General features: G+C 34.9%; 8 protein-coding genes across 17 annotated transcripts; 5 read left to right on the top strand and 3 right to left on the bottom strand.

Annotated features, from left to right (window-relative positions):
- The first annotated feature begins 2,273 nt into the window (after positions 1-2,273).
- On the top strand, positions 2,274-21,259 carry LOC129001200 (myoneurin-like). 2 transcript variants are annotated; one of them, XM_054428413.1, is made up of 14 exons: positions 2,274-2,412; positions 3,551-3,697; positions 4,499-4,660; positions 5,350-5,415; positions 6,647-6,703; positions 7,548-7,694; positions 8,313-8,472; positions 9,361-9,530; positions 11,680-11,784; positions 13,918-14,093; positions 14,984-15,093; positions 16,483-16,643; positions 17,316-17,480; positions 18,334-21,259. In XM_054428413.1, the coding sequence occupies exons 1-13, from the start codon at positions 2,338-2,340 to the stop codon at positions 17,478-17,480; spliced, it is 1,701 nt and encodes a 566-aa protein (XP_054284388.1). In that variant the 5' UTR covers positions 2,274-2,337; the 3' UTR covers positions 18,334-21,259. The 2 variants fall into 2 exon arrangements, with proteins under 2 accessions (XP_054284388.1, XP_054284387.1); XM_054428412.1 differs by having other exon boundaries at positions 13,897-14,093.
- A 1,521-nt stretch (positions 21,260-22,780) lies between these two features.
- On the bottom strand, positions 22,781-43,554 carry LOC129001483 (zinc finger protein 62 homolog). 4 transcript variants are annotated; one of them, XM_054428787.1, is made up of 5 exons: positions 43,406-43,554; positions 40,628-40,728; positions 39,723-39,815; positions 33,550-33,652; positions 30,465-32,116 (listed from the first exon to the last, which is right to left on the bottom strand). In XM_054428787.1, the coding sequence occupies exons 2-5, from the start codon at positions 40,724-40,726 to the stop codon at positions 31,491-31,493; spliced, it is 921 nt and encodes a 306-aa protein (XP_054284762.1). In that variant the 5' UTR covers positions 40,727-40,728; positions 43,406-43,554; the 3' UTR covers positions 30,465-31,490. The 4 variants fall into 4 exon arrangements, 2 of the variants coding, with proteins under 2 accessions (XP_054284762.1, XP_054284761.1); XM_054428786.1 differs by lacking the exons at positions 30,465-32,116; positions 33,550-33,652 and adding exons at positions 35,365-36,127; positions 38,574-39,036; XR_008491463.1 differs by lacking the exons at positions 30,465-32,116; positions 33,550-33,652; positions 40,628-40,728; positions 43,406-43,554 and adding exons at positions 22,781-23,241; positions 24,130-24,244; positions 25,871-26,044 and having other exon boundaries at positions 39,723-39,817.
- A 1,334-nt stretch (positions 43,555-44,888) lies between these two features.
- LOC129001233 (gastrula zinc finger protein xLCGF3.1-like) lies at positions 44,889-53,559 on the top strand. 3 transcript variants are annotated; one of them, XM_054428459.1, is made up of 2 exons: positions 44,889-45,011; positions 47,213-53,559. In XM_054428459.1, exon 2 carries the CDS (start codon positions 47,380-47,382, stop codon positions 48,256-48,258), a length of 879 nt encoding a protein of 292 aa, XP_054284434.1. In that variant the 5' UTR covers positions 44,889-45,011; positions 47,213-47,379; the 3' UTR covers positions 48,259-53,559. The 3 variants fall into 3 exon arrangements, with proteins under 3 accessions (XP_054284434.1, XP_054284435.1, XP_054284436.1); XM_054428460.1 differs by having other exon boundaries at positions 44,990-45,095; XM_054428461.1 differs by lacking the exon at positions 44,889-45,011 and adding an exon at positions 45,020-45,077.
- A 6,774-nt stretch (positions 53,560-60,333) lies between these two features.
- On the top strand, positions 60,334-88,892 carry LOC129001013 (poly [ADP-ribose] polymerase-like). Its single transcript, XM_054428142.1, has 22 exons — positions 60,334-60,577; positions 62,416-62,554; positions 63,862-64,034; positions 64,851-64,900; positions 65,520-65,675; positions 66,231-66,341; positions 67,287-67,374; positions 68,057-68,274; positions 68,773-68,862; positions 69,576-69,739; positions 70,469-70,614; positions 74,296-74,350; positions 77,801-78,011; positions 79,504-79,702; positions 80,476-80,604; positions 81,394-81,600; positions 82,148-82,225; positions 83,022-83,180; positions 83,562-83,681; positions 84,562-84,722; positions 86,512-86,691; positions 88,207-88,892. The coding sequence occupies exons 1-22, from the start codon at positions 60,464-60,466 to the stop codon at positions 88,277-88,279; spliced, it is 3,021 nt and encodes a 1,006-aa protein (XP_054284117.1). The 5' UTR covers positions 60,334-60,463; the 3' UTR covers positions 88,280-88,892.
- Positions 88,893-89,380: 488 nt separating this feature from the next.
- On the bottom strand, positions 89,381-108,049 carry LOC128999664 (CDP-diacylglycerol--inositol 3-phosphatidyltransferase-like). 2 transcript variants are annotated; one of them, XM_054426283.1, is made up of 4 exons: positions 107,862-108,049; positions 104,707-104,783; positions 92,597-92,880; positions 89,381-91,823 (listed from the first exon to the last, which is right to left on the bottom strand). In XM_054426283.1, the coding sequence occupies exons 3-4, from the start codon at positions 92,857-92,859 to the stop codon at positions 91,445-91,447; spliced, it is 642 nt and encodes a 213-aa protein (XP_054282258.1). In that variant the 5' UTR covers positions 92,860-92,880; positions 104,707-104,783; positions 107,862-108,049; the 3' UTR covers positions 89,381-91,444. The 2 variants fall into 2 exon arrangements, with proteins under 2 accessions (XP_054282258.1, XP_054282257.1); XM_054426282.1 differs by lacking the exons at positions 89,381-91,823; positions 92,597-92,880 and adding an exon at positions 94,796-98,585.
- Positions 102,037-103,407, top strand: LOC128999537 (uncharacterized protein K02A2.6-like). Its single transcript, XM_054426108.1, has one exon. It carries the CDS (start codon positions 102,037-102,039, stop codon positions 103,405-103,407), a length of 1,371 nt encoding a protein of 456 aa, XP_054282083.1.
- Positions 108,050-110,897: 2,848 nt separating the features above from the next.
- On the bottom strand, positions 110,898-124,045 carry LOC129001214 (uncharacterized). 3 transcript variants are annotated; one of them, XM_054428437.1, is made up of 5 exons: positions 118,829-119,000; positions 117,978-118,065; positions 117,379-117,528; positions 115,955-116,027; positions 110,898-110,965 (listed from the first exon to the last, which is right to left on the bottom strand). In XM_054428437.1, exons 2-5 carry the CDS (start codon positions 117,981-117,983, stop codon positions 110,928-110,930), a joined length of 267 nt encoding a protein of 88 aa, XP_054284412.1. In that variant the 5' UTR covers positions 117,984-118,065; positions 118,829-119,000; the 3' UTR covers positions 110,898-110,927. The 3 variants fall into 3 exon arrangements, with proteins under 3 accessions (XP_054284412.1, XP_054284410.1, XP_054284411.1); XM_054428435.1 differs by lacking the exon at positions 110,898-110,965 and adding an exon at positions 112,650-113,254; XM_054428436.1 differs by lacking the exons at positions 110,898-110,965; positions 117,978-118,065; positions 118,829-119,000 and adding exons at positions 112,650-113,254; positions 123,985-124,045.
- A 3,641-nt stretch (positions 124,046-127,686) lies between these two features.
- LOC129001318 (protein 60A-like) lies at positions 127,687-139,040 on the top strand. Its single transcript, XM_054428573.1, has 6 exons — positions 127,687-128,282; positions 129,246-129,426; positions 131,331-131,482; positions 132,202-132,387; positions 133,902-133,978; positions 134,953-139,040. Exons 1-6 carry the CDS (start codon positions 127,895-127,897, stop codon positions 135,211-135,213), a joined length of 1,245 nt encoding a protein of 414 aa, XP_054284548.1. The 5' UTR covers positions 127,687-127,894; the 3' UTR covers positions 135,214-139,040.
- Positions 139,041-144,179: the final 5,139 nt, after the last annotated feature.

Genomic DNA, 144,179 nt, shown 5'->3' with positions numbered 1-144,179 from the left:
TTGGTGACTATTACTAATTCATGAAAAGAAATTCCAATCACCAACCATTCATTTTAGTTTTCATAAATAACATATTTCTCAGCATCTTAGTTAGCCTTTGCTTACCTTTAAAAATAATACAAACATATTAGCTGCGTAAACTTAAATAAAACAAGTCTAAAAATTTTTATTCTTTATGATCAATGTTAAAAAATTTGAACATTTTTAGTCAATTGTATTTACAAATTTTTTGTGTGTTTGGTAAAAAATAGACCTAATGCTTGCCTGTAAATAAATTGGGAGTAGGTTAATTAGCCTATGAACATAATTAATTGTCAAACTAATTAAAATAGTTTTTTATTTATCTATTTCCCAGTTTACAAAATGGATATATTAACAAGATGGCTACAGTTGAAACAGTTTTTTTTTGCTTTAAATTTGAATTGAGTTTTACTACTAAATGTAATCACAAAACAAACAATTAAGTTGTAACCTTTAACAAATACTCTGTAAGCTTGTTTAAAAAAGAGTTTTGTGGAGCAGATACTGTACATGTAAGAAAAAGACAGTAATTAGGGCTGGTGGAAATAAAAGTTTGTAGCAATGAACAGACTCTGTATTGGAGTAGAAAGGATTGCACCAATCACAACAGTTGTAGGGCCAAGGTCATTGACCCTCAAACCACACTTGCTTCCAGCTGACAGCCAGTTGTGCCAACTGTAACTAAATGGAATTAAGCAGTGCTGCCACACCAGTCAAATCACAATTCCCTTTATTACTTATTATTTTTACACCTATTTAAGTTATTACATTTAAACAACTAGTTATTCCAGTAAAAAATAATATATAGTTTTAGTTTTTATTATATTTCTTTCCACATGTAATCTTAAACCTTAGACCTATTAGGCTATATGTACCATTTAGAAAAACACACTGAAATTAATTAAATAGCCCTATATTAATGCATTTGATTTTACGGTAACTACAAAATTAATAAATGTATACTAACCATGTAAAACCAATGTTTTTGTGTGTGATGGGTTTTGTGAAAAATATAGTGTATAAAATAAACTGGTAGGACTAGTTTAAGTTAGTCATTACATTTTATCATAAAAAAAATCATTCAATCAGGTATGGACCTACAATCAGGCTAAGCTAGTTTAGTGGTTAATAGTATTGAAGTTGTTTTCTCTGGAAGCATAGACTCACATCCAACCAATCCATGTAAAGTGACCCAAAAAAAATTGTCCATGTTGCTTGATTGACTTCAAAATTTTATATTGTTTTCCAGTTTTAAAGATACTTCCATTATTATTAATTATAATATATTTTTTCTATGATTCACCGCTTTTACATAATTTCAGAGATATTACAGTATTTATTTATTTGTAGAAATGCAAAGGAAAGAAACAAGCAAATAAAATTAAAACAAAAAGAACAAAAAAGTGACAAACAAGATAATAAATACTACTACAACAATTCCACTTCAAACAAAATGAGTTCTAACATATGATTTTCAAATTTATCCTCGACACAACAATTTTAACAAAAGTTGGAAAAATTAATGAAAATGTGCGTGTACACATTAAAATTTGTGATGTGAAGTGTGATATAATAAAGCATAATATGGCAAAAACTAATGTGAAAACAAGAGAAAATTAACGTCCTTTAACAAAGTTGATGGGTTATAAATTATTTAACTTGTAACAATAATAAAACTATTAATAATTCACAACAATGTAAAATGGAATGTTCAATAAAATAAATAAATAAACAATATAGGCCTACATGTTTTTGAATAATAACAATGGAACAATAACATTATAAATCTAAGAGAAATAACAACACAAATTTAATAATAATATGAACAACAAAATAATGCCATGAGAGGTTTGAACGAACAAAATAAGGAAATACAATGTAATTTCTGATTAGCTTATAGCTTAATCCCCTACAAAAGAATTAATTTCTCCAAAAAATTGCAAATATTATTAAGTTCAGTTAGCCTTACAGCTCAGATGAAAAATATACCTACCCTAAATGTTCATAATGGTGAAATCGTTTGTCGATGCAAGGAAATCTAAAAGTTAGGCTTCTGTGTTTCTTCAGTGTCACAAGCCTAACCTAACAAATAACTAACTTTTTGTGACTCGGTCAATCAAGTTAAATAAAATTACCTAAACCGCTAACAAAACAACAAATTAAGATTTAGAGGTTCTGACACAATATTTAATGATAACCGTTTTTTTGGTTTTTTTTCTTTTCAGTGAATGTGACAAATTTTTCACAGTTGCAGGTGACTGTGTGGAAAGCAGATTTCTCTTTAATAATTTGAAGAAACCGAAGTAGCCTAATCCAATGGAAATGAATTTTCCGTTCGGGACAACTTTTGCCGCAGGGCACCAGTTTACAACTGCCAAATTTGCTCAGCAGGTTAGTATTGTATGCCTAAAATGATTTTAGTTACGTACCGTTTGCTTATTTAGGCCTAAGTGATAACGTAGGTTTAGTTAATCTTATTATTTTTAGGCCTACTTGTTTCAACTTTCTAGGAAGTCAACAATGTCTTTTTCGCCACACTACACTGTTTTCATTGACTTTCCACAAAAGGATTTAGTCTGAAAAATATCTCTTTGCCGCATGCTTAAACTAATGGAATTTTATTACATACTACTGTACGTTACTGTAATGAGTTTTTACCAAACTTTAGCTGATTACAATTGGTATTAAGTTATAAACGAAAACTTAACATCTCTTAGAAGGGATGAGAAGGGATTTTTAAGTCCTGTAGTTGATAGGAATATATAACAGATTTGTAAAGTTTTTTTTTTTTTTTTATTAGGTTAGTTAAGTAGTATACACGGCAAAAATATCAAACTATGTCACTAGTCCAAAATGTGTTCACTGTAGGCCTACTCGTATGGTAAACACCTATTTTCCGGACTATCTACGTAATATAGGCCTAAGTACGTAATATAGCATAAGTATAAGAAATTGAAAACTCTATGCTTATTTTTTTAGTTAAAGACAAGATATTCATTTAATATTACCTGTACAAAATTAATTAGGCTACTTTATGTTTTGAATTTGTAAAATGTATTAAATCGTGTTAATATCAAAATGACCGAAAGGAAATGAGTCAAGAGGGCGACGTCAAACTATCTCATTACAACCATTGTTGTAATCAAACTCTCACTGAAACATTTATGCTTTTCCAAAATGTTATTGCTTCCATAATCTTGTAATCTTGTTTTATAGGTTATAGAATGTTATAGAATGTTATAGGTTATAGAATAGGTTATTTACCCATAGATTTATAGGTTATGCCAACTTTTTACTCAAAATTGTTTTTTTTAGAACTGTTTAAACCCTGCTCTTGTCACCATCCTACGCCTTTTAATTGTTGCTCAATGACACATAGCCTCTATGTCCAGATCCGATCCTCCTCGGAATCAAACCAGCATTCTCACTATTGAATATTCATTGAATGTATTCATTGTAATAGCACTTCTAGGTATTTTGTTGTTGTTAAGCTGGTAACATAATTTTAAGCTATATTTGCTCACTGCAGGTTGGTACCACTGGAGGAGGACAGGTGGTAGGACTGTTGAGTTCAGACGAGCAAGGAGTAACGTACCTAAGGCCAGTCGACGCTGGTAACGGAGCGTTCACAATAAGCCTTCCACAAGCTTCTGGGAACAACTCCCAACACAATCAGGTAGGCCTGACTAAGATGATTCAGGTAGGCCTGATTCTGATTCTAAACCTTTTTTGGTGTCAAGGTTGATTTTAGAAATTTTTTTTAACTTCTCCTTTTCTGAATAAAAATCTTAAAAAGGGTACGTATGTAAATTGATTGGAAAAACGTCTCTGATGGGATTGTTAAACGAATGGGATATTGTTGCTGTTCCGTGTGGCACACATGTTGATAGTTTTAACAACATTTTTAGAGTCTTGATAATAGTTTTAGCAAATGTTATAAAAACTAACAGCAACATAAAACTTTAGGGGTGGGCGAGGAGTGATTTGTCAATTTGAGTAGAGTCAAGTATTTGAGTAAAAAATTGAGGAGGCCTGTCGAGTTCTTCAGTTAATAAACTTAAAAATGATGTATAAAAACCTACTGTTTCTTTGATGTGTTATTAATTAAAGAGTTTCCCTTGAAAAACACGAAACGGCTAAAATTGAATTTCCTGTAAAAAGATATGTATTTGCTTAAATAATATGGCAAACGCTGCATTAAAAATAATGTTTAAATGGGTTTTATTGTAATTTTTAAGTTTCTTGTAAAATTCCTAATAAGAAATTACCTGTGTGGCGTTTTTACTAATGTCAGCTGTTTCTTGTGTAACTGGTATAATCATTTTTTTTTACCACCGATGGTCGAGGGCAACAATAAAAAAGGCTGAATATTTTACAAAAAGGTTTTTGCATTGTTAAAATTCAATGGGTACAGTAAACAATCTCAATATTTTTTACCCTAATAATAATAGTTAGTTAATAACCGTTGGTTTTCCAGCAACAAATCATGGCGCTGCCGATCAACATGGGTGGATCTGGCAAACCGGGTGAGATGACCCAGCAGCAACCTCTACAGATTCAAGTGGTGAACCCGGCAGATGGGTCAGGCGGGGAGAAGTACTCAATTCCTCTCACTCTGGCTCATTTTCCTCAAGGACAGGTAAATCTGCATTAATATGTTATAGATTGTGATAGTTTACAAATTGATACTTAATCCGAATTGCCTGAGGTGTAACGTACAGAGCATGCTTTGCCGCAGCAGAATAATTAAAATTTTTTTTTTCTAAAAGGGATTTGATTATAGACTTAGGTCTGTTTCCACACGTACCGGTATCCTAATCACATGATATATTTCGGTCTATTTAATTTCTGTAGAAATTATAGTTGGTTAATTAATGTTCTTATTTTGCTGATTTAAAATGTTGTTATACTAACAGAAATTTGCAAAAAATAAACCTTAATACTTTATTTTATTTACAGTACATGGGACTTTGTACACCCGATTCCAAATGTGGCTATTAAAGCCAAATTATCCAGTTAGAACATGCTCAGGATTATAAAGAGGATGTTTAGAATGCTGCAATCATTCAAAGCCAAATCAAACCAACACTACTTTAATTCTCGCTTTAAAAAAACTTTGTCATAAGTAAAACCCAAATTTACTAAATATTTTTTCAATTAAGTTATATTCATTGAGATAGGATACGTAGCTTTTCCATATTCCAGCCCTATACTTATCATAATATTAAAATGTACAATTTCATATGAATACAATCATTATTTTCTTCCTGATTTGCTAAAAAGTATGTTTGATCAGAAATTGACTGAAATATTATATTTTATTTACAGGGAATGGAAAACTTAGTCCTAGGTGTAATCGACCCAAATACACTCGCTGCGTCGGGAGGCATAAAAGTAAGTATTGTTTAACAACTTAATTTTTTTTATTAAATGTTTTTCAATCTGTGGTATTCCTTTTGTGTGACTTAAGGTGTAGTGTAGTTTTGTAAAGAAAGTATATCAATAACTATTATAGCTTACAAAACAAAATAAATCATTTTAGTTATAGGTTTCTTTAAAAAATTAGAAAAAAAACGGAGTTGTAATATTTACGAAGGTATACCAATAGTGTTACACTCAACGGCCGTGTACGGGAATGGTATTGAAAACTTACTTTTTCTTACCTAATTATTTTGTATAAAGAGGCTTTATAACACGAATAAGCAACCGATATTTGTCTTTTTTATCCTTATACAGAACCATTATCGCTAAATCAAAGTAAAATAATATTGACTAGTTTTTATTTAAAAATAAATCAATTTAGTTTGTTTCAAACTAGCAAGGCTTTGAAACCATGTTTATTGTAATGTAAGTAGGTAATATTTGTTTAGTTTTTAAAACCAGTTAAAATAGCATAATGTGAACAGTATTAACTGCTCTGGTCATAGGAACATAGTAATGGTATTTTGCAATCACTGCAATATCCTGAATATTCTCCTCAGTCATGGAAACATCATCATTCTCTTCTGCTGCTGTGGCAAAGTCTTGAATACATCCTGTGGTTGTTTGTACAACATCATTGTCTTCTACGAGTGCTGCAAAATCTTTATACATTCCTTGGTAACAGAAACAACACCATCTTCTTCCATAATCGCAGACAAATTCTGATCACCCCTCGCGGTGTTATGGACATCATCATCGTCTCCCGCAGTACACTGTCGTCTGCGGTAGTGACGCATGTATTTTTCGATTCAGGCTATCATAACAGACATGTCAGGTAGGCATTGATTCTAGACGATCAATTCTTGATACCAACACAAATGTCTAAGAATCAGTGGCATTGAGAATCGACACATCCCTCTAAATATTATTTCATTAGCATTTCAGTAATCCAACACCATTCCAAAATATTATATTGACATTAGGGCTGCATTAACCATAAGACCTTAGTCTACTGTAATTTTTGAAAAAACCTATTTTTAAGGGACACTTTCCTATTTTTATTTGTTGTAACTTTCTGTGGTAGGGAATTTTTTTATAGTTTAGGTATATTCTCTTAAATGCATTTGATAGTAATTAATAAAAAGTTTAAAGTTATTATTTTCTATTAGTTTTTTAACTATGTTAACTATTTGTTACTTTCCAGATGATTACATTGGCGTATAGTCCAGCGCAAGGGGGAACAGATGGAATACATTTACAGGTAATATAATAAGTCATACAATTAAAGTTTATGCGAATAAAACCGAAAATTATATTAAATTAAGAAGAAAAAATTAAAAGTTTAAATTTAATTTAAGCAAATTTAATTTCCATCAATTAATTAAATCCATTTCAATAACATTAGTTTTAACGAGTACTTAGGTTTGCTGCTACAGGGAGGGTAATAAAGTGTGTTTTAAGTAAAATATTAATAGCTTAGCATAAAATAAATAAATTGGCCAAGTTTGATCAAAACACACCCATGAACAAGCAAACTTCAGCAGTTTACTTATTCTTAATAAGAAAATAACAAGGGAATTTTAAATTTACAATTTTAGAATTGTCTTTGTAACAAATAACTGTACAAAAACACTTCAAGATATTATTATTATTATAATTTTTTTTTAAAGCTCTTCAAAATGAATCAGAGAGAAATTGGAAAATTGTATGTTTTGTGGGTAAAAATGAGAAAAACCTATTTTCACCCCTTAAATCCTGCCATAAAATCCCGTTTCCATGGTCCGATCACACTGGTTCACAAACTTGTTCGAATAAACGTAGGCTTATACGTTTGTACCAAATTTAATTGAAATTGGATAATTTATGCTTGAGTTATTGTGCCAAAAGATATATGAATTTGAACAGGTGGTGTTTTTGGCCTCTGGGGACAAAAAAGTAAATCGGTCCCGGGTTAAGGTCATACCATTAGATCTACAGTAATAGTTATTGTTTTTCTTTATTCCAACAGGAATTATATTAATTTAAACTTACATTTTCTTGATGTTTTAAGGTACCCATTTGCAACCAATCTTAGTTTTTACATAATTTTTAATTTTATTTTCTAGTTGCAACAAGCCGACGAGAATGGAGAAGTACGCCAAGATGGTGGTGATCAACAAGAAGTTCAACATCAACACCAGGAGGCGCAACAACAACATAACAATAACAACAGTAGCACACAGACCACGCAGGGAATGCACTGCGATGAAATGGTGAGCTTGGTGATGCTAGTTTATGAATTGTTCTTTCAATATTCAGAACAAAATCATAAACTAAAATATATTTATGACCGTTTTTTAAACTAATTTTTTTGATTCAATTTTTAGAATTGAAAACTTCACCGCGTTGTTTACTTACTTGATAGCACTAGTGTTGTAAAGTAACCTACCAATGGAGTTCAACAATTGAGAGAAAAGAAGTAAAATTGTAATGCTTCGAACGCCAGCTGGTACCAATTCAATTCCTGACCTGCCGACTTCCTGTTTTTATAACACATTCCTTACCTTGTTTGTTTGTAATGGTTTCATTTTCATATCTTAATTTTTAATTGATAATGATGATGATCTTATCTTGAGGCTTTACGGTACTAGGCCACTTACAATATATTTTTCTTTTTGTGTCATGAAAAATTTTGTCTATTGGTAAAAAGTTGTTAACTAAGTCAGTGCCTCGTACTACTTTTCCCTCTTTTGTCTGTTAAAAGTGACTCTTTGTTTATAATTTTGTTTGCGTTAAAAACACACTCGTATTATTATTTCTTTCATCTAATACAATGAATATACACTTGATGTCAAGCGAGTGCTACAGCTGGTTTGATGTAATGTTTTAAGGTGCTACCTGATGTCAAGCCGATGCTGAGCGAAGGCGAGGGGTCCAGTCAGGCGTACCCTGTCGCTGTGGTCGCTCAGATTACTCCGGACATGTTAGCTGTGCGACAGGAAGACATGGAGGGCGACAAGAGCCAAAAAGATAAGGACAAGGGAGGAAACGGTGAGAATTAACTTTTTACACCTCAACAGCATATAGACCTTTTGTTTTTACCGTTTTTGTTGTGTGTTGTTTTTACTTGACCAATTTTCAATATGTTGGTCTTAAATTAAAGGTATACACTCAAAAATTTGCTGCTGTGAAGCATTATCATTCATCTATCTACTGTCTTACTCAACAAACACATAAATTTGATTTTTATTTTTAATCATTACTTCAATTAAATATGTATTCAACCAGTTCTAATTACATTATCCTATATGCTTTGGTCTAAGAACCTTCAGTGAAATACCAGCTTTCATATGAGCAATTGATTATTAAGATCAGATGTACCTGAAGCATGTTGCTGAATCACGAATGAAAAAATTATTATTTTAGTATTTGTATTTATCTACAATCAATAATACATAGGCCTAACTCTATTTTTATTTTAGTTTTTTTAATTTGAGATATCGATCGTTTGAATCAGTTAACGTTCAAGATATTTTTGAAAACAATGTAATATTATATTGTCTTGCTTAAAAAAAAGTCAATTTGACATTATAATTTTATGATTATCATTCCAACGCTGCAGAACAGCAAAAGTTCTCTAGTTACTTGTTATTTTACATCTCTTACTTTTTGATTACTACTCTAGTCACTTATGTTACTTTTTTGTAACTAACTTAGTTACATTTCACATGTGTTACTGTTTGAGAACTAGTTAGGCCTACATGTTATTTTGGCTCTGCTACTTTTTAGTAGCATTGTTGGTTTAATCCTTTTATACCAGAACATGTAATTTTCAGTTCTTATACTTTTTGGAAGTTCTTCAATTCTCTTACTACTTGGAAAGTAGCTAAGGGCATTAACAAGTAAAAGCTATCCACAACTGTAATTCTTTGTTTTCAGATGATGGGAAGGTGATTACAGTCCAGGATGTGAATAGTGAGGCATTCACAGCATGGCAGTCCAATGCGGCAATGGCCGACTATTTGCGGAATATTCAATCTGCCAATCAAAATGCGCTTAACATATCTCACTTCCTTAAGTTCTCCGCAGAAACTATCAAAAGGGAACAGGTAAAGATCAAAAGGCCTACAGTATTTTCTGGATCATATGCTATACTGGCAATGCCCAGTGTTTATATATTTAAAAAAAAAAAACATTTAAAATCATACAGAATAAACCATTTTGAACATAACCATCCAACCGGGTTTAACAATGATTTTCAATACCCAAGACATTGCCTCTGTTTATTTGAAAGATTCCCTTTTAATATGATTTTAAGACTTAACAATAATCTACCTGCCAGAATCAAAGAAATTTAAGGAATCTCAAAATTTGAAAAATCTTTTAAGTCCTATCTTTTATCTAAAGTGGATAACTCCGATTGTTTGTCTTTGATCCTTAAAGATAATTTATATTATGTCTGAACATATTTTTAATATTATTTATTTACTTCACTTGTAAAAATATTGACAATGTCACCTGTTTCCCCAGCTGTGCTGGAACATTAGAAATGGACATTTATTGTGACAATAAAGTTATGTTCTATTCTAAACAAATTATGTTACTGACTTGAAGCTTAAAGGTGAGCGTCAATGACAAAGTAAAATAATGCCCTAAAACTCTGTTCAATTTTACTCTTAAGACGTTGACTGCGGCCTACTGCTATAGCAGTAGCGCGGCACTGGCTCTGCTCGCGGCCTACTGCCTTATCAGTGGTGTGCTCGCCTGCCAAATATTGTGTCTGTCTGAGCCCGGCACTCGGCCGGCGACAATGTGATTGTTGAATAAAGATCATTTTGATTTGATTTAATTTCATTTGCCAGGCTGTAGCTTAGAATACGAGCTTTATTTTGGCGTTGGTTGGTACTAAACATTCCCGTAAAATCCTGTCTGGCAATGCTTTTGTCCCGTTTTTGGGGATTTTCTCAATTCCAGCCATATTACAAAGACTCTGGTTATTGATCCAGGCAGTGCTGCTCCCTTTTTTTTCAGTGAACTACGTCCAATTTCGGGGTAACGCAGAACAATCACCACTGCTCTTTTGTGATTCGTCTTACTGAGATATATCAATGCCAATAGCAATCGCTGATTCAGTAGCGGGTACTTCAGTTTAGGGAGCGCCTGTGTAAAGGTTTTCAGCAGTCAACGTGTTAATAGCGCTTAAAACTCATTTCTCCAGCTTTTATTTTGCTACGCTCTCTTTCCGTTCCATTCTACTTCCATAGCTGAAGCCAAAACTAATGTGAAACAACTTTAGTTATTTTATTGTTTGTAGGATCTCCAACATTCCTATTATACGAGGGCTGTCCATAAATTAATGTTTCCATTGTGCTCATGTAGCAGCTAAGCGATACAGCTCAAATCTGAGGCCATTGTCCATTATATACTATTTATAGGTGGTTTCCAACTCCTAGGACACAATTAGTCTCGTCATAGCATTTGAAAACTCCTTGAAAGAAAATTTACACTCCTGCCAAGTATAAATTGTGTTCTGTGATTTTATTTCAGTGGTTGTTAATAGCTATTGCAGTCCATTGCCAGTTGAAAGATGTCAAGAAAATATTTTTTTTAGACCTAGAAAATGTGTTTAAGGGGTGGAGGAAGTTCGGAAGTCGTCTTAAACATAATGATTTCCATGGCGTGGGCCAACTGCTGTTGCTTAGTCTCATTTGTGACCGTGGTAAAGGAAATTTAACGCAAAAAATTGATCATAGTGTAACTAAATAAGGGAGATTACTGATCAATCCTAGTACATCTCTATAAGTCTATCAAGGACTATGCAGCCCTGGAAGTCTGACACACGCTGATCAGCAAGCAAAGTTTCCTTACATTCCGATACCAATGAACACGCCTTCCTGTTGTGCTAATTTGAACAGAATTTTGCAAACTCTAAAAGCTAGAGCCCATTTTCTATGTCGAAACACTTTTCTGCACACATGTGTTTTCGAATATGTGGCAACAGTAATAAACAGGAATTTATCTTCTTTCTGGAGACACTTAATCACAGAAAATGGTTTGTACTTGGCAGCATCTATTTTCTTTCACAAAGTTTTTGAATATGTTAATGTGACTATTCCAATAGAGGTGGACACCATCCAGGGATGTAGTGGATGAAGAAAGGAAATCAATGTTGCTCTCAGATTGGCTGTGACAGGAGACAGCCCTCTGTGCTGTCTCGCCATATCTCTGTCTCTGGTCTGATTGTTTCCGTTGTTGCAGGCCATCGAAAGCAGTCCGCTGAGCACGGCCAATGAGAGTGAAGAGGCTACAGTAGATATGCAGCAGACTGTCGCAGGGGAAGAGCAAGCCGACCCCAACAATCCTGTGAGTAAAACTCACTCTACTGTGCTTATACAAGGTGTCTCGAAATTCCTAGAAGGCCCCTTTATTTAAGTTGTATACTGGTTAATTTAACTTAAGCATTTGATTTTTTATGGTCCTTAGTTTTCATATGTTCTTGTAAAAATGTCTTCCATATAAAAAAGATCATCTGTAACATCCCTTTAACGAATTTCCCATATAGGGAATAAGCTATTACCGTAGGTTTCATGGTAAGACCTGGGCCCATGACCGATTTACTATTTCGTTTTGAGGTCCCCAGAGTCCAAAAACTAAATCGTTCAGATTTGTATATACAGTATATACAGGGTGGTAAAAAAGTCCCTGGACAGTTAAATATTTAAAAAAATAATGCAGATAGAGCTACAATAATTAATACAAAGTTACAGGGCATAAAACTCTATTTTAACACATATTCAGTGATCCAATAACTCTTCAGGGGGACGGCCCACAAGGAGTCGGAAGAAAATCTTAAATGGAAGCATAGGTCAATATGCACATCAAATTAAAGGTCTTCTTTAGTAGAATACAATGCCGCAAACCGCACTTCAAAAGGTTGATCCTGCGCAAAATGGCAGATGTTCAAAGATTTCTTGAATCCGCCATTTTGAATCTTTGAACGACTGCCATTTTTTACTCAGGCATTCTTTTGAGCTTGAATTTACGGCATCGTAATCTACTAGTTGACCCTGCACAAAATGACAGTTGTTCAAAGATTCATTTAATTTACATTGCTATTATATGCTTTATCCTCAGGGCGCACAGCCCTAGGAATCGGAAGAAAATTGTTAACGTAAGCATAGGTCGATATGCACATCAAATTAAAGGTCTTCACTAGTAGATTACGATGCCGTAAATTCAAGCTCAAAAGAATGCCTGAGTAAAAAATGGCAGTCGTTCAAAGATTCAAAATGGCGGATTCAAGAAATCTTTGAACATCTGCCATTTTGCGCAGGATCAACCTTTTGAAGTGCGGTTTGCGGCATTGTATTCTACTAAAGAAGACCTTTAATTTGATGTGCATATTGACCTATGCTTTCATTTAAGATTTTCTTCCGACTCCTTGTGGGCCGTCCCCCTGAAGAGTTATTGGATCACTGAATATGTGTTAAAATATAGTTTTATGCCCTGTAACTTTGTACCAAGTATTGTAGCTCTATCTGCATTATTTCTTTTAATATTTAACTGTCCAGGGACTTTTTTACCACACTGTATATTAATATATATGTGAGTGTGTCTGTTAGCGTGATAACACAAGCAAAAATTATCCGATTTTGATTAAATATGGTACAAATGTGTAAACCTACGTTTATGCAACGAGTTAATTGAGGTATTTAAATCAATCTTTGTAACCTGTTTTGGGTATGTAAATAACGGTTTGTTTTGTTTTTGCTTTCACAGAGGAACCAAGTGAGTAGTAACATTTAAGTGAAGTGTTTCAGACTCAATATTCAGCGAATTTTCATTTTATATATTAATTTTACCTTTTAGAAAATAAAATTTAAGTTAATTAAACTTGGTATTTTCTTTACTGACAAAAAGACCTTAGCCTTTTGACAAGTTGATTTTATCTCTAATTAAAAAACTTAAACTTGTTTTAAACTTTCGCCAAGTAAAAAGAGGAATAATGATTTTAATAACTTACATATCCTGAGTATTCACTACAGTACTACTTTCCATAGCTTGTAAGCTATAGAGTTGTTTTAACGATGTATACTTTTATTTATCTGTATCTTATAAAAAGATAGGGCATTTGCCAGGAATTATTAAGGGAATTAATTTTTTTCTCCAATCTCCAGTGGTTGAAAAAGTGGTCAGTGACCACGAAAATTTCTACTTTTAATTTTGTGATGTTTTATGTGTCTCTATGGACTTATTTAAAGGTAAGCCTGCTTTCCTGTCAATTTCCTTTATTTATCTGTAAATATTTTAGTATATAACCTTTTTTGCAAATAATTTAACAAAGTATAACATTACACAATAGTTTTCCTAAGGTTTGAAAACTGCTAACCCAACTAACAAAAATCCATTCTAACCTCAAACTCTTCTTTCCTCTTTCACATTTTGTACAAGTTGACCTGTCTTTGACTGTCGCAGGAGGGCGGTTCGGCTCCAAAGAAAAAGAAGAAGTACAAGAAGAAAGCGCCAAAGCCACGGCGACCAAGACCAGGTCAGGTACACATTGCGACGGCTCTCGACGGAACGACTCTTTTCTGCTGTCCCGAGTGCAACATGGCCTACCCAGACAAGGAACTGTTAGAACAGCATCTAGTGGCACACAAGATCGAGCGCAGGTAAACACAGGAAGAAGGGATAGGGGGAGATGTGATGTAAATAATATAGGGCTGATTTTTTTCATATATTTAAGTAGAACAAGTATTTACTACTGAACGAGTTAAAAAGTTGAGGTTTTAAATTTATTTTATCATAGGAGTTATGCTACGAGTCTAAGAACAATTTCTTCTTGTTTTGTAGCATGTTTAGTATAATTGCAACGGATAATAAGAAATATTGGTTACAGTGAGATTGGCTGATAGTGACAAAATGTAGGTATTTAGTGTATTTACCTAATTAGGTACTTTGATTTGAACTTTTGGGCTTTTTGGGAAATTAACTAACTACTGGTATCCTTATTATTTTTATTATTTATTGTAAAGATCGTCTCAAATTTGTTTTAAAATGTATTATTTCAAGACCAATAGGTAGGTGTAGGTTTGTACACTTATGGAGACTGATTTTAAAAGAAAGCATAATTTTACCGAGTCCCCTGTAGAGGAGAATCCATTTTGTTTAAGAGTTGTTGTTAAAATAAGGTTGACATCTTTTTAGCAGTTTGGTTATCAATAAAAAGCTATTTATAAACACGTCTCAAAGTTTTTTGGACTCTTTATTTTCATTGCCATTTTCTAACATTTCATTGTGAGGAATAATAGTCCATCACCATATTTTAATGTCAACCTATTGTTAAATAGCATCATTAATATTTAGCTCAATAACATAATGACATCTTAGTCTGGATTTGGGCCAGCACCCTTATAAATTTAAGGTAAAGCAAGTTTACTTTTTGACTTTGAAAATTGTGCACAATTTGTATATCTAGCAAATTCCTATATTTCTTATATTTTTACATTAGCATTAATTGTGTGATGGAGAAGATAGTTTACTTTGACTTTTTGTGTTTCAGATTTATTTGTGACATTTGTGGAGCAGGACTGAAACGAAAGGAACATTTAGAAAGGCACAAGTTGGGTCACAATCCAGAGAGGCCGTACATCTGTAGTGTATGCTGTAAAGGTAATGTTTTGCATTCTCATAAATCACACTCCTGGAAGGCAGGGATTGACAGGATTGAATTTTTAGTTCAGGATTGGACAAGACGGGATTCTTTTCTCAATGCAAAAAGAATTGATTTTAAATCTTGTGTTAATATTATGCATATATCAATGATCCCAATAGGAATGGGTTTAAAACCCAAAATACACAGGGATAACAAAAACACATAACTTCAAAATTTTATATTCGGGGCAATTTAACTGTGCGACATCAGTCTACCCTTAGCTAAACCCAAAGAGGTATTTATAACGGACTATCTCTGCATTTTTTTAAACTGAAAAGTTTTAAAGCCTGATATGGTTATCAATAAAAAAGCCATTTAGCTGTATCCATAGGCTTACATTTTGTAGGTACTAACATAACAATGTCAAAATCGGCTGAACATATCCTACGGCCACGGTGCCATTGTAGACTTGTCTCGTAGTCATGGCACCATCGTCAACATGTTTTGTGGTCACAGTGCTATTGTCAACACGTTCCGTGTTCGGGGAATCATGGTGAACATCTCTCGCAATTACAGAGAAGCAATCCTCGTCTAAGGACGACCTCAGCGTCACTAGTGACGTGGCACAATCGGTGACGATAAATTCAAATCCTGTCTCAAAAATGTCGAATCAAATATAATCCCAATCCGATGATCTGGAATATTTTTCTCCAAAAAGTTTCAAGAAATTTATGGACCCAACCATTGTACTGGAAGATAACCAGATAGAGCTTAGGCTGGTTAGGTTATGATTACACTTTTAAAAAGTTTCATGTTTGACTTTCTTTTCTTAAAGACATTAGATGAAAATCTAGGTCCTTGAACAGTCTGTAATCTTTTAATTTAGGCACTAAAACTAGTTGCATGTTGTAGTTATTTGTGGTTAGTTTATCTCATGGTCATGGCGCCATCATGAACATGTCCCACGTCTCGGGATATGCTTTGTCAAGGTTATTTCTTGAAATTTTTTAAGGGAAATTCATGTGACTGAAAAAGGAGTTTTTCTTTCTATAGGGATCAAGCTTAGCTATCTTGTCTAAAATAAGAAGTGTATGGGACTTGACTTTTGAGCCAAGCCAATCCTAGGCTTAAAGATTGATTGATCATCAAGTAAGAAACTCAAGCTAAGACTTTGTTTCACTATTACCCATTAAGCATATATAAAGATTTCAAGGTTCAAAAATTCTATAAAGCATTTTTTTAAGCTCAGATAGATAAATTTTTAGGCTCATTCATTGTTTGAAGATGAATCTAAACATACTTCAGTTCCTGATTTCAGTCATCCTTATTTGCAAAAGAAGTTTTACTTTGCCTAACTCTATCTACTGTAATCCAAACAGTTGCTAAAACTGAATTGTTTGTTGCAGGCTTTAAGCGGAAAGAACACCTGAACCTGCACTTTGTAATCCACTCCGGAGAGAAGACGGAGGTTTGTCCAGAGTGTGGGAAGGGCTTCTACAGGAGGGACCATCTGAGGAAACATGCACGCAGTCATCTGGCCAAACGGGTCAAGGATGAACTGCAGCAGGTAAAAAATCCACTTCCGCCTAGTGTGGCTCCTAATAATTGACTCTATAGTTAGAGTAGTCCCATAAAATTCACCATACCTTGCCAATTTTTTTATTACGAAAAAATAGATGAAAGAGGCAGTCAAGGAATGTGCTAGTATCTAAAATTCTACTTTTACAATAGTCTTTGTTACTGAGATAGTTAAAGATAAAAGGTGCCATAACTCAAAATAAGTGGTTCTATCAGTTTGACTCGGTCAAAAAGTCTGCATGTTCGATAGAAATTAGTAATTAAGCGTCAGCGCAATCTGTCGGAGTCTTAATTCAACTACACGTATTTTGATTTCAAACACAGACTATAATTTTTACATGGGGATGATTAAAATGTTCCTCTCGTTCTATCAAAAATCAAAGGTTTGATTCTCTACTCCCATTTTGAAAGGACCAAAGATCTTTTTAAGGGCCTTGTTTTCAATAACGAGATCTTTTCTACTGGTTTATGTTCCAGATTTCTAAACAGTAGTACAAGTTAAGTCTAGTAATTGTTTTGTAAGTCTTATTTTTCAGAACTTGCAGCTTATTGCATACAAAGTCTTATTTTTTCTGAACTTTGCAGCTTATTTCATAGAAAAAAATGTTGTTCAGCTCTTATTCTATTAATGGAGTTATTTGAAGGCATTTATTGTCTGCAGGTCGATGGTAGAGTGAGCCATGAGTCAATGATCCAAGTGACAAATGTGATGGGCGCGACGCAGGACGAAGATGACAACACCGTCGTGTTGCCGGCTGCCGAGTCACATTCCGTCACACTTACGGAGTCACACCCCATCGCGCTGGTGCACCACCAGCAACATTGAGTGAGTAGGGACATTTTGCTTTCTTGTAGTTACCGTTACCAGTAATTCTATTGTGAACTTCATTGGGTGTAATTTTCACCTCCATATTTATTGAACATTAGTTTACGTTATCTAGGAATTCATTGTATTTTTATGTTGAATACTTAACCACTTTTTCTATGGATAAATTTTCTAGATTTACAAACACGTGGTTGCTTAAAAAAACATACACAAAAAATCTTAAGTTATTGGTTGGTTCTGCATTTAAAATTATTGCATAAATTCTGCGTGTATAAATCTGTTAAAACTCTAAATTCCCTCATTTACCATTGTTATAAGCTCAACTTGACCGCTATAGTAATGAAACTGTCACTGATTTTATAACGGGGTTACTAAGTAAATGGAAAGACACTAATTTGATCATTTAAATGTAATTTAAGACACAGGATCTTTGACCAGTTGATTCCAACCAATCAATCATACAGGTTACTATTGAACCAAATCTGAAACTTAGAGAACCTGTAGGATTAAGTAGGTGTATGTGAATACACAGTAGAACCCCTAATATCTACCTTGGTTTTACCAGTCCTTGGTTTATCCGGTCAATTTTCGGAAAGCAATAAACAAAATGTATTTCCTACGGCTACAAGATAGTTGCACACACTAGTCCCAACAACACGAGCCCTTTCACAGTTCGATTCAGCTTACAATAGTGTTACTATCGTCCTACAAATATTTACAGAATAAATAGCCTATTATGTTAAGTTGAAAGATATTATGATTTCATCTAAATAAAAAATTGCAGGGACTTCATTTTAGCTGTTAATCCTAATGAACAGTCATAGATGCCAAAGTAATCTATCTATTTTTACAGCCGGTTTGCCACAAGCTGTGAGGTAATGTCTGCCAAAGTGTCGTCTGCACTACCTCTACTGAACTGACGAACTATCCACCTTTCGCTTATTTTGACATCGAACCCAGGAAATGTTGATCATCAGTTGTACCACTATTAAACACTCAAAGCAGCATACGATTGAATCAATCTGCTGTGCATCTTCAAAACTACTAAAAGTGGCTCTGGACTGTTTAATACTAGTGTTTATAAACTGAATTGTTTTCGTCATGACTGCAAAACTCTACTTCTTGTCGATTTAGACAATTTCCAATGTTGGTGCTAACAAAAATTACTAAAACCAAAGGTCTGCAAATCCAACTGATTTTTTCAAAGAGATAATTCTCATATTTTTCATTTTAGGTTCTGAAATTTTCCAAAACTATACTGAGATTTATAAGTAAAAAAAATATATTGTAATGCATGATAACTGTATATAAGATTTAACTGAAAATGATAATCCATTTAAATCAGTAAGGGCCATAGAGAAAAAAGTGTATTGCAGATTTCTTTTCCAAAAGACAAAAGAAAAACTGATTGTGTCTTTTTTAAGGTGCGTACGTCATGTTCAGTTGATAATGGTGTAGATAACCAAATGTAAATAGAAAATACATTTTTTAACATGTAAAATAAGACGGGTTTTTAACAAAACTGCTTTGTTTAAGCACGTCCCTGCATAATCGATTCTAGTTTTTATTTGTGTAAATATTGATATATTTATATCATAATTTTGTTTGAATGGGTCTTCACCCATTACTAAATGCTTTATTACGTAACAGAAGTTTATCGTGTTGTTTTTTTATTGTTTTAGTTGTTAACGCAAGTTTTATTCTCAGCTGACTTCTAACGCACAAATGTTTCTACATTTGTTTCTTGCCTTTTAACAATTTGTTAGACAATTAATATTGTCATTCTTAGTTCTTAATTGAGTTGTACAATGAATTTAAACATTTGTTGGTTTTTAATTTTACCCTAAGTTTTGTTTAGAGCAATAAATTTTAATGGCCTTAGATAAAACAAAGGCTGGAATATGATAAAAGAGTAATAAGTCTTGGTGTAATGCATGTTTATTTATGTTAATCACATTTTAAAGTTGAATGATTGGCAGTTCAATTAGCTATGATGTATTTTAATATTATTTTTATGACTTTTTTCATCTTTATAGATTAGGTTTTCTGTCAATTAAGCAACTGATAAGTCAGCTGTAAGCAATTTACAAAATAGCATTTTTTGGATCAGCTGTTTTTTGAATTGTTGCTTGTAAATAATAAAGTTTATCTGTAAATAGTAGGTAGAGTGCTTCTAGCACCGATTTAGCTTTCTATTATGACTATTTAGGAAAGTAATATTATTTTATCTCCGGAAGTGTAGCAAGACTATGTCTTCCAATATTAGGACCCTCTAAGTTAATTACGGAGAATTTGTTTTTATAAAACAGCTGTTGAATCATTCTCTTAGCAGCTGATTTTAGTGAATGTATAAAATGTGTAAATTTACATTTCATTTTATAAGGAAAGAAAAGTATATTTTTACACAATTGACTATAACTACGATGTACATATGATATAGTTTATCTTGTTATTTTCACTGCACTAGTTTTTTATCCTGAATAATATAAACAATTACCATTTTTACATAATATATTATTTTTGTTACTACATAATCAATTAATTGAGTGGTCGTACCTGTTTTTGGATTAACATAAACACTTATTGTTTCACTAGTTCTTTTAGATCTTTGAATTTAGTTGCTACACTTCTTTTTGTATAACTGATTAGAAACATATTTATTAATCATTGTTATTTTCTTGTACATAATATAATGTTAAGTTATAAAAATAATATTGTACGATAACTCATCTATAGTTTTGGTCCAAAGTCTTTGGTTTTGTCTAAAACAGGTGTTTGTTGTAAGTGAAAACACAGGATCACTACAAAGTATGTTTTCTACAAGATTTTCTACTTTATAAAGTAAGTTATTACATTGGATCTGTTTGAAAAATTGAAAGAATTATGCCAGGTATACACTTAAACCCAAGTCTGGTTGAGGCGATATTTTTATATGTTTTCTACAGTGAAAGAACACAGACCATTTTAATTACAAAACCTCTTTTCCATATTAGAAGTCGGACCTAATTACACTATCCTGAGTAATATTTTGTAGTGTATTTTACTGACATCAGAAAAACTTCTTACTTTTGACAAAACATAAAGTTATCTAGTTATCCATTAAAAATATATGTTCTGGCAAAAACTATACAAACATAACTATTCATACAAAAAAGTTTCATATGAATATACTGTAGAAATAATATTAAGGTGTTGTGAAGCAGGTTTTCAACACAATTCTAACAATAACATATTTAACCTTAATTAATTATGATTTTACTGATCCATAAGGCATTAAATGTCTTTAAGATTTAGAAATGATAATATTTGTGACCTAAATTAAATGAGTTCTTTGAAAGATCAACTATTGATTGGATTTAGGTGTAGCCTCTATGTTTACAATAATCCCCATCAAAATTGTTTACCATAATTCCAATTAACTGGTGCTTACCCATAGTTTTGCCACTTACTTTTGTTAAAACTCATTTAAACTTGTATAGTTATTTTTCACATTATAACCAGTACAATACCTAACCAATCAAGATTTTGGACCAAAAGATTTTCTAATGTAGTTGATGTGTTCATTAACTCCCCAATTTTGAGGGGAAACATTTTTAAGGAAAGATTATTATTTTTGTATCTTCCCCATTCACCCTTTCTTCTAATGGTTTTGGTACTTTCTCCGACGGATAGAACCAAAAATGTTATTGTTTTATCCAGGTTTTTACTCTACTATTGTAAAAATTACTGTATGGTTTTTTTTAATAGAACGAACTTATCAAATAAAAATCACATGTTGTTAAAAATGCTATATATTATTTTCTACCAATACAGGGATGGTCTTTACCAACCTTACTCTTTGATATGGAACCTCCCTATTAGCTTATGGGTTGTATCAGGAAAACAAACTTTGCACATCTCTATGGCATAAAAGTACATTTTTTGAAGGTATCCCAATTTTGTCCGAAAACCAAAAAATGGACATTTAGGGGGCAACTCACAAATTTTAAATGTAAAGCCCCGTCAAGTGACACCTCATTTAAAGTTGTTTAGTTACCGGTACTTGTTACAGTAATACTAAGTTTAGTTTTCCTGGTACAACACATAAAAATGTTAATATCTTCCACCAACACAACATTTCTGACTCATCCCAGTGCTCAGGGCCATCTTTCCCCAACAATGGACATAGCAGTTGCTTGGGGCCTCGAAAGAATTTTTTCTTCTAGGCACATGAATTTCATCCATAATTTGTTAGTGTTAAGGGGTTCAATTTATGAGCCGAACTTTTATTCTCACGGTCGCTGAAAGCTTCTGCAAAATATTGCACAATCGAAAATCTTGACTTTGCAGTAATAATTATCAAGTTTCCTCGACTGCCAAGGAAGTTCACAATTTCTCCGAGACGTTCATCATTTCGCCACTACTGTGGAATACAAAGATGATGTTCCAGCAAACGCAGAAGATATTGACAATTTTACTGTAATTGTTAGAGAAGGTAGTCTCCGTGATGGTGCATGATTTCACCATCTTGCTGTTTAGGACTTATGATTTTGTCTCAATCACAGGAGGCAATATTTATGTCCATGCAATGACAGAAGTTATCCAAATTCACTATTTCGTTGTGAACGTAGGGGATGGTTACAACAATTAGTCCACAATCTAAGTAGTCGACGATTTCGTCACGACCACAGGAAAGGAATATAATAACCCTGAGAAGTGAAAACACGGAAGATGTTCACGAATTCGTCGTGCTCGCAGAATACGTAGAAAATGTTTCTACGACCACAAATGATTTTTACTATTTCACCATGAACTTAGGTGAGAGGCACACCATGACCAAAGACAATTATGTTCATTTTTAATTTTGTTCTGTGTTCACTATATTGCAGTAGTCGTTTAACCCGATTATAGTAAGGTACAACAATTGTATATCTAAAAATCCATTCTTTCCTGAGCAAGCCAAATTTTACCCAACCTGGTTTTGGTCTGAGGCCCGAAGGTCAAGTCTGGTCCACAGACCCCTATTATTATTGAGAAATAAAATGGAATTATTTATTAGATTGTGTCCTATGGTCTATTCACCGATCTGATCATCGAAAACAATGGGTGGAGTTAATTCTGAAAAAAGATTGTAAAAAAATGTCATTCTGTTCATTCAAAACAGGATCAGAATTAACGAATGCACAGTCCAAGTATTCAAGCCCTTGCTAAAATGTAACCTTCTACCTATTTTTCTTTGCTTCCTTCCCTTAAATATATATTTTTTAACACTATTGATGATAAACCCATTTCAGGACATTGCATAGTGATAAAAAACAAAATTGGGGACACTAAAATATTTTAATTGCTTGTAACCATAAAGAGAAAAGATAGACAATAAAGAAATATTTTGAGATTACTACTTATAATCAAACAATCATGGTTATATTTCACAATTTGATTAAAACTTAACATTTTGTCTTTATAAGTTAGGAACAACATTAATACTACAAGGTTACATCTTGTCTACACATAAAACAGATAAACTAGAAAACTACAACAGGTATAAATATTTACTTTGATTTCATAAATCTATTTCTACTGGCTCAATAACAAACAAGTTTTTCCATCTAATACTCAAGTACCAAATTACAAACATTTAGATTATTCAAATAGCCTACAAGTGAAAAATTGACATTTTAGACAATAACAAAAACATTATCAATTTTAGACCTGTTAGGAGTACAAAGTCGTTAAACGATTTGGTGAACAGCTATATGGAGAGAAGATGCTAGAGACAAATCTGAAAAGAAATTAAACTCATTAACTCAATTTGATTATTTTCTTTAAGTCAGCAATTAAATCACTAATTATAACTAAACTTGGTTCAATCAATCAATTCATTATTCGAATGTACACATGTCACATACCCTACATTGTACATTAATCATGAAAAAAGCACCAATAATACAGATATCTTACTCAATTTTTGTTTTGTTATTTCTAATAAAACAGAGGTTCCACAGACTTGGAAAGTCAGGGAAACAAGAATAGGGTCAGGGAAGGTTTTTAAAAAAGGCCAGGTCAGGGAAAATTTTTGAAAATAAAGTAAAGTCAATGAAGTTTATTGAAAACCTATATAGATTGGGTTAATTTTTTGGATGATTAGTCATGTTGAAATGAGGTAGTTGCTGAGAGATTACTAAAGTTCAGTTATGTACTCTTTTTTATTTTTATCGCTGATTTTTTGTTTGGTTTAGAGCTTAGCAGTGTTAGCAAACCTGTAGACTAAGTGGGTTTCCAATTAATTGCCTGATTTTATTTTCACTTATTAGATGACATTATGGTTAACGAGTACCAAGATTTGCTGGGAACATCAAAATGAAAAAGCAAATCGGTCCCGGGTCTAGGTCACCTACTGGTCATGCCACCTACAGTAACAGCTTCTTATAAAGGAAAATTCGCTAAAAAGTAAAGATAAAAACCACGAGTACACAAATTGTTTTGCTGTCATGAAAACAAATCAAATTATTTCAAAAGGAAAACCTTAAAACCTTAGGTTCACAGGTGCAGCCAGGGGGAATTTTAAGAACATGGATAGTTCTTAAAATGTCTTACCTATGTTACGTTAATCAGATTAATGATCTACCCTTGAGTGTAATTTCATTACATCTGGTCTTATATAACTCACCCATGTGTCATCTGTTGTGATGCCTTTGCAACACGTCGCTCAGCTGATGAAGGGTGTTTGAAGTTTTGTTTACAGACGACTCTAGCGATGTCATTGATGAAGACACCTCGCTAATCTGTAAAACAATATTCCATTAGATGTTCCACCGTCATGATTCCCCTCCCTCTGACAGCACGGGACTAGTATACTGGTAAAAAAAGCAGAAAACGATTGATTGAAATACTCGTCGTCCGTTAAGGAACTTTATTTTTGTAATACCAGAAACATTGACACTAAAAATCCACCCACGAAGCCCTGAAACCAGGGTTGAGCGTGGAGTGGACTCAGGTTATAATTGTATAATCAACGTAAGCCTATTCAGTTTTAGAAAAATAAAAATTACTAAAATGAAAAAGATAAAAAAACTAAAATTAAATAACTAAATGGACGATGCAGCAATTCCAATTATTCGTAAATTGAAGATTTTTGTAATTCTGTACCAAAAAATAAATAAATTCACCGCCTTTGAAATATATCTTTCAAAACTAACAATAAACTGTCTACCATCGTCAAAGAACGACAACCGTCTAGAACTAATACAATGGACAAAACAGGAATTTACAAACTAAAATGTGACGATTGTCCCAATTTTTACATAGGCCAAACATCAAGATCTTTTTCCATCAGGTTTAAGGAACATATGCCAAAGAAAAACTCCAAATCAGCGTATGCAAACCACTTAATTTCATCCAACCATAATTACACAAATATTGACAATAATTTAGAAATAGTACAACTCTGCAATAAAGGACGATACATGGATACAGTTGAGGAGTTTGAAATCTACAAGGCGTCAAAAGAACAACCACAGAATATATTAAATGAACAATTATCATTCGAATCAAACATCATCTACAACACCGCTATTCATATACACAATAAACAGAAAACATATGAACGAGATAAGGTTAACAGTGGAGTAGGAGTAGGGGTCAACGCCCACGGCACGTGACAGTCGCGACTCACCCTCAACCGGCGCCGTATCACGTGTGTTGTTACCGTCGTCTGGTCGACCAATATTAAATGTTTCGTGTTTCCGTGTGTTATGTGTTTTGTTCTCTATTTATTATTAAACTTTCATGACGAACTCCACTGCGAGGAATATGAAGACTACTTGACATTCTTCTGACCTGATGATGTGCTCCATTCGTAGCACGAAACAGCTGTAGTCTACTAACTACAAAGGATCGTTTTGACAGTAACAAGGTAATTTAAACCACTATATAGAATTTTCAGAGATCAACTACCAATTAAATAGTATACTTGTCCTAAAACTTTGAAAGATGGTAGTGAAACCAAAGGCGGGGTAACATGGTAGGGGATGTGGGTGTTAGCTTTTCGTAACTTAGCATGATCTTATTCTGTCATAGAATTTTTTTTACTTAACAAATTTACATAGTTTATACAATAAACTACACAGTCAAACACTACACTTCATTTGTTGCTCTCCTTTTGGTGGGTAAAAATCATTTCAATAACACTGTCCCAACTAGAAATTTAATAGGCCTCTATATTCCATCAGAATTAACTTAATATGTAAATAAACCTAAATTAAAGCTGAGTTTTCCTAGGTGCGGAAGCGTAACACGGTCGTCCAGTGGCAGTCCGCTCCACTTCTAGGAAACCTGTACCATTAAATTACCTAAGACAAGAAAAGAGCGGTCTCCAATTCCGCACCCTGCTTTAGTAGGGTTCAACTTACAAATTGATTGTAGTTCTCCATGCGATGGAACTTTTGGTTTCTTTCATACAGATCCTTAACTTGCTTTGTAATGAATATTATCATGACAAGGATGGCTGTGAGAACGGTGAGAGGGATTGTCGAGAGACGACGGGAACAAAGCATCTTCCACCTCACTCCTCATCCCCTGCGACTCTGAAAAATCTTGGTTCAATCATTTACAATTCTGTATTAGTAAGGCCAACAACATGCATTCTTAAAAGCAGCTTTAACTCTTCAACAACATTTAACTATTTTATTTTATTTGTAACAGTAGGTATCGCCATTTTTACAATTTATATAGATAGACGACCTATACTAGGTGGTTTTATGGTTTATTTATCATTGTAATTTTTTAGTTTATTTTGTTTCATGTCTTTTATGGCATACTTATGTAGGCAGCTGTCTTTACTAATTCGTAAAATGCCTAAAAAATAGCCTAGTTAATAATTAACAGGATATGGTATATGCTTTTAGATATAAAGAACTGTTTTTTTTTTAAACCATCCAATAAATTAACTAGGAACAATTTGTTTGCTACAATCACTTGGTTAGCAACAAAAAAATAAGGTAGAAAATAGAATTTTAGACACTAGTGCATTCTCTGCCTCACACAACTATGTTCTCTAGGCTAATAAAAAAATTGGTGACAGTTGGTCCATATAGATGGGATGTCTACTTCACAGACCAATAGTCAATCACAGGATACAAAAGTGGTGTGTTTCTAGCCTAGTGATCAGTGTCTTGGTGTCTTGGACTTTGGTGTGAGAAGGACAAGGAGTTTTCTTCATGACATGTACACAAAAATGTATAAGCTAAGTATAGAGCTGATATGTTGTCAGTCAGTCACATTTTAGCAAATTTCCCATATAGGGAATAAGCTATTACCGTGGTACTCATAGTAAGACCTGGACCCGGGACTAATTTACTTTTTGGTATTGTGGTATCTAGAGGTCAAAAACACCCTCCGTTCAAATTCATTTACATAAAATAGAGAGAGAGAAAGAGGCCTATGTGTGTGTTAGCACTATAACTCGAGCAAAAATAATCCGATTTAGATGAAATTTGGTATTAATGGTCTGTGGATATGATTATGACGTCATATGATAGTTGGTCAAACTGATTTTTACTTTGCTGTATCACTGACCCGCGGTCTGTGTGTACTGTTAGCCAAGTGACACCGGGTATGTGTGATATTAGGCCTTGAGCCGTGTCAATGACCGCAGCGTCGCAAATATGTGGCGATCTGTAGCAAACGTGTTAAGTAGTAATATCAAGCAGAATACTTTTGTAGGCCTACTAGTTAAATCCAATGAAGGTTGTTTAAAAAGGCTGCACTTTACTTTAGGTCCTACACTCATTCGAATGAAAATATTGATCGATATATCAAATGAAACAATCGAATAATCGATATTTTCATTCAAATTAGTGTAGGATCTAAAGTAAAGTGCAGCCCAATATAAAACTACTTCTCTAAGACATCAGAGAGCAGCCAATCCAACGAATAAGATCTATTAGGTCTAAATTGTTAAAAATTGTTCTTGGGATCAAAACATCTGTGTGGAAAATTTAGGCTTGTCTTAGATCGACAGTGGTTGCAGCTTTCAGCATCTATACAATACAATACTTGACTGGATAACTTAAGTTAGTTGTATTTTAACATCCATGTGGTTTTTCATTTTGTCAAGTCCTTTTTTGAGGAAGTGTAAAATTAAATGAGTATTTTACGCTACTGTACTTACATTTTCTAGCTATGGTTTGAGGTTAAATAAACCTGCTTGACAACTGACTGACTAGAGATGTGACGCTGCAGCTGGAACTACATTTATCCACCGTTCCGAGAGTGGAACTCGTTCCACCGTTCCAAGCGGAACCACAATCCAGTTCCAGTTCCACTGGAACTACTTTTTCAGCTGCAGCTCGGTGGAACGATTTGAATGTAGTTCCGCACAAACAGCTGCAGCCTTTTTGTAAATTTTTAAAGATAAGTTCCGGAGTAACTGGATTTGTAAAACACATACAGTTACAACAAAACAGCTGCAGCTGGTTTATTAATACTCTCACTACATTTAGTTCTAGCCTGTGCATTTTGATGCGTTTTGACTTATTTGGTCTATTGTAAACAAAGGATTGATTAGCCGATATGGTTGACATGGGTTGACATGCCTTAAAAGAAATTAATCATTTTCTGTTTTTTTTTCAGGCAGGAATTAAATAAAAGTACATCAGTCCCAGTTAAGTCGTGATCAAATACAAATTTAATTATCTCTTCCTCAGTAATCAGTCCCGTAATAATTGTTTGTGTTTAACTTAATTCAGGATTTTTTCGCTATTAACTTTGTAAGACGTGTTTGAATAATATTATTTTAACAATAAAAAAATGTATAATATGAATAAATGCATAATATGAAGAACCTCTAAAATAATTTATACCGGCCTTGTCACGTATTATTTTTAAACCCTAGATAGACAAACTAAAATAATTAATTACTTGTACAACATTTCCAAAACACGATATTGATTTCTTTACAGCCGCTATTTTGCATAATTTAAAACAATATTCTAATTCAAGAACAGCTTAAACTAATCCATCTCAAATTATGGTAATAAACTGAGATTTTGTTCATCCGCCCTTTTGCCTCGTTCCACTCACTACAGCCATAGCTCCGCTGCAGCGGGAAAACCAGCTGCAGCGAGCAAAACCAGCTGCAGCTGGAACTGCTTTTGGAACGAGTTCCACGTCGACCTTGGAACTAGCTGCAGCTGTTTCGCCCAAGTAACTGCTTGGCACATCTCTATAGACTGACGGACGACAAAACATAAACCAGAACCAGAATCAGAGTCAGTCAGGACAGAATGGAATGACAGAAACCAGAAACTAAAACAATTTACAATGATACCAACGCATGTGGCTACCACCTTAGTTCTTGAAATTTCCCTCAGACTGACACCTTTTCCTCGGTGCATTATATAAAAACGAATTTTTAAAATCTCTTATTTCTCACTTTCTCAGAAAATATATAAGTACTAACTAAAATAAGAAACTAGTTAAAAATATGAGCAACAATTGTGACAACACGTTTCTTTTAGGGATTGGAAACGTTGGTACGAAGAAATAATCATGAGGTGAAATCACGGATATTAGATTGGTGGGTAAGATAATATAGGGATAAAAGATAATGTAAGGAGCGTACATCTGTAGCATGGCCACATTCAACTCCCTGTACTATAGCACAGAAAACATACTACTATAACCACGGTTATAGTAGTATGTTTTCTGTGACTAGCCAAGACCAAAAAAACGCTCTGGTCTCGTTTATTTTTCGCCCGTGGTCGCTGGTCGCTTACATAGCTCCTTCGTCACCATCACGATCTTTGATCACTTAAGACCAGCGATGCCGGATAGGTTGTGTCAAGTGTAGCCGTAGCCATAAGAATTAAAGCTAGTTCTCAACACTTCTTGGTAAGGTACTCACATTATCACAATACTTTACGTAGGTACTCGCTAAACCTAATCTTATATTTAAAAAGATTTAATTTAAAATCTAAATGGAAATTCACTTATTAGGCAGGTTTGTTGCGGCGGGGGAATTTCAAATTTCCTATACTTTGGAAATGGACGGAAATATAGATAACGGTCGATAGATAAATGTGATGGGTGGTTCTTTATGTAATGGAATTAATTTTGCTTACTTTAATTTTTCTGGGAATATTCCTGATTCAAATGAAGAATTTATCAAATGGCACATAATTTTATTAATATTATTTTTTCACAATTTGAGTGAATAAATTCCTTAAAACCTTTCAAATGACCAACAAAACCTGTATTTGGGGGGAGGATGATAGCTCAGCAGGATTCTGTGTTAAGAGTATATTTTTAATTATAAAAGATAATTATGTGTTTAAAGTGTCATTTTAGAAATGTTCCATTGTTGATTAAAACACCAGCATAATGTATTCTTTTATATCAAATCCAACCATCTTCAAGTGGGAAGAACACAATTAAGTTAGTTGGCTAGCTTCATATAGCTGAGTGGTTTAAGCGCTTGATTAATAAACAAAATAAGGTTGCCATGATCATGATAAAAGTACTAAGTAGACGATTTGCTGAACTAAGTTAGACCAAGCTGTCGTTGTTCTTTGGGATTTTAATTTTGTAGAATAAAAGGGATAGCAGCTAGCTCTGGTAACTTAAAGATTGATTTAGTCATTAGCTATATAACACTTAAACTAGTAGTGTTATACCTTGACTATGTAACACTACTACAACTCTGTAGTGTGTATACCATTGACTATAACGGTCGATAGATAAATGTGATGGGTATGGTTCTTTATGTAATGGAATTAATTTTGCTTACTTTAATTTTTCGGGAATATTTCTGATTCAAATGAAGAATTTATCAAATGGCACATAATTTTATTAATGTTGAAAACTAGTAACTACTATAACTAGTAGTGTTATAATAGTCAATCGTTTAGGGTCAAGGAACAGCTCTTGCTCTAGCCAGGAGTTTGAATTACATTGGAATAAAATGGCTGTCAGCTAGGTTGCTAGGTTACCTTAGAATGCTTCAATCGGCTATAGAAGACACAAAACACACAATACTGTATTGAGTCCACAAATGACGATTTTTGATTGTTGAATAAGTCCATAGGGAACAAAATATTGTGTTTTATGAGTCATCTGTGTGCTTTATGTCCTACCTGTAACCTCGCTGCTATCTCGCATTTCTACAACTATCCTGGCTTAAAGCCATTCCTTGAACAAACCTAATCTTTGGGTGTTTAATAAATGGTCCTATAGTTAAAGAAACTCAGAGACAATGCATCTCACTACATTCTTCATTCATCCTTTATTCATATTAAGGTTAAAATACGCCCAGTTGCCCAGTTCCATTCCCATGTCAAACAATATAACAATGGTAACAATAACACGATATTACAAGATGAGTGCATACACAACCTGTTCAGAGGGAAATGCTCATTAAATTCGATGCAACTGTTAAGCTGAAATAAACAAAACAGAATACAGTTAATACAAACAAATAACCCCACCTGGTTTTAATAAGGTAATAAATTGAAAGAATAACAAACACATAAGTACAGCTGAGGTATTTTTAACATAATGTATATGGAAAGTTCCCTTTAGATTTAATAACCCTTAAATTACCTTAAATTTTTTAATTACGACCTTAAAGGGCAATTTATGAAATAATGGATAGTTTTGTACAAGGTTTCTCGTCATGACAAACATTTTAAGTATATGGTTTTATGGGGTTGTGACTTTATCTCTTCAAACATTTTGGAAATAATCAAGCTTCTCCCAGAAGTGATGAGGGTAAACAACTTTTTGTAAAAAAAAAACTAACATAACAGGAATAACTCACTAAAGGGACGGTAAATTTAAACTTATGGAAACTATCGATATGTCTATAGTTTCAGGATTATGACCTTCACATGTTGTGAAATGCTTAAAAATTGCTCCTTCAAAAAGTTAAGCTCGCACTTCAACTTTCTTCATTCCACAACATAACAAAGTACTCTCAATTAATTGCTAAGCAAATAATTTTCTGTCAAATGTTCCACATTGAACACTTTCTACTCAAGTGTTATTCCCTTCTTCTGAGTGAAACTTCTGCAAATGTTTGGCTAACTGTGACTTCTTTGCGGCGGAATAGTAGCAATGCGAACACGCAAACTCTCTCTGGCCCGTGTGTGTAGCCATATGTTTATTGAGTGTGTCCAGCACAGCTGTTCCGTATGAACACACGGTGCACTTGTGTGGTTTCTCATCTAAATGTCTTGCCACGTGTATCCTCAAGTAACTGCTTTTTCCAGCCGTGTAACTACAATACGGACAAGAGTATTTTTTCTCATCCTCCCCAAAATGCACTACAACGTGGCGCATAAGGTTTCTCCGATGTTCTGTTGTATACGGACATTTTTCGCACTTAAACTCAACACTATGCGTTGCCATGTGTGCCTCAAGATTTTTCAACCGAACAAAACCTTTTTCACAAGTTTCGCACTTGTATTTCAGCTCTCCAGCAGGGATTCGAGACTTCTTTTTGCATCTGGTGGTGGTTTTGTTTGAGTCGATGGTTTCATCCACTGTTGACTGCTCGTTTGCGGTTTCCTCCATTCGAGCACGACATCTTTTCTTGTGTGCTTCTAAGAAGTTGGGCGAGACAAATGATATGGAGCACTTGTCACACAAAAACGCTTGTTCTGGAAAATAAAAGTAGAGCATACAATGACTGCTCTCAAATAACAAGGGATACATCAGATATATCGAGTCAAATTACAACATACTGGACAGACATTTAAATTAATCTGCAAATGAGTTAAACACTATTTTATATCTTTAAACAGTGGCTTTATACTACAGTATTCTAATATAAATAAAAAGTATTTTTTTTAGTTTTTTTTATTTAAATAGGATAAATGATTGATCTTTCACCCTGATTTCTAAAAGTTAATTGAATTACTAGCATAAAATCCGCAATCCCCATAATAATAGTAAGTACGATTATTAATTTTGCAGTTGATCACTTTTTGTGTCACTCGAGTGTTAGCAATCAAGTTGCTTGAAAAGCGAACCCCTTCAAATGCAACATTCAATTCCTGCTCTTGTGTAACTATTACACATATGAAAATAAATGTTCAAATATATGGAATTGGAGAAACATCCGTGATTATTCCATTTCACAACTAGGTACTTCAATAGTTACTGACCTATTTCTAAATTACTATTTGGCAGTTTATTTGGTCCTTAAGGCAAAAATTATACAAGCAAAGTTGCAGGATAAAAGCTAATAACAGTAGAAGTCTAATTATCCGAATCAATTAGGACCATACAATTAAAAAAAAAATCATATAATTGAATTTTTACGGAAATTTACAGCGTTATACTGAAAATAGAACAAGTTGAGCCAAGCTTGAATTGTTATTGCGATTACAGAACATGTATACAAAAATTTTGCAAAAAACAACAATTATGATGACAATTATGATTTGACGTGACCGCCAAGGATGATAATGATGACTACAATTGTTATTTATAACGTTATTTGACTATAACGTTATTTATTTGTACGTTATTTATTGCTATTTATTCGGTTTGTCATCTATTGTATTGTTGTGAGTGATATATTACACTAATAGTTATAATTTCTTCAGCAAGAGGAACTTTTACAATATTTATTATTTATCATGCATGTCAAGATTTTGTTGTTAGAATATTAATGCTACAATGTATCTGGGTTTATCCTGTTTTACAGCATTGTAATAAAACAAATAAATAAACTACAAGACAGCGGAAGATGCGCCTGATTTTGCCACGATCATGAAAAACTATGATTATGGTTCTGTGACTACAGGTGACGATACTAATGTCTAAATGACCGTGGAATGTATTTAACGTTTTTGCTGTGATCATGGAAAATGATGATAATGTTTCCGTGACCGCAGGAGACGATGATTATGTCCACAAAACTGCAGGAGAGGTTTTTTTTTAATTTGCCGTCATCACGGCTTCTGGCTTCTCTAATAACAATTCTCATTAATTGTGGTGTTAGGTTTTTGTAATTCTTTCTGTAAGGGATACGGATATTCGGATAGTTGGATTTCTACTGTACATAATAAACATGAATTATTATTACTTGTTGCATTTGGGTCAGTGTGTTGTGAAACCTCTTCAGTAGAGAATGCTTCGTCTACTACTTCAGAACCAAACGTAGATGAATTCTCATCAATCTCTATAAGCTGTAATAAATGAAAGAAATTAGTCATCTGATTTAATAAAATACCCTGTGTACCGCAATGTGATTATAGCTGTTTATTAGTTTATTCTTATTCTTTGTTTAATGAGGTTACAGTAGCAGTTTTTTTAAATCTTGCATGTGCCAATCCTGCAAGACTCAGGCCTGGGCAAGAGATGAGCCGATACAGTACAAGAGTGGTGGATACCAGAACAGTGGCGGATACCACGATAGTGGCAGATACCAGGACAGTAGCGGATACTAGGACAGTGGCGGATACCAGGACAGTAGCAAATACCAGGACAGTGGCGGATACCAGGACAGTGGCGGCAGGACGCAAACCACATTTTGTAGTCCGTCGCTCTACTGACTCCCAATAAATACTCCGTCACATTATGGATTTGATTTTAATATGAAACTAAACATTGACTAACATAAACTAAGTAATTCTACATTTTCTGAGATGTTATCAAAGCAATAAACTTGTATAATAATCTAACGTTCAACACATTCAAGTACCATTGAGATTTTTGTCCTTGCCATTGATTCTTAAACATTTTCTATGAAAGTCTGAGGATACTAAAACATTTGTGGCTCTAGAAGCCATTATCAGTTTTGGGTATCACTGCACTATCTTTCAAGATCTTTATCATGTTTGTTGAAGTGCAAGGATGTAGAATGTCTGTTGAAGGAGGATCTGTTTGACACTCCTTGGCTATGCTGAAGCCTTGACATTCAAATGCAATGCACAAAACAAACAATAATGTTTAGATTTTCTCCCTTCAAAGAAGGCCAACTGAGTTGTCACTCCAACTAAAGGATAGATGCTCTTTTTATTCCTTTAATAAAACATGGTTTAGTAATAAGAAAATTCATTAACTTTAAGGAAAAAGGTAAAATAATAAAAAAAAGTCCATTTGTAACAATTTTATTTAAAAAAATTATACCTATTCAAACAAATATTAAACTAAAACCATGTCAATAATATTGCTATATTCACTTAACTCTAAAAAATGTACATGTTAAAATGCAAAGCTATTTACAGGTTAAAAATTACAAAATTATAGTAATTTAATGTCTGTATACTGTATATTTTGAAATAAAACAAGTATAATTTTTCTGTGCATGTACATAGTAACAATAAGCATTATTGATCTTGAACCACAAATTGTACTATTAAATAAAATTTGAAACGGTAGAACTTCATTCCAAACACCAATCAACACCATCATACGGGTTACCGGATAAGCAGAAAAAATAACAAATTTGGCCACAAAATTTGAGTTTACAACAGTTTTTTTTTTCTTTCAGTTTGGTGTATTTCAAATTATTGAATCCATCATGCAGCAAGTCTATAGTGTTAAGTCTATATTGCCATTATCTTGAAAAATCCAACTTATTACATCTTTACCATTCTGGTACTCGTTGATCTCAATAATTAGACTTTTACTGTACATTGAAGATTGACAAGTTGATTGTTTTCAAAAATACAACTGTGTGCAATAAAACAGCAGACAATACACAACAAACATAAAACACCTTTTAGACGTAAATTAGATACATAATCTCATCACAGAAAACAAATTAAAGTTTAGAGGATTTTAGAATTACAATCATAGGAAGAAAATGTATAAATTTCCATTTAGCTAATAAACAAAATTAGATACTTGAATTTTTACACAATTTTGGCCAACCCCATAAACACATTTACCACCAAGTAAAAATATAGTTTGCATCAATACATGTATGATAAAGATTGTACAATAGTGATTGATAATTATGTTAAAGCTTAAAAATAGGTAACTAATGCATAGTTAGCCTGTTCAACTCCATGATAATCCCTGTAATTTAATTATGCCTAATTTATTTGTCGATTGAACGATTGATTTGTAAATGTTTTCCCTTGTCTCATGAAAACAAAATTCAATTTTTCTCAATCTTTTAGTGGACAAACTTGCAGTAAAGATAAATACAAAATAGCAAAACTCCTGATTTGAGGTGCAACTAAAAAATAATCCACAAATTCTGTCAACTTCCTCCCAAACCCATATTTTATTTTAAGTGAACCCTCACATTAAGATTAATTTTGAGCAACAGTTATACTGTGCTAATTAAAAAACATTGCCATTGACTTTGTGCACAGGTATTCCAGGTAAAGGAATTTGTAAACTTCGTAGAGAAGATCCATATGCTTCCGCATTTAAGTTCATTTTACTCCAAAACCTCATTTCCTCATTCAGTACCTCCATTCTTTTCAAATGTTCAGCTTTCATGAAAGCCATTTTGGCATTGTGCAATTCTTGTTCAAGGGAAACAGCCTTTTTAGGTAGTTTCCCCTCTAAATAATCAATGTCCTTCACTACTTTCTTTTCCAACACAGGGCCAGCCTCCCTCGGTGCAGTCAAAACTTTGGTAAGTGAAGAAGTTGGAACAGGACTGATGTTTACAATAGGAATAACTGGAGCGGAGTTTGTTTCAACTACAACAAAACCACAGATTCAATATTCCTAAATTGATGAATAACTTTTGAAACTAGACTCATGCATCAACTGTTCAACAAAAACTTAAGATAACCATCATAGTTAGATGTTAGGAACATTTAATTAAAATTTTAAAGCTACAACTTTGGGTTCTAAGAAAATATAATTTAAAACATGTGGAAAAACTTAACTTCCAAAGTTGTCGTCAGAGCCGGCCTTGGCTGGTGCGGGGCCCAAAAAAAATCTCGATGTATAATATTAGTATTCAAACATATAAACTAAACCCCCCTCACCCAATCCATCATGCCTTCCAATCTTGGTATTTTGCACTAGGAGCGCCCCCCCCCCCCCCCCACAAAAGTTTGGGGCTATGTGCAGACACACCTTTCACACGAGCCTAAGGCCAGCTCTGGCTATTGTCACAGTTCCTACAATCCCCACATAAAATTGTCTTTGCAATTAATTCTTAACCCTTTCAGTGCTATGAAACAATATATCGTTGTTTTAAAAAATCTCTAAGGGATATAGAGAGGAAGGTTATTTTAACGAAAAATAGCAAAAAGGCCATTGGTGACCTGCATGTTCATAGGATACACTATCAACCACTTAGCTAAAAGATTCGCCCAATCCGATGATTTCGAGGTGTATGTCTAAACCAAGGATTATGAACACCTCACTATGCCCCAGTGGTTGTAGTATATCGCTACAAACACACAGGTCACCAATTATTTGCCACACAGGACGGGATTCGAACCCGAGCAGACGAATGCCACTGGCCAAGTGACACACGCCCTAGCCTTCTCGGCTATCTGTGCTTGAAGACTGGGGAGTCAAAACCCGGTATTTAAACTGTAGCCACCGATTGCGAACAGATGGCGCTGCAGATGGTTGTTCAATGCGTTACTAGGTAGCAGCACCAGTTAGTCACGGACTATTTAGATGCAATCTTTTGGTTTAAACACAACAGTGATCATAAATGTGTTCCTGAGACTTTGCTGCAAAACATTAGTTTCCCTAAAATGGCTATATTACGATAACCTCGTCCAACTAAATCAAGGTTAAATTCAATATTACATTGTAAACTATATGTCTTTTGATTTAATGAGATTTTGGTTTCAAATAATGCTATCAGAACATAAAAATTTATAGGAAAACCAGGAAAATTACAACAAAAACTAAGTTTTATTTAATGTTTACTACAAATAGCGGGATTTATCTTTCTTATATATTTTCTTATTGTGTTATTATTCAAAATTAGCCTAATTAATAAAATAGTGACAACATGACAGTTAAAATTCAACAACAGGTAATGGAATTAAAAGGCAAACAAAAAAGTCTTACAAAATATGAATTATTGGCCTAGCACTGAAAGGGTTAAATAAATATGAGGGCTATTCAGAAAGTAAGGAGTGTTTCCGTCTGACGCCTCGTACTTTTAAGTACAGACGTGTTTGCCTCCTCTGTGTTACAGTGGAAATGTTATTAAACTGTCAATTGCTGCAATATTCAAGTTAAAAAACATGCTGGGATTCAAGATCCTCTTAGCTGTAAAGTGCTAAAATTTGACGTCCAAAATTCTTTTTGCATGACGATTGCAAACCTCACATGGAAAATGCACACAAGATCTCCTTCATTTATTCTAATGGAAGATTTCCCCTCGACCACCTTTCAGCCCAGACTTTGCCCCAAGTAGCTTTTAGTTGTTTCCCAAAATGAAGACTTAGTGATACAGTACACGGCTTTAATGTTGATGAGCTTCAATCTCCGATTGGATGTCAATGAGCGGTTGAGATCACAGGTGGCGAAATTCTTCAAGGGAATTTAAAAGCTCGCCCACCACTATTATAAGTGCCTCCAATTGTTTTGTAACTAAATAGACAAGTATTTTAGTTGCTCATTCTAATGTACATCGTAAAATTGTGCTTTTGATTCCGAAATGTTGCTTACTTTCTGAATAGCCCCTGTATATTAAAGATGCCTCAGTGAAGACTGGAATTTGAGTAAATGAATGATATAGAAAGGGTTGGGCAATTTTGTTTTACAATTTTACTGAAATTACAACACAAATAATGGAATTAAAATAATTAAAAATTGCATTACCATAGTCTGCAAGTCAGGATTAAAACCCCTGATTTTTATGTTATTTAAATAAATAGAGAGTAGTTTTAATCACTTAGCCAATATTATGTATTCAAAGAAATGTACACAAAATATGATGTACCACATAAAAATTAGTTAGATTATCCAGCAAACTCCTCAGTAGAGCCTTATAAATCTTTTCCCTGGGCGCAGTGTTTCAATTTAATTTTTCTTTTGCATTGCATAGCTTTGGTTCACTTTTTGTATTCACCAAACTATTTAGAGTAATTAATTTTAAGCTTTTTTATTTTATGTTTGAATTATTTAGCATATTAAAAATACTTAATATAATGCAAAAACTCGTACCTTTTCTAACAGGATTGTATATTGTTTCACTGTTGTCTTTAGGAATGCTCTTTGATGGCATCTGGTCTTTCAAAAGTTCCAACATTTTATTTTCATGTTCAAGTGTAAATGGTTCACTTTTGAATTTACAACGCCTTTGTGCGGCTCTTTTATTTTTCCACATGCTTTTGATTCTCTTCCATGCACCTTTTAATTGATCTACGTTCCTTTTGATGATATCTTCATGGGAATTGAATTCCATCACAATCTTTCTCCAACACTCCTTCTTCATTGTTTCACTTTTTTTATCATGCTGTTTCCTCTCAATAACTGGGAACTTTAAAACAAGTCTTTTTAATCTGTCGAGCTCCATTTTAGAAAAATTCACTCTCCTCTTCGTTCTGTTGTTAGTTTCTTGTGGTTTATAATAAAAATTGTCTTCAGGGAATTCTGTTATCGGAAATTCTATTGATTGTCCTGGCAACTTGGAAACACAAAATTATGATTCACTTACACACACCAACAAAACACACACAAAAAGACAATAGTAACAACAAATCACCCATTAATTTGATATTTTTTTAACCATAAAAATTACAGGCAGTTCATAAAGATGCTTGCAAGTTTAAAAAAAACCTTAACCATTAACATAACTGTTCAATATACCGTAGTGTGTTTCAGAATACTGTAGTCCCAATATAGATACAGGATAAATTTGATGAATGTAATTTTCTTATAAAGAGCTTTTGGTGATTGGTTAGTTATTGGGACAGTGCCGTAACTTGTGGACGACATCGGAAATGCCACTGTAAGAGAACTGTAGTGAGAGACTGTAAATAGTAGAAAATTGAGTTAAGTCACTTTGTAGCTAGTATTTGTACATAATTGTGGTGAAAGAAACCATCATAAGTTTTAAATAGAAATTTGTTTAAATTGTAACATTTGTAAGGAATACTTTTATTCAGTCTTTAATTGTAATAAGTAGTGTAAATAGGTTAAATAAATTTAGTAAACTAGACTAAAACGTCACAATACACACATTTTTAGCCATGCAAAATACTACTTACAATTAAGCATTATTAAATTCAGTCCATAATTAATTGTCTTTAAATATAGGCAATTCTAATCACCAATAAGATATCCAGAACAGCTATTCTAAAATTTACTTACGGGATTTATTAAACTATCCTGCGAAGATTCACAGATAACATCCTGTTTTTCTTCTTCATTATAAACATCTTCTATATGCTCTTCAACAGTTTCCTACAAAATTAAATCTTTGAAAATAGTACGATAAGTATTAATTTGTCAAGAGTTACACTAGGCCTACACAAAAAATAGATAATTTCCGTACAGCTGTGATTTATAAAAATCCGATCTATCAAAAAAAATATTTTTCCTACCTTAAACATCATTCCTTAAAAACATTTTGCTCTCACAAAGGCGACCACAATATATAAGGACAATAATTTTTTCATCACAAAAAAGTGTTTAACATATTCACTACCAGGTGATACAAGAAAGAGGAGTGTACTGCAACATGTTAACCAAGAAGGTTTGACAATGTTGACGACGCCATACAGGATTTGCTGCCGCTGACGCCCTCCTCTGGCAGCGCCCCATGCGGCCGTGGTCCTTGCGTCAGCCCTGACGATAACCTAAATTCTTATCTTCAAGAAGAACTGGTAATATTGGAATAAATATAAATTTGAAATAAAATTTTTACCAATATTTTCAAAACTTTTTATTTTATAAAAATAAATTAAATTAATATTTTTAAAATATTGGTGGTGAAGTTTTTATTTCAAATTTATAAGCTAAATTCTATCAAACTTTTACTATCTTTCGTTAATGAAACATAGCCATCTCAAATATCACACAAATTTCCATAATAAATTATAAGACAAAATAAAAGCGTACTAATTTGTTAATCTGTTTCCTACTTGTATGAAATGAAACCCCTAAGGAAATAGAAAGTTAGGGCTTATGTACAGGGGTTCTGTTAAGATAAAATGTGAGCAAATGTTTAAAAAATATGTGGTCTTACCAAAATATAGTACATTTTATAATATTACCTTTTTGATACTCTCTTCCACATTTATAAAGGCAAATTTACTAGACTCTGCCTCATCACTGGCAACTTTATCATTTGAAGGATCTTCAAGTTGTGACATTCCTAAAAAAATACACATTTTAATTCTATCTTTCCACTCATAAACCATACAAAAAGGTTAAGCTTTATTCTAGAGGATATTACTAACATTAGTTTTTTGTGTCAAGGAGTGAAAATGTAGATTTGGTTAGGTACCGATGAAAACCGTAATCTTACCAATGAATACATTACCATCGTAACTCCTGTAAAACTCCGTTAAAGCATTGACTTTAGTCAGTGTGATATAGCCTATACTGTATTTATTTTAGAATAAACTTTCTTACTAATGTGTACAGAACTACAGACCACATCTGTTGTCCAATTGTGACGAAATTTTGTGGGCGCATGTTTTTTTGTCATAATCCATGGTAAGTTTATCTCCAGGAGTTTTTTATTTTATTTTATTTTTTTTATTTAGATTTTAAATGGTGGTTTTCCATTAATCATCTATAAAATAACCGAAAAATCGGATTTAAAAACGGCTAGAACGATTTTGTTTATAATTTAGTATGTTAATTTATAACTTTTTAACTCGTAACAAATTGGTACCAACCCCATTAAACCTACCTACAGCTCTATTAATAGCAAATTTTGGGATATTCACAAAAACAAAACATCTAAATAGGCCTACATGTAGCAGAAAAATCGGATTAAAAGAAGGGCAACCAGTTTAAATTAAAATGTAGGCTAGTATGTTTTTTGTCGTTCTAACCCCAAACAAACTAATTGCTGTAAAAATTACTGATCAAAAGTTATTGTAACTTTTATGATTTCCCTTATCAATAATCAATAATTCAATAATCATATCATCTATACTTATAAAAGGCAAAGCCCTCACTGACACACTCACTCACTCACTCATCACTAATTCTCCCACTTCCCATTTACCTAGGAGTCTGAAATTTGGCACATTGATTCTTTAGGCATTAAATAGGAAAACTAAGTTGTTTTTATTCTGATCGGACTCTCGGGCTCCGCCCCAGTGGCTCTGGAGTTTCCCATGTTAACCTTATGTTTTTTACATATTTAAAAGGAATTAATGAATCATAACAGCTGTTTCAATTAAACAAGTTGGTTATGTTCTATTATGTTCAATAGGCTTAAAGTTACAAGGATTACCAACAGGGAGCAGCACTATTTTTTTTTTTATGACAACAGCTAATTTTGCAACCAAAGGTGAGTGAGCGTAGCGAACGAACTTCAACCTGGAAGCGAGTTAGCGTAGTGAACGAGCTAACCTGAAGGCAAGTGAGCGCAGCGAACGAGCTCCAACCTAAAGGTGAGTGAGCGTAGCGAACGAACTTCAACCAGGACGTGATTGAGCCATGCGAACGAGCTCATCTTGAAAATTAAGAAGTTAAACGGGGTAAAGCCCGCGGGTACAGCTAGTATAATATACATGTAATACTTTCATTCATACTTCACAAGGAAGTTATAACTACTGTGCTTGCTCATACACCGACTAAAAAACTAAATGAAACCAACCCCAACCACATGATTAGGCTACATAGTAGGTTATATGTATTAATTCAATAACAAATTATGTGAATAATTCAATATAATTTGTTTTGGAATAAATTAACTTAGGTACCTAGATTTCTTAAACAAAAAATACCGTTCAAAATCTTTTGGAACAGAATTAGTCAGGCTAAATATAGGCAAAGTGTGATATGATGTTGATTGCTGGTTTTGATCCAAGCAAGATCTTTTCCAGACCCAGATACCATTTCTCATTGGGCTACATGAATTAACTTATTAACTTATTGATGCTATCTAACAAAAAGATCAACGTTTGATAGCAAGACCAGGGTTTGGACCGTTCCGTTTCCAAAAACGTAAAAAAATGCCATTGGCGAGAAAATACATAAAATAATAATTAGGCTCTACATAGGTAATAAACTCATTGTTGTTACTTGCCCCTGAACTGGCGAGACAAATATAAAATAATAGGTAGCCTAGTGGTTTATTTACCTTTACTTTGTCCCAGTTCCAAAATAAGTTAGTTGTAGGCTATAATCTACAACCATGGTTTCAACGCTAGTTGCGCTATGGTCGCGTAGTTAGCAAGTCCAGAAATATCTTGTCGTTGTCGGTCGCTTGGACGTTGTCATATTCACACAAACACGGACATAAACACACACAAGTACATTGTTACAATAGATTAAGATAAAAAGTTCTCGTGGACAGAACACAGGCATAACATAGGTGTTCTTCAGCCTGCTCCTGTGACGGTACTATTAAATAAATAATTTACTGTTTGTCACAGGCCTGTGTTCAGTCCACGAGAACCTATTATTTTAATCTATTGTAACAATGTACGTGTATGTTTATGTGAATATGATGATGTCCAAGCGACTGACAACGACAAGATATTTCTCGACTCGCTAACTAGATGACCATGACACAACTAACTTAGTGCCGAAACCATGGTTGTAGATAATACCTACAACTATTTTGGAACTGGGACGAAAGTAAATAAATCACTATTATTTTATATAAGTAATAAGTAAGGTTGAACTAGACAACATAAGTTAGTTGAGAATAAAATTACTTGGAAATTTGTTAAATTATTACCAAATTAGAGATTTCATATTAGATAATTTTACTTTGAACTTCGCTAACGTTTAAGTTTGGCTAAGGATTAGTGAATTGGTTATAGACTATTGACCTGAAACTAATGAGAGCATATTGGGTTGTTTACCTGGGCTCGATGAAAGAATAACTTTCCAACAAAAACAGTATTATTTTTATAGGCGATAAACAAGTTTTGTAAGTAGGCCTAACACAAACACAGTACTGTATTGTTGTTTAATGTTTACCACCAGCAGAAGGACGACACTGATGACAGGCTCAACCTCAACTCAACAACTCAACCAACAACCAACAACAACAAGTTCTCTGCCAGTGCCATCTGTAAACGTCGACGACCGACGTAGACATTAGAATAAAAAATAATTTCAAAACAAGAACATAACAGAGCCATTGACTATAGAAAGCAGCCCATCGATTTTGTCCATGTGTGCTGAATAACGACTTTGGATGTTAAAAGGTTGGGTAGATTTTTCGTCCAATTCTCATTGACTTTGAATCGTGTAAGTATAGACATCTCACATGGTGGAAGGAAATCCTTGCACCATGGACATCTCATACTATTAAAAAATAATTTGAAATCCGTACGGTATCTCCATTTGGTAGAAAACAGTACAATTTTACGCCGTGTCTCACGGCCACATTAAACTACAGGCTGCGGCCTGGTAGAATTGGCAACGTCACAAGTGGTGTTTTTTTAGTGACAGACGTCCCATTAAATAACATGGCAGACAGGTGACATCAGCTCATTAATTCGCACTTTATTGATTTAAATTTATGAACATAAAATTATGAAAATATTGAAAATTAAACATACAGAATTTAAAACCGAAACTGTATGAATTAAAAATATATATCTGTACATTTTAAGCAGTATCAATATAGTCATATTCCAGTAACCCATTTTTTCGTAAATACAAAAAAGAGTGTCTAGAGTCTATAGGTTTCTTTCACATTATCAACACTAATGCAAGCGGTTTTCTGACTGTGCAGCTAGATGAATGTGTCTCAACGTCACTGGTCACAATAGACATGGACCAAGGCAATAGTTTGTTAGTCGTACAGGAGTGCTGCCACACAGTTATTCACTAACTCAATTACAAATCATTTACTAAACAAAAATAACAATTACAAAAATTGCATGTCATGTCAATCTTAACAACTAAAATTAAAAATAGACAATGCTGCCTCAATAAAACCATACCAATGATAACTTACTCCTTTAAAACTAAACAAACTAAATAATGAATTTTATGAATTATAAGCTCAGTGACCTACCTCTTTTTACACTAATCAGTTTTTGTCATCCGATAAAACCTACACCTTTTACGTCTAAACACAATTATCTGTACGGGTACGGCAAAAATTGTATTGTGTGAAAGGAGCGTTAATCATCGGGGTTTTTAATGGCTCAAGTAAAATGATCACAAATATGAAATTATAATGTGTTTTAAATAATAAAATATTAAAACACGTGCAAAGAGTTTTTATATACATCGCTGATACACTTCCGATGTCAATGTTAGCATTTTTGTTCTCAGACGTTGTTAACTTGGACTTTTACCGATGAGGTGATTAGTGCCTGATAGCGCTCAAGCGCTCTGCTCTATGGCTGTCTGACAAACAACAAAACAGCTGAAATTGTTATCATTTTAGACTAGGTGTTTGGTGTTTGTATTTACTTAATACTTATGTTCGATGGTAAAGTAAACATCAAGGTAGGAAATTTTACCTTAATATTGCTGAATGTGTGTAAAGTAAGCTTTCTTTTTTTGAATTCATTTGTACGGACATATTTTGAGGTAAGGTTTAGGCTGAATTGCCAAGGTTTAATGCACAGGTTATTTTGAGAAACGATTTTGGGTAGGTACTTTTTAAAAGATCTCCAACTTAAAACTCCCTTTAGTGCAAAGTAAGTTAGTAGTGTGTGTTAAACGAGGACCGTTCAGGGTATAAACCAGTAAGCTAGTCTAAAGCTGATTCAGTCCAAGAAATAATCTTAATCATCCATCTATATATCCCAAAATCATTTCAATAGCCTATTTAAAACTAGATCCCTGTTAGTCATTATAGCCAGTAGCAATAAATAAAATACATAGGCTTAGCCTAATCCAACTAAATTAATTGTACCTTTAACTTAACTCGATGTAGACCGACCCTATGGGCCTCTACAGAAGCTTAGGATCTACAAATATATTCAACCAAAACGAACAAATCTAAATTTTGCTTTACCTTTGACTTTCCAATGTAAAATATTCTAGGATAAGGATAACGTATTCAAATTCAAGAATTAAGATATAAAATGGGTGCCCTGAGAATCTAAAATGTCTATTTTGCACATTTAAGTTAACTTAGTCAGGAAATAACTTAGGTAAGTTAGTCAATATGGCTGCACTTTACTTGACGTCCTACACTCATTCGATTGGTTTTTTCGATTCGATATTTTCATTCGATTCTTTCATTCGATATATCGTTTGGTTAGTTAGGTTAGGTTAACCTTACCTAACTAACCAAACGATATATCGAATGAAGCAATCGATTAATCGATATATCGATCGATATTTTCATTCGAATGAGTGTAGGACGTCAAGTAAAGTGCAGCCGTCAATATACCTAGGCCTACACACATTTATTTTTCCCAAGTGAAAACATTTTTAAATGAATTATTTATTTTCAAATCCTTTCTCGAAATTTGTTTAAAGTCGTATTTTTACCAATAACTTGACCTGCTGTATGCCATGTGGGCCATTTTCGTTTGGATAAAACCTTTAGTTTTGGATTCATCTGGGTAACTTAAACCTTAATTTATTGATGTTTCTAGACCGTTCTATCAAAAAATGGAGCTGACTTGAAATTAGACAATTAGAACTAACACAGTTGGTCTAAATTGGAACCAAACCTAACCTGCCAGCTATAGGCCTAATTTCAAATTAAAAATCAAAATATTCTTTATTTGTAGTTTCATTAAGAAAATAAATTTCTCTAAACCGGTTGTGTCACTTCAACGGTAATGAGACAATGAGTACCGCATATTGGATCAATAATATTAAAAAGCGATTTAGTACTATAATCAATAACTAGGCCCTAACCTAATCCGGACAGCAGACTACCTATTACATAGGCATCCAGCTAAATACTGCTACGACTACCGGTCATATTTGTCCGACGACGCTGTGGCAAGTCTTTAAAAAAGCAGAGAAGAGTACCGGTACTAAAGAAGTGTGTAGGCCTATTAAAAAAGCCGGCAATAGTGAAACAAAATAATAAAAAAATAATTTAGCCATGTAATCACAAAAAGATTGTTTTCATTACAACGTAAACTTATAGGTAGGCCTACAATTATTACCAGCTGTTAACAGAAATAGCTTGAACCTATGTAAATAAAAAAGGTAAACATTGGAACTTTAATGGGGCAGAGCCGAGGGGACTTTTTTAACATGTAAGATCTTATATGACATATACTCAATGAGATCTTTCCAATGAGCCCTAAACTAACAAAATCGGTTGAGAAACCATGGAGGAGTTCTGCCGACAAATATCATGCTTGCCATATTTTATATATAGATTGGGCCTCATTAGACATCCAAACATTTTTAAGGAAGTTAGTGTTACCATTGATTTTAGTCAGTAGCTGTTGACAAAAAGCTAAGCGTAACTCGCCATCTTTTGATTTTAGAGCTTGAACAATCTGAAGCTTTTAAGGATGAAATTGCAAGCTATATTAAGACATTGACTACCGAGGTCTTAAAAGACCCCTTTAATTCATTCTTCAGATTACAATTTTGTCCCATATAGGTAATATGCCATATAATAGTTTCTATTTTATTGATTATAGTACTAAATCGCTTTTTAATATTATTGATCCAATATGCGGTACTCATTGTCTCATACCTTTACCTGTCTAATACTTTGCTTTCAGATCATACCAAAAGCAACATAATGTCAAACAAAGAGAAGAATATTGCAAGAAAATCAAAGAATGAAAACTGCTGAAAAATCAAATGTTAACCGACCTAGGAAAATAAACTAAAAATTGTTGCCAAATAGTATATACTGAAAAGTTAGACCTACTGACGAACGTCTCAAATGGAATCTAGTCAACCAAGTGAGATAACGAAGAGGCCATTTCAATGTACCGTGTGCGAAAAGCAGTTCACCCAAAGCAAAGAATTGACTTCTCACTTCCTAATCCATACAGGAGAAAAAAACTACCAATGTAACGTTTGCAACAAGTCATTCACATCTGGGTTGAAACTGCAAAAGCATTCGGTGGTTCATTCGGGTAGACGGTTGTTTGAATGCGTTCTTTGTAAAAAATCATTTTGCTTCAGCGCAGTTTTGAAAACGCACCTTTTGACTCATTTACCTCCGGACAAGAGGCCTTTCCGTTGCGACGTCTGCGGCAAGCAGCTGTCAACTCAGGCGAGCTTGAAGACTCACTCTTTCATTCACACCGGGGAGCGCCCATACAAGTGTGACCATTGCGACCAAGGCTTCACAACCAAGCAAGGATTGATCAGTCACATTGTTACTCACAGCCAGCGGCTGCCATTTGAATGCTCAGTGTGCAATAAAGGCTACAGTACAAGCGATGGGTTGAAGATTCACTCAGTGTTGCACACGAAGAAGAAACCGTACAAATGTGCGACCTGCGCAAAACTGTTTAGTACGGCCGCTAGCCTAAAGAGACACATCTTGGTGATTCACGCCGGCGAACGCCCGTTCAAGTGTACGCTGTGCGAGAAAACGTTTATGCAGAGCGGGGATTTGAAAAATCACCTATTGGGCCACCGAGGGGAAAAACCTCACGCTTGCGGTGTTTGCGGTAAAGCCTTCATTAAAGTCGGTAACCTGAACGCCCACATGATGATTCACAGTAGCAAACGACCGTACCCGTGTACTGCGTGTCCCAAGTCCTTCTGTCGAAAAGAGTATCTGGAAAGGCATATGTTGAAGAAACATTGAAACTGAAACTGACTGGAGTGCCATAACGGTAAGTACAGTAAGCCTACTATACAATGGTAGTAGTCTGTGAGCTGAATAGTTTGTGTTTAAGCCGCGTTTACACTAAGCAACTTGTTTTATAAACTTGACCTTGTGTTTATACAACTTTAATTGTACTTCAAGTTGTATGTGCCAAAAACAATTATCAAACGTGTTTAACAGTAGCTTGCTCGAAAACCTTCAGTCACCTTGATGCTTCAAGTGACGAGGATCTGTTCTTGGCAGCTGCTGCTTGTGTTGGGATTGCCTGTGGTAGAAGGAAAGAGCAAAGCATTTGTGTACGTCCTTCACTGCAGGTTAGGATTAAGTACAGTGGCAGTAAAATGTTAAAGATTTTGAATGAGATGATAAATATTTTGTTGGCTGGGGAATCGCAAAACATTATCATTGAAATCTCATCATCATGTCAGCTTCTTACGCATCCATATATGTTTTTCTTCTGTATCTTGTTGCATGTACGTAATTTCTCATGTATTTTTTATAAACTGGTAGTTTCCGTTGAAATAAATAAATAAATTGAGGACTAGTTTTACATTTTTTTTAAGAATGACAAGTGCAGAGTGTAGGCCTACTTGATTTTGCTGGTAGGAGAAAGAATCAAGAAGAAAAACACATCGTTGAGGGAGGCAATTCCAGTATTTCTTCCGCTCCTCTGCCCGACTTGCACTTCCGATTGAATTGGCTTATCAACTTTCTCATTTACTTTTCACACTTGCAGGCTGGAATTTCAAACATATTATCCTATTCAGCCCAAGCGTCATATTGTTTGTGTCTACATTTATAATCATCCAACGGTGCATCCCACAGAATGTTTCTGTGTCTATACTGTTCTATGAGCTGAAACATGTCAGCCAGGCACCACTCTATTGCTGACCTGCTATCAACAATTGTCACGTGTTGTCTAGGCTACTGCAGGAAGCGAACTAACTGATCTAGACTACTAGTATAGACTAGAGCCCATATAGCGGTACCCATTTTTGGTAAACAAGTTGGACGTTTCCTGTGGACAACAAAAGTTTATAAAACACAAATTTCCTTTGATCTTTTCGACACGGGTCAGGAACGCTACAACTTGTTGTAAAACACAGTTTTTTGTTGTAGCCTACAACACGTTTGTTGTACAACTTGTTTAATATTTTTCATTGCATTTTTAAACATGGTCAAACCAATTACTATAATTTGGTTGTACAACAGAAGTTTATTAAACAAGTTGCACAGTGTAAACGCGGCTTTACTATCAGCCTAAGATACTGTGGACTTCCTAAACTCGGCATGAAGGTTTTATGAAATTCTTATTTATTAGCTATTATTTTAAGTCAAACTACGGCAGACTAAAAATATTATCTGTTTCAGTCCTGAAACGAATGGTTGCTCATTAGTTTATCTTCGGGCGTTCACAAACTTTTTTTGTGTTCCTAAGGCGTTGAATAGAAAGTGAAGCCTTTGTATCACTTATGTAGTCACTTGAGTGTGGACTCAAAAGTTTTTTTATGTTAAATTAATGACAGAGAATAATATCATGGAAGGTGACACATATAATGTGTAGTGGATCAGCAATCAACAGATATTAGTTTCCGACTAACTATTGTGACTGGTGAAAAAATCACATGTTTTAGGAAGGTTACTTTGGTATATAAGATTCTTACTTGTAATAATTATGATGTCACTTACTGTAACATCGTTCTAGATAGCTGTGACTGTGAGTTAAAAAAGTGTTTTTTCTGTCTTGGGATTTTATTGGTGTTCATAAATCAGTTTTCATTTTGTAGTCTACTTGAGAAATTTAGGAATCCTTTGGTTGAGTAGTTTCATTAACAAAATACAGTTCCCCTTAATAGAAGTGTTTAAAAACAATACATTTGTGAATTTCAATTTCTTTGTTATGTTTATCAACTATGATTAAGGTTAGGCTACATACAGCTCGTGACACCTAAGCTGGTACTTGACCAATCGCTACTAGTATCTAGTTCAAAAACATCATATGCGGGTTGCGTCAAATCTGTCCTCGCGACCCTCCTGAAGGCGCTCAGTACGTGAAACACGGGGAGTCAACCCCATGAGTGGGCAGAAATGTTTGCAGACCGGTCTTTTCCTTACTTCCACCCACACCCCGCCTACACTACCCACGCTACGCCAAGTGCCAGCTTATTTGTCATGAGCTTTACAAAATTGGAGATCAGTTAGTAGACTACTAAAGATGCTTGGGTTTACTAAAGAAGGTCGGGTTGCTGTAAATTGTGGTGTAAATGGTTAGCTATTAACTGCAAATTGTTAATTTGGATGCCCTAAAAAAACCAGTCATTGATTTTAGCACAAAAAAATATCATGAAGTGTTAGTGTATTAATTAATTAGACAGGCATTTTAGTTGCATATCACTAAGGAAAATGTGGTACAACAAGTTGCAATGAAATACTGTTACTGACAACTTTGTAAAACACGTAGTAATAAACGTGTGCCATCTGATTGACCAGTTTCAATTTTATTTTCTGCACCATTGCAAGATTTAACTTGTTAAGTCTTGAATTTGGGATTGCTCAAAAAATTATTTTGTGGTAAAATATGGTGACTTATCACTAGCTTTTTTAATTGGTCACATCTTTCGGTCCATGTGTAAAATGATAGATTGTTTAAAAGTATGCTATCCCTGTCAAATATTACACTGGCTTTTAATATTACTAAATGTGAATCAAGATTAGGATGGTCGTACCATGGTGGAACGTTAGTATGTCCCACGTAATGGCCTGAGGCACTGGTAAATGAAAAGTAGAGAATACCGTACTCAAACTAGCCATATATTTAGTATATGGGGTTAGTATGGGGTATATATGAGGATAGTATTTGGGGTTTATAGCCTACATATTAAGCAACAAAAAAATCTTTAGCACCTTTGTTGAATTTTGTGGTTATTAAAAAATCCAAAAGTTACCGGTTTAGGTTTGTTAGTCCAGAGACCATATAGTCTAGTGAAATTTGTGTTTTATATGCTATTGCTGTGATTTAAGGTGTATTGTCTTAGCTGTTGTCATAATCTTGACATCCTTTGCCTAAGGAGTTTCCTGAAAAATACGAAGTGTATCCTATATTTTAGTTTTATAAACAAAAAATTCATCACGTTTGCATAATTATGTGATAACTGTATGGAATTATTCCATGCTTAGGTTTAATTTTTTATTAACAACGCATAATGCTGACTTTAACTGCTTATACATCACTCAATTTAATTACTTAAGTTACCAGTTAGTTTTTGCTAGAGTTCAAACACGAAACACATGTGAGTTGATCATCACATGAACTGATATTGCCAACTAAAGAAGTTACCCTATAAAGAATGTGACATTATCAAGCCTAGACTTATAATTTTGCTCAACTTAAGTACCGGTATATAACTTTTAAAATAAATAATTAATAAATCATTTTAAGTACTTATTTATTTCAAATGGCAATGTTTGTAAGTTTATGTACTTTTGTATGCATCCAACAAATTGTTTTAAACTTAATATGGAAATGGGGAAAAAACTTTTTTTGTCAAATTGAGTAACAAAAATGTTTAAATGAGTAAAACCATTAAAACACTAAACATAACTGGCTATTTTATGTTTTAACCTCTTTCATTACCCTTTTGTGTATACATGTGATCTTATAGAGTTATTGTTTGTCCAGTTGATTGATTGGAATAGTTATATTCCCATTAATAATTATGTCACTTGGTTTTAGAAACACTAGGAATAGGTGACATTTTATAGAAAAATTTTACGATTTTTATTTAGTTAGTATTATTTCTTGTTTGTTTTAGGGTTTTCACAATTTTGTAAAGGCAAGTCATAGATTTTAAAAGTGAATCTGCTGTCCAAAGAATTTGAAATGTGTAACCATAAAAAAATTAATTCATAAAACAGAAGTTTTTTTAGATCAAAGCTTTCCCAGTCAATTTTACACATTTATTCAAATCCTATGAAGAATTTTTTATATTTAATTTTGTTTTCAAATAACAACGTTTATTTCAGCCTAATGACGTTGTTCATTGACAGTGGCGTAACTATGGTGGGGATGAGGGGAATAGAACCGGGGGGCCCCCCAAGAACCCTAAAATGATTTGTATAAGTAAACTAATTTTAACTGCAGGCATGCACGGCAAGCACTAAGCAGATGTCAGACAGCTGTTAGGTTAAGACTTCTAGATTATTAAATAAGCCATGTCATTCTGAAATGCGTTTTGATGTTATTTCGTAAAATGTTGTGTATTGTGTGTTATTATCCGGTATGGTGTCAGGGCTGTCGGGAGGGGAGTCTAAAACTTGGAAAAACGGTAGTAAGTTGCGAATACGCAGTCGGTCGGTACAAGACAAACACGTGTGTTTACCAATAGTGGTACTTCTTAGTCAAGAAACACTATCTTCTGTGTTTCTGAATCCGACCGGCCAGAGACAGCCTCAATTGGGTTGATTTTTTTAGTTCTTTTGAATGTGATTCTGAAATGCCTGAAAACGCGAGTTTGGATTTCTATTTTTTTTTATTTTACGATTACGAAACCCTCTCTTAACTACTGAGGTGTATTGCATACTCCCAAACCCCCCGCATGAGTGCAGATCTTGAGCTCATTCATTCCCCCCGCCCCAAAGCCATGTTCTAGTTACGCCACTGTTCATTGATGTACTGTATTCAGTAATATACCGTATACCTCGTTTACAAAAATATATTCCCTCCACTTGATCCTACCTTCAAAAAAATAGCTCAACAGCTGAGGTTTGCCAAAGTCAGAGGTGGGGAACTTCCCCCTCAAACCGCCTTAATCTTGTGAACGGACTTCAACATTAATGAATTAACCTGTTATAAGAATTGATGTACTGTACTCACAACTAGTATCGAATTATGCTACTATGTGTGTGAGAGATTGGCTAAATTGTTTGGTATGATTTTGACTTGCCTATATTTTATGGTGTGACTTGCCATGCACTAATTTCATGAAAATTTATTTTTTTGTACGACTGATGATAATTATTTGATGCTGTATAACATGTTGACATTTTAATAATTTTGTTTTTGATTTGTAGCATTAATGGAAATTACTTTTAGGAATCCGTCATGTAAAGTTTTAATTATAGCCAGTCCAAGACTCAAATGAAGTTAAACTTTTGATGTTTTTTACATTTGATGAAATTATGGTTGTGATTTTGGGGGAATTTTGAAGAAATGTTTAGTGTTAAATGTTATGTGTTTGGTAAACTTTGATTAATTTTGTCTTTTGGCCTTCTCATTAAAATTTAATGGAAAATGTGTTTTTTTTTTCATTTCACTATGAATTTCCTACGTTTCCATAATTTGCAAATCGGCTCTTTCAATGATTGCTCAAGAAATACAGCACCAGAACAGTGTTAATTCAGTTTTCTTATTAGTATATCAAATTAGATGGTCCAGGCTTTCTTGCTTTTTACCATTGCAATAGTTACACCAACTCAAATTCAAATAGTAAATATTTCATTTCAACCAAGTAAATGAAATGTTTGTAGCACACATTTCTTTAAATTGCAACTAAATTATTTAACAGCGATTAAATTATCCAGTTGATCATAAACAAATCTGACGAGACCTCTATTAAAATCGGAACAAAACATCCGAACTGTACAAATAATACAATTGGAATCCATCAGTGTTCGTGGCATAGTGTATAGCTTACATGACTGGCTGTTCATGAGGTATCCAGATCGAAACCCTCTGGTGACATTAACTTTTTATCAAAGATTTTGCTTAATGCGATTACTTCTTAACTGTACATCTTTTGTTGGAATTTTGAGGCATTTATAATTTTATTTTATTGGACTATTTTTTATTTATAAGTAAAACTTTCATTCAATGATTTATTTGGTTATTAAGCAAAAGCAATAGGCTAAGTCACTTACAATACAAAAAATAATAAATAGTCCATCTCTTGATTCACAAATAAATGCAAGTTAGATAAATATAATAATCAGGAAACAAATAAAACCTTGCAAAGCAAAACTGTAGCAAAACCATGAAAAAAACAGGCAAGAAAATAGCCATGCAAGGCAGTCAGTGCATGAGCCTTACCTATAACAAAACTAGCAGTCCTACTTTATAAAATTCAGTCAGGTCATAAAAAGGGTTTTCTATCAACCAGTCCTTCATTACTGCCTTGAACCTTGAAATAGGCAAGTCCCTTATGGCTACTAGGTGGTTGAAAAATCTGTAACCTGAAACAGGGAAGCATTTAATTGCTCTGCTCAGCCTGTGTCTATGTGCAAAAACATTTAAACAATTTCTTGTGGCATAGTTATGTACTTGGTTGTTTCTCAAAAGGTACACTTCATTTGCCTTAATTTCTAAAAGACATTGAAAGATATATACATTGTATACAGTCATGATGCAGTTTTGTTGGAACAGAGGACGGCAGTGTTCCAGGTACTGGGCTCCACTCAGCACCCTGACAGCCTCCTTTTGCAACACTAGAATTTTACTTACACCAGAAGAATGGCCCCAGAGCCTGGTTCCGTAAATAATGACGGAGTGGAAAAAGGCAAAATAAGAGGCTCGAATGAATTCCCCAGCCTACCGCACACCAACTCTATGTGGTCTCCCCAGGTGAGGTGTGGGTCCAGAGTGAAGCCCAATAACTTCACAGGTCCAGTCTTTTCACATGCCATGTCTAGACTGAAGGTCATTGATTGGGTTTTGGACTCATTCAAAACAAGTTTGTTATCATTGAACCATGAGGTGGCCATGACAAGAAGGCTTTCAACCTTAGATCTAGAAATACTGAGGATGGGATCCTTAGCAAACAGGGTTGTGTCATCGGCATAAAATATGGCTCTACCAGACACATGTAGTACAAGTCATTTATAGACACAAGGAACAGAAATGGGCCCAAAATGGAGCCTTGAGGAACACCATATGATTCACAGACAGAAGAGAGGAGTTTCTACCTCTCCAAGATACTACCTGTTGTCAGTAGAGGCAATATGCCGGTTTAAAGGCACTTGGGGCACATTTTCCCATAAGAAATAACATGGGATCATTTTTTGGCCACCAAATCCAAAAATCCTGATCTTTGCCTAAATATCCCTATATAATTGTTAAACCTTATTTCTTACTTATTCCCCATAAATATATTCGATATTAAGCTAAAAAAGCTATTTCTTATATTTATTGACCCTTACAAGTGTAAATGTAGAGTAGAGGCAATATGGCAAAGAGACGCCACTTTAGGCACGTTTTCCCCATAAGAATAACATGGTGAGCTTTTTTTGACCACTTTTTTAAAAATCCAGCTCTCGGCCTATAAAAGCCTATATAAATGTTCAATACCATTGTACAACTCCATTACTATTTCAAATCCACATGCATTCACATGTATATTCTCAAAATCATCAACTTGACAGTGCGAGGTTTGTACGCGAACTCGTGCGCGCTCCCGGCTCATGGCGCGCTCCCTTGGACATCCTTAGTGGAAATCCATGAGTTCTGGCTACTTGGGAATCCAAGCCATTTGACATATAATAAATCACCCTTCCTTCTAATTACCTTCTCTACCAAATACATGTCTTTATACTTGGTCTTTAACAACTCCTCTGTATAGAAGCCTCCCCTGATTATATTACCATTTTCATCTTTCAAGATATAAGTCACAGGCTTTGTATTCTTAACTTCTGCTATTGTAAATAGCTCACCTGTCCAATTTGGAGTATATCCTTTACTAAAAACATGTTTATACTTGGAAATCCTCACACTATCACCCACCTTATATCTTGGCTTTTTAACTTGCACTACTTTAGAAGTCAACCTCTCATGCACATATTTACTATTCTTAATACTCACTTGGTTAGGCTTCATTCCTATAGATCTATGCACTTTATTATTATATTTTCTAATTAACTTTGGAAGTAAATCCAACCATTTATAACTCCCCTGAGCACTAAATTCCCTATATAGCAAATTCTTTAAAGTTCTCTGGAACCTCTCCACAATTGCAGCCTTAGTTGTAGAAAATGTGTGATAGTGATTAATATTTAAGTTTTTCATTAGTTTGCTAAAATATTAATCAATAAAACTTTATTTATACATTTCAAACAATTCAACATATGACTATGATTTTCAATCAAATATAAATGTTTAAAAAAATAAAATGAAAGCTCAATAGAGCAGCAATGGGGGAATTGCGGCACCATCTTCAAATTGAATGCTTCGAATTTTTCGTCTAGTTCCCCGTAGCCTTAGCGAAACTGCTCGAATGATGGAAAGCTGGCTTTGGATCCTCAACCATCCGATAATTTGGGAGTATGGTTTTCTCCATTTTACAGCCAGGGCTTCGCTTGTTCTCCTCTGAAACGCTTCATATTCTTTGTGGGGGACTCCTTCCGTGGAACATATTAATGGTGTGAAGCTTCCTCTGATGTCTTCGGCTGCTTTGTCATATTTATTGTGTTTCTGAATGGCATGGTTTCGAGATATTGTTCCCCATTCTTGGTTGGCGTAAGAGGGAGCGTCAGCATTAACAATGCGATTATCAAAAAACGCTACTCTCTCAGCCTCCCAAATACCATTAACTTTAAAATCAGCTTTTAAAGCAGGCACATTGTTTGCAGGGTCAGCTTCTCTCATAATAGGCTCGACTTCAACCCCTTTCCATGCCATATTTGCTATCGCAGCACAGTGGTCTCGATGTTGATCATGCCCATGTTTGATCAATCCTCCTTTTTTACAATTTAATGCATGTGTTAGATTCATAGGTTGATCACAACCATCACATCGTACTGGTAAATTTCTTAGTGTGCGGCCATAGCGAATTGACAAAGCATCTCTGAATTGATCCGGGGACAAATCCGTATGATCAGATGCACATGGTGTCACAGTTAACCATTGGCTAGTATTCCCTGCTACAATTCTAAGTATTGGCTTCTTTTGACTTTCAGGAAGTAATTCCATAATTCGTTCATTATTTGCTTTAGCCAACATGTCTTTTTCTAGTTTTCTCTTCTTTATTACATCTTGTAGTGTTGATACATGATCATTAATCTTTAATGGTTGTCCATTTTTAATGGCTAATATTAATTTTTCTGTGCATTGTTTTGATGCTTCAAATGAAATACCATCGTTCTTTGTCGGGTCCTGAATATTTAAGCCTCCAAAACGAGTAGGGAGAGAGAACAAGTCATGTTCAAGTTCAGAAATCTCTTGTTCGAAAAGGTTGGGAGTGAAATGGCGATGTATGGCAGTTTTTAAATCTTCGTATTCTTCACTAAATCCCTCTGTTACTCTTTGGAGAAATGCCCATTCATTTTGTAATGACTTAGTAAAGGCAGTATACGCTGCTTGAGGACTTTTATGTGCAGCTATGCCAAATTTCTTTATACAATCAACCCATTTTTTTACTTTTTCTTTCACAAATTCCTTCTTTTCTTCTGAGCTACCAATAATACCCCCTAAAAACCTGTACGATGTTACAATTTGCACTTGTAGGTCTCTGAAAATTTCTTCTGCTTTTTCTTTATATTCAGGTTTTACTATCAATACACTTTTCTTGGGTTCTGGGTAATACCCCCATTTTGGCCCTTCAACACGTAAAGCGTTAAACCATTCTCTAACTTTAAGTATTTCACCGAAACATGCAGAATCATCAGCGTACCAGTTTTGCTTCCAATTTAGGCTTTTTAGTTTTTTTACCAAAGGTAATATGCCAATTGCATACATTAGCATGCCTAAAGGGTCTCCCTGAGTGGTTCCTTCTTGACTAAGGATGATTTTATTGCTTCCTCTAAACATAATGGTTGCATAGCCTTGGTATGTATTGAATAGGAAACGAGGCCAAAGCACCCTAGCATTCCACAGAGTTAAAGGCCTGCTCAAGGCGTTGAACGCATTTGAAGCATCTACAAGTAAAATACAATTTTGGTTCTTTTCATTGAATAGGTCCGTCATAGTATGTATAGCACCTTCTATTCCAGCTTTCGTTCCGGCGCAGAGTTGGTCAGATCCACATATTTCTTGAACATCGTCACCTGTTACAAAAGCCATGGTTTTTGCACATAGTCTCTGCAAAACTTCTCCAACTCCTATTGGGCGAATACCAGGGTGTTTGTTCAGTGCTAATCCTCTTCTAGCTAACAGAGCTCTGATCGAGTTCCAGTTTACTATCCCGTTTGCCATCCATCGAGTTAACGATGCGACTGCTTCCCTTAAACGAGTGCTATGTGCTCCATAGCGCAGCAGAAATATTTATTGCCAGACTTTTAACTATTTTGCCATATCTCAAGAAGTTTTCGATATAAAAGGATTTTAAAATAATATTATGGACTTAGAAAATTTCAAGGTGTGCAAAAATGTCAAAAAGTCTAGACTTTGAAAAATTTCGTGATAACCGTTATTTGTACCCATATAAAGTAATGTTAAATCTTTTTTTTCGAATTTTTGATATTTTTATGTTGTATTATTGTTTATAATCAAAAGTTGATACCCACGTAGTGTACCAGAAATTTAACCGTTTTTCCGTATCTCAAGCTGTTTTCGAGATATAAGCATTTTTAAAACAATATTATGGACTTAGAAAATTTAAAGGTGTGCAAAAATGTCAAAGAGTCTAGACTTTGAAAAATTTCGTGATACCCTTACCTAGAAGAAACAAAGAAATGGGTCGCTTTCAAGGCACTACTACAAAAAACCGAGGTGGCGGGTTGACGTGAAGGTACAGTACCCTTCTATGTGCCACCACAAATCCATCCGCGGTGGCGGGTTGTCGAGCACACTCCCGTCTAGGCACCACCATGACAAACGTGTCACCACTAAATTTTATCAGAGACTGTGGGTTGTTGTGAAGCTCCATGTACGGATGCCGTCCAGCCACCACCATGTACACTGGCCGTCAATCCGTTTGACTATTTTCTGTACAATTACATGTTGTGGTAACGGGAGGTCGTGCACGATCACGTCTAGGTGCCTCCCTGGCCACCACGTCAACCTGTCTTTGGTGGCAGGTAGACGTGGTGGCACACGGCCGCCTTTAACACCAGACCGCGGCCTTCGAAGTGGAAACGTCGCAATGTGGTGTTGTAACAGCTGTTTTGTTTGGATGCAGCTAATGGTATTTGTGTATTTACGAAATATTGGTTACTGCATAATGCCAATATTGACTCCGATTAAAATGTAAAGATTATAGATTTTTAATTCATATTGTTTCGGTTTTCAATTCTTTATGTTTTACTTTCAATATTTTAATAAATTTATGTTCATAAATTTAAATTTAAATCAATAAAGTGCGAATTAATGAGCTGATGTCATATGTCTGTCATGTTATCTTATGGGACGTCTCCGTCTGTCACTAAACAACACCAATTGCGACGTTGCCAATTCTACCAGGTCGCGGCCTGTATTTAAAGGTGGCCGTGGGTGGCACCTTGATGCGCTCCCATAGAAAAGCAAACTGCTCTTCTCTCAGAGAGGAACGCCCACTAGTTCAATTCTCAAATATTATTCTAAGCTTTTTCTCAGAGACGTAGAAAAATATTTTTTTACAGTTGGTGGTCCTTTTTCAGCACGAGCTTGCAAGTCGCTCGCGCCAACAAACAACAAACAAAACAAATACACTACAAATTCAGTATGCTACTACTAACTACTCTCACTCTACCAGTACCAGTAGTGTAGTAGAAGTAGGTAGCCTTAGCCTAGCTAGTGTTTTCATTCCATGTTCCATCATCCTTAATCAAATCAAATCAAATCAAATCAGTTTATTTCCACAATATATACAAATTTACAATTTTTCAATAAAATAAAATAAAAATATATATAGCCCTGAAGCATTATACAGTAATTGTTAACGTAAATTAATTCTAGTAAAATTAATTTATAAGTTATAAAAGTAAAAACTTAAATACTAGTTGAGTGTTTGCTCCGGCTTGAATAATAACTAATTTAATATATAATGGAAATGAGTCTACATAGACCTCAGTGGTCTGTGCGTAGACTCGAGTTGCTAAAAATTATATATGTATTTTTTGAGCTAATTTGCAATTGAAGACTCCTTAATAGAGAGGTTATCCGGTAGACCGGTACAGTACTTAATATCAAACCTTAATTTATCTTAAAATTTGGACTTAATTGTAGCATTGTGGTGGCTACGAAGTTTTAGAGGCCCATTGATTTATTTTAGTCTAACAAGAAATGAGTGGTCATCTACCCTACAGAGCTGAATATGCCAAAAGCGATCGCAGCTCTTGTCAAGGATGCAAACAAAAAATTGCCAAAGAGACGCTGAGATTAGCTGTTGTTGTTCAGGTAGGATTACTGGCTCAAGCCCATCACTAGTCTTGTTCTTCCGTCTTAAACTGTAGACAAAAACTTAATCATTAAGATAAACGTAGAATTCTTTTGTGTCTTAGTTTTTAGGTGTAGGCCTAGCCTAGGCTAGCCTGAGGCAGTATTTTAGGTTTATTTTATGGTCTTGTTAGTATATAATGTCGATCTTTTTGTTGGATAGACCTAGCATCATGAATAGGCTAGCTAAGCTAATTTACTTTATTGCCCAATGACAAATGGAATCTGGATAAGTTTGTGGAAACTCGCTTGGAATCTAAGCAGCGACCTTCAGGTTTGAAGGCGAGCACTATAACCACTCGGCTGAATAACTATCTTCATAATTAGGGTAACTATTGAATTGTTAGGATACACAATATATTGCTCGCTAGGCCGATTTGTTTCTCTATTACACCGTACCGTAACTTTCCTATTTATAGAATGAATCTCTTGTGTTTTTATCAGTGTTTGTGTGAGCCTATTGGAAACAGTTAAAGATAGAGTTTAATTTAAAAACATTGAGTATTTGTAAACATTGAATTTAGAATGTCAAACAGGCTCGAATTAAGTTTAAGTGAGAGTATTTTTTACTGTGTAATAAAGACATGTCTGTGCCGAGACTGAAACCCTTGCACATGCTTTTGGCTTCTGTCCTTTAAGTGAACTTCTAAGAAACACTAGGTACAAAAAAATACGAAGTAGGCTATTTTAGAAAACACCATCCAAAAAAGATAATATATAATACTTAGGCCTACATAGGAAACGTGCATGAAGAAGTACATTGGGCTGCACTTTACTTTAGGTCCTACAATCATTCGAATGAAAATATCGATCAATATATCGATTATAGCCTAATTGATTGTTTCATTCGATATATTGTTTGGTTTAGTTAGGTAAGGTTAACCTAACCTAACTAACAAACGATATATCGAATGAAACAATTGAATAAACAATATTTTTATTCGAATGAGTGTAGGACCTAAAGTAAAGTGCAGTCGTGCATTGTCTTTCTTCTGACGGAAGCACTATGTAAGCTAGTAGAGTCTAGATGATATTTTATTAATTGAAAGACAAACAAACAAAGGGATAATTCTCGATCCAACAATTGGATATGAAATCAACCTACCTAAATCAACCTAATGAAGTGAATGAGGGAAAGAAAAAAAATATATTAGGCCTAACCAACCTTTGAATATTTCAAGCAAAATTTCTAAATTTGAAAAATTTAGGTGATTGGATTTTTTATTGGTTCTAGAGGAACATTATCAAAATTTTATGTGAACTTTTGGAAACAATATGATTTGGACAGAAGACAGATCCTTTTTGAAAATAATCATCCATGAAACATTAAGAGGTTCATTGACTACCTATAGTGAGAAATCATTTTATGTGGCAAACATCAAAGTTAATCAGTCGTGTAGCTGTTATAATCCTTCAATATTTTAAGTGTATATTTTTTCTGTGTCATTGGCAACCTTATTTTTTAATGCAGACGTGTATTTAAAAAAAAAAAAATCTTTTTTCCCTAAGATCTTTAAAATTTGAATCTGACTAAGTTAAGTTATAATAGGTCTAGTTGTATTCTGTAAGGTTTTGGTTAATTCCAAATATCTCTTGTTTCGTAATGAACAGTTCTGCAGTGCAGATAGTCCTCAATGAGCTTTAAAAAATACACTGCTATGGAAGCTGTTCCTTAACGTGTCATCATATCGACCCATCTCGCCGAGCTAAAGGCATTCTATTCTTGACATTTACTAGGGCATTGATAATAAGTAAAGTATAAACATTATTATTTTTATTATCTGTGTTTGATTGTCTAGTCACCATCATTTGACGGAGTGATCCCTAAGTGGTACCACCAAATATGCTTCTTCGCCAAGCAACGACCTAAAGCGGTTGGCGACATAGAACATTTCGAGGCACTGAAATGGGATGATCAAGAAAAAATTCGTGAGAAAGGTTAACATTTTTTAAACTAACATTATTGGACTTAGGCCCTACTAAAACTAGTGATTTTTATAAAAGTCCTTTAAAAATTATCATATAGCCTTTTTTAGGTTTATTTAGTCTTATAAAAAGGTTTACCACTGTTAAAGTAAATATTTTTTTACATACTTTTTGGAGTTTTTGAGCTTTTTTCGGGGAAAAATATGGGTTTTAAAATCTCTTATAACTTTTTAACTACTGAACCAATTTTATTGTTTTATATCTCATTTTAGAGATCAAGAAAAGTACTAACTTTTTGTGAATACTCATATTTTTTCAATTATTTAATGAGTTATGGCTTCATAAATATACCTATATATTTTTTTAATTCCTATGTAATATAGGCTATTTTTTTTTCGGCATGAAATTGTATTTATCCTATTACAATATCATGTTTTATAGTATAAACAATGTGTGGTAAAAAATGTCATTCATGTAGTTACAAAAGTTATAAAAACTTGCACCATAAAACAATACTTTTTTTTTTTAAGATTGGTCATTTTTAGTAACGACTCCCTTAAAGTAGGACTCATATTGTTAGACTTAAATAAAATGGATGACGAGTTAGATTTTTACTTATCAGTTTAAATGTTTGAACCATCGAAGGTTTCAATGCATAGAAAATTCTGAAGTAAAGACATTCCTAGCAAGTAAAAGGGATGGCAGATGTATTAATAATTTCCCTATTCTAGTGCATTGCATTTATTGGACCTATAAAGTTCTCTTAACCTATTAAGAAGCGGCATGACGCACCCTCGAAAATCTTATAGTGTAAAATATTTCAAATTTCAAATACTCCATGGTTTTAGCTTTCTAGCCTTTAACTTAGTGTTCAAAATATAGTTAAGAATATTGTCTTCATTAAATGTGCAACATGCTTCAAAATACTACCTGTAAATTGTTTGTTTTTAAGCTATTGGTTTGGAAAAAACATATTTTGTTTAGTGAAGGGTCTCCCATAAAACTCCTTTCCCACGGTTCTATCATGCTTGTTCGCAAACTATTTTGGTTGAAAGTGTTCATTTGATGGAGGTTCTACTGTAGTTGATAACCAAAAATATTATGGTGATCTCGATATTTTCAAAACAATTCCAAATGAAAATATTTTTGCGTATTGTTGCCGGCAATAAGAGACAGCAAATCCTCATGTCTACAGCATTGCCCAAACATTGTTAAAAATCGTCCAAGAGATGTTATAGTAATGAAGATGTTTTTAAATACAGAGATAACCTTAGTTAACTTACTTAACTTTTAACAATCTAATATTTGGTTCTATTTAGTTACTGCCATTGCAAATGGAGCGGGAGCAGCTGAAAATGGACAAACAAAAGGGAAGAAGGGGAAGAAACGTGCAGGCGGGGCAGAAGGTGGAGCTGCTAAAAAGATGTTCCAATGTGATGTCTCAAAAAGCAGCAGAGCCACTTGCCGCGGATGTCACGAGATCATCATGAAGGTATTTATACAACAAACAGATTGTTTATGTAGCATAACTGATTATGCTTCTGAAAATTTCTTAGTTTTTAATATGCTTAACGAATATCACCATCCACAGGATTCCTGGATGCTTGAAGTTCACTTTACACATGATTTTCTTACTATTAGGATAAGTTGATTACTGATGTTCCAAAAAGTTACCCTTCTCTCTCAATATCACATTCTACCTCAAAAGGTTAACACTAGGCTTATTTATGAACTTTCTTGAAATACTTTTGTTGTGTTTAGATCTTGATTTTAAACTTGTAAAAATTACCTTGTGAGCTTAAGAAAAAGAAGATACCCTAGTCGAGGAAAATTTTAAACAATTTACATGGATGCCCTTCCAAACACGTTAAACCGATATCATATTAAAGGAAAAAGAATCTTGCTAACAATTATCAAAATAAAATTTTACTATAACAAGAGGTGTGCCAACCTGAGATTTTTGATCCTGCCGAGCTCTAGGTAATTTTGTGATCATCTCCTACAATTGTGGAGACTTGTTAATCGTCTTCCACGGTTGCTACAAAATCTGAAATATAGCTCAGCGGTAACGGAATTCATCATCGCCACCTAATTTTTCAATCGCGTGACCTTTGAGGACGTTTCAGGTATCGGTATTGCCTTTCACAATTGATTTTTGATGCCGATTCCAATGTCAAAGAATTGGTGGCATCGAGAATCGACACATCCTTACTAACTCTTATGTTGTACTGCTATATCAATTATATTTCTCACTTGTCAGTCTCCTAGAATATTGTGCTTGTAACTAAAAATCTTAAATGTTTAATAGGGCGAATTGAGAGCAGCTAAGATGGACTATGATAGTGACGATGGCAGAAGGTAAAATGCACCACCTAACTAAATATTAGGACTGATGTAAGTTACTTTGACTGAAATAATAGGACTAGGCCTACACATTCAGAAACATATCTAACCTCATCAAACTTTCATACATTCTCATAAGAAATTATCCATGTATCTTTAATGAAGTTCATACAAAACATGCATTGATGAATTGCTGCAACAAAAAATTAATTAAAACTCAAATATGAGTGAAGGACGAATGTAGAATCATGTGCTATGATCCGTGTAGCTATGTTACTGACTAGGATCAGCTGTTTCATTAGCCAGGGTCATTTATTTAAAGCCGATAATGAGGAACAGCTGGGTCCAGTTTTGATCAGCCTTTAAAAAAGCTAATGACTTTTCTCAGGATTCTACCAAAGGGATGGGTAAACCTCTATCAACTATGCCGACTTGAAGTAAAAGCTACGAAAAATTAGAAACATTGACAATATTGGATGTAGGATATTGACTAGCTACAAAAAATAAGTATTTTAATCTTACAGTGTACACAAATAGGTTGGTTGTTTAAAAATATAATCTAAAAAAAAAAACGGTTACTATAAAATATTTTTCCTTAAACGTAGATTGTTGTAATGGTTTTAATTTATCTCAGGTATGGCGGAGTCCCGTTGTGGCATCATCTGGATTGTTTTGTGAAGCTGCGTCAGGACTTGGGCTTCTTCATGTCGGCCGATCAGCTCGATGGATTTACATCTTTGAAGGACGAAGACAAAGCCAAGTTTAAGGAGGTGTTACCAGCAATCAAGGCGTGAGTGGCGCAAAAGAAGATTTATTTACAATTACTGTAGTGTGTTGCTTCAAAATTAGTAGTATTGTAAGATGTAAGGTGTTAAAATATGTGGTTCCTTTCTCTGTCCATGTCTAAAAGATTTATTTCCAACTAAAAAAATGATTTGTAGTTACTTCATTCATATTTATATTTTGTCCTTGGACGCTAGGCACGAGAGCAAGATTGTTTTTCACATTACTTCCGGCTCGACCTAGGGGTGTCGGCATTATCACTTGGATAAAATCCATTGGTAATTTGGCGGGATTTAAACCCTGGGACATCTGGGACCGAAGTCCCGCTCTCTACCACTTGACCAGCTTGCTCCCCTTTTCATTTATATGAGATCTCATGCTATTAAAATACTCCCTGAATATTTTTTTTAGTTTAAATGCTTACACATGTATCATTTACATATCTTTGTAGGAAGCTGCATGGTAAGATATTGAATATTAAATTTGTATGGTTCAGTCCATTGCACTTTACTATGTAAGTTGGTTTATTTACTGATATAACTTTTTTCCTCTTTTTATCTAGGAAGCCGAGTGATTCTGTTGATGGACCTCCTGCCCCAAAGAAAACCAAGGCAGAACCTGTAAATGAAGAAGAGAAGAAGGAACTGAAGAAACAAACAGACATACTTTATAAGTAAGAAAATGTGTTTGCCTTGCCTTTGTCTTTTTTTTAATTGCCTTGTCACTAGTACCTTGCAGAAATTATTGTCTATTAGATATATTATTTAAGTGTGAAGTTATCCTGGCTATATAGACTTGCACAAAATCGCCAGCGTATTTCTTTTCTTTAGTCGTTTTCTGACAAGTGCCACGTTAAAACATAGGGTTTGCAGAACCGTTGGGAAAAATCTCTCGCATTTGTGGTGATATATTTCATCGTCACTCGCGACAAGGCGAAATCGGGAAAATTGCATTTGGGCCCGATTCAAATATAACACTTTCCAGATGATCAGGTATATTTTTCTCCTGATAATTTCCCAAAATTTTGGGACTCGTCCATCCCTAAAAATTTTCCGATTTCTCTTCAAACCATTTTGAAAGAGCTTTAAAAAACAAACAATTTAGTGTATTGTAGTGTTTTTGTATGGTTATTGATTAATGTAGAGAATTTAAAAAAATGTAAATTCAAAATTCCCACATTATTCTTATGGACAATACCTAAGTAAACTGTTATAGTTTGATTGTTCATGGATATAATTTTGATTAAACTTAGCAAGTTTATTTATATTATGCTAAGTGTATTAAGATTTTACAAAAAAAAACATACTTAATTTCCCTCCCTGTTGCAGCAAATCTAGGTAGGCAACTATTTAAACCTAATATAAGTAGATTTAAGTGAAAATCAAATCAGGCAAATGGAAATTTGCTTGGTCTGCACTCTGCAGGTTTGCTGCGGTGGGGGTGTTTTGAATTAACACTTCTAAACAGTTGTTTTCTCCCTATATGTCTTGGCATTTTCCAGTTTTGTCCTAGGTCCCTTCCCACCTGAAGATTGGGTTCTCAGTAAAATGTTGAATTCTGTATTAAACACAAATAACCGCACCAGTTCGTCTCCAATTAATGATTCTTTGGTATCTAGATACACCAAGTTCTTGAAGTCCTTATCGAGATCAGAACTTGTTGCGATAATGAACCATAATGATGAGGAACCAGAGGATCAGCATACGGTGAGTTTGAGTAATCCTTACATATCCAAGAGTGAAAATAGTTTTTTAAACACCTAAGTAAATAAAAGATGTGCTGTTTAGCATAGGTTATCCATAAAATAAAAACTACATCAAGTACCTGGAGGTATACGGATATGGAAATTGCACTTTGCTAAGTTAGGTTTATCTTTTGCCTGGGCGAAGCCTTATCATCTTCTCTTATACTTCCACAGTTTCCCTTCCTCTATTATCTTCCATACCTTATCACCCCTTTCTGATTAACATCCCTCTTCACCTCACCTTTCCACTCTCTACTAGGATTTATTGAAAGTATACATATTGCGAGAGTTTAAGGCCAATATTAACAATTGATATCCTACTTAACAACAGATTAGCACTTGGATAACATTGTTACCTAGTTGTCTTTTAAGTTTGAAATCCTTTTTTATCAAAATAATTGTCACTACCAGGGTATAGGCTGGGATGAAATTTGGTTTTAGCAAAAACGCTACAAATTCTCAGTCCTGTAGCAAAAATATTATTCATTAAGCATTATCAAAAAAAATTCGGTAATATTACAGGTTTAAAATATTATAGCCTGCAAAACAAAGGAAGTATTTTTAAAGTTGTGAATAGCAGAGTGCTAACAATGCTACCGCAGCTTAAACGCTGGTCTCTACTATGTTACTTTGCCTATCTGTAGAACATTGAGAGAATAGCAGACGCGATGGCGTTTGGCTGGCCAGTTGAGTGTGAAAAGTGCAAGAACGGCCCTCAGATTTACCGCATGGCTGACGGAGGCTATAGATGCAAGGGTAATCTCACAGCGTGGGTGGCTTGTGACAACGTTACTACTGAGCCAAAGAGAAAACCCTTCGAGATCCCTTCCAACGATCAGCTGGCGGAAAAATTTGCTGAATTGTAAGTATGATGAGTGGACATGGTTTTTACAAAAATTTTGGACATCAGAATGTAGTAAGGGTTAAGCGACCAAACAAAGCGCTAACATGAAAAGATTATTATGGGGCTGCAAAAACCTCCTATAGTTTCTTTCATGTTGAAACACTTTCAACTTTGAATAAAAATTGATTGCTCATTGTTTTTATTTTGCCTATCCCAAATATCCGTTGTTTATACATATGGTAAAAATGCCTTTTTTTCTCCTTAGTGTATGTGAACTTGTATATCTTTATTAGTTTTTCCTCTATATCTTTAATGTGATAGATTTCGTCATAATCTGTCAGAGAATATTTAGGTGTTTATTTACTTTATTTGGCAGTAATAAAATCATGAAATTGTTGTCCCTCGAATATTTGAATGGGTTGATATTAATTGTAATGTTAAAATAAAATGACTTACAGGATGTGATATTGTTAAGTGATATATTACTCTTTATATTGAAAGTATTAATCTTTTTAGGAGATACAAGCCAAAATTAAGAAAACGAATCATCAGAGTGGAAGAACGTACTGTGAATGTGAATTTTGGTCCGTCTACTTCTGAGCAAGGGTAAGTTGATAATATATATTACTGAAAATATTGCTGTGTTCAAAATCATAATGGTGTTGTTATCTTTATTTGTGTGTATCTTCAGTTACGTGTTTATGCAGATTTACTTTCTTTAAATCAAGTCAAATCTTTATTGATCATGAAATAAAAATGTTTACAGAATTATGATTATCTCCATAAATCAACTCAAAACTATGACTAGGCCTACAGAAAATATGACATAAACATTCTATATAATAACAAGGGTAATTAAATTTTAAATACCTAATCAGTTTTAAGCAATCACACTTAGCAAGGAACTTATTTTGTAACTAAGTTAACTTACTTACTGGAGTGGCCACTGGTGGCGCACAAATAAAATTTCAGTCAAAAGTAAATTTGTGTACAAATTACCATAGACTTTCAAAAAAACACGAAAGTGTGTTCATAGGAATAATTAGATAGAATTAATTATTTATCATCTTGTACACTACTTACACAGATTCAGTAACGAAATAAGATAATAATTATGCTAATTAAACCACGTACCACCCGTGGTACACGTCAACCTGTCATACCATTGAAAACAAGTACATCCCATGAACTTAAAAAAGACTGAAAGCAGTAAAAAATGACTTTAGTTCAATTTTAAATATTTAAAAAAGATTTTAAATTCAGGTAATTGTTTGTAAATTATTCATGTCTACCTATAAACAAAATATATTTTTCTCCAGACCCAAAATCAAAAGTGACCGCATCTTGCCACTGAAAAACATGGAGTTTGTGATAATCGGAAAGTCACTCAAAAGAGACGAGTTGAAGAAGGAAATCACTAAACTTGGAGGAAAAGTGGTGACCAAAGTACATAGCAAGTTGGCTGCAGTCATATCGACTCAAGGTGTGTAGCTTTTAGTCTGTTCTTATTGATACTAAGTATAAATGGTTGTAAGTAAACTGTTTTACTAGACATTTTTCTGGGTGTTGATATAACCATTATTTTCAAAGTTCTGTATGGTATTTTTCCAATATTTGCTCTTTGTTATGAACGTCTCCTATAATCTTAATGGTATTGTTCATCTCCCACAATCACACCAAAATTGTAAATCTATGATCGGATAATCTTTATTGGTGCTTTTTGTGATTACGTTAATATGAAGCCACTCCCATACCTCCACGATCTGACCCGACTTGAGCCGATCTAAAAATCTTGACCCAGTAGCTTTTGTTTGTTAACACATTTGTGTTTTTGTAACACATTTCTGTATTCCTTGATTATTGCTGTTATTCAAAAATGCTAGTTGTAAATCAACTGAGTTAGAATTTTTTCTAACCAGAATTTATTACGAGAATTGAACTTCCTCCTGTCTAAAGCTAGTCTAAACCCTCTTCCAAGACCTAGGAAATAGTGCCTGTTGACAAAATCTACCTACATATAGTTCCAAGTTCTGGATTCATACAGATCATTTAAAAAAAAACTCCAAAGCCACTGTGTAAAATGAATAAATACAATGTATGGTTGAGAGAATTAGACCTATAGTGATTCGTTGTTTTGCCAACTGTTTATTTTGTGTAGGTAGTGTGATTGTTTTGTTCCAAACTCCAATTTACAACTGTTGTGAATTTACAGAGGAAGTAGAAAAGAAGAACAAACGAATGGAGGAAGTGGAAGAAGCCAATATTCAGGTGGTTCCGGAATCATTCATCCAAGAGTCTTTAAAAGGTGGAGCAATCGAGAATATATCCAGATTGAACATGGCCAGTTGGGGGTCTGACGTGAGTATAAATTCAATTTGTAACTTTTTTTACATTTAATAGATGTTTGTTCTACTAAAGTGTGATTGCATTCGACCAATACAAAGTAAATTATCATTACAGTAGAACTCCAATCCGAACTCCAACTACGCGAATCGCCGATTATCCGAATGGTTTACAGAAATAATTTTAAAATTAATAACCACAAAAATAAGAGTTGTTATTATAAAGACAAAAGCCGTGATTGTGATCCAAATCCTGTCTCACGATCGTGTTGTCACCATCATCGTCTTCCGCGGTAACGGAAATATTGTCATCGTATTTTGCGATCGCAGAAAATTGATAAACATATCCCATGGTCGTGTAGATCATCGTCTCCTGCGGTCACGGAAAATAATAATCGTACTCCGCAATTTCGGCAAAAGTGTTATGTTCTGATCACGAAATTGTCGCAGATACATTTTGCGATCGAAATTGTAAAAGCTCGACAGGACTTGGTCTATTTTTTTTTTTAAGACTCTGAATTTTGGTAACAATCCAATTATTTGAATGGGGACTGATCCCAAATAATTTAAATAATTGGGGTTCTTCTTTAAAAATAAAAATAAAATAAATACCTTATATTGCTGTTCAATTTATTCATCTATTCCTTTGCAGTTATTTTATTTTTTTAATATACAATCACTCAATCAATCTTTATTTGCCATAAGGATACATTTACATATCATTGACAAAGTCTATTTGCAGTTTTTAAACCAAGTCTTAAAATAAACATACTATTGAATATTACAATTAACATTCAACTCCATTCACATTCTTAACTGAAATTAAAACCAAACTAAAGGACAATTTCTCCCAGTTTAAAATAATCATCCAGACTATAAAAAGGGTTCTGAAGTAGATAATTATAAAACATAGCCTTAAATTTGTTAATTGAATGAAAATTTAGATTATTTTTTACTGAATTATATACTTTAATTGATAAAATTATGTGGCAATTACTAGTTTTACTAAGACGATGGGATTCTAATAGCGCAGTATTTTTAAAACGAGTGTTGTGACTGTGATTATTAAATTGAAGATATTCAGGGTTTTTTAATATATAAACAATCAGATCATAAATGAACAAATTAACTGCAGTTTGAATTTGCAGATCTATAAAAAGAGGTTTGCAATGATCAGGGTGCGTCCCTGTCATAGCTCTTAAAGCCCTTTTTTGGAGAATCAAAATTTCTTTTATTCTACCACTACCACCCCAAAGCACCAATCCGTATCTCATGATTGACTGGAAGTACGCAAAATAGGCCGTCCTTACATATTTCTTAGGAACCTGATTTACAAGCCGATCTAAAAGATGCACCACACGAGACAATCTTGAAGATAAATAATCTATGTGAGCATTCCATGTGAGTTGATTATCAATTTGAAGGCCCAAAAATTTTACAGCTTTGCTATTATTTAGATCACTCATAGTGGGGATTTGTTTTAGTGTAAAAATCATGTTTTGGGTTTTTTCTTCATTAAGCAAAAATCCATTCGCATTAAACCAATTTGATGCTTTTAGCTTTGTTTCATGGACAAGATTTTTTAGTTCTGTTAGGTTGGGGTTTACATGAAAAAATGTTGTATCGTCCGCATAAAGAATAGTTTGACTCTTTACTGCCAATGGAAGGTCATTAAAATAAATTAAAAATAAAAGTGGACCAAGGACTGAGCCTTGGGGAACGCCCCATTTTACATTCTTTTCTTGTGACGTATTGCCATTAATACTTACTATTTGTTTACGATTGTTTAGGTAAGATGAAAAGAATTGTAGAGATGGCCCTCGAAACCCATAATTTTGTAATTTGTTTATAAGAATTTTAAAATCAACACAATCAAACGCCTTGCTCAGGTCACAAAAAGTGCCCTGAGCAAATAACCTATTTTCAAATGCCCCATGAATCTGACGAATTAGATTATCAAGAGCATCAATAGTGGACATTCCCTTTCTAAATCCAAATTGGGATACATTAAACAAGTTGTTCTCCTCAAAATACTCATTAACCTGTTCAAAGACCAAGATTTCAATTAATTTACCAATTACCGGAATTACTGAGATAGGACGATAACTTTGGGGTTTATCTCTTGGACCCTTCTTATAGACTGGACAAACACGTGAGACCTTCAACAAGTCTGGGAATACTCCAGCTTCTAACAATGAGTTTATACAATTAGCAAGAGGTACATGTAAACTATAAATAATATTTTTAAGTAAATTATTTGACATTCCATAAACATCATCACTTTTTGAGTTTTTCATTTTTAGAACTGCATTAATAACATTTAAAGGCGTTACAATTTTCCAACTAAATGCAACATCGTTTAAATTAATACCACCATCAGTAAGGTCTATTGGTGAGCTCTGCATTTTTGTGTTATCAAGCTGTAGTTTAATATCAGCAATAGAGTTAATAAAGTAGTCGTTAAGGACATCAGATTTAATAGTTAAAGGAAGCCTTTCAGAACACACTTTGTTTTTCTTTATAAGATCCCATGCTGCTTTACATTGGTTATTGCTACTTTCTATGAGGTACACATTATACATTAGTTTGGCTTCTTTTATGGATCTTTTATATTGCAATTTCAATCTTTCATATTCAATATTGATAATGAACTTATAATTACTTGAATCATTTAAACCACATTTTAAATTATACAGGTTCAACAGTTTTTGCTTAATATACGCTAAGTCAGCTGTGTACCATTCTTGTTTGAATTTAATTTTGCAATTTGGCTTGTTGTCATATTTTCTTTTCACTGGGGTCTTAAAATAGTTCAAATTATTAAGTAATATGTTGAAGACAAATTGAAATTTAGTTTCCGACTCCATATAATCAAGTTTTAATAACAAGTCTTGCCAATCATATGAAGCTAAATTATTACATAAATTATTAATACTACGTAAGGCTACTCTAAACTTAGCCTGTGGAACATGTTCTGTCATTGTAGGAACTGTTTCTTTAGTTTTCCTGGGTGGACAAAAATTAATAACTACTCCACTATGATCAGAGTAGGGAAAATCAAAAATACCTTTAAAACAAATTGAGGCCCTTTTTTTACAAACAAAAACGTTGTCAAGACATTTGTCCCCTCTTGTTGGTTTATCATTTAGATAATAAAAATTGTATTGTTTAAAGAGGTTAAGTAATTCTGTCACAGTTTTAGTTTTATTTTGAATGTTGAATTTGTTATTAAAATCCCCACCCATCACTATATTATAACTAGTCCAATTTGATATGAAATGTAAAAGCTCTTCCATGATCGTTAAAAACTCATTGGAATTTCCATTAGGAGAGTGGTACAAAGATACTATGATTAATTTTAATTCATCAATAAAAACAGCTGATGCTTCAAAAGTCAATTCCTTGCAAAACCTACCAACATCAAAAATTCTGGACTTATACTTATTATGTACAAATATGGTGGTGCCTCCTCTGATACAAAAAATACAAATGTCACAATTTTTTCATGAACTAAACTTTGTTTGTTATTTTATGTTTTTCCCCTTCTGTATTATCATAATTATCATAAGTTCCATATGCAAAGTAATAATAGTGTAGTGGAACTATATATATCACATTATTTGTAGTAAGTAGCCTATACAGTAGTAACAGAAAGTATATTTTCAACACATGTTTAAATTAACAATATTATTTTCAGGCCAAAAAGCGCTTGGAGGGAATTGAAAGTCTTAAATCAAAAAGTATTTCCAAAAGTAAGTACTTCATTCGTATGTGTACTGGTAGAGAACTATTTATTTTTAAATATTGTAGATCTGGATTTTTCTGTTTAATTTATGCAGCTCGTTTGAGTCTTTCAGCTGCTTTTGAAACTTTGTTTTCTTTTGGACCAATTGATAAAAAGAGCAGTTTAGCCAGATCCAAAGGCAAAATTCAGTATATCAGACACAATCCAAATGAAAAACCCCAAACTTCCACTTAGTATCCTTGCAAGTTAATCTTAACAAAGGCAGACTAAGGCTATATCTGACATGTACTGCAACTTAGGAGCCAAGTTTGGAATCACAAAAACATCTAAAACTAGACGAGTCCTTCATATATGGAATTAAGACCCTTAATCCTTAACTAGTCTAGTAGCATGCCCGAAGCTGTGCACCTTCACCAAAAAGTACAATAACAGCATTGTAATTTAGCTTAAAAAAGAAGGAAGAAACTATGAGTAAGTAAAGTAAGGAAGAAGGTATCCGCCCTTACTTTCCTTACTTAACATGGTGGTAGCTCAGTGGCAACATGTGACGTAACTGATTCAATTAAGTATTTACCTAATATTCATGATTAAGTCAGGAGTGATGATTAAGTGTCAGGAGTTTAATTTTGTTTAGTGTTTCTTGTTAAAAATCAAATATGTTTTGTAGGTTATTAATTAACCTACATGTTAATTAATAAGTAGGTGTAACCATTATGAGATCTTTTGGACTCAGAAACACGATAAGTTCATATACAAGGGAGTTCAAATGTTCTAGATCCTTGATAGATCATATATTTACTGACATAGATAATAAAAGAATTAAAAGTGAAGTTCTTGTGACAGCCCTCTCAGACCACCACGCCCAGTTAGCTTCCATAAACTGTTCACTGAATGACAGAGATAATCTAATAAAATATAAATTTTCCAGAGAATTTAATAATAATACAAAGCAATACTTTAAGCTATTACTTAAGCAACAGAACTGGATATCAGTGTACAACGCAACAACAATGAATGACAAATTTTCCAATTTTGAAAGCCAGTTACGCCACATATTTGAAATAGCATTTCCATTGAAAAGAAAGAAAGTAAAAGAAAGGAAAATCACAGGTCGTGTAGTTTTAGACAAAGAAATGTGCCAAAAAAGGACAGAAATGATTGACCTATACAACAGAACAAAAGATCTTCCCTCCGAACATTACATGAGACAATATTATTTAAGAATAAAATCCAATTTTAGAAAACTTGTAAGGCAAAAGAAATCTGAACTGTATTTATGTAAAATAAACCAGGCAGAAAATAAAAGCAAGGCTATATGGGATACAATTAATGAAAATAAAAATGGAACAAACAAACAATTTAAGGAACCCCACCTCCTTGATGAGAAAGGTTATTTAATCACAGATCCACAATTAGTAGCTGATCGATTTAATAATTTCTTTGTTGAGATTGGCAGCCAGTCAAATAAAAAGGGTACTAACAGCTGTACAAGGCATGTGTCAAATTCCCTCTTCCTTTGCCCAACAACTGAAAAAGAAGTTGCAACTGAGATAAGGTTGATGAAAAATAAGAGTTCAGCCGGCACAGATGAAATATCCCCAAGGCTATTAAAAGAAATAGGTGATGTAATCTTGACACCTCTAACTCATTTAAGTAATTCGTCTTTTATTTCTGGTCAGTTTCCTGATACTCTAAAGCTCTCTGTTGTTAAGCCTATATATAAAAAGGGGGATGATCGTCTGTGCGATAACTACAGGCCAATATCAATTGTGTCAACGTTTTCCAAACTTTTTGAAAGATTATTCCTAAAAAGATTGCTGGAATTTCTACATAAAAATAACATACTCACCAGTAAACAGTTTGGGTTCGTAAAAAACAGGTCGACAACAGACGCAATTTATCACCTTGTATCGACTGTGGTCAGTGCACTGGATAGAGGTGAGAAAGCTTTGGGATTTTTCTTCGACCTGACCAAAGCATTCGACACAGTGGATCATGACCTTCTCAAGCAGAAGTTACACTCTTATGGAATTAGAGGGCTGTCACTACAATGGATCTCGTCTTACCTTGCCAACCGAAGTCAATATGTGGAGGTGAAAGCAGTGGATAGCACTGGGTGTCTACGCCCTCACAGATCCTCTACTGGCACGATCGTCAGTGGAGTGCCTCAGGGGTCGGTTCTTGGTCCGGTACTGTTCCTCCTCTTTATTAACGACCTCCCATCAGTTGTTCAAAAGGGTGAAATATGTCTTTTTGCTAACGACACCTCTCTCGCTGTCTCCAGCCCAAACCGACTCGAACTAGACATGTGTGCCTTTATACAAGCCAGTTGCTTGTTGCAGTGGTTCGACGAAAATCTCCTCAAAATCAATTCAACAAAAACTCAGCTCGTTGAATTCTCAATTAGGAAAACCAAAAACAAACAAAATTTTATTTTGGACGACACTGAAACTGAAACCACTGCTCAAGTAAAATTCCTGGGATTGTTGTTGGACGAGAACTTGTGTTTCAAACCCCACATTGATTCTGTCTGTAGAAAGATCAGTTCAGGAATTTTTCTTCTGCGCCAACTAGCAAAATTTTCAAACAAAGATGTACTTCTTACTGCTTACTACGGTGTACTTTATCCACACATGATATATGCAGTTGCACTATGGGGAGGTGAAAGCACAAGAACCCATTTCCTTTTTCGCCTTCAAAGGAGAGCTATCAGAATAATTCACGGCCTTCCCTACAAACAAACTTGTAGAGCTGTATTTAAATCATCCGCAATTCTAACTTTTCCCTGTATTTACATTCTAGAAGTCCTCACTTTTCTGAAGTCAAATTATTCTCATTTCCACACCACATCCACCCACTCGTATCTGCTTCGCAATACTTTCAATCTGAGAATTCCAGCCCATTCAACCACATTCTTTGAAAGACATCTAAACTATAATGCCATCAAACTGTTCAATGCTCTCCCACTTCAAATCAAGTCCACATCAGATCCGGGATGCTTCAAAAGGCACTTGAGGTCATTTCTCGTGGGTAAAGGCTACTACAGTGTCCGCGCCTTTCTCGCTGACGGACAGTCCTAATGAATTTTAATTTTAATTATTTTAAAAGTTAGTTAATAGTTATTTTTAGTAAATTTGACTTGGCTAATGCATTTGTAATGTTAATCTTGCTAAATAAATGAGTTATTGAGTTATAGGTGTCAAGTGTATTAGCCATGTTATTCACGTTATGTCAGGTTCAGGAGTCTAATTTCTTCAGTTTTAATTACATGACAAACAATTTATTTTTATTTTTACCCACATTTTTAGTAACCTTAACCAGGCTTAATTTTCAAGAGATTCAAGATTTCGTTTTGGGATCTGAAATTTCTGTTTTTGATTATCACTATTGCTCATTTGTAGCAAGAGTCTGGACCTACTGTACATATTTTATATGAAGGGTTTCGTTTGCTACGTAGGTGCGTTCTCCAAAAGCAACAAGTCATCAAAGGTGACTCTGAAGGTAAAAGGAGGATCAGCTGTTGACCCAGAGTCTGGTATGGAGGATGTGGCCCACGTATACAACAATGGCAAAGACATTTACTCGGCTGTACTCAGTCTGACTGACATGCAAAGTGGCGTCAACAAATACTACAGAATTCAAGTGCTCGAGTCTGACAAAAAGACCAAGTGAGTGGTAACCTGTAGACCTTTGTCTATCGGTCTAACCAAACCTAACCTAACCTGTAGACCCTTGTCTATCGGTCTAACCTAACCAAATCTAGGCTAATCTGTAGACCCTTACCTATCGGACTTACCTAACCAAACCTAACCTAACCTGTAGACCCTTGTCTATCGGTCTTACCTAACCAAACCTAACCTAACCTGTAGACCCTTGTCTATCGGTCTTACCTAACCAAACCTAACCTAACCTGTAGACCCTTGTCTATCGGTCTTACCTAACCAAACCTAACCTAACCTGTAGACCCTTGTCTATCGGTCTAACCTAACCAAACCTGTAGACCCTTGTCTATCGGTCTAACCTAACCTAACCTAACCTGTTGACCTTTGTCTATCGGTCTTACCTAACCTAACCTGTAGACCCTTGTCTATCGGTGACTTAATAAACAGGATACAACTGTAACATGTGAATGGAATGATTAGATCTATCCATAGTACTAGGCCTACAGTGAAGCATCGATATTCACAACTGATTGCCAGCCATATAACCATATAATTTGATTTTAGCCCTAAAGTATTACAATTGAGACTGGGTAAGTGCACATAAGTACTGTACTGTAATAAAAATAAACTCTTGTTGAATAAATATAATGATAAATGATTTTAATTTTATAAATAAAATAAAAAGAATCCTAAACGATTTGATCTAGACACATACTAAACCACCACTTAAAATTTCTTTGACTGTAGCTGAATGTGGGTGACAAAAGAAATTAAATCAAAATGGCAGGAGAGTAACTCGTAGGAAAAAAATTAAAACATCAACACCACTGTGCTGTGTGCTTATTATTTATACTGAGGAATGATATGGTATGTTTCAGTACATGTCAGAAATGTGATCTTTTGTGTAAATGGTATTTTTCACCATGGTTCAAATATCCACACCAATCATAATTTATTACACAATTTGATATTTCTTAATCTAATAGTTTTACTGCGACAAAAATTAAAATTTTAATGTCGACAATTGGAAAGAAATATACTTGTCAATTGTCAAAACAAATAATGAAATCATGTTGGGGTGTCTAACATTTATTTCCTCTCAACGGTTACACCATTTTACAGCAAATACATGATATGTTAACATATTGTTTCTAATAGGCCACAAAATATTAAAGCAACAGTAACTACTCTAACAATAAATAACAAATAATATAACAATTACAAAAGCATAAAGAAATTTGTACGTAGTAACAATAATAAATATCAACAATTTTGACTAGATACAAGTAAGTTTAAGTGCTTGACGTTACAATCACGGGTGATATTGACAAACAATGAAGAAATAAAAAAATAAATTGTAGGACACTTGATTATATATGAAGCCTGACTACATTGAGAAACAAGAAACAGTTAATGACATATAACAGGGATACAAAATTGTAGTATACTGCAAAAAGTCAACTTAAAGTAAGCTCATCTTGTTTCTGTTTCTGCCCAGGTATTGGGTATTCCGAGCATGGGGTCGTATCGGTACAAGTATCGGAGGAACAAAACTCGATACGATGGGCTCACTTCAGGAAGCAATCAATATGTTTAAGGAAAAATTTGAAGACAGTACTGGCAATCGGTGGGAGAACCGGCACAACTTCGTCAAAGTGCCCCATAAAATGGTGCCGATGGATATCGACTTGGGCACAGTAAGTAGAAATAATAATTTTGATCTGATGGAGAAGCCCAAATAAGTCATTAGTAGGTAAATGTTATTTTTGTTTGTTTGTTTTGTATTATGTTTGTTATGTATTTTTGACACTCTTCAATGTATTGTACTTTTAAACTCTTTCTATTAATAAAGAGTATTTTACTTTATTTCTGCGGTACAGAAACATATCAGTATATCAGTATGGGACATTATTTTGTGCCTTTGTTTTTGGTAATCGGTAAAATTGGCATGGTATGCACATGCCATTGATTTTGTCGTTTTCTTCTCAGGGTTGTATTTTAAACATTATTTGTAAATGTTTATAAACTGAACTAACTGTAAAGATGGATAGCCAAATGGTTTAAATGTTACCTGGCTTCGTCAAGTGATCATTTTTCAGTAGTGTACTCAAGCCCACTTTTATAAACGGGCAGACTGGGCATATGCCCAGGGGCGCCGAAGGTTTGGGGGCGCCCACCGGGTGCCCCTCAACCACCGCCTGCTCGCACTAGGAAAAAATGGGGGCACTGCTTTTGGGTTTGCCCAGGGCTCCACTGACCCTTAACGCAGCCCTGAGTGTACTACTATAGTTTCAGACTTCAAAGTCCATCTTCAGGTAAAACAAAAACATCGATGGAATCATCTAAGCAACTAGATAGTAGTTTCACTGTTTTACTTGTGAAAAACCATTTATCTTAAAAATGTGTAAGTGTTTTTAACAATGGTCACTAATCACTGGAATGTTTTTGAATACAATCAATTTATTTTCAGGATGAAAGTGACAGTGTTAGACTGAACACAGAGAGTTCCATTGAATCAAAACTTCCAAAACCAGTTCAAGACTTGATTTCGATGATTTTCAACGTTGATACAATGAAGAAAGTTATGCTGGAGTTTGAGGTATGTTTGTGTGTAATGTAATAACAGTTTTATAATGGAATTGCCTCTGAATCGTCTGAATTAACTAATAGCTAAGTTAAGATTACCTGGTTCCTGTTCTTGGTAGTTTCCGACTCCAAAAATTTTTTGTGTGACCAAAAATGGAGCTCATATTCAGGTCCAAATGTCTTGTTAATGATGTGGAATTCATCAGGAAATTAAAATAAAACAGAAAATACATTAATTGATTCACACACAAGACAATACATTTAAGGTGGAAGTTTGGTCAGGTAAGTCAAAATTACATTCCACTGGCGCCGCGTCTCATGCTTAATCAGCGTTTGGTCGTCCGGTTTTTTTAATGTATTGTCTCGTTTAGAATGCTGTACATTGGTAATTTATTTTCTAAACTGATAGTTGGTATTTGAAGACAAGGTATAGAGCGAAAATCAGGAGAAAATGTGTTCAATAACATGCCAAACTGGGTTTTGTTTTGAACATTAATTTTGATTTACAATTTGTTTGGATTTTAATAGTCAAATACATTCTTAAATACATAGTTTAATCTTGATTGGTGCTTTTATTTTTTCCCTGTAGGAGCAAACCTTAGTACATGTCAAACACTTTGTTATTTAAATAGGAAATACATCTGACTGGATGAAGGAAATATTTGATTAAAAATGTTATTTTATAAAAGAAACTCTCTTAGTCGGCAAGTTTGCTGGGATCGGAGTATTCATTTTAAATGTGGGTTGATTTTTACTTTTTGTGAGGATAAACTTTTGTACTACTCGTCCTGTTTATCCGCAGTTGGATCTGGAAAAGATGCCGCTAGGTAAGATCAGCAAACGGCAGATACAGCAAGCGTACACGGTGTTGTCTGAGCTACAGCGCGCTCTACAGAATGAAGACAACAAGTTGATCATCACAGATGGCACCAACAGGTTCTATACACTGGTGCCACACGACTTCGGCATCAAGCAACCCCCGCCACTGGACAATCTGGAGATCATCAAGGTGAGGGAATCATCACGTAACAGGTGACATTGTCATTTCTTAGATAACAAGCTTATAAATTAAAACAGTCGCTTTAAAATAATGTCATACAACTACTCTTCTATTGTATAGTATTTTGTTTTACTAAGAATATTTTGAATTCTTTCTTAAACCTCGCAATACAATTCAGCTTATAACGTAAATAACCACAACTATAAACCATCTTGACCATTAATTTAGCCCAACTGGTTGTCAATAGAAGTACAAAAATATGTAAAACCAAAACCTTATGGAGAATGGGTTTGCAGGAAAACTGCCTGTCACTATGGACTTGCATGTCTAAAGCCTGGTATGTACCATTATGGTATAAGTAATTTAATCAACCCTGGCCATAGTGGTAATATAATACAGTTTTAAACCAGCAATTTTAGGCTTACCACTGAGCTACTGTACTGTGTTGACAGTAATATGTGTGGATGTATTTACAAAACTAAAAAAATGTTACCTTGTCTCATAGTTGCAGCAAACCTTACTACTATTTAATTTAATTTAATGTTTTGTATTTCAGAATAAAATGGAAATGCTTGAAAGTTTGCTGGAAATGGAGGTTGCCTATAGCATGCTCAAGAGCGATCCTGATAAAAAGGTGAGTTTTTGTGTATCAACACAATACTAAGCTTTGCTTGACATATATTGTTGAATTAGGATGTTTGAAGTTATTTGTGAGGATATCATGTATTTATTGTGAAAACCCCAATTCGTCATTTAGTTTGAACCTTAAAATTTTTCAACAGTAAATTAAAGGACTTTGCAAACATGAGGGCAAAGTTTGAGCTGTAACAAAGCATTATGTTGTATTTTAATCTCAGGTAGTTATTTAAAATCTTTTATACAGATTAATCTTTATTTAATCTTGTTGGTTAAACTACAAAGATCATGAATATTAATTTTAATTTTTCTTGATAAAGAAAGAGAGGAAATGTCCAAAATATAACTTGTCGATTTGTATTTTAGTAGTTGTGTTTGGACTTTTTTTATCACACACAATGCTTATGTTTATCCAGTTGCCAACCAGATTTCATATTGACACAGCTCTGTATTATTAGCTGGGTAGCTGAGTTGGTACTGAGCTCACCTTACAATCAAGAAGTTTGGCAAAACTGCCTTTTGAAATACACACCATACTGCACCGAGTATAATGCATTCACTTTTTCCCTATCCTGGCGTTACACTCGTTCGATCATTGTTGCAGTTTGAGAACAAATTGATCTACTTTGGTAGGTAAGGTTCCCGGTTCAAATCCTGTCAATCATCAATGGACTTTATCTAAATAATAATGCTGTGACCCTTAATGCCCGTGACCTTTCAGGCCTAGCTTGAAGTAATAAGAAATTGGTTCTGGGATAGAGTCTAGGATGTAAAGTTGCACTTTTTGGTTGTAGGAGGAGGGAGAACATCACCCGATAGACCTGCACTACCACAAGCTGAAGGCAGAGATAGAGCCGCTGCCTAGAGACTCGGAAGAGTTTGTCATCCTGGAGAAATATGTAAAGAACACGCACGCAGCGACCCACACTCAGTATAGCCTAGTGATTGAGGAGGTGAGGATATATTAGAAACTACATTGGCTGATGGCTTAGTATGAGATTATTAGTGTTGAATGTATACCTGTTTGGCTGTATATTGGCAGTAATAGAAAAATGTTTTCCCCAAGATTGGAAAAAGGTGGAAACACGTTACAATGGAGGAAAGACTGCAATTATAGATCGTTTATAAGGACAAATTAGTTCAAATCAGCAGTTGGTAAATGTAGGAAAATGTACTGTTTGCCAATGTCGGGCAACAAAATTGTTTGTATCGTAGAACCTGAGGACCCAATCAGGAGACAGGTCTCATCATACCGACTATAACTTTACAACCTGATTGTCTGTTTGTTTTTTACTGTTATTTCACAAGTTTTAAGTTTTTCTGATTTGTTTCAGATTTTCAAAGTAAAGAGGCATGTTGAGGAAAGACGGTTTAAACCGTTCAAAAAGTTGCCGAACAGAAAACTGTTGTGGCACGGGTCCAGACTGACCAACTTTGCTGGGATACTTTCACAGGTAAGATGTGACGTTTTCCTCTCTGCCATTACAGTATCTATCTATATTGTATATGGTTCAGTACATTTCGTAATAACAAGATGGAAAACCAATATACAGTTTTCTCCAAACTTTCTACCAACCTTTTAAAGTATCGTTCAAAAATCAAAGTCATACTAAAATATTGTTTTTAAATGTTACCCTTACAGCCGCCAATTTGTTTTTCCACAACACTATTTTTATTTTAAACTAATTTTTCTAGTAAATTTTAATTTGTTATTTAGTAAGTAGGCCAAGCCCTACTTTGAGGGGATATATAATTTTTTTGTAATGTCCGTTTGATATCATTAGAATTGTTATTAATCGTCTAAATGAAACATTGCCACGGTAGTTGATTACCTGTTTTTATGTTAATTTTTTTACATTTTAAATTGCCGCCATTTTCAAAATAAAAATATTTTTAAAAACATATCTTTATCTCTAAATAGGTCTTTGCATTATTAGTCTATTAATCTATGTACCAAATATCAATTTCCTACATAAAGCCAATACAAATTTTGTTTTGCGAAAAAGACAAAATGGCGGCTGTTCCAGGAGTGTACTTTAACAGTTTGGTTGAGTTTGGGGTCACCCTGTTTATTTATTCATTTTAACTTACTTTCTATTTTCTTTGATACTTTTTAGAGAATCATGAATATCTCCCATTGGCCACAGAAACATCATCTTATGCTATCGCAGGAACTCCTGATTATCTAATTAGATCTTAGCAGAAGTTAGCAACGTGTCTTTAATCTTTATCTTACTCTTCCAGACTATGTATTTTGTCAAAGTATGGTGTGTTTTTTCTTTAGGTGACACTTCAGTAATGGTGTTATTTATGCCTTGCTGTATCATGTTGCAGGGTCTGCGCATTGCCCCGCCGGAGGCTCCGAGCACTGGATACATGTTCGGCAAAGGTATCTACTTCGCTGATATGGTGTCCAAGAGTGCCAACTACTGTATGACCAGTCCCGTCAACAACACAGGGTTGATGCTGCTGTGTGAGGTGGCGCTGGGAAATATGTAAGTGTTCAGTGTATCCTCCCCAACCATTCACAAGCTTCACAGCGGTCCAGTTGGAAGCTTGTTGGGCTCTGCCTGTGTGAACTTAAGCTATTGAAACAAATTTATAGGTACATATTTTCTACACCTGCATAAGACTGTATAAGAACATGGGTAACAACCCTAGAACTTTTAAACTTTTTTAAAGCTTTTATCACAGTCCTAAGCTACAGGTATATATTGCAACAACACATTAAGACGATGTAAAATCTTAAATTCGTGTGGAATGGTACCTATTATCCTGTGTAAGCCAGGTTCGATCTGGGATTTACCTATGAAATTCGAAATTGCGTCTAAAATGGCTTTAACCACATACAAACTTTGGAAGCCTGTAACTGAAAAACTACTGGAGCTAGAACAATGGTTAGAATTGTGTTTTAGTCGGGTTTTAGAGTATAAGCGATGCTGTAATTCCAAAATGTATGTCCAAAATCCCAATTTACAAAATCCAAACTCTGTAGTGAAATGTTTTTTTATGCTTGAGACGCTGCTTGCTAATCTTAGCTTTCTCTAGGCTGCAGGTGCAAATTGTCTAGCTTTCACTGCCTCCTTTATTTATTGTATCCAAATGGCTCAATTTATTTGTAACTGTAGTGTATTAATTTAAATATAAAAATGAATTGTATATTTATAATTCAGATTCAGATAGTTACAAGTATTAAATTTGCTAGCTTGTCCCATGTACCATTAGGATATCGTACGATGTGACGTCATATGGCCTGATTGAATAAACTAACCCCATTGGTTGTTTCCATCACACCACCTTCCGTTCCCACTGCTACCTCAATCACCCGACACTCCATGTACCTACAGTCATCGTCCTACCTCACCGACTCCCGCTCGCCAATGCGGTTTTTTCTTAAATGTAAAAGTGTTTATTATTTCAAGCACCTGATCCTTCGTTCGCATCCAGGTTCAGATGCGACAGTAACCTCTTTGTCTCTATCATAATTTATAGGTACAATAAGTCGCTGTAGCTATTCCTTTGGTGAAGTATAAGGTCATAGAAGATCTAGACTTTTAATTTATCGAAATATTGCCTTGTAAAGTTAAATGTTTTGTCATAAAAATGGGTTTTATTTAAATAAAACTGACCTTCTTTGTAGATTATTTCGTAAACTCTTGTTGATCCCTATAGATAACCAATTCATACTATACGTCGGTGTAGGTGTTCCTTCGTTGAAATGTACCATTATTGAATGTTGAAACTTTTCATTCAAGGTACCTAAATATATGGATGGCCTTTTAAAGTTTGATTGGTTGACAAAAAAGTTATGATTTTCACGTAAAATTTAAATTATCTCTTGATGATGTAGGTGCCCATTTAAGCCAGATTATTCAGTGACTACTAGTACTATACTTATAATTAGCTTTTAGTCTTATGCCTTGAACTCACGAAGATGAAGATCTCTTGTACAGACAAAGGTCTTGTACAGCAGAGTGAGTTGTTATAGTGCTTAACTAACAATCAGAAGGCTGCAGGTCCAATTCTAAGAAGAGTCAATATATTTTTTATGATTGAAAATTGGATCTAGCTACCCTTGTTCATTGGAATATTTTTTTGAATTTTGAAAAACTGTCCTGTCTAAAGAAATAGTTAATCTTAGTTATTAACTAACACACACAGGTCTTCTAATTCCTTTCAAAGCCCACCCTTCTTTCATCTTAGCTCTAACCCTCTAAATAGTACACAGTGCATTACTGTTAAGTGATGAAGACATACAAGTTATCAAACTCAATGCGTTTGCAGGTACGAGAGAACCCATGCTGAATACATAGAGAACTTACCGTCCGGCAAACACAGCTGTAAGGGAGTGGGTGCGACATGTCCAGACCCGTCGGAAAAAACCGAACTGGACGGAGCAGAGGTCCCCCATGGAAAACCTACTCAGCAAGCAACACACAAGGAAACATCACTGTTGTACAACGAGTATCCTTCCATCACACTTGTTGCTTTTTATTTCACTTTCTGTGGTTGGTTAGTTAAGATTTTTTTAAGGAATAGAGTTCAACTACTTACCTGAGAAAATTAAGAATCTAGGGGATGGATACACAATAATAGAAAACATGAACAAAAGCATAAAACTGATATTTCATCCTGAAGTAGGGTTTCTTTAGACAGGTTGAAGAGACAATTTTGAAAGAGTCAATTTTTCATCAACCTACTATCTAAAGAAACCCTACATTAGGACAAAATACCAGTGTAATTCTTTGTGCTCTATTATTAATGTGAATCTACAAATAGATAACAATTTAACAGCAGGCTTACCTCACAGAACCTATAGCTTTGACAATATCCGTTACACTTCCATGTCTAATGACAATAAAATATTCTTATTCCGAAAGATAACACAACTCTATGAAAGGAAGTTTATTGACTTACTTCCTCGTGTTTAAGCGCTAGAGGTTGACGGCGTCATCTTCTTGCTTGTAGTAGGAGTATAACAGCAAATTTTTACGCCTTTGAGTTTGTATTTTCACAGGACTAAGATTGAAATGTAATCTAGGTTTAGAAGTATGCCTTTTATTAGCGAATTTCCCAAATAGGGAAAAAGCTATTATCGTAGGTCTCATGGTAAGCCTGGTCGGACCATGGGAACGGGGTTTTATTTACCCCCCGGGGATTCATCGGGTAAAAAAGGGTTTTTCTCGTTTTTTACCTCCCAATTTCTCACTAGACCATTTTGAAGGGCTTAAAAAAATAGTGTATTGAAGTGTTTTTGTTTGGTTATTGGTTACGGAGAAAATTCTAAAAAGTTTTAAATTTAAAATTTTCTTATTATTCTTATGGGGAATAATTAAACTGTTGTAGTTTGCTTGTTTATTGATATATTTTGATCAAACTTGGCAAATCTATTTATTTTATACTAAGCTATTCATGTTTTATTAAAAAACATATTTTGTTACCCTCCTTGTAACAGTGTAATGATCGTTAAACCTAATGATTATTGAAATAGATTTAATTGAAAATCAAATCAGGCAGATGGAAATTCGCTTAGTCTGCAGGTTTGCTGCGGCGGGGGTATATTATTTTTTTAATATTGCAGGCATGAAAAATACTGTAGTTGTACAATAACAATTGAAGGAAAATCGATAAACCAATGTGAATTTCTTGACTGGTAAATTTTACGACAAGCTCCAATTGAAGTCAAATATTCTACGCCTTTTTCAACCCTAACAAACTAATGGCATCAGACGATAACTGAGATAGTGGTATATTTGTTCCTGCTCCAGGATATCATGTTTTGTACTGAATAAATAAATAAACGTATCATGTCTGATAATAGTCCAAAACAAGCAGCATATTAATGTCTTCCAACGGAAACTGCTAACGACAGGTGTCTTAGTCCATTTATTTGCATAAATTGCATTTTTTGGGGCTAATTGTTTTTGTTTAAACTATTTGATGATGTTTTAATCGTTACTTCCTTAACCAATTCCTCAGGTATATTGTTTACGACATTGGACAGGTAAAGGCGAGATACTTGTTTAGGATGAAGTTTGACTACAAGTTTTGAAGTGCTGAATGAGTTCTGCGGTTTCAATCCCAGTTTGAGTTTCTGAAATGCAATTCACTGAAAGTTGGGAAATAGTGTATTTTGTACGAACATCTTTTTATAATGAATGAAGGAGCAACAATCCAGTGTGACACCTACCATTTTTTTGTGTATATTCAGTGTTACATTTGCAGTAAGCTGGTAAACAATTTTCATTTTTGACTACTTTTTTTCTTAGGTTATTATATTTATACTTGATGCTACAACACGTGTTACATTTTACCTTCAAGTGCTGAAAACCAATAATCTTGCATTATCCAGATGCTCCATAATCTTTGCAAACAATAAGAATTGTTTTTTGTAATAAGTTAAATACATTGGATTCATTTTTTGTGTGATTTCAAAGGTGTTCTTTCTTAAGTTTTGGAGACATTCCAATGATTTTTCTCATTATTAATTCTTATTTGTTTACATTTCGGTCTAGTTTCTCACATATTTGTTTTATTAAGGTAATTACTGCATTTAACTTATTGTGTTAGTTTTTTCTGTGTGTGTAATTTTGTGGATTTTCTAGATATCCTTTTGTTAAGTTATTTTGTTATTTGTTCGTTCTACCGGTTTCAGTGTGCATACCATTAATCACTTTTTTGTACCTGAAATTGTACATTGCTATACTCAGGAAATATACTTTTGAAAATGATATTGATTTACTTACTTTTAGATACAATAATTACTTATCTTTACAAAATAATTTTGTAATAGTTTTATTTTCATATAGCATTTTTAATTGTTATAGTTGATTTCTCAGTCTTTGATGGCATACCTTCAATCAGTCGATTTTCAAGCCGAGCCTGGCCTTAAAGCTTGAGAGATTGAGCAAAAATTCAGAAAATCATGCTTGAGTCGAGCTTTTACAATTCTGATCCTAAAACACATCTGCAAAGTTTGCGCAATCAAAAAATTCAAGCGCAGATGGCGTAGGTAACGTTATTTTGTAATTGCAAGATGATGTGTAAACAATCGTAGGAGATGTCCAGGATTTTGTTGCAATTGCTGATGACAATAAGCAGTAGAATATAAAAAGGTTGTCATGGGGAAAAGTTGGACTGAAAATAAAAAAACTTTGGTTTCACACTTAAATATTTATTTGACACTGGAAGAGATCCCTATAAAGGCTTTTGTAACACAATTAACACTCTTTGGAATTAATATCTACTGGAATTGTGACATTCTGGAGGTCCAATTGGACTAAACTACACTATCAGTATCACAAATATATTTCTATCACTGGTGGAAACTATTTGTTGATTGTTATTGTACTTATTAAGATACTGGTATTAACTTTGGATATAGATTTACCACTAAAACGTAAACATTCATTGTCGTTCGTAATCCGGCCAGCAAGATAAGAACAAATCCCATTCCAAGTAAACTTTTAATCAAATTTAATCCAATGTCAATGATCGGAAATATATTTTCTAAAAACTTCTGAGATTTCGGTACCTGCAAAAATCTGAGAAACACTCGTGGACCAAAATGATTTTGGTTAGTTGCAATCAATCAAAATCTTGTATTAATCTATTTCAGTTTTTATCTCAGAACCATGATGTCTTTAGAATAATTTATTTTCCACCAGTGTTTGATCCTTAGATAAAATATAACACTAAATAAACATGGTAACTCAAGCAGTAGAAAAATACAACTAAAGACACAACAACCTGTAAAAAATACCACAGGAATGATAGTGACAATAATAGAAACAACATTTAAAACAACTAAGTACAGTTACAAGAAGAATGATTCAGTGTAACATCGAGTTATGGTTACTCTGATTTTCACGATGAAGTGCATACTTGGATTAAACTTTATATGAGTATGGTTAACACTTAAATACTAAACACTAAGACGAAAACAAACACTAATTTTCTGCAACACCTTGACAATTCACAAAGAGCTCCATAATTACCCTAAAAACATTGTAGCTAATGTTACTTTTGCACGAATGGAGAATAGGCAAAGTTCCACAAATGTGATTTTTTCACAGTTTGTTTTTTCATTTTTTTTCCTTGTATATAAATGAACAAACAAAAAAATAAAGGAAAAAGGGAGAATTTGTATTATGGATATAGAGTCTAGTTTATGCACAGTATTGAAATGCACAAACAACTTTGAATTGCTATACAACAACTTGAAAGGGGCTGTTTTAAATACTGTAAAAGTAGTGTAAATATACTAAAATAGTTTATTTCATCACTAGGGCCTAAAGTGGCTCATTTTCTATCACTCTTAAAGTAGGTACTCCCTTTCCAATTATTTGTAACAAAAATAATTCCTGATCATAAGAATTTCTCTTTTTAAAAAGGATCTAACATTTTTTATTGTTTTATAATATTTAGATTTTGTTTTTGTTTTAACATATTTTTAAAGACTTTGTTCTAACTTAATTACACACCTCATTATTTAAATCTATTGTTGAGTATGGTGTACAGTTTTTATTAATTTATTTGGAACAATTTGAAAGATCAACTTACATAATCATAGCAGCCTAATAATTAAACAAATATTTTTCAATAGAAAATTAAGAATTTATTTGTATAGACAGTTTTAACTTACTAAATAAAAACTATGTTGTAGATGTAATCTATACTTCAGAACATTCAACAATATCAGTACTGTACTATACTACAGAATATGCCATTTATGATACAACAGATTTATAGGCAATAAAAGTATAAATTAAACAACATTACAATAATAATTTAAAACATAAACTATCTTCATCATAATATGAATATAAATTACTCATTAAAAGTATCAAAAGAACTTTTACAAGGGTAGAAAAACAGATAAAAACTAAATGCTTTCTTTGGTCCATGAATAACGTAATAAAGAATGTATATTTAAGAAGCTTTGGTCTGAGAATGGCACAACAAAAGGTAATGGGAATTCAAGAACAGATTTAAATTTTGTTGTTCCATACTTTGACAGTTCTGTTATATAATGTAGAAGTACCATTTTGTTTACAGCCACTGGGTGACTCATTGATAAATCAAAATTACCAAATCTAGCATGTATTCTCTCAGGAATTCTACAAAACTACTAGAATGGAACGGCCTCAAACCATTGTAATCTGCGATCCCCAAACACGCATCCCAAAACCCAAAGCCAGGTTTGTTATTGAATCCTTTACTTCTTCCTGTTCTCTCTTTCCTGAACGTCCATAGAGCCAATGTTGCAGCACGCAACGTAGCCATGCACAAGTGAGATGGCCGTCTTTACTGCCATCACAGGAGCGGACGCGTAACAAATCAGGCGGAACAACCCGATCCCAGCGATGACTGGTCCTTCCGCAAAATGCATTGCGTAAAGGGAGGCAAAAAATGCTTCGTTTCCGAGACACATGAAGAACAGAACAGGTCGGCTCGTGTAGTATATCTTCATAATGGGGTTGGCACCAAGGTCGATGAGTTTGTGACTGGTCTTGCCTTGCAGAAGGGACGAGTGAAGGTAGATCCAGTGACAGGCAACGTCGATAGTCATGGACAACTGGAACCAAAACATGTACCTGGGGAAGGAGCGAGACTGTCAGTACATGATACAGAGGAAGATGCTACTTGACCTTTTAGATACAATAAAGCTAACACTCTTTAGGCCGGGGCCACACTCATCTTATCTCGCTGATTTTTTTCCACGGGCGTTACCCGTGGGTTTGAGAGATACATTACGGTATATGGGGCAGGCCACACTAGAGTAAAAACGTCCGTGAACGCGTTTGTCAGTCTCACTGGTTTTACCAGCGAGACTGACAAACGGAATTGCACGTGTATTCTCTACTAACATCCCACGGGCGTTGCACGTAAAACTAGTCGCGGGGCATTGCGGCTTATGGGAGTGAACACACTCATTTTATCTCGCTGAACTTTTTCCACGGACGTTTCTAGTTTTAACCTGTACAGAGAGCGTGGAAGGGGGGGGGGGAGTGCGTATCACGGACACGGACGATTTTTATTGCCAGTGTGGCATGCTCTATCAGTCTCACTGGTTTGCCCAAAAAACCTATCTCATAAGACGAGTGTGGCCACGGGCAAACTGTTTCACGTGCGTCGCACGTAAAAACAGAAAAAACAGTCTCGCTGGTTAAAAATTACAAGTGTGGCCCCGGCCTTATAAAGAAAGAGACTCGAGTTTTTAACTTTAACTGTAATTTTTCTCTAAGCTTGCTGATTTCTATCTTCTTATAAAAATAATCTTTAAGCAAGAGGTGTATTTTAAAAAAAGCAAATACCCTTTAAAAGAAAGGTTGCATTTTATAGGACAGCTACCAACGCAACATCTCACCTCGGATAGAAGTTGCTCAGCGTCACCAACAGACACATGGTGCCACAGCGATCAGTCAATTGATCCAAGATGGCGCCAAATTTGGTGGCTTGGTCGAGGTAACGGGCAGCATGTCCGTCAAGAGCATCCAACAGCCCAGAGATAACATAGCAGACTACGGCGACCGACCAATCGGTGGCCATATAGTAGAACGAAATGATTGCCAATACTACTCTGGCGTAGCCGATCAGGTTTGGCACAAAGAGGAAAATGTTCTCAGCCATCTTGATACCAGTCGAGGATTACTGCAAGAGGAAAAGTTCTCTGTCACTGTTAAGGGAATTTATACCATTCTCACAAGGATTGTTAAGCGTAGTAATTTAATGATTTTCCAAAATGCTTGATTATTAAGTCACTGAATTTCTTTTTTTCTGTATTCCAGCAGAAGTGTCAATTTGTAATTAACATGAGGATTGAAAACTTTAAATTTTATCCTTTTATATTGTTTATAATCCTTGTAGCATGACCGTGACAATATTACAGGGTTTTAGGTTATTACATGAAATAATTATTGCTTTTGGGGGATACACAACTTTTACTTAAATACTACTAGCAGCTTTGCAAATTCCGAATTAGATTTTGATCCATGATAGCAGCAACTAAGAAAGATCAATACTAAGATTATTTTTATGTAAATCCTATATGTCATGTATCATATGTTGGATACTTATTCTAAGGGTTTTCAAACTTTTGGATGGATCCCCTTGCCCATCATAAGTTTTCTTGGAACTGAGTGTTAAGCTCTGCAACCCTTTGGAACTACAAGAACCATTCTGTAATTTAATTGGGCAAATTTTATAATTCTTTTCCTTCATTTTTTATCCAAAACGCTGATTGTTTGAAAACAAGTTTTTGGTGGAAACGCAACAAGTAAGGATAGGTCAAAAGTTGTAGCACAAAGTCTGATTCGAGGTGCAATTTACAAATAATCCACTCCACTGACTTTACCTAAGATATCAACAGTTTATTTATTTATTCAGCCTCTTCCACCAAGCTCTAACAGTCATATACTGGAGAACACATCAGTTGCACTACTTTAACCTGCGCTGTCTCCTGGCCAGGGGGATTAGACTGCTCTGCCATTGGTCAGATCAAACTATTTATAGCACTATACAATTTGGCCAAAGCCCAAGTATTGTGGTTGTAATCTGAACTTCTAGGGTGCAGCACATGTAATAGTCTGTAAGAGGAAGATTGGTTAGCTAAATCTTTCAACCAGTAATTACCTCTTGGAGCGTGGAGCTTATTTTGTAAGTCAGTAATTATTAAAGTTGTGTTTGGTTTTGTTCATAGTTGGAAGTTGAAAACTGGACCCTACTATTATTGGAAACTTGGTCAAGGAATCAACTGGGTTTGACTATTGGATACTGAAGTAGACATCCCTTCTATATGGACCAGCTAATGCCATTTTTTTATTAAAAATTAACATAGTTGTGTGAGCCAGACACAGAATGTGCTGGTGTCAAAATTATATTTTCTACCTTATTTTTTGTTGCTGTAATAGTTTACAACGGTTGCTTTAGTTCAGTTTGACTAGGTAAAAAAGTTTGCTTTTTCGACAGAAATTAGTAATTTAGAGCAGCACAAACTGTTGGTGGCTTACATCAACTACGATTTTTATAAAAAAACTGACAACTTCAACATGGGGATGGAATGTCTAGTTGCATCAATAGTCAAAAGGTTTTAGCAACTAACAATGTTACACTAAGATCTAGATCAATTTTTATAATCCTTTCATATTTGCCCCAAACATAAAAATTAATTGTAAATTTAAATCTGTGATGACTTTTGGTAATAATACATCCTTATTATTTCATTGTAAGTATTAAGTCCACAATAATTCAATGGGAGGGATTTTTGACACAAGCCTTAATAATTAAAATTCAAACATAAGGTAGTCTTACTGCTCTACATTCAGATTATATTTTTGTATTGTCATTTTAGGACATCAATTCATTTTTTATTTTAACAATAGGTACAGAAAAGTTCTCAAATATGTGGACCTGACACAAAATACCTTCATTCCAAGGGCTTTGATTGGTTCTGAGGAAATATTGTTTACAACAACCCACTCTGAATAACACTCACATCACTCTAGTTAGTTGCTCTATTGAACTAAGCTCTTTTTATGACAAGGAGATGAAATAAACAAACCAGAAAAACATTTTTGTATCAATGTATTCAAACAAACCAAAAGAACAAATACAATCTTTGGGAACATAATGGTCATAAGGTAGGGTGAGGGCACCAGTGGATGATATTAAGCTCGAGTTTACACTTGTATCCGTGGGAAAGTAGGCAATTAAGCTGCAGTGTAAAGAATAGTTTCAACGTATTCTTAGATTCTCCTTTACTTCCTAATTATATCACTTGGAATATTGTGCCAAAAATACAGTTTATCACACATATATCTTTGGTTCAAGATTGTTATCTAGTGGATGAGACTTTTCATCAAGTAAATTACCGTAACCTTTAACCCATGGTCATATTCTGTATAATTGGTGTATCCACATGATTTCTGATGAGATTTTGTGTTCCAACCATCAGAAAACATCGTCATCAACATCCATCAAGAAAATTGACCCAACCCAAAACTTCATTCAATGGTTACACTCGAAGATGTAATCCAGTAAATGACCAATTGATCAGATAATTATTGGTTTTTATACCTTAACACGTTTACTATGAATTACATAAATAATATATTGCAGTTTCCATCAATAATCAAATAAAATCAATAATTATAATAATCAATAATAATAACAATAATCAATAATAATAATCAATAATCAGTAATAATCAATAATCATGGAAAATGAATACAACCGACCTTGTTGTTATAAGACACAATAGTGGAAATCTTGAAGATAAACTGGTTGGAACACTTAATTTTGTTTTTATTAGCTTACTAAAGGATTATTAAAACTTTCTTTTTTGAACCAGGAACAGGTTAGATTCCAAGTGGGCACCAAAGTTTCTATTCAATTTTTTATACAAAACGGTGATTCACTGGTGCACTCGCCCTTTAGTTCTTTTTGTAAAGTACCTGTGTTTTATACAGTATTTACAAATAGAAAATTTAAGAACCTTATAAGGCAGGGATTTAGTAGTTTTACAAATCCATAACAGTTTGAGCATTATTGATTCTTATATTTAGTTTTAGTATACGATGCGAGCTAATAAAAGTTGAAAGTTCCAAAACAAGATGGTTTATGTAATATATTTTTTACCACACTACCTACACAGTAAGCAGTTGATGTCTGGTCTAGTTGTAGCAAAGAAAATCGTTTAAAAGAAAACTAAAAAACTACCTTATTGGAAGGGCTTTTTACCCTTTTGAATAATTTATTTGAAACTTATATGATTGTAACTTACTTAATTATAAAGGCTCTTAAAAATATTGTTTTTGTTTATTAATATCTCAGTTTATTATTTATTATTGTACTTCAGAATGATTGACTGTGTTCAATGTAATGCAAGTGCATATAGGCTAATTAATCAAGTTTATTTTGATCTGATTTGAAATTTTTTCGGAAAAGGCACTCAATAAAATCAGTTGGAGCTCAATAAATTTGCTGAGTACTCTTACGATGCTTTTTTTCACAAATAAAACAATATAATAATATAAATATATAAAAAGAACATAACATTTCTTTAGTAGGTTCTCAAGCCTCAACAAAGCTAAGATCATGTATATCTGTTGCTGGTAGTGTGGTGGTGTTAAAGATATTGTGATTGATTTGTCCAGGAAGGTTTTAACAATAACATTCCTCGTCTTACCTTGTGTGGGAACTATAATGCTCGCACCGTTAACACTTAATTCTTAACACTTGTAGCTTGAAAAACAAACAATGACTAAATAATCCAAAATCTACCAGTCTTAAGATAGGTACTCTGAGATAGTGTGCTGTACTATCCACACAAATAAAAAAAAAATTGATTGTTTTCCAAACAAAACACTTCTCCGCTGAAATAGTATATTCACTAGAGCATAAATCCATTGATTTTCATCCCAATGGATGTAAATTCATATTTTGTTGTTGTCCTTGTAAGGTTTTTAACTGCTAAATCTATCCCATATTTGGTCTTTGAAAGGTAAAAGGGCAATGCATTGTTCGGCCTCGGAGACAAGTTTGAACCATATTAAACTGTGCAATTGTCAGAAGTGTCCCCCTCATTCTATTTATTACTCACAACAAAATATTAACCTGCTTCTTTAGTGTACTATAAATGTGCCTGTGTACATTATAGCTTTTTAAAACATGTCCTCAGTGAAATTTTCTTTTTTGAAACAACATTACAATCAGTTTGGTCTCTGCAGAAGGATTTTTTTTACCTTAAAGTGGAAATAAGTTTTATAACTTTTTACTTGGAAAACATTAATTTGTTTGTAAAATTGCTACTAGAATGTTAAAACGTGTTTTGGTCATACCACACAACAAACAGCCGTTTTTACTATATGTGTTGTAGGGTTAAATAGTTTTTTTTTTTTTTTTTTTTATCAGGTGTCTTAAACTTTGATTGTAATTTCCTAGTAAAATCTAAACAGAAAACTTAAATTTTAATGGTTCTGTTGATAATTTGCTACAAGTGGGGTTTTCTCTATAATAAAGAACCTTGCCTGATTGGAAAAAAATTCTTTGATGTCAAGGCCGGTGTTTGAAATTTGAAATATAACTTATCACGAAAATTCCCCAGGAGGAGGAATGGCCATAGTTCTAAGGAATTGTAAAGCTTGCCTAGCAGCATTTACAGAAGCTTCTTCTTCATTTCTTCCTCTGCCAATAAAATTCCACAGGCCCAAAGGGATTTCTACTTTTACATTACAAAAAACTAAAGTGTAATCTTCGACGATTTCAATATTCTCAAATTGATCAACACATTCATCAATTTTACTTCCAACAAATGAGGAGTTAGTTGGCTTTTCATCTTCTTTTGGGTCTGATGAGAGGAATTCAGGTAATACATTGATAATGCTGTCACTTTCACTTCCTTGTTCTTTTGCCTCAATTTCCTTCAATTCTTTATACGAGTCGGGAAAATCATCTTCAAACAACAATTCAGACAGCTCTTCCAAAGCAGACCCAATCTTATCTGGAGAGATGGAAGTCCTTGTTACAACTCCTTCCAGGGCATCAACAACTTCCTCCAGAAATGTCATTGGGTCCTCCATCAACTTGTAAAACTCCTCTGGTTTTTCAGGTAGACTCACAAAAATGGAGGGAAGTTGGACCTCGTCTTTTCGCACGTGAAAAATATTATGAAGTTGTTTCACCTCGTACGACCAGTCATGAATGAAATTCCCGTTTTTAATCTTTTCTTGATCCCTCACTATTTCTTCTGCAGGCTCCTCATTTTCCTGGGCGGGTATAAAACGTTCTTTCAGAAGTTTCTCCATCTTGTCAATCATTTTCTGAGCCACTAAATGTTTGGCTTGCTTCTTTGTGCGAGCAACAGCAACTTCAGAGAACTTGCCCAAAGTGCATTTCATAGCAAAGATTCTCGCATGAGGCGGACCTTCTTCCGAGGCTAGAGTGTAATTGGCGATGGGAATCTTGTTGAGGACACAGATTTCATCCAACTTGCCAACAAAGTTCATCTTTATCGAACCAGTATACGGTGAGGCTATATCTACACCTTCCTTGTGATTTCCTTCGACAAAGTCCATACCATTCATCTCAAATTCTCTATTCCCCAGCAGCCTATTTAACAACGTCGCAGCAGCATCGTGTTTTGCCTCTTTTTTTGTCTTCCCGTCACCAATAGCTATCATATTCATTGCTGACACTTTAAACTTGTAAAGAGGGTCTTTAGTTCCTGTGCCATTGTAAATGAGTTCGTAGTGTGGAGTCATTCCCTTTTTATGTAGCAATTCCTGCAGGATTGAGACAGGGGTTTTGCTTCCCATCGCCAGCTTGCCATCCTCTCTGTTGAACACAGCCATCTTCAGCTGAAACACGGTACGCTGCAGTCACTACTCTGCTACACTACACTGCAGTAGCTGGTGTTGTGTGAGTAACTCACCTACCACAGCCATCACCAAATATTATCAATATGCTTTATCATACATCATTTTATGAATATTTTATTCACAAATACAGAGGTAAAATATCATTATCTATGGGTTGTCCAGATGAAGTAGAGTGAAAGACAAAGAAGCATGAGAGCCTGTCATATTTATTTATTTATTTAACTCAACTGATATTATTATGTACACCAACAGTGGAGAAGTACACAGCGCTAGACATGGAGTGTCTAGAATAATGTAATAAAATACCATTACTATAGTATGAAACTTAGTTTTAAGAGACCAAAAGAGATTATCATCATAGTGAAAGTCATACAAACTACAAAAGTTAAAAGTTCAACAGGGTTAATATTGTGAACGATTTTCAACTGCCAAAACCTGAGTAAGTTTGAGGGGTGTAACACACATTTCCCACTCAATGTCTTGACAGGAGTATCAGTTAATTTTCAAGTATGAGTAAAGGGGTCTTTTGCAGAAGATCCCGAGCACTTCCTTAACATCAACACGAGTGTGTCATTTAACATTCAACTATTCAGGACGATGAAAGCATCATTGACGTATCTAGTATAGAAAATGGTTAATGATGACAATCAATGAAACAATAAAATCATTTTCTACACTAGATACGTTGATGATGCTTTCTGTTGTGAGACAGTTTATTTCATAACACCTGTTAATTTCTATTAATTATTATCATATGTTTATTTGTTATTCTATGTTTGTAAAAAGGTAAATAAAGTTAGTTGAGTTTGAGTTATGACATAAAACAGTGCATTCACTTAATTCTTAGTCAAATAGTACATGGTGGCAGCGGTTTTGAGCTATGCCTCAGAAGAGAAATCCAAGAAGGAAACAATCTGACTATGAAGATAATGAAAATGAAAGAAGCAGAGAAAATGAATACAACAATTCAACTAAGAAGTCAATCATTGTATCAAACACTCATTCAGTAATTCAACCTCCAGCTAGTTTCTCCTTTGTACCAGCAGATTGGCCAAGATGGAAAACACGATTTCAAAGATATCGGTCAGCATCTGGGCTATCTGAAGAGTCTGAGAACAAACAAATCAACACTCTTATATACACATTAGGTGAGAAAGCTGATGAGATTTTTGCATCTTTTAATTTAGCAACCGAATCAACGCTAACATTTGAAGAAGTCTTAGATTTATTTGACAAACAATTTATTCCACGGAGGAACTTAATTTTTGAAAGAGCAAAGTTTTTGAAGAGAAAACAAAAAATTAATGAAACAGTTGAAGAGTTTATAGTTAGTCTCCATTCCTTGGCTAGAACCTGTGACTGGGGTTCACTTAATGATGAAATGGTGTTGATGGTACTAATATTGGGTTTAAATGATGAGAAACTTAGTGATCGCTTGTTGCTAGATCCCGAGATGAATTTAGACAAGGCCATTACAGTAATAAGACATGCAGATAACGTAAAGAAAGAGAAGGCAGATTTATGTGATGAGAGAAGAGTTCAAATTGAAGCAACTACGTCATCGCGTTCAAACCAAAATCAAGGATATAGGTTTTGTCAAAAGAAACAAGAATACCCAGCGCAATGTATCTGGTGTGGTTATAAACCGTCTCATCCAAGAAGCACGTGTCCAGCAAAAAGCGCAACATGTAACTTATGCAAAAAGATTGGTCACTTTTCGAAGGTCTGCAGATCTAAAGAAGCACAGGAAGTAACTGATGAAAATGAAGTAAGTGAACTTGGACCTTCAAATAATAAAGTATTCATAGGTACACTTGGGGATGGGTCAAAATGTAAGCCCTGGAAACTAGAATTACTATTTGAGGGAAAGCCACAAACATTTAAAATTGATTCAGGGGCAGATGTAACAGTAATTCCCCCTGGCATAGTTGATCCAAGTAGGATCCAGCCGACTCTAGTTGAGTTGTTTGGGGTTGGTAGAACAAAATTAGAAACTGTAGGTTGTGTTAGAGCTAATATCCAATACAGAGATGTTAAAATAAATCACATGGTATACGTAGTGAAGGGACTCATAACACCCTTGCTTGGTCGTCCAGCAATACAGGACTTGAAGATTTTAACTTTTGTTAATTCAGTTGCAGAGGTAGACAGTGACTTTTTTACCGAATACCATGAAATGTTTAGTGGTCTGGGCGTCATTCCTGATCCCTACACAATAGCACTTAAGGATGGCGCAAAGCCATACGCAATAACCACTCCTAGGACAGTACCTTTACCCCTAATGTGTCAAGTGAAAAAAGAACTAGAAAGTATGGTCCAAAATAATGTAATCACACCAGTTGAGCATGCTACTGAATGGTGCTCAGCAATGGTAGTAGTGCCTAAATCTAATGGAGATGTCCGCATATGTGTTGACTTAACAAAGTTGAATGAATCCATCCAGCGGTCTTATCATCCGATTCCCAAAATTGAAACGTCTCTCAGCTCAATTTCAGGAGCAAAATGGTTTTCAAAACTTGATGCAAACAGTGGTTTTTGGCAAGTCCCCTTAAATGTAAATTCCCAGGATCTAACTACTTTCCTTACCCCTTTTGGACGTTTTAAATTTCTCAAACTTCCATTTGGAATCACATCAGCACCTGAACATTTTCAGAAATGCATGAACAAAATCTTAGACAACCAGTCAAATGTCGCAGTCCATATGGACGATATTCTGATTTGGGGCAAAACGAAAGAAGAACATGATACAGTTGTTCGGCAAGTACTTGAAAAGCTTAAAAATGTAGGAATGACACTTAACAAAGACAAAACTGAGTTTGGGAAGTCAAGTATTAAATTCCTCGGGCATTTCCTCTCATCCGATGGAATTTCTGTTGATAAGGAAAAGGTTTCCGCCATTCTCAAAATGGACTGCCCAAAAAACGTAAAAGAACTTCAAAGGTTCAATGGGATGGTAAACTTTCTTGGTAAGTTTATTCCTGACAAAGCTAAGATTTTGGCCCCAATGAATTCACTACTTCAAGCTAACGTTCCATGGATATGGGGTCCAGAGCAGGCGAAGGCATTTGATGAAATAAAACTCATTTTGACCAACTCTCCTTGCCTAGCTATTTACGATGTAAATCGGGAAACAATTATCTCATGTGATGCCTCGCTTCAAGGACTAGGATCAACTCTTTCTCAAGTTCAAGATGATGGTTCTATACGACCAGTATCATTTGCATCCCGAAGCCTTCTTCCTTCTGAAAAAAACTATGCAAACATCGAGAGGGAGGCTACAGCTGTTGCTTGGGCATGTGAAAAGTTTCAAGAATTTATTATTGGCAAGAGAATAACAATACAAACAGATCACAAACCACTGCTTCAAATTTTGAAGTCCAAACATCTTGATGAATTGTCTCCAAGAATTCAAAGAATTCGATTGCGTCTCATGAGATATGATTTTTCAATTACTTATATTCCTGGAAAGCAGCTTCTAGTTCCTGATGCTCTTTCAAGAGCACCTCTCCCATTTTCAGGTACTGATGACCGTGAGTTAGAAGAAGAAACTCAAGCGTTTGTTCAAATGGTTTTGTCATCCATTGATATAAACGACTGCATAGTTGCTAAAGTATTGGAGGAACAAAATAAAGATCCGACTTTACGTGAACTGAAAAAAATAATCATCCAAGGTTGGCCTTCTAAGACATCATTGCGAGATGACCTAAAACCGTACAATTCAGTTAAGGATGAGCTAAGTGTTGATAATGAGATGATACTACGAGGTTCAAGACTTGTAATTCCGCCAGCTCTGCAGTCTTGGGCACTTCAAAGAGTACATGAAGGTCACTTTGGAATCACCAAGTGTCGTTTACGTGCAAAAGAGTCAGTCTGGTGGCCAGGAATTTCTTCAGCCATTGAAAGTATGGTGAAATCATGCCCTACTTGTATTAAACATTCAAGGAACAGTCATGAACCATTGCTTCCCACACAATTCCCTGACAGGCCATGGAAAACACTTGCGATGGATTTGTTCAAACTTGAAGGCGTTTGGTTTTTGACTGTGACAGATTATTACTCCAGATATTTTGAGATAGCTGAATTAGAGTCATTAACATCACGAGAAGTAATAATGAGATGCAAAGCCTTTTTCTGTCGACACGGCATTCCAGAAGAAATTAGGTCTGACTGTGGGTCTCAATTTCAAGTCCTTGAAAATTCAGATTTCAAGACATTTTCCAAAGTTTATGGCTTCAAGCATGTAACAAGTAGCCCAAAATTTTCCCAAAGCAATGGAGAGGCTGAAGCGGCAGTGAAAATCGCCAAAATGATTCTAAAGAAAAATGTGGAAGACCCTTATTTAGCGCTTCTAGCCTATCGAACGACACCCCTCTGGAATGGGTTCAGTCCCTCTCAGCTTCTTATGAACAGGCGATTACGGAGCACATTGCCTCAGACAGGACATTTGCTTTGTGGAAAATCAGATCTAAAGGATCTTCAAGGGAGAGAAGAAAGATATCGTGAGAAGTACAAACACAACTATGATAGAAGGCACAAAGTGCAAACTCTCAATCATCTTCATATAGGAGACCCAGTTTGGATTGTGGACCTTAGAAGACATGGCAAGATTGTGAAAATCCTGGACAGCCCTCGTTCATATATTGTTGAAACTGATAAGAGGAATGTGAGAAGAAATCGATTCCACCTCAAACTTGCCCCTTATTTAAGAGAGGAAAACAGTGAACAAAATTTGTCAGCGAATACACATCAAACAGAACCATACAACGTCCAAAGAGAAACATACAAAAACCAAGCTGGTTGAAGAACTTTCAAACTTAAAAGGGAGGATGTTGTGAGACAGTTTATTTCATAACACCTGTTAATTTCTATTAATTATTATCATATGTTTATTTGTTATTCTATGTTTGTAAAAAGGTAAATAAAGTTAGTTGAGTTTGAGTTATGACATAAAACAGTGCATTCACTTAATTCTTAGTCAAATAGTACACTTTCGTTGTCCTAAATGGCATTAACAAACAACCTCAAATAGTATTAAATTCAAAATCGACCACGAAACCAACAGCTCTATTAATTTCCTGGACGTAACAGTAACAAAAAACAATACCAGTACAGTAGAAATAGGAATATACAGAAAACCAACCCAAACCGATTTTGTGATTCCTGCTAACTCAAACCTAAACGACAACCTCAGCCAAGCAGAACACAGCAAAGAAAAACAAATAATAAAATTGATAGCCATCAACAATGGGTACGATCCTCAAATTATTGAAAACATAATTAATGAAATACTAAATAAAAGAAAAACAATCATCAAGAACCTTGGCGATCATAAGGTAAACCAACACCATTAATCATTTTTTCTTGAAACTGGGAACACATAAACACTTAACACATAAACACTTTCCATCATAATTAGTATAAAACAAGTTTTCTCAACGTTTCAGGATCAGGAATCTGATTTAATCCTAAGGTGAGATAGTAGGCCCAACTAAAACATAACATAATAAGTAAACAAACCTAGCTAAAGAAGGAAAATCACATAGAATGTTGTGAAAACTTTATTTGATACTAATTGTGTTGGAAAATGTCACCAATAATCCATCAAACACCTCGACCCCTCCTTCACCAACAATGAACTTCAAAGTAGTTTTTGATTTTCATTAATAATAACACAATTAATGGATGACACACCCAATCACCAAAGCTAGTGAAACGAGCCATAACAATTACACAAACACAAGTATGTAGCAGTAGTATTCCAGAGCAAGGCGTTTGAGTGAACTGCTTTTTCATTTGCAGGATGAGATATTTTTACTTACGTGAAAATTTATTCACACTTGATTTCATATCTACAAATGGACTAAAAGCATGCAAAGTGCTTTTTTCAATGGATAAGCTATCAATAGTGTTCTTGAAACTGGGTCCACCACCACTTCTGGACAAACTATTTTGTGGACATGACGCCTTTTACTATATGTCTTGTTTTTATGTCTGTCATCATTACTATTTTTTATTATTCCTGATGTATTTGCATTTGTGAGGTGAAAGGGATTTCAAGGAGTACGGCCTAGTTGTATGTAAATGCTCGATGAAGACTTACCTAATTACTGAGTGGCTCCAAAGGTGTGACGACTTATTTAAACCTTCATATTTACGTTTCACCACAGTTTAAACAATCTGTAACAAATTACACAAAACACATAAAGTATATTAACAATCACTTATTTCTACAATGTCATGGAGGTATCAGTGATTGATTAAGCTTTTTACGAAATTGCTTGATGAGCTTGGACACAATTCTGACATATTGTGCTGGTTAGAACAGAAGCTAATAGAATACAAGATTTAATTTTAAAATAAGTGATTTTTGGTCCAGCCAGCTAAACCTTAATCTTGTTTTGTATTTAGCAAGTTAAAGCCAGTAAATAGCTTAATAGGTTTTTTTAGGGAAAATTTAATTCCTCACTATTGGTGGCTTTATGCTGATTGGTAATTGTATACATATAAGATACCTACTCCTCATATTTTTTTATTCAACAGTCTTTACCGGTAGTAAGTATTTTGTACGCTGACCCCAAAAAGCACATGTTTTTGTCAGAAACCCCTTAAGTGACAAAATTGAAATCAAAGTCTCTGTTGTTCACCTAAGATCACAATTGAGTTGTGCCAATGAAGGTTTAGACAGGTCCAATTTGTTACAGCAACTTCTACTTGAAGGGTTGGAAGGCAATGAGAAGATCAAACAGCTGTTGATATAGGTTTCACAACAATTCAACATGTGTTATAGAAAACTAAAACTAGGATCGCTGCATTGTGCACCATCAGTGAGAGTTTTAAAAAACTTTAAATGTAGGGAGAAAAACTCGTTGGAAGGAACATGTTAAATCAATATGAAATAGCCTATCAGCTGTTTTTTCCCCTTCCTCAAACAAGTTGTCTTTTTCAAAAGTTGGATTTCTGTATCAAACTTAAATATTAACTCTGTTCCAGTCAACTCTTCCTTTTCATTTGTAATCAGTCAGTTGCATTCTTTTTGTTTTATGGGCTAATAACAAAATAAAATCCCAACTAATTCCTGAGCTACATCTCACCCCAAGCTACTGTGGGTAGGCCTCAAGGGAGCCCTAATGTTACCCAACGTTGAAAACATTTTAGTTTATATATAGGTAGTCAATAAAATTAACAACTATACTGTAACTTAAATTTGTTTTTATTGGAGAATTTCTAGAGAATATTAACAAATTTCCCATAGAACCTGTAGGGAATATAAGCAAATTTCCCATTATAGGAAATGAGCTAATTAATGTAGTATTCATGGAAAGACCTAGGCCTGGTATCAATTTACTTTTACGTTCGATCAAAACTCTTAGACAAAAATTGCATCAGTATATGACATCAAAACACTTAACTTATGGTATTACAAAAAAAGATCATTTCATAAGGACTTACTTACATTGTCAAAGCTTTTAGAAAAAACTGCAATTAGTGTTTGAAATAAAAACGCCTATTGTCTAGTGAAAAAAATCATCTGTTAGAAGGAGTCATTTTGTCAAAGCTCTTTTTCTTGATAAAAAATGTTCCTGGACAAACGTACCATTAGGTCTACTTTCCACTAAATGTTGTTCCCTGTCCTCCCTTTCAACTCTAGCAAACAATCTCGCAGTTCGTTCTTCTTCATCCATTTTATAATATCTCTAAATAAGGTCAAACACAAAGGCGCACAAGGAACTAGGCTCCAGGAAACCCGTTACATCACAGGGAGCACACGGAAGTTACTTCTAGTAAGTTAGTGACTAAAAAGCCATCCCAACGTCGACTGAAAACTGGGAAAGACAACGGGAAAGGAGTAAGAGTAGACAAAACCAATTCTGCAAAAGAGGTGGTAAATCAAGCGACAGCCCTGCCGAACATATACTATGGCTTTTATAACAAAAAAAGTACCTACCCAGAGGTAACTTCCGTGATGCACCCGATGGAAGGTTAAGAAGGTTATATTGTTTTTTTTTAACTTGTCTACCGAAATTAGGTTATGTTAAGGTCTTTTAGTTTTTAGGCTTTAATGTCTTTTAGTTATATTGTGTTTGTAAATGTGACATAAGTCAGTCTATGTCTATAGGCTACCGTAGACTCCTTCTTATCCGGACTCCTCGGGACCGAGGCCAGTCCGGATAACGGTTTTTCTGGTTAAGCCAACATCCCCAAAAACTCGTTAAAATGGATCGTTTACAGTGATATTTGACTTCAATTTAGGAGAGCATTGTATATAAGACATGTGATCACTGGTCTCAAATCTTTCCCACGAGAACAGTTGTTTCAGTACCGCCCACTTCCTGCCGATCTAGTCCGATTAAACCAATGTGCTGATAAAAATTGTCCAGTTAAAGAGATGTCATTTTCGTCAAGTGTAATCCGGTTAAAAGGCGTCGGGATAAGAGGGAGTCTACTGTAGTGAAAAACTTAAAGGCCAAATAACATTTGCCTACATTGATGGGGAGTTTGCAAGTACCGGATTCACTAGGCCCAGCCTACTGAAATGAAAAGCTCAAAAGTTTAATGCTGTCATGGTAAATAAGGAAGATAGGTTTGCTCTTGATACAGATAACTTATATAGGCCTACCACAAACCAGCCTTAGTAGGCAACAAATTGCATTCATAGTTTTTCAAAGTTTTGAATAAAACTACAGTAGACTCCCTCTTATCCGGACTCCTCGGGACCAAGGTCAGTCCGGATAACGATTTTTCCGGTTAAACCGACGTCCCCGAAAACTAGTTAAAACGGACCGTTTAAATGCATAGGCCTACTGTAGAAAGGATTTGACTTAAATTTAGGAGAGCATTGTATTTAGACACGTGATCACTGGTCTCAAATCTTTCTCACGAGAGCAGTCGTTTCAGTACTGTACCACCCACTTCCGGCCGATCTAGTCCGGTTAAACCGATGTGCTGATAAAAATTCTCCGGTTAAAGAGATGCCATTTCTGCCGAGTGTAGTCCGGTTAAAAGGTGTCCGGATAAGAGGGAGTCTACTGTATTCAGCTTGGGCCTAAAGTTACCCTTTTAGGCAGAGGCCCTAGCCTGTTTGGGAATAATGATTTTTATGAACAAGTACTTAGGCCTTAGTGATGGTAGTCTTTGGTAAAAGTGAATGATTGGAGAAGTCGAGCTAGATTGGACACGGATATAATTAAGTTAGCCTAATATAAAGGCCTAAGTCATATACAAACTAGGCTAAGTCACTGTTACAATTCATCTTACCTTAGTTTTCTCATAAACTCTACATCCACCCTAATATTATTTTATCTTTCAAATTACAGCAACGTCTGGAGAAAAAGGCAAAAGATACGGTTGATTCAATGATTCTGTTCTGTTCTGACTGACTAACTTGATAATCTTTGACTGACTCGACTGCTTCACTGCTTCTGCTAAATTCTGCTTCTGCCTTCTGCTGCCGTACGGTGCTGCGGTGAGGGTGAGGAAGTTCGGTTTGATAACGACTGTTCGAAGTTCGACTGTTCTGTCGTTCTCGTTCTGCCTTCTGTCTGAGTCAGACTTCAGACTGACAGCATTTGACAGTCCGTCTCAGTCTGTCTGAAGTCTGACGCACTGAGCTATAATCAATGGTCTGACGTCTGTCTCTGAACTGAACTGAACTCTGAAGGGTCTGACCATTCTGACTTAAGGGAGGTATAAATGAGGCAACGATGACATCATAGTTTAGTTCAAAATTCCTCCGTTAACAGCGTTATAGTAGAGAGCAGAGCGCGTAATTTTTACTTCACTATTAGGCCTAGTTAATTATAAAATTAAGATAAATTATAAAATTAATCTTAAAATTTTTCAACTATTAAATTAAGGTACATACCTTCACGTCCACAGTTCATATATGTATGGTTAAACCCACTACATGTTTCGCCTATACATAGGCATTGTCAAGTGGTCCTTCAAGAACGTTTCTTCCATTGTAGACTCGTCAAAAAACATTTAAATAAATACACAAAACGAAACGTTGGACGAAACGTTATTTAAATGTTTTTTGACGAGTCTACAATGGACGAAACGTTCTTGAAGGACCACTTGACAATGCCTATGTATAGGCGAAACATGTAGTGGGTTTAACATACATATATGAACTGTGGACGTGAAGGTATGTACCTTAAATTTTAGTCTAATCAACAGTTCAGGGGCTACACAATGAATTTTAATATTAAATTAAACTCATAACAGAACCAAACTAACCAAACGTGCTGATAATGAAAAAAATCGAATGAAGGTTTACTAATCTAAAAAATAGTTTTGTTCATCAAATAAAATTATAAATGCTTATAATTCAATTTTATAATTATAAAATTAAAATGTCATAACCCAACCAAACTTGCTGTTATGAAAAAAAATTGTTGATAAAAAGTTAGCACTGCCAGCGGGATTCGATCCCGACACCTTCGGATTATCAGCCCGACACGCTATCCACTACACCACCGAGGCCAATGACTGAATTCCGTATCGTTCCGGTTAATGGTGTCCCCTCTAGAGGAGATATGACAGCTGACGTCATCGAAGGCTCTTCTGTACCTCCTTTGAGTAAATACCGAACTCTGAACCAAGGGACCTATTTTTTAAATGGTTGACAGTTGGGTCAATCGTCAACACTCAACTCAACCCACAACAGGATTTGGGCTGAAGTGAGTCACGGCACGGCCGCCTTTAACACCACCACCACAAATCATAGACACTATGAGCCTCCAAATATGTAATTCTTAAAACACATGGCTCACTTACTCTATAGATCATAGTATATACGAGTATCGTAAATAATATTGAAGGTTCAATTATTCTAAAGATTATAGTGCCTATGAGCCAAGCGTATGATTTATTTTTTAATTCAGGAATAAAGACGGCTCACATACGCTACAGTTTATTTAGCTACACGTCACGCAGTTTGCAGCGCACACTCCCTCCATTTGAAAAAGTATTCAGTCCAAAAATGTAATAAATTTGCTTGCGCATAGGCCTACATATTTATTTCGTGATGATAAATAATTAAGGTGATGCAATACACTTATGTAGGCAGTCGAAGCCTTGCATAGCGCCTAGAGTTTCACGAATGCAAACCGCGCAACGAGTAGCTAAATGAGCTGTAGTGTAAGTGAGCCATCTAATATTTTACGATTTTACCGCAGACTCGTGGCTCATAGTCACTATGATCTGTAGAGTAAGTGAACCCTCTTCATTTATTTTATATTTTCGATGTAGTACAAGTGAACCTTCTATTATTTATACTATTTATAAATATTATTTACAAAGCTCGTAAAGACTATGATCCTGGAGAGTAGCCTAAGTTAGCTGTCCCCGTCGCAAGTGGTGTTGTAACAGCTGGTTTGTTTGGAAGCAGCTAATGGTCGTATTTGTGTAATTACGAAAGATTGGTTACTGGACTATTACAATATTTACTTCGCTTAAAATGTACAGATATATTATTTTTTAATTCATATTGTTTCGGTTTTCAATTCTGTATGTATTATTTTCAATATTTTAATAAATTTATGTTCATAAAAATTTAAATTTAAATAAATTAAGTGCAAATTAATGAGCTATATACATTAACATCAACATCCAAACACCAAAGTGAAAGCATTGATTTAACAGACTCCCATTATGGGGAGTAGTCCCATGTATGTTTTAAGATATTATGTAGTACACATACTTCCTTGTAGTATATTCAAAGTCAATCATGACAGTGTCCCTCCAAATACAAACTTTTCAATAATGTTTTCGGAATTTTTAATTTTTTAAGTGTCGGGATTTGGTCGAAGGAAAGGGGGATTTGGAAAATTTTGTTTTTGTTTTGTTTACGTTGTTAAAAATAGACTATTAAGACGCATACCTTTACATCCACATTTCAATAGAGTAGCCTATATGGTCAAACTCACTATATGTTTCGCCCATAGGCGTTGTCAAGTTATCCTTCAAGAACGTTTCATCCATTACATACTCGTCAAGAATAACTATTCAAATAAATACAAATGTAAGACATAGTACGGTAGTAAAGTATATTAGGTGACCTTTGAATGTTACCTTTTACCTTAGTCCTCTTCAACGTGTAATGAAATGTAGTTGGGAAATGTAAGTCATTCTAACAATCAGCCAAAAAATAAAAATAAATTTGAATAAACTAAGCAAAACTTAGATAGGGTGTCTTGCAACTATATGAACAAACTTTGACATTTTATTCAGCATCTCAAAAGAAACAAAAATGTTGTATAAAATGTGTCCTACCTCATTCCGTTTTCAGTCTATCAGTCTTGTTTTTTACTAAAACATTCATTAATCCTTGCGGGTTTGAGCCACACAGCATTGAAATTCTGCAAAAATGTTTATCTTATTGGCTTCTATTTTTGTGCAATGTATGAATTAAACCTCTTAAACCGTTTGAAAATGGCGGCTATTTTAAATATTGTATGCCAAATTCCACGAAAACCGTAACTATACCAAAGAACTGTTTTAAATTTTATTCATATTCCAACAATATCTTACAATCTTAGTTTGGACAAATAAAAACTGAGAAATCAGTTTTTTTTCTAGCTTTACCAACAGTTTTCTCCTTTTCTTAAGAAGTAGTTTTATCAATTTAACATTGCAACTGATTTAAGAATGCAACTCAAGCTCATTTAATTTAAATGCTAGTTTTAAATTTACTCAGGGCTGTGGCTGTCCCTAGGGTTGTCGGCGCCCGGAGCAAACGTGGTCGTGGGAAACCCTCCCCCAGTAGTAGTCGCATTCGCATATGTTAGCTTCATACTATATTACGTTTACATTTAATTATACCTATATAGTGTGACAAATTATTGTTAACTACAGCCTCATTTTTCAGTTTTGTATTAAATATGAATCTGAAAAATTAATTTTCAGTCATTTTTAACAATAATAACGTATATATTAGTATATTTTACCTTTTACTCAGATATTTATTTTTTACTTTCACTTGTCACGGCCATCGGTGCATCGGAAGTAATTATTTCTCTAGTTTAAGTTTGAGTTTTAAATCTGAGGTTAAAATATAATGGTCTAAACCACGATCGTCAGAGTTAATCTAGATTTGGGGAAAGTGGCCCTTTTTGGATAAGTACAAAGAAAAGAAAACATTGGGAGGCAATCTTTTTTGGTTAAGGGCCTACCTATTTAGATTTTCCTGTAACTCACAAAATGTTGGTGAAATAAAGAGATATTTAATTTATTTAGCATATATATTTTTCATTTATTTGGTTGATTTTTTTACTAAATATAAATTTTTTTCTCCGATATTTAGACTTTTTGATATTTTTTTTACATCGATGTTTAACGGCCGATATGACTATAGATACTAATATCGATGTTACTGGTAATATGTCCCAACACTACTATCTGTGGTTGGAGACTGAGAAGTAAAAACGGTATTCAAGCTGACGCCAACGATTGCTAACAGATAGCGCTACAGCAAGTTGTTCAATGCTTTACTAGGTAGCAAACTAGTTAGTCACATACTATTTAGATGACATTTTTCAGCTGAACCAAAACAGTGATCATATTCATAAATGGTGTTACTGAGGCTTTACTGCAATACAGGTTTTCCTAAAAGGCTATATTATAGTAACCTTATCAAACTAATCAAGGTTATATTCAATATTACATTGTATACTAGATGTCTTTCGATTTTGGTTTCAAAATATGCTATCAGAACATTACAATTTATAAGAAAACTTGGAAATTTACAATGAAAACTCAATTTTATTTAATGTTTACTGCAAATACCAAGACTTTTCTTTGTTATATATCTGTTATTGTCTTATTATTCCAAATTAGCCAGATTAATAAAATAGTGAAAACAATAAAGTTACAATTCAACAACAGATAATGAAATTAAAAGGCAAACAAAAAAGTCTTACAAAATAAGAGTTATAGGCCTAGCACTCAAAGGGATAACTAAGCCTATAGCTAATCGTTTTGTGAACTTTGTCTCAATTTGGAGAGAAAATAACGAATGAAAAGAATCTTCTAAACAAAGGATGTCAATTTATTAAGTAATAAGTACAAAGTAAAAGTACAAAGTATCTTCTATCAAGAGGTTTATTAATTATTATTACTTGGGTAAATCGTCAATTCCATTCAGCGAAACATTTCCGCAATTTCATCAAATCCTTGCTTTTTATTCTTTTTTTCTTTTTCTTTTTTTTTCTTTTTTTTCTTTAACTCCTCTCTCAACTCTGCTTCTTGCTTTCTCATCTCCTTTTCCTGCTCCTCTAGCAAAGCAAACAATGGAAGTTGCTTAGACAACAAATTATCAACAAAATGATTTGGAAAATCGTATTCCTGAATCTTGGAAAATGCTGACTTTATTTTTTCTTGATAATCCACTGGTATATCTTCAACCATAGAAGCAGCCAGTTTCTTAACAATAGCATCTTTACGTACGGTTTGGGCCATATTATTAATGTCATAATCAAAATTGATCTTGACCCCATGAGATTTTGCAAATTCGCCAACTATACATTTTAAATGTTCTATATCAGACTCTTTATATGATGAATAATTTGTTTTAAAATATTCTGAAATACTTATTCTCATGAGTTTTTCCATGTCTCCTCTATAAATGTTCACGTGGTGTAACAGCTTCGCTGAAAAAGATGGTAAAAATAAAAAAGTTGGTATTCATCCATTACTTCAGACTAAGTTTAACATAAGGTGGATTAAAATAGTGTCCAGACTAATTCCATTCTTGCTACTGGAGGTGTAAGCACAGGTGTTTAAAAAACAATCCCGTCCACTATACATTCACAATTCTTTATTTAAACACCATGCTATCTTATGTTTTAAAGGTGCTGGCTATTTAAATATAAAATACCCCCACTGCAGCAAACATACAGACTAAGTTTATTTCCATTTGCTTGATTGGATCCCAAAATCATTTTTATAAACATTGAAAATGTATTCCCTATTAAAATAGCATTAGGTTTAAAAATTACTTAGGGTTGCTACTACAAAGATGGTGATAAAGTATTTGAAGTGAAATGTTATCACAGTATGAAGTAAATAAATTTACCCAATCACATCAAAATCCAAAATAAATCAATAAAAAACCTAACTACAATAGTTTACCGAATCTCCCAAAGAATTTGACATTTAATTTAACATGGGAATTTGAAACAATAATTTTTTTAAGGTTTCTCCTAACGTACGCTTTTATTTACTATATTGCTTGTTTTTTTTTAGATATACAAATTGGTTTAAAAAAATTTACATTATGAGGGTATATGGGGAAAGCATGTAAAATCCATTCCCATAGTCCAATCATGCAGTTTCCAAAAGAATTAGAAATTATCACAGGCCCTAAAGAATTTCGGGAGATTTGACTTTTCCAGCTATACTTAAAAATCAGCTACGTTTTCATGCCCACCATCGGTTTGGCCTATTAACCTGTTGCAATGGTTCAGTTAAAAAAATAATGTTATTTTTATATTTATATGTTCAATTATTACTTCAATGTGAATTTGTTTTTGTTTTCTCTGAAAGGTCAAACTTTGCGAGTTTGATATTGCCATAGCCTATTGTACTATGATGTAATTAATGGCTGAATAAACGACTATGATGGTGACTGATGAAGTACCCAAATTGGACAACACCAAGCCAAACATTGTGCAAATGTTTAATAGCACCTCCAACCTCTCCACCACTCATTAGTCATTACACACATTTACTCCATCAACTGGCAATAGCCTTAAATATCTGTGGACAACTGAGACCACCGAATCCAATCAGAGAATGCGTTTACATAGTTTTTGAATACTATGACGAGACTTAATTATCTCACTAGGGCGGGAATCTGCTGGAATAGTGGTGAATGAAGTAACGAACATGAGGTTGGTCTTAGATTGGATCCAACATGTTAGGCTACAATGAGAGCTCAATGGAGACTTAGTTTACGGACAACCCTCGTATTTGAATTTGAATGTTTTTTCCCCCTTTGGGGATATCGAAACATCAAATTAAATCAGTCCCTGGTTTAGGTCTAACCATGAGACCTACTAACTATGAGGCTAATTGGTATAGGACAAATTCGCCCCAAAAAAGTCGCATTAAGTTATAGCTTTGTATTTTTACAGGCCTCTAGAGACGTACCAAAGTTATCTCCAAAGTAAAAAAACAAAAACATGTTACCACAACTTTAATGATACTACTGCAAATTGAAGCTCTAGAGCAGGGATCTTCACTAGGCAGGCCGCAGGCGGCATAATTTTTGCGGCCCTCAAACTGTTAAGAATTCAAACAAAATTTTAGTCATGAAAAATATTTTTTGAGAAAGTTGTAAAATACTTCATAGATCAGTTATTTCTTATATTTTCTAATTAAGTACAATGAAATTATGATGATATTTTTCAAATTTTTTTTTTTTGATTACTCAGACTACTGCAGTGAAGTTGGAAGGGTAGCGATAGCTAACAGAGCAGAAAGTTTAGAACATAACCTGAACAAGTGATGCCTAGTTTAATGGGATTTAAGTGCGGTTAACCTTCATCAATCAAACACATTATTTTAAGAATGTAACACCTAGTTCAGTGATTTATTTTTTAATTAAATATGGCTGGTGTGTAGGTACTCAAAAGGACGGAAACGAAAACTGGACGATGAAAACCGTGAGCTTTAGTCTGAGTGGGAGGAAGAATTCCTTTTTATAAGAAGTAGGCTAAAGAAAGAAGGGACTGCCTTATGTTTGACATGTCGTGAAACGGTGAATACAAATAAACGTTAAAATATGAAAAGACATTTACCCTTCAATCCATTTGCAATTTGAAGATGAATTCCCAACAAAATCTAAGATTTGAGATGAGAAAATGCAATAATTACCTATTTTACTTGTGAACAAGGCATCCTTTTTAATGTAATGAGCAAGAATGAGCTAATCAAAGTGTCCTACCAAGTGACAGAAATTTTAGCACAAAAGATGAAGTTGTTTTCTGATGCATAAATTTTAAAAAGATTGTGTTGTCACCTTCTGTAAAACTTTGTTTTCACAATTTTATAATTGTAAGCAAATAGGTAATAGATGGAAGTTTAAAAACTTCAGCTGTCTGACTCAACGTGCATCGGACGTTCACAGGACTTATCGGCAAATATTGCACTTAATCTTACAACAGAACTCCCCCCCCTCCCCCTTACACAAAAGCGATCACGAGCTGCCACTGCTTGCGGCCCTGAGGGTAATTTAATGCAAACCAATTGGCTCTCTGAGAAATCCTAGTGAGGTTTCCTGCTCTAGAGAGACTAGAGAGACACTGGACTAGAAAGGGAATTACGTTACTACAATATTTTAAACAAACCTGGGAATCCATGAATAATGAGGTCTCTTACAGAAACAATTGCTCTACCCGGAAATCTTTCTAGATAGCCACACTGAAACATAAAAAAAATCTATATACTACTATTTTAAGTATAGGCCTATTACAGTTTTGTTCATCACATAAGATCCTGGGTAAAAGCTGTGATGATATTTTCTGCACCTTGAAAGTTGTGCAAAATTCAAGGAAGTCTGAAAGTGTAAACCCAAAAGTGAGAAGCTGGTAACCAGTACACCGTGATAAATGGTTTTTATTTAAAAGTGGGTACATTTACCTAATACAGGAACCTTTAGTTAAATACAGGGTAATACAGAGAACTAAAACTACAACCCTAAAACGCTGTGATTGCAGACAAATTTGTGTTATTATGTAACATGAAAGTAGGATCAAAAAGGAATGGATCTCTGTTCAAAAACAAACAAAAAAATTGTTACAGATTATTTTCCATTAAAGTAATTCACGGTAGTTTGTGTCTTGTAAATATTTTTTGCCACACTACACTGTTTTAATGGCCTTTCCGCACAAGGGTTTAGTCTGGAAAACAGCTGTTTGCCACCTGTTTAATCAAATGGGATTTCACTACATTCTATAGTACTGTAATGAATTTTCATCGGCACCAGCTGATTAGAATTGGCAACAAGCGGTTGTAAATGAAAACATAACCTCTCTTAGAAGTTATGAGTAGTGTGATCGTTAAGTCCATTAGTTAGTGGGTATATATTTTTTTACGGATTTGGGTACAGTTTTTATCATAGTCAAGTGTAGTACGGTAAGGCTAAAAATATTGTACGTCATCAGGAAAACTTGAAAAATACCGGTATGCATCATAAACATAAACAAATGGAGTTTTTGGCCCGAAAAAAAAACATTTTTTAACATTGCTTTTAAAAATGGAACTGCCAAAACATATGTTCAATGCTAAAATAGGATTTGGGCCAAAAACGTCATTTGTTTATGTTTATGACCCATACCAGTATTTTTCTAACATTCGTGTACAACACCAAGCGTTCCAAAATATTTTTACCGTACTTTTTTAATAATCCCACACACGACTTGGTCTTGCATGGGAACAACCATACTCTATCACCCGATAAACACATATTTTATAGACCAGTGATGTAATATACTATATTTACTAAAAACTGTACATACTCTGAGTATTAAAGTGTGTCATTGTATTCAAATACATGTTATTATTGAGATTTCTGTCAAATACAACATCCAGGTACATATTAGTGTAAAATATAAACTGGTAAGTTATGTTATTCACCATTGTTCATCCAGTAATTGTCATCATCAACCTGCAAGCTTTCGAGTTTAGCCTCACAGCCTAGTAAGATCAAAATAGTTATCTTGTTTTCAAGTTTAAATACAAATTAAAACATTTGAAACGATTCATTACTTACTCCTCCTTCTTTGATGCAATGTACCCAGTAACCGTCATAACCAGAAATCGGCGGCGTCAATCTTTCAATTTCATTCCCACAGTCTGGACATTGTGTAAATGTTTCGGCTGGGACATCACTCGCAAAATTCTGTTGCTGCTCAGCCATGTTCTGTTGAAAAACGTTGGTTTGAAAACAAAATATTTAACCATTTGAGTGCTGTCACATCTCGCTACGAGGCGCACCATTGTTGTACCTTGAGTGCCAAGCGTCTCGTAAAGAGATGGCCAAGATTGTGTGAGAAGCAAATGTAAGAGGATAGGAACACCACTTCTTATAGTTCTGATGAAACTGGCTCTAAATCACAAACGTGACAGAAGGAGGTTAGACAATAGTGGTCAACCGATCAAAAACGATTGTGCATCAACCAATAGAAGACGGCTTTGCACAGCTGGTTCGTATCTGCTTAGGTTCCAATCCAATAACTGTTCGTGGTTTGTTATTTTAATTAGGCCCCACAGGTTGTGAAATACATTACCTTTACCTTTAAAAATTAACAAAAACCATTTAATGTTTTTAATTTTCTTGTTAGGCCTAGATAAGTTTCTGGACACACTTACTTGCATGAGGTGTTATGGACTTGATAGACCTAAGTTAGTTGTGTGATTTTATTTTGACCGTTCATATTTTTTTAGCCTAACCTAAATGCTGTTTAATTCAAACAATGGTAAATTGTAATTTTGCACTTTTACAGTGGCGTCATTTCACCAAATCCTTGGGGGGGGGGGGCAAACACCGGGGGGAATGATTAAATTATTTAAATTTATTTTACTAAAATTTTCAAATTTATTTTACTTAAAATTAAATTTATTTTGCTAATAAAATCATTCTGAAATAATTTATTCAGTGCCGTGTTGTTTCTTAGATGTTTGTAGCACATGTAATTTAAATGACTTGATTGACTTTTTTTTATTCTCTTCCCTTCAATTTCGTATTTTCATTTTCATTTCAGGTTCAGTATAGTTGTACAAGTAACAGTTAGTCCGTTCCGTAATTTCGTAATGCGGCAAGCAGTAGCAGACTAGAATAGAAGGTAGATAAAGGAAATCAAAACGACAAATTATCTTAAGTTATCTTAGTTAATATTCGTGGCCTCGGAGACATTTATGCACTGTTATTTCCTGGTAAAAAGTGAGTCTTCTACTTTAATTACTTACAATTAATATATCAATATATCAAGTAACATATCAAGTATCTGGAGAGAACATTTCATAGGCTTATAAATAGGTTAGGTCAAAAAAACAAAGTACCGGTAAATAAAACAGTCGTAACTCCGTTAATATTTGAGAGCGCGGAAACATTTTTGCACCATTATTTTCAGCTAAAAATCTAGTTTCTAGTGATATATAAATCTATATAGGTTCCCATGGTCACGTTCGTCGCAATAAAAACCAAACTATCATAACCTAACCTAACCAACCAAACTTGCTGATGGTGAAAAAATCGCATGAAGGTTTACTTATTGAATCGATAGTTTCAATCGACATTAGCATAGCCCAGTTAAGAAACTGTACCCCATAGGACAACTTTGACCACAGATTAAAAAACGCGGGTACAGTTTCTTAACTGGGCTATGCTAGATTCGATTACCTTCATGCGATTTTTTCATTAACAACAGCAAGTTTGGTTAGGTTATGCCAGTTTCATTTAATAGAGATAGCCCACGGCCGCCTGGATAGCCTATATTAAATATATATATATACTAGTAGTACGCTTATTCTGCGCGTAACAGGATGAGTGAACATGAGCGCAATAATGAAAGAGTTTACCCACACCTAGCACACTTACTGCTGTCACTGGTGTACACAATAATGTTATTTGTATGGGCAATTCAACCGATGAGTCGGGGCAAATAATGGTGAGTCGGTGACTCAAGTCGGTAGCGTCACGCGAACTTCGGGCCCAAGGCAGCGATGTCGTGAGTTCGGATCCTGGTCACTGCCACTAAATTTTATTAGTACAGTTCACCTTTGTACTGTACCGGCTCACCAATTGCTTTGCTGTAAACGATCCACGCACGGGCGAGGTTAAAAGAGGCTGGACCAACCTCTTAAAAAAAACCAAATCTCAGTCAACAACAATCCTAACTTCTCGTCCATTAATTAACCAAAGTCATTGGTAATATACGTAATGTATTTCCTGTTTCCCTCTCCTCTCATAGCATTTTATTATTGCAGATACGTTAATCTAACTGTCACAAAGAGTTCCCACACTCTGGACTGTTCACCTTGACTACTTCCATTACCACTTCCTACGTCGTGGACCTGATTCCCTCTCTTCTCATAGCATTTTATTATTGCAGATACATTAATCTAACTGTCACAAAGGGTTCCCACACTCCGGACTCCTCACCATGACTACTCCCTTCACCACTTCCTACGTCGTGGACCTGTTTCCCTCCCTTCCCATAGCATTTTTAGAATTGCAGATACTGTACATTATTCTAATTATCACAAAGGGTTTCTACACTCCGGAATGCTCGCTTTGACTATATCCTTCACAACTTCCTACGTCGTAGACCTGTTTCCCTACCTTCCTATAGCATTTCAGAATTTCAAATAGATTAATTTAACTTTCACAAAGGGTTCCCACACTCCGGACTGTTCACCTTGACTACATCCTTTACCACTTCCTACGTCGTGGACCTGTTTCACTCCCTTCCTAGAGCATTTTAGAATTTCAAATATATTAATTTAACTTTCACAAAGGGTTCCCACACTCCGGACTGCTCACCTTGACTACATCCATCACCGCTTCCTACGTCGTGGACCTGTTTCCCTCCCTTCCCATAGCATTTTAGAATTGCAGTTACATTAATCTAACTATCACAAAGGGTTTTTACACTCCAGAATGCTCGCCTCGACTATTTCCATTACCACTTCCTACGTCGTGGACCTGTTTCCCTCCCTTCCTATAGCATTTTAGTATTGAAGGTATATTAATCTAACTGTCACAAAGGGTTTCTACTCTCCGGACTGCTCGCCTTGACTACTTCCATCACCGCTTCCTTCGTCGTGGACCTGTTTCCCTCCCTTCCGATAGCATTTTAGAATTGCAGTTACACTAATCTAACTTTCACAAAGGGTTTCTACACTCCAGAATGCTTGCCTCGACTACTTCCATTACCACTTCCTACGTCGTGGACCTGTTTCCCTCCCTTCCTATAGCATTTTAGTATTGCAGGTATATTAATCTAACTGTCACAAAGGGTTTCTACACTCCGGACTGCTCGCCTTAACTACTTCCATCACCGCTTCCTACGTCGTGGACCTGTTTCCTTCCCTTCCTGTAGCATTTTAGTATTGCAGGTATATTAATCTAACTGCCACAAAGGGTTTCTACACTCCGGACTGCTCACCTTGACTACTTCCTTTACCGCTTCCTACGTCGTGGACCTGTTTCTCTTCCTTCCTATAGCATTTCATTATGGCAGATACATTAATCTATCTGCCACAAAGGGTTCCCACACTCCGGAATGCTCGCGTTGACTACTTCCTTCACTACTTCCTAAGTGTCGTGAACCTGTTTCCCTCCCTTCCCATAGCATTTTTAGAATTGCAGATACATTATTCTAATTGTCACAAAGGCTTCCGACACTCCGGACTGCTCACATTGACTACTTCCTTCACCACTTCCTACGTCGTGGACCTGTTTCCCTCCCATCCTATAGCATTTTAGTATTGCAGGTATATTAATCTAACTGCCAAAGGGTTTCTACACTCCGGACTGCTCGCCTCGACTACTTACTTCACCACTTCCTACGTCGTGGACCTGTTTCCCTCCCTTCCTATAGCATTTTAGTATTGCAGGTATATTAATCTAACTGTCACAAAGGGTTTCTACACTCCGGACTGCTCGCCTTGACTACTTCCATCACCGCTTCCTACGTCATGAACCTGTTTCCCTCCCTTTCCATAGCATTTTCGAATTGCAGTTACACTAATCTTACTGTCACAAAGGGTTTCTACACTCCAGTATGCTCACCTCGACTACTTCCATTACCACTTCCTACGTCGTGGACCTGTTTCCCTCCCTTCCTATAGCATTTTAGTATTGCAGGTATATTAATCTAACTGTCACAAAGGGTCTCTACACTCCGGACTGCTCGCCTTGACTACTTCCATAACCGCTTCCTACGTCATGGACCTGTTTCCCTCTCTTCCCATAGCATTTTAGAATTGCAGTTACATTAATCTAACAGCCACAAAGGGTTTCTTCACTCCAGAATGCTCGCCTCGACTACTTCCATTACCACTTCCTACGTCGTGGACCTGTTTCCCTCCTTTCCTATAGCATTTTAGTATTGCAGGTATATTAATCTAACTGTCACAAAGGGTTTCTACACTCCGGACTGCTCGCCTTGACTACTTCCATCACCGCTTCCGACGTCGTGGACCTGTTTCCTTCCCTTCCTATTGGAATTTAGAATTGCAGTTATATTAATCTAACTGCCACAAAGGGTTTCTACACTCCAGACTGCTCGCCTTGACTACTTCCTTCACCACTTCCTATGTGTCGTGGACCTGTTTCCCTCCCTTCCCATAGCATTTTTAGAATTGCAGATACATTATTCTAATTGTCACAAAGGCTTCCCACACTCCGGACTGCTCACTTTGACTACTTCCTTCACCACTTCCTACATCGTGGACCTGTTTCTCTCCCTTCCCATAGCATTTTTAGAATTGCAGATACATTATTCTATCTGTCATAAAGGCCCCCCACACTCCGCAGCGCTCACCTTGACTACTTCCTTCACTATTTCCATCACTACTTCCTACATCGTAGACATGTTTCCCTATCTTTCCATAGCATTTAAGTATTACAGATACGTTAATTTAACAGTCATAAAGGGTTTCCGTACTCCTTTCTTTTCACTGCTCACCTTTCCGCTTTCTTTACTACTCTCTACGTCGGGGACCTGTTCCCCCCCCCCTTCGCATAGCATTTAACCAACATTTTTGAATATTTAATATTGGTATTTGTTTACTTTAGGGGCTTCTAACGAATTTTGAAAAAAATGTTTTTTTCTCATTATTTGGCCTATTTTGAACACTCTTTACATTTGGCACTTTTGGGGCAAACGCATATTTCACCCTGAAAATCGCGTTTGACAATCGCGAAAGTTTTTCAGCAATAATTGCCATTTTTACTTTGAAAATCAGGTTTGCCCCCCCCTTGCCTTTCTTTAAATGTGTTTTTATTATTGTAGTAATAAGCAGATGTTATGTTTATTATAACCTAACCTTGGTTTAACTAAAAATCCGATATTTTCGGCATATTATTAACCTAAGCATTGGTTAGGTAGGGTTGGGTTAGGTTAGGTTAAGTTAGATTAGGTTAAGTTAGGTTAGGTTAGGTTAGTTTAAATATAGTTAGGTTAGTTTAAACGTAAGGTTAAGTTAGGTTAGGTTAGGTTAGATTTCAAATGTTCAGATGATTTTAGGCTAATTAAATTAAATAATAACTTAATAACTAGCCATACCTTACCTAACCTGAACTAACCTAACCTAACCTAACCTAACCTTGGTTTAACTAATAATCCGCTATTTTCGGCATATTGCTAATCTAAGCATTGGTTAGGTAGGGTTGGGTTAGGTTAGGTTAAGTTAGGTTAGGTTAGGTTAGATTAGATTAGATAAAGTTAGGTTGGATTATATTCAGTTCTGTAGGTCCTGAGTAATAGTAAAAACACATTAAGAGTAAAAGTACCACTCAAATTTTTAGCGCTTTTTGCAATTTTCAAACGCGATTTTTAGGGTGAAATAGGCGTTTGCCCCAAAAGTGCCAAATGTAAAAAGTGTTCAAAATAGGCCAATTAATGAGAAAATAACATTTTTTTCAAAATTCGTTAGAAGCCCCTAAAGTAAACAAATACCTTAATATTCAATGCCAACATTAAATTGAATAATGTAAAAAGCTGCTTTGTTCTAAATACATACATACCTATGTACTTTTAATTAAAAGGCGAAGTTTTAATACTGAACATAAACGGTATATAACTGCCGACTAATATTGTTAAGTTCGATTTATTATTATGAAAGCTGTGAGATTTAATTAGCTTAAATAACATTATTCTGAAAGCTGTGAAATTATAATGATATATATATTCATAGACGCCAAACTGTTTACTCCATGAATGAAAGAGCTCAGAGTAAAAGTCGTTCTCTCTGTCTTAAGTAGACAACAAAATTGTTGGTCGCAAAACGTAAACAAATAAAAAGAAGAAGAAGGTCGCTCCTAATGTTATTCTTATGGGACAAATTTAAAAATGTTTTTTAAGTATTTTATAATTACTACTGAGCGGAATCGTCTAGAATTTTAATGGTGTCTTTACACTGGTGTCATAACTATTTGTGCAAAATTTGAACGCTATAAGTGCAACGGCTCTTGAGTTTTAGGTGCGAACACACACACACACATACTCCAGCGGACAACTTTTCTCCGACTCCGCTATACACGATACATAGATTCGTTCACTTCGTTCACTCATCTATTATTAATCAATATTTTCAATTTGATGGTTTCAATCATAAGCATAGCCCAGTTCAAATTGTGTTACTCACTCACCGGCCAAAACAAAAGACTGATAAAGAGAAAGAGACTTGCTCTTTGCTGCTGCTAAAAGTAGATTCTTTAGAGAAAGAGTAGCAGCTGTGCTGTAGCTGTAGCCAGTGAGCTAAATTATAGCTCAGTGGCTGGTGGCTGTAGCTGTAGCTCTTTTCTGTCTTCTGTCTGTCTTCTGTCTTCTCTTCGTCTTCTCTTCTCCTCAGTCCTCACTCCTCCAGGAGTCCTCCTTCTCCTCCAGTCAGTCCTCCTATCAGTCATCAGTATCAGTCTTGGTAAATACCATTAGCTTCTTAAAAAAAACAGCTGTTACAACCCAACCCTACTTGAGACGTTGCCACTTCGAAGGCCGCGGCCTATGGGTTACGACAGTTTAATTTTATAATACAAAATTATAAAATTAATTTTATAATTAAGTATACTTATGACGTCAAGGATCTACGGACCATCAATAAGACGTCGTGGATGCATCCCGTGAGCCTGTCCGGAATGCGACCCACGGACCCAGTCGATTTAAAAGTGTTATAGTGAGTACAGTACAGTGTTACTGTACCGGTAAATTTGACTCGACGTTCTGTACCCACGAGCACCTCCGCCTCCACAGAGCTCTTGGAGCACTTTCCGAGGTAACTGTTACTTCCTATGTGTATTAGCTTCTCACAGCTATCCGCTGTAACTGTTATTATTCCATGAATTTAAGTTGTGGTTACAGTTGACAGCGACAGCAGCAGCTGTACCAATTTGAAGTACGTCTACACCTAGGCCTACGTGATTAAATAATAAATTCAACTTGGACAATGTAACTACGAAAATGGTTATTTTTATTGGGGAAAATAAAAATAGTAAATAGATCTATGAATATGTAAAATGTTTTATGCTAGAAATTATGTTTACATCACAGTGTTTTAGGCGAATTTCCCAATAGGGGAGTAAGTTAGCTATGTAGGTGGCACGGTAAGACCTAGACCCGGGACCGATTTCCTTTTTCATTTTGATGTCCCCAGAGGCCAAAAACACCAATTTTGATGACATTTCGGTTTGAAGTTGTAAAGGTGGGATAAACTTAAATGAGTTTACTAACCAGCATGATCGGATCATGGGAACGGGCTTTTATGGGATAAAAGTTTTTCTGATTTTTGACCCACAAAATAAAAATTTCCAATTTCTCTCTAGACCCTTTTAAAGAGCTTAAAAAAATAAATAATTTACTTAGTAGCCTACACATATCAAAGTTTTTTTGTACGGTTAATGGTAACGGATATCATTCAAAAAATTGTAAACTTCATATTCCCATGTGATTCTTATGGAGAATATTTTAAACTGTTGTTTGCTTGTTTATGGACATATTTTAATCAAACTTGGCAATTTCTTTTTTATTTTATACTAAGCTAAGTGTAGTGGCACCACACTATTAATATTTTACTAAAAAACACACTTTATTAGTTTCCTTGTAGCATCAAACCTAAGTACTCAAACCTAATGTTATAGATTTGATTGAAAATCAATCTAGACAAATGGAAATTCGCTTAGTCGGCAGGGTTTTGCTTGGTTGGCGGGGGGAGGTTTTCTTGAAGAGTAGGCCTATTTTAATAGTTAATTGTTAATTGTTACTCCCATTAATTAAGGTAGTTAAATTATTAATTTATCGTCACTCTTTACAATCCACAATTGAATTAACTGTGACTAGTAATAAATATTTTAATTAAATATATAGGCCCTATACATTTTTTTTTTTTTTTTTTTTTTGGTAGGAAGGTGTGAATGCATTTACGCACACCCTTGCTCCTGCAAGGGTAGTGTGGGACTAACAGAACAGACTACCCACTAAACACACCTCCCCCCTCCCTCTAAGATGGCTGGGGAGGGCGGTCACAGCGTATCAGGATTTGGTCATGATTTTCCGCAGCCTTTTTCTGTGAACAAGAGAAATTTTACAAACAAATTCTTTCTTAAGCATTAAGAACAGTCAGTAATTGTTTACCTAGACTTTATCCTTTGCAATTTTTTCCTTTGAAACATATAAAATTATTTTTTTATAAAGATAGAAGACCAGAAAATATTTGTGAAGCAAGAGGTAATAAAATGGGGTTTTCTTTTCTTTTAGGCATTGTACAAATGCAGTGGGCATCGTCAATATATACAACTTAGCCTAAGGAAAACCATGCAAACAAAGCACTCAAAATAGGTCTGCCTCACTAATTGGAGATATAAACAATCAGGTCGCTAGGGCCTATTGTATTTCTTGAAGGAAATAATAATAAAGATATTTGTCTATTGTCTATGTCACTTTTAAGCGTATTTCTAAGTAAAAGATAAAAGAGACATGTAGGGATAAAAGAGTGTCAGAAAAAGTAATATTGGGGTGAGGGGAGGGTATAAAAACGGAAAGTAAATAAAAGATACATCTAATAACACTTATAACATAGGCTATATTTACACTTATACTGTTAACTCACAAGACGGTAGATATACTGTACATAAAAGATGGTACGGTAAGTGCCGATCCATCTTTTATGTATATTTACCATCTTGTGAGTTAACAGTATAAGGGTAAATATATGTTTTAAGTGTTATTAAACGTAACTTTTATTTACTTTCCATAAATTTAATAACACGTACAAAGCTGATCAAGAAGTTATTTAGTATAACATCCAAAAAAATTACAAAATACAAGATTGGGTAAAGGGTGGGAGTAGCCAGGTAACAAGGTAGGTAAATAAATTAACGTTAGGTTAGATTATTGTTTATGTAAAAAATAACCTAGCCTACAACATAACACTACCTTATGTGGTCGTTATCACCTCTACGACAGAAGAGCACCTCTTTAATCTCAAATGCTTTTCCGAAGAAATTATTTAATCGTAATATATTCTTAGAAATTTGTTTTGAGTGACATATCTTCCTAGTAAAAAATTGCAGGTCTAGGCAAACAATTAACGAACAGTCATAAGGCATTCCCGCCAGGATTCTCCATATCCTTCTGTAAACAAGATAGAGGAATTTCACATATATACATAAATTTCTTAAGCATTAAGAACAATCAACTAAAATAAAGAATACATGCATAAACTAGGCTCTACCACCTAATTTGAAAACTCAGCTATGCGTAACATAGGCATACGGTACATTCTTATCTATCGTTTCAAACTTTGAAGCCGTGCACCGCACTTTGCCACCAGGCAGCTCGTGTACATCATCAAAGGTTTCCCTCGGATGATGGTCTCCCAAGTGCAGTCACAGCTCACGGCATACAATGCTTTCTCCCTGAATGAAAAAGCTAGCTATAGTGCATGCACCCTTAAACTGATTATCAAACTTATATTAGTTTTTTATTTTATTTTTATCAATTGAATTAGTTAAACTTAGGCCCTATTAAAATTGTGAATACAATACCCGGTAGCCTACCTGGCCACGAGGATAAATAAGGCAGAAACTTAAAATATGTGCTGTTTAAGACTCAGATATGAAAATTGAATATTTCATTGAATAATTTCCTAATCTATTTAATAATAAATTTACTAATCAAAATGAATTGATAATTTTTTAGACATTTAGAGCCTCCTCAAATTCTTCCTTGCCTGTCTAGTCTATTATGTTCAGACTGACTGGGTCCGGACTCAGGACTGGGACTGGAAGAAGATAGAAAATAAAATAAACAACTTTAGTTTGTTTGTGATGCTTTGCATACTGCTTGTGCTTGTCTGGTTAGTGGTTACGTAGTTAGTTACAGTTTATTTATCTTGCCTCGGGCACAGCATAAACAAAACGCCTAGTTTGAAGTTGCAATTTGTGATCAACATTACAAGAAGAGTAGGCATAGTGATCTAAAAATCAAGAAGGTGTTACTCAGCTACGAAACTAATCTTAAAATTTTAATTTTTATCGTAAATAAGTGGTTGCAACAGGTTGTTACATGTTCGACAACATCATGCTGCGAGTTATTGTTTTTCAACTATGCTTTCATTATCTTTTACTATTATGTAGCTGTAGAAAGTCAGGATTGTACATAGACAATGGAGTTGATCAGACTATTGTCCAACGATTTATGACTAAACAAGAAAAAAGAGAAGTGGAGCATGAAATCCTTAACCTCTTAGGTTTAGAAAATAGACCAAGGCCAGTTGCAAATTCAAAAACTTTAGGAAGTTCTGCACCAAAATTTCTTCTTGATGTCTACAAGTCTGTACTAGAAAACTCAGGCAGTTCGCTTAGCAGAACAACTAGGAGTGAATTCTTTCTTAGTGGGAGAGATTTACATGCAATTGACGAGAGTGATGTGATTATGACATTTACAAGCAACAGTAAGTTACAAATTTGAATTTTTTTAAATTCAAGCTTAACTTGGGCAATATAGCTAAACTTCGGCCTAGCCTGGTCTCATATTTATTTTTGAAATATAATATGGGGTACAGTTTCTTAACTGGGCTACATACCGGTAACAGTTTAATTTTATCATTTATGTAGGCCTACTTAACTTAGTAACATCAACCGAAACCCTGGGTCTGTTGGACCCCATTTGAAAACAATGAACCCCGCTTAGAAACGCTCAAAACAAAACCATGGGCATGCGAGACCCCGTTTTTTTTTTTTAAATTACACTAATGCTGGGCTTCTGAGACGGGCATGTTATGAACAGACAACAAGCTCATGACACCCACGAAAATGAATAAACAATATATCAACGGGTAGAGGAGGAAAAGGGGGGAAGGTATTGGGTGAATGGAATCCCCCAAGTAAACATTGTTGACAACATGCGTTTGTGAAAATTACCGTGGGCCTGTCAGACCCAGGGTTTCGGTTAAAGTTTTAATATCAATAGGACTAAGTTTTACATTGAATTTAAAATAAAATATCAATAAACTTAAATATATAAAAAAATCATCAATAGGTAATAATGAATGTTCCCTTTAACAGGAAAGTAAGTTACGTTACCTATAACAAAAACATTTAAGTTGAACAGAACTTATCATAACTCAATTTTTTTATGCTTAGGCCTGCATTGTGAAAATTTCTTTTGAAGCGATAGGTGTAGGTATATAGAATTGAATTAACTTATAATCGCTAGTTTCAATATTTAAACTGATAAGTTAGTATGATGCAGGTTCTCTGCAGAACTTTATCCCAATTTTGTTGTTTAAAAAAATTAGGAATTACAGTAGGACTTACAAGGAATCAAATTAGCCTAACTTAAATAATAGTAAACTAACTTAACTTTGTATAACTTAGTACAATCGCATCTAAATCTAGGCTATCTTCTTCCCCAGATAAACATGTCAGCAGTGTCAGGCATGAGCGAGGTAAACGACTGTGGTTCGATGTTTCTGAGATTCCTATTGGAGAAACTGTGGTTGATGCCGAGTTAAGGCTGTATCAAAACTCAAACTACTCTATGGACCCCGGAGAGAACTTCACAATCACTATCTATCAACTTCTTATGGAGGATGGGTGAGCTAATAATCTACAATTACTTAAAATCTATCTTTGCCTTAAATAGCTAGAGCTGTATCATGCTCAAGTACAGTACGTTAGCCTACATATCCTTTTCAGCACTTTGTTATAATAGACCTGACACTATTATTCTTAACTTTATTACCAGTTTACTGTAGAATTGTACCTCACTGTTTGCTAACCAGTGTTCAGAAACACTCAACATGTCAATGTCCTCATCTCTACAAAGTATACTCACAGAGTCAAATTTATTTCGCAAGCATTGGACATTCAAATGTCCAATTGTCAACTTTACATCAGAGGTACTGGACCTTAAGTCAATTTCATTATCAGATAGGATTATATCTACGTCTTGTATAGGTCTACAAACACTTACCGATTGCATCTTCCTTGCCTCGTGTTTTGGGGTTGCCTCTCTAAAAAAGCATTGGAGTCAATGGTAGGCCTACCTTGCTGTCTCTCCTGCCGGTGTCTGGTTGGTATGTATTTCCTCACATAAATTCCCTCAGGCCAAAACTCGGGAGTTAGGACTTTATCCAGCGAACTTTCGTCAATTCCCACTTCGAAAGACTTGTAGGTTGGATGCTTTGTCTTCAGTTCAACACATGCAGCATTTTGGATTTCACTTTTCTTCATGAAGTTAAGCCTTGTTATCTGTCGTTGTCGAGGGTAGGAGTCGGGAGACAAACAGCCATTCGTACTTTCCCGCAGTTTTTAAGCAAGAAGATTTACTATTTTTCCCAATCACTTCTACAACACTATTTTTATTGCGATGTATGTCACTCTTGGAGACTCTACCAACTGAAACACGGGTGTTAGCTGATTTTAGAACATTGGAATACAGATTGGAAGTGCTACCGCTTTTTCCCAAATGGTTTATTTCTTTCGGTACACTTGTACTAGTCCCACTACAACCCAATTTAATGTTTCTTTGTTTAGATGGAGTATCAATCACATTCACAACACTCTTGGCATTATTAGCTTCCGCTTCCACAAGACCAACATTTTGATTTTGCTCTTGACTTTGATTTCGATTTGCTTCAGTGTCGTCGTCATCTGCTCTCGATGGTGATTCAGGTTGGGAATTTTTCTCTAAAAAGGCAGACGAGTTTTCTTCATGAAGCCCTTCAGTGATAGCCGCATCAGTTTTTTTTCTTTGTTTGATTGTAAATTATTTAATTTAGTAGGTAATTTAAAAGCCACACTAAAATATATACCCTAGTAGGGAATTTCATTAGGTAATAAGTGCATTTCATTGACCCCCTGACCATTGATCGACATTTAAGTTAGGCCTATGTTTAAACACATTTTTTTTTAAATTAGGCTAGTTTATTTATTTTTACACTTAAAACAAAAAAATCTCAACTCTGATTGAAACCATTGTGTAAAGCTTAAGAAAACTAAAAATTGTGTGTATAGCCTATGATGGAAGCGTTGTTGGAGGATTAATGGTTACGCAGAGAATTAAATAAAAAACCATTTAGAATTCCTATTGTTTATGGAGAAAAAAAAACTTGTAATTTGCTGGTTTTGGTAGTATTTTGATTAAATTTGGCAAATTGATTTATTTCGTCCTATACCATTAGCAACTGATCAAAAATACTCTTTCCTTCCCCCGTTGCAGCAAACTTAAGAACTTGTTAAATCTAATGCTATTGAAATAGGGAATAGCTTGTTAATGGAAATGTTTGAGTAAAAATCTAATGAGACAAATTGAAATTCGCTCAATCTGCAGGTTTGCTACGGTGGGGGTATTATTCAGTATATGACTGTCTTGTGCATTTCAAGCGTCCATGACAAGATCGATTGCATGTAATTTTGCCTAAAGATCAATAAATGTCTTATGTCTTATGTCTTACCTATAAACTTGATCCATAATCTGAAAATGTTCAATGTTGCAGAGAGAAGGAGCTGGAGTTTATCGATGCTGTGAATACAAGTCGCAACCATGATGGGTGGCTCATATTCAACATGACCGGGCCCTTGACCTCCTGGGTGGCCTTCCCCCGGACCAATCGGGGCCTCTACCTGTCTGTTCAGCCACAAGGTGCCGGTGAGTGGTTTGAATCTTAACCCTCTGCAGACAGAAATAATTTTGTAAAGAAAACAAATAATTTTAATTTCTTGCCCTTTTACATTAGTACTCCAAATGACCAACCAAGTCTACAGAATCTTTCACCTCTCCGGGAAGGGTTTATTTCTTGATTAACTCATTACATTGGTTTGAGCCAATTGTACTTAGATTGGAGTTTTATCTCAAGAATTACAATAGAGTTAATTAAAATTAAAATTACAAAAATCAAAAGTAAAACAATTTGCAGTTATTTAACAAATTTTCTAACTTATTGAGGCATACTATTTACTTAAGTACAAAACATCATCACATGAATAGTTTGTGATTTTTTGCAAATTTTTAATAATTTTTTTTTTTATTGTTTAGGTGAAGTATAAGAACATTATGGCTATGGTAGATGTGTAATACCATAGTATGCTGTCAATTTAAAGAAGCAAATTTGACCAATCTGTGTCCTCCCCCATTGCAAACGCAAAGCTTGAGTATAACTGCAATAAGCATTTTAAACTTATATGCCAACCCCGTACGAAGGACGGGTATTCTGCTAGTGCATCATAAATACAAAATTGATCTGCTGTTAACTTTAGATAGGTTAGAAATAGCAGTTTAATTTTAGATCAGACAGAAAAACATTAGGCCTATCTGTGTTCTCATGTAGAACAGTTTCTCGTTGTCTAAATCCAAACTTTGTTTTTAAGTTCACGAAATGAGACCTGAAGACATCGGTGTGGTTTCTGCTAGTTTGGAAGGAGAGGAAGAAAAACAACCGTTCATGGTAGCGTTCATGAAAGCAACTAGTCAAAAACGTGCTCGCAGAACCAGAGAGATTCGTCGAAGAAAGAAAGCAGAAAACTCTGAATCTCCTTATTCACGCAACCCCTTGGGTGTGTTGATTTATTTTTATTCATCTTAATCTCTTTACGGTAGTTAGGTTACTGTAGTTTAATTTCTCAGATTTCATTGTGGTGTAGTCTCTGAATCACTATACTGGATGCAATACAGTGTCAGGTTAATTTATCAGATCTCATATAGCCTCTAAGATGTTTTTTATTTTTTTTATTAATAGGTTATATTACCCTAGGTGTATCTCCAATTGGATCTATTAAAGTAGGTAATATTTATTGACTATTTATCAGATTTGTTAGGACCATTGTAGAGTACCAGTCACATTCTGTGCCCTTTTGATCTTAACAATGCCGGCTTACTTAAGATAACTGTGGGAATCCTTGAAAACTAAGTAATCGTTTGATCTCCCTGTTGAAACTTATACGAGGGCTATCCAGAAACTGACGGACATTTTGGCCTGGTGTGGCATTGGGCGGGGCTAGGACCGCCATCAGTGTTCCTACACTCAGTCCGCAACAGCTGTGGTAGCTAGAGCATCGTGTCTTCTGTACGCAGTGGAGTTTCGAAATGAGCGCTGCAATTGTAAACCCCGCCAGTTGTGAAGTGCGTGGTGTGATAAGGTTTTTGTTGGCAAAGAATTACAAACTAATTGAAATTTATTGCCAGATTTGTGATGTGTAATATGGCCAAGGAATAATGAGTGAAAGCCAGGTGAGGCAGTGGTGCATTGATTTTAAAAATGGCCGAATCAATGTTCCTCATGACGAGGATCACAGCAGTAGGCCTAGTCTTGTAACTTATGAATTGGTGGTAAAACCGATGAAAAAGTCCATGAGATTTGTCGTTTTACGATCATGGAACTATCAAAACATTTTCCTCAAATTTCACAAGAGTTTACTCACTAGTGTGGACGTGAATCCACACCAGGGAGTATCGCATCCTCAAAGTGCATGCCTATAAATATCCACAGTTCTTGACATCTAAGTAGCTGGATACTGGACGATGCCACGGTCCCAGGTTGAACTCACAGGCGGCAGATTTATTTGAAGAGGGCATTGAAAAGCTTGTACCACGCTATGATAAATGCCTTTATTTAAATGGGGGTTATGTAGAAAAAAAGCCTGAAAGGTTAGCTTCAAAATGTATATAATAAAAATGTTTACAATTTTGTATATGTTCAAAACGTCTACTACTTTCTGGATAGCCCTCGTACATAAAAAACTGTTTCTGTTTTGAAAAAAATCATTGGGTTTTAAGTTAATACATTTTTTTTTTATTTGTTTGTTTACTCAAACTAAGTGTGTTACCAAATAAAAATTTATCTAAACTTAATTGGATAAAGAATATAAAAATAGATAACAAGATATAAATAAATCAATGAATGATCCCTGACCAAAGAGTTGAATGTCGTGTATTGCCTCGAGAATTAATTTTCACTAAAAAAAAAGAAAATTTATTTGTTAGACTACTTACAAACGTTTAAGTGTAAATCATCATCATGAGATATGTACATAAAGTTCTACTGAATGATTTAAATTTTATAAAATTTCAGATCCATCACCTTTCTGGTCTACTAGAAGTTGCCAGATTCAAACTCTTTATGTCAGCTTTCGGGACTTAGGATGGCAGGTAAAGTATTGCAAAAACTCTTTATTCCATCAGTAAACGTTAGGATCACTTGGTCCTTTTCACATTTAACTTGTATATTTAGAGATAACACAAACAGTTTAATTTTCTAAATTAAAATCATGTAAAAACCTTACTCCATTACCTTTAAGTACCATTAGTCAATAAGTACTAAGCACCCCTCAAATTCACCAGCCAAAACCATATGCCTGATGTTTTATGTAAGGTAATAATTATTGCAATTTCCAAAACTTACTTGTTTGTTGTTTTATGTTGATTGTGTCCTTCACCATTGGATTGGTGTTTATGTGTTCCTTGTGCCAAAATAGACTCTTCTCTATTTAAGCTAACCTTCTCTCCCAACAAAAATAATTTTTCCTACAATCACCCGACAAAGTGAGTTTCCTTGCACTGCTTATAGTACAGAAAGCTGCTGACTGCTGCATTTACTTACTTTACCGCACACTTTTTACTTTTTCGCACACCAGTATTCCAACCAAACAACACCAAACATTGTGCTTTTACTATGCACGTAGTTCGTGTATGCTCGGAAATATGTTGGCAACACTTTAAGAAACTACGACTACAATCAGCTGGAACAGCGTTTCCCATTTCGTTCAATGTTTGCATTTAACCTAACCTAAAAACGTGTTGTACAGTGTTTGAAAGACTAATTATGTATATGATTTATAGTAACTGTAGGAAAAATATAATGTGTAACACGAGTGCAAACAGCCTTTACTGCACTCGAGAAACTTTCCATGCTCTCGTGTGCAAAGTGCCACTTCACCCACTAGTTACACAAATAACTATTGACTGAATTTGTAAATTTGATTCATTGTACTTATTACAATTTAAGATCTCTCTGAGCAATGTATTACTAACTTATCACGTTTTGATTTTTGACAATTTATTAACTTACTCAATTTGTTAGTTGATTCACTACATTTGAACTGATCTCCAATAACGGTTTGCAGGACTGGATAATTGCTCCGGATGGTTACGGTGCATTTTACTGCAGTGGGGAATGTAACTTCCCACTAAACGCCCACATGAACGCTACTAACCACGCGATCGTCCAGACGTTAGTACACCTCATGTATCCCTACGATGTACCCAAGCCGTACTGTGCACCCACCAAGCTGACTCCAATATCCGTCTTATACTTCCTTGATGATTCAAATGTCATATTGAAAAAGTACAAGAACATGGTGGTGAAGAGCTGCGGTTGTCATTGAGCTGGTTCCTAAGTCTTCAGGTATTATGTAGAATCAAAAAGTATTTTTGACTGTGTTTTAGAACATAGATATTGTTGCATTTATGTCCACTGTAGGTATATTTAGTATTTTTATACTGTTATCTTGTAGTATTTGAACTGTTTTCAAGGCCGCCTGCAGTGAAGAGAGTGGGGGGTTAGAGAGGACAAAATTTAGAAATTTATTAACTTCTGTACAGTTATAGACAGCACATTGCATCCAAAATAAATCCTTGTAGGCTATGACTTGTGATCATTAAAGTAATAAACCAATGAAAAAAGAGTTAACAACTAAACAGGAACACCAATATAAAATATCAGGTGTTGTAAGAAATATTGCCAGTGCCTGTTACAGGCTACATAGAAACACAGCATAAAAAACAAAAAGAAGAACTTTTGGAAAAAAACATTATTGTGTTTGATTAGCCTAGGAAAAGTGACCAGTATTAAGTTTTCATGTCAATAATATTTTTAAATAGAGCTCAAATAGTTTTGCTCCTACATCATGTATCATTAAAAATATGTTTTCGTCATACTGTCCCGGAAAGCAGCCGTTTTTAGTTCTTTAAATTGTCCGCAAATTTGTCGTTTTCAGGCAACTTTAAATAGGGAACAGAAAAAACGTATGGCAAATTTTTGGTTCGCTAACCTCAAAATTTTGTCAATGCATTATCAAAACGCTGCTAACCAAACGATATTTAAAGCTATGTGTGTAAACAACAGAAATGTAAATATTAATAATGACTTCGTATAACTTGAAATTATGTGGTATAATTTTGTAACGATTAGAAGGTTATTTCCACAGTATGATGAAAATAGTTATTCATCACAAGGAGGGAAAGTGTCTTTTTGGTAGCTTACTTAATCATATTTCCATTGCGCACCAAAAAGAGCCACTTCATCTCCTAATGATGAAAACTACTATTCTTTTCATTTTTACTCTAGTATCAATTCTGTTTGTTATTCGATTCGTTAACAACTGTAGTGTTAAATAAGTATATTTTTTAATGTATAATTGAGTGTTTAAGCTTACTAGGTGGCGTTCGCAGAGGCATCCACAAAATTGAGCGGAGTCATCAAGGTTTCATATTATATTGTTTTTGTCTTACTGCAGTAAAAACAGTATTTTTTCATGAATGCGCTGCGGGTCTAAAGTAGCATTTTTAATATTTAGGGAGTAAAAATCGTTTTTAGCCTCTATGGAGTAAAAATCAGCTGTTGTCAACTCAGTTGTAAATTTCGATTGTAAACGATTGCATGTATCGAAAATATGTATCGATTTGTGCTTCGTAATCATTTTTAACATATTACAGTCTACAGTCTCTTCCCGTAGCATTTTAGCATTGCAGATACATTAATCCATTCTCAAACTCAACACTGCTCACATTTACTACTTCCTTCACCACACCCTACGTCGTGGACCTGTTTCCCTCTCTTCCCATAGCATTTTAGGATTGCAGATACATTAATGTAATTGCCAAAGACAGTTCCCACACTCTGCGCTGTTAACCTTACTACTTCCTTCACCATTTACTACGTCATTGGCCTGTTTCCTTCCTTTCTCATAGCATTTAAGTATTACAAATTCACTTATCCATCTGCTCAAACGGTTCCCCCACTCTGCACTGCCAGCCTTTACTACTTCCTTCACCACTTACGTCGTGGACCTGTATTCATCGCTTTCCATAGCATTTTAGTATTTTAGATACGTTAATCTAATTGCAACAAACATCCCCACTGTCCGTACTGCTAGACTTTACTACTTCTTTCACAATTTCCTATGTCTTGGGCATGCTTCCATCCCTTCTCATAGCATTTCAGCATTGCAGTTACATTAATCGAACTGCTACAAACGGTTTCCAGTTCCCACACTCCACACTGCTCACCTTACTACTTCTTTCACCTGTTCCTACGTCGCGGATCTGTTTCCCTCTCTTCCCATAGCATTTTAAGATTGCAGATACCTGAATCTAATCGTCATAAACAGATCCCACACTCCGAACAGCTCGCCTTTACTACTTCCTTCGCCACTTCCCACATCGCGGACCATTTTTCCTCCCTTCCCATAGCATTTTAGGATTGCAGATACCCTTATCTTATCATCATAAACAGTTCCCACACTCCGGACAGCTCGCTTTGACTACTTCCTTCACCACTTCCTACGTCACGGGCCTGTTTCCCTCCCTTTCCCATAGCATTTTTGATTGCCCATACCCTTATCTAATCGTCATAATAGTTCCAACACTCCGGACAGCTCGCCTTGACTACTTCCTTCACCACTTCCTACGTCGCGGACCTGTTTCCCTCCCTTCCCATTGCACTTACAGATTGCAGATACCTTAATCTAATCGTCATAAACAGTTCCCGCACTCCGGACTACTCGCCTTGACTACTTCCTTCACCACTTTCTACGTCGCGGACCTGTTTTCCTCCCTTCCCATAGCATTTTAGGATTGCAGATACCCTAATCTAATCGTCATAAACAGTTTCCACACTCCAGACTGTTCACCTTTACTACTTCCTTGACCTCTTCATACGTCACGAACCTCAAGCTAGTGTCGTCATTTGATTATAGTACCTGGGGACCGAGCTTTGCTCGGGGAAAATCATTAGTTCACTCTGAAAGCACCGTAGTATTGGAGATACATAAATCCACACATCTACATCCTACACAATTTCCTACGTCATGGACCTGTTTCCCTCCATTCCATTGCATTTAAAGATTGCAGATACCTTAATCTAATCGTCATAAACAGTTCCCACACTCCGGACTACTCGCCTTGACTACTTCCTTCACCACTTCCTACGTCGCGGACCTGTTTCCATCCCTTTCCCATAGCATTTTTGATTGCCCATACCCTTATCTAATCGTCATAATAGTTCCAACACTCCGGACAGCTCGCCTTGACTACTTCCTTCACCACTTCCTACGTCGCGGACCTGTTTCCCTCCCTTCCCATTGCACTTAAAGATTGCAGATACCTTAATCTAATCATCATAAACAGTTCCCGCACTCCGGACTACTCGCCTTGACTACTTCCTTCACCACTTCCTACGTCGCGGACCTGTTTTCCTCCCTTCCCATAGCATTTTAGGATTGCAGATACCCTAATCTAATCGTCATAAACAGTTTCCACACTCCAGACTGTTCACCTTTACTACTTCCTTGACCTCTTCATACGTCACGAACCTCAAGCTAGTGTCGTCATTTGATTATAGTACCTGGGGACCGAGCTTTGCTCGGGGAAAATCATTAGTTCACTCTGAAAGCACCGTAGTATTGGAGATACATAAATCCACACATCTACATCCTACACAATTTCCTACGTCATGGACCTTTTTCCCTCCATTCCATTGCATTTAAAGATTGCAGATACCTTACTCTAATCGTCATAAACAGTTCCCACACTCTGGACAGCTCGCTTTGACTACTTCCTTCACCACTTCCTACGTCACGGGCCTGTTTCCCTCCCTTTCCCATAGCATTTTTGATTGCCCATACCCTTATCTAATCGTCATAATAGTTCCAACACTCCGGACAGCTCGCCTTGACTACTTCCTTCACCACTTCCTACGTCGCGGACCTGTTTCCCTCCCTTCCCATAGCATTTTAGGATTGCAGATACCCTAATCTTATCGTCATAAACAGTCCCCACACTCCGGACTGCTCGCATTTACTACTTCCTTCACCACTTCCTACGTCGCGGACCTGTTTTCCTCCCTTCCCATAGCATTTTAGGATTGCAGATACCCTAATCTTATCGTCATAAACAGTCCCCACACTCCGGACTGCTCGCATTTACTACTTCCTTCATATCACTTCCTACGTCACGGACCTGTTTCCCTCTATTCCCATAGCATTTTATGATTGCCTTTACTACTTCCTTCACTACTTCCTACGTCACGGACCTGTTTCCTTCCCTTCCCATAGCATTTTAGGATTGCAGATACCTTAATGTATTCGTCATAAACAGATCCTAGACTTCGCACTGCTACCCTTGACTACAATGTATCGAGTAATCTTAAGTATAATCTTTGCTCAATATTAACAAGTGATGTTTTTCCTTTTGTACTGTATTTGTAATTTCCTAGTATACTGTGGGTAGTTGGCTTATTATGAACACATGCTAAAACTTCAAATCTTTTGTTTACTTTTTACTTGTTATTTAATTCAGCCAACATGGTTACCTAGCAACCCATAAGACTAATGTTAAGAAAATGTGATTTTCAGTTTCATTTTTCTACGGATTCCTGAGAGACTTTTTTAACGCCATATAGATGTTGGCACTCACCGATATGGTCTTTATCACCATGCAAAATTTGAAAACGATTGATTCAGCCGTCTAGGAGGAGTTTGCGTATTACGAAATGCATAAAAGTCGACGTATAAGAGCTTCGCTCGCTTCGCTCGCTCCGCTCAAAAAATATGTTTTTAAGTGTTTTAGATTAAAACGGCTTCTTCTCCTCACAACCAGATATCGGTTAACACCCCACCCCTGAAATAGTTCTCTGCAGGCGCCCTTGCCGGTTTTAGATTGTTCAAACCTTACTAAAACTTTGTTATTTCTCTCATGATAAAATATAAACAAGTTACCACTGGTGTAGAATGCAAAAATATAGTTATAAAACTAGGACTTGTATGGAATCTCTTAGTGTTACATTTAGAATCTCAATTCTAATATGCTAATTAATTGTATGATGTGATCAAACAAGAAGGATTAAGACCAGTTTTACTTTGTCAGATCTAAAACCAAGCATCATAATTTAATACTCATTGCTTGCATATTCTTTGTGTTTTATGATATTTAACTTAATGTTGATACATTACATGTTATATTGTAACTAGGCTTAACTTTTATTTAAATATATTTTAATAGTTATTATATAATATTGACGTGGCTGTTAAAATATAAAACTTATTACTTAAGTAGGTACTAAGTTATATAACTTTTATTTCCATGTAGTTGATAGCTATTTTAGAAAAAAACTTTATAGTTGAATTTTGTTTAGTTTGGAAGGTTAGTGCTGTTCGTTTTACTGAGTTATTTATTTACTATATAGCAGAAACACCAAAATTTGAGGTAAAGAAAAATAGATTAAATAATTACTGTTTTGTGAAACATAAAGACTAAGACAAAAAAATTACAACGAGGGCTGTGTCCCCTTATTTTTTGGTCTTCTTCAGATTCAGAAGGAATCACTTCCCCTCTTTCAAACCTCTCGGTCAGGAACGGATTCGACTCGGTTTGGGTGAACAACCGGATTGGTTCTAGATCACTTGCGTCCTCTGTCATAGGAGATCGTGGACAAATGGATTGTTCTCTATCTGAGGTGACTCAACATCAGGAGGTACAAATGGATTGTTCTCTGTCTAAAAGAGAAGAGTCAACCGTGGTCCGTGGGAAAAACGGCAAGGTAGGTTCTGACGGGGTTAAGTCTATTGTGTGGCGAACACATTGAGTGTAGCCATAGTGTGGACCCGCTCAGCCTGTATAAGACCCTCGCTAGTGTCTGGGTCTAGAAGGAGTTTAACAGGTGTGACTCTAGTTGTAGTTAGCACCGGAGCCTCCTCTACATCCGCCACATTTTCCCGCAAATCGAGCACTGGAAACGTAAAAAAGTATTCATTGTAAGCTTGATCTTTTGCACTCGATGATTTAACTAATTTGGCATTTTTTGTGCATATTGTAAGTTATTTCACTGCTTGCTGAAAATTCTTCTAAATATGACACTATCTAAAGCATTATCTATTCAGGGTGTCTACTGGTCACCGAAGTCGCAAAATGGCCGAATCTTAGTAGAGGTTCACGGAAGTCACCAACAAATGTATATCTGGATGGGCACAGTGGGCGTACTAGCTGGGGGATGGGCACAGTGGGCGTACTAGCTGGAGGATGGGCACAGTGGGCGTACTAGCTGGGGGATGGGCACAGTGGGCGTACTAGCTGGGGGATGGGCACAGTGGGCGTACTAGCTGTGGGATGGGCACAGTGGGCGTACTAGCTGGGGGATGGGCACAGTGGGCGTACTAGCTGGGGGATGGGCACAGTGGGCGTACTAGCTGGAGGATGGGCACAGTGGGCGTACTAGCTGGGGGATGGGCACAGTGGGCGTACTAGCTGGGGGATGGGCACAGTGGGCGTACTAGCTGGGGGATGGGCACAGTGGGCGTACTAGCTGTGGGATGGGCACAGTGGGCGTACTAGCTGGGGGATGGGCACAGTGGGCGTACTAGCTGGGGGATGGGCACAGTGGGCGTACTAGCTGGGGGATGGGCACAGTGGGCGTACTAGCTGTGGGATGGGCACAGTGGGCGTACTAGCTGTGGGATGGGCACAGTGGGCGTACTAGCTGGGGGATGGGCACAGTGGGCGTACTAGCTGGGGGATGGGCACAGTGGGCGTACTAGCTGGGGGATGGGCACAGTGGGCTTACTAGCTGTGGGATGGGCACAGTGGGTGTACTAGCTGGGGGATGGGCACAGTGGGCGTACTAGCTGGGGGATGGGCACAGTGGGGCTGGGGGATGGGCACAGTGGGCGTACTAGCTGGGAGGTTTCAGCTCCCCCCCACCTTATTCTGTCTCTTTATATTCAAATTTGTTAGTTAATGTTAATATCATTTAACGAAATTAGTTATGATTATCTTGACACAATATAGGTATAACAATCAAAGATCGTCAGTTTAAATTACTTGTCAGTTTTAAAAGATAAATTTATGTTTAAGGATTTATTTTATGTTTAGATACTGGCAGGCTATATTATATTCGTTGTATGAAAATTCCATACCATACGCATTCCAAGGTCACCTATTTTTATTTAATTTGGTCATCAAAAGTCTCCGATTTTACTTTTAGTGAACTCGTAGAAACCCTGTTGTTTCAACCATGTTAGTCTGCTATAATAATCTTGGGGGTTTAATTAACATCACATTACAAAGTACCTTAAAGTCTCTCCTTAAGAATTACTTGGGGAATGATATACTGAAAGACTGTTTGAAGTGTCATATTATCTTGCCATGTTGACATAATCTCAGAAGTATTTTATAGTGCCTTAAAATGTATTCCTTATGAATTATGATATATAGCTTTGCACTGTGAATAATGTCTAGAAATAATGTATTACTGTACTAACATTTACACTTTTATGTGTATAGCCTTAATTTTATATGCATGACAATAAAGATTTGAACTTTTAAAAAACCTGTTTAGTATTCATTTTCCAGAAAAAATGAGTAGGATACCTATTTTTTATGAACTTGCCACAAAGTAAAGTGTGTGTTGTAGAGTAAAATAGATATAATGCTTGCCCAGTAATGAGAAGGTCTCCAGCTCAATCCTGAGAAAAGACAGTAAATTCTTGGTGGTACAAAACTGGGCTAAGCTATTCATGATTATTGGAGGTTTTAGTTTGAATCCACACAACTGATCTTCGTCAGTAACAAAGTCCATCTAACTCCATTCTACACTCACCTTGTACTCATGTTTAGTTTAAAATACACACCCAAGTGTGTATTGCTATTGTAAAATAATTAAATTTTATTGATGATGGTTTGTAGCGAATTTCCCTATAAGGAAATAGCTATTAACGTAGGTGGTCCGAGACCAATATATTTTTCATTTTGATGTCCTTAGAGACAAAAACGCTAATAGTTTTTTTATACAAATTTTTATATATGTATATATAGATTTATATAGGGTAGACTGGGGGAATTGGGATCCATGTTTTAATTTTTTTCAATTATTTGTTTATTGTAAGAAAAAATCAAAATATGAGCATGCACACGGTTTCAACTGTAATTTGTCTTCTTATCACATTGTTTGTAATTTTTTAAATTAAATTTTACTATGAAAAAAATCAATTCAATTTGGGTTAAATAAATTCACCTATACTTATTGAAGACCCAAATTGCACCTAATATTAATTTGTGGGGGTAATTGGGTTCTAAAAATGAAAACATAATAAACATTATGCAACATACTTTTATTGAAAAACAATTTTTTAGGACTATACAACAGTTTAAACTTTTTTCCAAAAGATTCCACTTTTTTAAAAATAAAATAGGAGAAATTAACCAGTACATATAGCCAGAAAATATACCTAGCTTTAAACTGTTAAATACATGTATAGTTAAATAAAAAAACTACAAGTATATTTTATGTCGAACATTTTTTCTGGTCATACAAAAACTTTCTGAAATTTTGCTTTTTCGGCCAAAAGAATTTCAAATTAACGGTAATTGTCAGTCCAAAAATAAGTCAATAGGCCAATTATGGGCTTACATCACTCTTTTAGGGCCTAGTCTCTTATCAAGTAGTTGTAAAATAAATGTTTAACTTTTCTGTACATCTGTGATTCCAATCCGATGTAACCACGCGATGAGACTGGAATCGGGGTAGTTGGGACCTATTACTGTTACCTATTACTAATAATCCCATGCTGGGGTAATTGGGACCTATTTCAAAATTCTGTTATTGCACATAATAATGATAATCACCACTGCAGCCACATATAATTATTAATTTTAATGAAGAAAAATAGTGAAAATCATGAAACACACACAAAAAATTTCCCATTTCCCCACACCAGGTTACAAAACTTACAAAAACTAAATTAACTAATTGTAATTTAATTTAACTAATTGTAATTTAATTGTAATTTAATAAACTTAAATTACAAAACTTTTTGCCAATGCACATAAAAATACATCTCGTCAAATCACTTGTCTTCCCCCACTTCACTTACTGCAACTCTGTGATCAATGACATGACTGTAAACCTCGCTGATGCTCTCCAACGCGCTCAGAATTACTGCTTGAGATTCATTTATGATCTGAGACGCAGTGAGCGTATCACGCCTTACTACATTAATTCTAAACTATTAAAGCTATGTGACCTTAGATCAATTAAAATCCTTTTGCTAACCTATTCAATAATAAAATCAAATTTTCC

Source organism: Macrosteles quadrilineatus, unplaced genomic scaffold, assembly GCF_028750875.1.
Source record: "Macrosteles quadrilineatus isolate MER2022 unplaced genomic scaffold, UCM_ALF_1.0 Scaffold_8__2_contigs__length_117827958, whole genome shotgun sequence".
In the NCBI taxonomy this organism is placed as follows: domain Eukaryota; kingdom Metazoa; phylum Arthropoda; class Insecta; order Hemiptera; family Cicadellidae; genus Macrosteles; species Macrosteles quadrilineatus.
The sequence above is the reverse complement of the archived record's forward strand: the minus strand, read 5'-3'. Positions and strand labels throughout refer to the sequence as shown.

Excerpts from the sequence above, each read along its gene's own strand:
- LOC128999537 (XM_054426108.1), top strand. The coding sequence starts at position 102,037 with ATGAGATATGATTTTTCAATTACTTATATTCCTGGAAAGCAGCTTCTA.
- LOC129001013 (XM_054428142.1), top strand. The coding sequence starts at position 60,464 with ATGAGTGGTCATCTACCCTACAGAGCTGAATATGCCAAAAGCGATCGC. Across the intron at positions 64,035-64,850 it reads GTCACGAGATCATCATGAAG|GGCGAATTGAGAGCAGCTAA; the intron begins GTATTTATACAA and ends AATGTTTAATAG. Across the intron at positions 74,351-77,800 it reads ATCAAAAAGTATTTCCAAAA|GTGCGTTCTCCAAAAGCAAC; the intron begins GTAAGTACTTCA and ends TTTGCTACGTAG.
- LOC129001233 (XM_054428459.1), top strand. The coding sequence starts at position 47,380 with ATGGAATCTAGTCAACCAAGTGAGATAACGAAGAGGCCATTTCAATGT.
- LOC129001483 (XM_054428786.1), bottom strand. The coding sequence starts at position 40,726 with ATGTCACAACTTGAAGATCCTTCAAATGATAAAGTTGCCAGTGATGAG. Across the intron at positions 39,816-40,627 it reads TGGAAGAGAGTATCAAAAAG|GAAACTGTTGAAGAGCATAT; the intron begins GTAATATTATAA and ends TTAATTTTGTAG. Across the intron at positions 39,037-39,722 it reads AGGATAGTTTAATAAATCCC|TTGCCAGGACAATCAATAGA; the intron begins GTAAGTAAATTT and ends TGTGTTTCCAAG.
- LOC128999664 (XM_054426282.1), bottom strand. The coding sequence starts at position 98,579 with ATGGCTGTGTTCAACAGAGAGGATGGCAAGCTGGCGATGGGAAGCAAA.
- LOC129001214 (XM_054428435.1), bottom strand. Across the intron at positions 116,028-117,378 it reads ATTGCATCAAAGAAGGAGGA|TGTGGCTATCTAGAAAGATT; the intron begins GTAAGTAATGAA and ends TTTATGTTTCAG. Across the intron at positions 113,255-115,954 it reads CATTATTCATGGATTCCCAG|CGAAGCTGTTACACCACGTG; the intron begins GTTTGTTTAAAA and ends CATCTTTTTCAG.
- LOC129001200 (XM_054428412.1), top strand. The coding sequence starts at position 2,338 with ATGGAAATGAATTTTCCGTTCGGGACAACTTTTGCCGCAGGGCACCAG. Across the intron at positions 2,413-3,550 it reads CTGCCAAATTTGCTCAGCAG|GTTGGTACCACTGGAGGAGG; the intron begins GTTAGTATTGTA and ends TGCTCACTGCAG. Across the intron at positions 16,644-17,315 it reads TCAAGGATGAACTGCAGCAG|GTCGATGGTAGAGTGAGCCA; the intron begins GTAAAAAATCCA and ends TATTGTCTGCAG.
- LOC129001318 (XM_054428573.1), top strand. The coding sequence starts at position 127,895 with ATGTTCGACAACATCATGCTGCGAGTTATTGTTTTTCAACTATGCTTT. Across the intron at positions 128,283-129,245 it reads TATGACATTTACAAGCAACA|ATAAACATGTCAGCAGTGTC; the intron begins GTAAGTTACAAA and ends CTTCTTCCCCAG. Across the intron at positions 131,483-132,201 it reads TGTTCAGCCACAAGGTGCCG|TTCACGAAATGAGACCTGAA; the intron begins GTGAGTGGTTTG and ends TTTGTTTTTAAG.